The sequence below is a fragment of the Corythoichthys intestinalis genome, chromosome 4, assembly GCF_030265065.1.
Source record: "Corythoichthys intestinalis isolate RoL2023-P3 chromosome 4, ASM3026506v1, whole genome shotgun sequence".
Taxonomy (NCBI): Eukaryota; Metazoa; Chordata; class Actinopteri; order Syngnathiformes; family Syngnathidae; genus Corythoichthys; species Corythoichthys intestinalis.
This window is the reverse complement of record NC_080398.1, coordinates 22,757,276-22,893,819: the sequence shown is the minus strand read 5'-3', so window position 1 is coordinate 22,893,819 and position 136,544 is coordinate 22,757,276. Positions and strand designations below refer to the sequence as shown.

The 136,544-nt window shown below is 40.0% G+C and overlaps 3 protein-coding genes across 5 annotated transcripts; 2 read left to right on the top strand and 1 right to left on the bottom strand.

Moving 5' to 3' along the window:
- Window positions 1-52,199: 52,199 nt before the first annotated feature.
- Window positions 52,200-98,710, bottom strand: LOC130914617 (hemicentin-1-like). Of its 2 annotated transcripts, XM_057833983.1 has the most exons (23): window positions 98,576-98,710; window positions 95,700-95,791; window positions 75,284-75,607; window positions 72,392-72,673; window positions 71,381-71,644; window positions 69,310-69,588; window positions 68,957-69,226; window positions 68,610-68,888; window positions 66,811-67,074; window positions 66,337-66,615; window positions 65,984-66,253; window positions 65,638-65,916; window positions 63,136-63,399; window positions 62,662-62,940; window positions 62,316-62,585; window positions 61,970-62,248; window positions 61,631-61,897; window positions 57,076-57,351; window positions 56,634-56,888; window positions 53,271-53,379; window positions 53,109-53,122; window positions 52,947-53,009; window positions 52,200-52,872 (listed from the first exon to the last, which is right to left on the bottom strand). In XM_057833983.1, the coding sequence occupies exons 2-23, from the start codon at window positions 95,713-95,715 to the stop codon at window positions 52,847-52,849; spliced, it is 4,908 nt and encodes a 1,635-aa protein (XP_057689966.1). In that variant the 5' UTR covers window positions 95,716-95,791; window positions 98,576-98,710; the 3' UTR covers window positions 52,200-52,846. The 2 variants fall into 2 exon arrangements, with proteins under 2 accessions (XP_057689966.1, XP_057689965.1); XM_057833982.1 differs by lacking the exons at window positions 95,700-95,791; window positions 98,576-98,710 and adding an exon at window positions 76,673-76,773.
- LOC130914622 (hemicentin-1-like) lies at window positions 68,601-120,785 on the top strand. Of its 2 annotated transcripts, XM_057833990.1 has the most exons (7): window positions 68,601-68,815; window positions 69,466-69,547; window positions 111,300-111,414; window positions 114,102-114,353; window positions 116,111-116,389; window positions 116,558-116,836; window positions 116,923-120,785. In XM_057833990.1, exons 3-7 carry the CDS (start codon window positions 111,378-111,380, stop codon window positions 117,003-117,005), a joined length of 930 nt encoding a protein of 309 aa, XP_057689973.1. In that variant the 5' UTR covers window positions 68,601-68,815; window positions 69,466-69,547; window positions 111,300-111,377; the 3' UTR covers window positions 117,006-120,785. The 2 variants fall into 2 exon arrangements, with proteins under 2 accessions (XP_057689973.1, XP_057689974.1); XM_057833991.1 differs by lacking the exons at window positions 68,601-68,815; window positions 69,466-69,547; window positions 111,300-111,414; window positions 114,102-114,353 and adding an exon at window positions 114,754-114,852.
- On the top strand, window positions 92,183-107,242 carry LOC130914620 (carcinoembryonic antigen-related cell adhesion molecule 5-like). Its single transcript, XM_057833987.1, has 10 exons — window positions 92,183-92,312; window positions 92,667-92,999; window positions 93,157-93,435; window positions 95,680-95,946; window positions 98,506-98,778; window positions 100,557-100,811; window positions 100,901-101,009; window positions 101,170-101,216; window positions 101,322-101,374; window positions 103,816-107,242. The coding sequence occupies exons 1-10, from the start codon at window positions 92,267-92,269 to the stop codon at window positions 104,026-104,028; spliced, it is 1,875 nt and encodes a 624-aa protein (XP_057689970.1). The 5' UTR covers window positions 92,183-92,266; the 3' UTR covers window positions 104,029-107,242.
- Window positions 120,786-136,544: the final 15,759 nt, after the last annotated feature.

Here is a 136,544-nt window from a genome sequence, read left to right as displayed (position 1 = left end):
ATAAACAAAACGTGAAACAGGTAATTCAGGGTCAATGAGTATCAATGAGTTAATTGTTCTAAGTCCGAAGGGGACAGAGGTGGGTAGTAACGAGTTACATTTAATCCGTTACATTCACTTGAGTAACTTTTTGTGAAAAATGTACGTGTAAGAGTAGTTTTACAACGCTTTTTACTTGAGTAGATGTGTGAAAAAGAAACACTTTTTGGAAAAAGAAAATTTTGGGATACTCTGGAAGGGGAGCAATGTGATGTCAATTTGAGCTGTCATGCTGATTTATTACAGAGGTATAAGTCTTCTTAGTTGTGTTTATAAATTGTATTTCAGTATTTTTAGGGAGAGATTGGGGGCAGGGGCGTTACCTTGGGCAGGGGTGGGCAGTTTTTTTTTTTTTTTTTGGAGGAAAGATATTTCAAAATTCTGAATTAGTCTCAAAATCCTGAAATTCTAAGTGTATCAAATGTGATACATTTGGCAAGACGGGGTGAAACTGCGTTCGTTACCTCCTCTTTCACCTGAAAAAAATAAATAAAATAAAATGAAATGTTGGTTTTGTTCCTAGGAGGCGCTACACACATTTACGTAAATTTTGATTTTTTTTTTTTTTTTTTTTTGATACATTTTATCGAAGTTTTCACCATTGTTCACCTGGCTGTTTGGTGAGTTTTGAAGCATTCTGAGGGGGTCAAAGTAGGGCTCAAAGCATCAGCAGGACAAAGAACGACTGCTAGGAGGGCGCTACATAGTGTATTTGGAATTTGTCTTTTCAGAGTATCAAAGATTGCACCTGTTTTGACCTGCCTGCCGATTTTGGTGCATTTTGAAGTATTCTAAGGGGGTCAAGTTGAGCTCAAAGGGGCTGCAGAACAAAGAATAACTATAATAACAATAATAAAACTGAAGAACCACAAAAGGTTACTTAAAAAAACATTGTCACCTGCATGTCCATACTGTTCAGTTATGGATGTGTTCTAAGTCAAATAAAATGAGATCAACTTTTATTTGTTTAGACAAAATCACAACAACAGTTATCTCAAGGAGAAAACAAAACAAACATGTTTTAAGGTGCAGTAGCCCTACGCTGGATTTCGACCTACTTGAACATTGTAGTTTTTTTTTTTTTTTTCTTGTAACACCACTGATTGGGAGAGGTTTGGAATTTTACTAATTTGCTGGACTCACTGAACATATTTTTTTTTTCTTTTTAGGATCGATTGAATTACTAAAGCAGGCAGTTGGGGAAAAAAATGTTTAATTATTCTATTATTTCATTTAGGAATAAATTTAAAGTTCCAAGGTCGGTGTAAATTATTAATTTGTTTTTTTTTAATGTATAAGCAAAAATGGTTAGTTGAAATTTTGTCCAAACCGAAATTGAGAACTTCTATTTTGATAAAAGATGATTTTGGCCCTGAGCCCATATGTCGCTCTGAACCTTGTCTAGAGATCAGATCTTTGTACGCAGTTGAGGTCGGGTACACTGCTTCTGGAAACTAGTAGATTCACGCAGTTCCAGGGGAGGAAGGGACATGTTTGTGTCAGCTAAATGATACTGAAAATGAAATGCGCTTTTGTTTTACTGTCCACTTTATCATAATTTGAGGAAGCTTTTTTTTAGTAAACTGTCTAATATAGCTGTAAATTTAGATACAATGTCAGATGAGGGAACGTTAACAAATTTGTTCAAGTATAAGCCAATTTGCTGAGCAGTTTTAATGATGTATGACATTAAACAGTATAAGCAAAAAACAACTAGAAACACAGCCCCTCTACCTTCTCACACACACATTCCCCCGACACACAAGGAATAAACAGGACTTGTATCTAAGTGAAGTACACATACCAAAATTAATTCGGGATATGGTTAATAAAAAGCCTTTATAATCAAATAATAGTATATAATAGTTTTTCAGTGAGGGTAAAACACTTAACACTACTTAAGGTTTGGCATCTATTTATATGAGGGAATGCATAGGAACTCATGGGAATCCTATACTGAAACAAATGTACAGTATAGAGGCAATAACTCCTGATATTGAGATTTCCCTTAAATTGTAGTCGCATCGAGGCATCCCTCTGGTGAATTACGAGCAGGTGTGTAATATCAGCTCAACATAAAGGAATTAGTTTTGAAAAGAATCATTGAAACATATTTCTTTTGTGTGTAATAACCGTATTTATTTCTGTGTGTGTTAAGGAAACCATAGGTTTAAGAAACATAGATATTGCAACTGACATTCGAAATGGTGCATATGAGTCTATCAGTCAAATGTTTATTGATCAAATGCAGTTCCTTTAATTGTGTCACCATAGCAACGCCTCCCATAAAGTCTTTTCAAGGGTCTTCCGTCATAAGCCAACGCATCAGGAAGAGAATAGGGACACTTAAATGCAGCTCTCTGATTCTAGGAGAGATTTAAAGAATAAAAATAAAAAACATTACAATAATATATATTTTTTTTTAATCCTACCCTTGAATGTGATTGTGTGACTGTTTTGTCAAGTTAAATTTAAGAGCACGTCTCCACGTCAAGGTCAAATTATAGGCCTCAGGCTCAAAATTTAAGATATAAATGTGACAGTAGTTTAATAGAAGTTGCAGTTCCTCACCTTAAACATTGACTCCCAGTCAGTTGATTTACTAATGTTATATTTTGTTACTCTATTAAATGTATGTTAGTCAAACATAAAATGTCTTCTGTTCTCTTTGATGGTAAAATGGAAAACACTGACGAATTGGCCAAATTTATAAAATATAATGATTTTGTTTTTATCTCTGGGACATTGTGAAGGGGACATAATCTGAGTATTGACTTTTCATCGCATGTATACAGATTGTGCAATTGTGGGTACTGAGTAAATCTTCTTTTTCTGACAATCTGTCTGTCAGTGAAGCACTTTGCAGTGATACCTTTTTTATTGCATCAAGCAGTTTATTGCCTCTCTCAGTTGAAGTTTACTGCCTAATTAAACCTAAAAGTAAATTACATGTTGTGTACTTAAAACAAGCAAACAACTCAAGTCTAAGAATACCCCAGCTGACCTTACATTAACGTTTAACCCTTTATTGGCAAGGGACTATTATTGGTGATAAACATGTTTGAAAAAAATTACACTTGTACACCAAATGTTAATATGTGAGCTATATGACCCAAAATGCGATGTCCACTTATGTTGACACAAGTTCTCAATTATGATATATACTATACCAGTGATCCACAACCACTGGGCCGTGGACCGAGCTGCAGAGAAATAAATAATTTATTAACAACTGTAATCTGACCTGTGGCTCTTTACACATCAATATCCGTGTCTACTCTATAGACTAATTTGAGTAAAGATTTGTATAGGTCGCCATTTAGTGGTTGGCCGCAATTACCTCATTTGCTCCCAAAAACGTATAAATACAATCTATTTTTAAATGTTTCAGTGTCCCAAAACATATTTATATCTCTCATACGTTTTTTTTTTTTCACAAGAGACATCTCTAGGTTCTGATGCAAGTTTGCTCCAAAGCACAATGCTTAAAATCCATTTTAAAGCAATAAAACTGGCCACTGGAGGGCAGTGGCGCATTTGGTAAGAACTCGTATCGGACTGTGAAAGAAAATGAATGAAGAGAAATAGGAAACGGAAGTTGAAAGAAGTAAGAAGCATGAGAAAAATGTGTAGAATGATGTAAACCAGGGGTGTCCAAACATTTTGCAAAGGGGGCCAGATTTGGTGCGGTAAAAATGTGGGGGGGGCGATCCTGGCTGACGTCCTTTACGTAGAACAATATATTTAAGCAAATTTGATTAAGCTATTCTGTGTGTCACATTTGCTTTATTATTGTTTTTAATTAATAATTTCAACAATCTCGGAACTAGCCTTTGTGGCGTTCTCCTTTGAGTCTCTTGCGAAATACTGCTGCTGTGAAATTTAACTAGCTTCAAGTTGCTTCAATTTCTTCAATTTCTCGGTGCGTATCTTCCCTGTAATCTTGTCTAGGGCTGCAGCTATCGAATATTTTAGTAGTCGATTAATCGATGGTCTACTTAGTTTGAATAAACGAGTAATCGGATAAGGAACATGAAAAATTAAAAGAGCTGAGCCTCAAACGGTATTAATGCGCTTTGAGCGCCTTGAAAGGTGGAAAAGCGCTATATAAGTATAACACCATTTACCATATATATATATATATATATATATATATATACAGGACTGTCTCAGGAAATTAGAATACACAATATTCTAATTTCCTGAGACAGTCAGGAAATTAGAATATTGTGTATTCTAATTTCCTGAGACAGTCCTGTATATATACACAGGACTGTCTCAAAAAATTAGAATATTGTGTATTCTAATTTCCTGAGACAGTCCAGTATATATATATACAGTGCCTTGCAAAAGTATTCGGCCCCCTTGAATCTTGCAAACTTTCGCCACATTTCATGCTTCAAACATAAAGATATGAAATTTAATTTTTTTGTCAAGAATCACCAACAAGTGGGACACAATCGTGAAGTGGAACAACATTCATGGATAATTTAAACTTTTTTAACAAATAAAAAACTGAAAAGTGGGGCGTGCAATATTATTCGGCCCCCTTGCGTTAATATTTGTAGCGCCACCTTTTGCTCCAATTACAGCTGCAAGTCGCTTGGGGTATGTTTCTATCAGTTTTGCAGTTTAAACGAGACTTTTTATGGATATCTTTGAGAAATGGATTTCTTCTTACCACTCTTCCATAAAGGCCAGATTTGTGCAGTGTACGACTGATTGTTGTCCTATGGACAGACTCTCCCACCTCAGCTGTAGATCTCTGCAGTACATCCAGAGTGATCATGGGCCTCTTGGCTGCATCTCTGATCAGTTTTCTCCTTGTTTGAGAAGAAGGTTTGGAAGGACGGCCGGGTCTTGGTAGATTTGCAGTGGTCTGATGCTCCTTCCATTTCGATATAATGGCTTGCACAGTGCTCCTTGAGATGTTTAAAGCTTGGGAAATCTTTTTGTATCCAAATCCGGCTTTAAACTTCTCCACAACAGTATCTCGGACCTGCCTGCTGTGTTCCTTGGTTTTCATAATGCTCTCTGCACTTTATACAGAACCCTGAGACTATCACAGAGCAGGTGCATTTATACGGAGACTTGATTACACACAGGTGGATTCTATTTATCATCATCGGTCATTTAGGACAACATTGGATCATTCAGAGATCCTCACTGAACTTCTGGAGTGAGTTTGCTGCACTGAAAGTAAAGGGGCCGAATAATATTGCACGCCCCACTTTTCAGTTTTTTATTTGTTAAAAAAGTTTAAATTATCCAATAAATGTTGCTCCACTTCACGATTGTGTCCCACTTGTTGCTGATTCTTGACAAAAAAAATTAAATTTCATATCTTTATGTTTGAAGCCTGAAATGTGGCGAAAGGTTGCAAGATTCAAGGGGGCCGAATACTTTTGCAAGGCACTGTGTATATATACAGTGGGGAGAACAAGTATTTGATACACAGTCAATGGGAAAACCCATTGGCAGTGTATCAAATACTTGTTTTCCCCACTGTATATATATTAAAAAATATATATATAAATATATATATATATATACTACAGGACTGTCTCAAAAAATTAGAATATTGTGTATTCTAATTTTCTGAGACAGTCCAGTATATATATATATATATATATATATATATATATATATATATATATATTTTTTTTTTTTTTTTAATGAGGATCAATGTACAACAAAACAACTGGCTAACTTACATAGAAAAAGTCCGCTAGCTTAAATGCTAATGTTTTTTTTTTGTTTTTGTTTTTTATAATGCTCTTAACAAATGGCTCAGACAAAAATTCCCACAAAAAGCGGCTAAATATACCTATAAACTAAATTAAGAATGCATTAAAAAACATTAGCTCAAACAAAAACTTAGCTTACGTTGGTCTTAACAGGGAGCAGTTGGATTCAGCCATGTGAAAAGAAGCAGGCCAGAGGGCAGTGTATCCACCCACATCAATAAAACTAATTGCAAACACTTTCAAAATAAACCATTAAAATGACACTTTAATTAAACGAATACTCGAAGCAACAAAATTTAATTCGAATATTTTTTTGGGTAATCGAATACTCGAGTTAATCGATTAATCGTTGCAGCACTAATCTTGTCGTACATGTCTTGTCTTGTTTGGTAATGTCGCCTGACATTGAAATCTTTAAAAACAGCGACTGTCTCTGCAAATTAGGCAGACACAGTTGTTGCGTATTTCAGTGAAGAAATAGTCAAATTTCCACCTATCCTTGAAGCGTCGGCCGTCGCAGTCAACGTTTTTTTTGTTGTTGTCGCCATTTTAGAAAATTGGAAGGGTCACACAGAGTAATGTTGCTTAGAGTGCTGTTGCCTTTTAGTGGGTAAATGAAGAGCAGCATTCAGTGTGTAAGCTACTTCATGTGCTGGTAGCAGTACTGCTGACCAATTTATTAAGTCTGTGTGCGAGCCAGTCGTTATTGATTTTATGACAGAGGCTGGGGGCTGGATGAAATTTGACCACGGGCTGCATTTGGCCCCCGGGCCGGACTTTGGGCATGTCTGATGTAAACACAAGGCACATGCCCCACACAAGTTTCCTAGGTGAATTCTGTTATGAGGGTGTGGTCACTACAAAAGAAAGATTTTTAAAAATTCTATCTTGATGAGACAGGCGGTGATGAGGGAAAAATTTACCCCATCTGCCGATACAGCCGCGGCCACAACAGTGTCATCTCTCAGTTCAATAGTTTAGTTATGTGGAAATAAATTGTTACTTTGCAACCAAAAGCTCTATTTGTCTTGTTGTTTATGTTATTTTGTGGAAGGAAAACATTATTCAGATGTTTGGGATGTCACAAAAGCAAAAAAATAGCTGTGTTAAAGTCAAAATTATGTTTGAAATGTATGGTTTTACAAAAAGCTCAATTTCTCTGTTTTTTTTTCATCAGAAATTGGAAAATTGCTCAAACTAAGCTATTTTCTAATGCTGATATCTAAAGAATGGAAAAAGATATGAACTTACTTTTTTTCCTGCTGAAAGAACAGTCTAATCTTTTTTTCCGTGTTTATATAGCAATAGAACAGAATTTTCTGTGGGCCTTGCAAAATCAGTCAAAATCCAGTAAAATGTCATTTTGTACTCAATTTCGACATTAAGGGATGTACGTAGTTCCGAAATGTCACACAGCATCAATGATGGTGTTGTTAAGTAATGGACATTTTAATATGAACCATAGACAGAAAATATAACTTACTCACAAGCATGTTTTCTTCATCCTCTACAAAAGGCAGAACAATATTACTGTAGCTTACACTGTCACACTGTTCTTTATGTGTTATGTCAGTTTTATATTGTCCCTTAGTGTCCAAGGCATGCTCACCGGAGAGCTACTCACCTGGTAACCTTCTAATGCACTAAATGATCCACCTCAGACTTGTTGCACTAATGAGCAGTGCTAAAAACGACCAGGAAGGGATGGCACAGGATGCTTCATGAGGACAAAAAAACAACAAATTTGACACATCAGGTCAGAAAATTCTAAATGAAGAGTTGCTGCTCCTAAATCTGTACCTCTCAAGTAAATAATAGTGGAGTTTTCACGCTGCGTCACCACATTTCTGGCCGTGCATGTGTAGTTGCCCACGCTTTCCTCATCCAGATGCTGGACAATGTAAGAGGAGCCGTTAACGTTGGTGCTGTTGCCGTTGAACTCCCACTCGAAATTGGCCGGAGGGAAAGAGTGAGCCCAGCACCGTAGCGTCACTCTTCGGCCGGGCGAGGCAGCCGAGGGTCCCAGAATTGAAACGTTGTGTGGTCCAACTGCGTGAAATCGTAAGAGCAGGCAGGCATTTTCTGTTAGAGAGAAGACGACCCTGGAAGAGGCTTGCAGTACTCACAGTTGACGGTGAGGTTGAAGGCCGCTGTCACAGTGCTGATGGGGTTGCTGACCTTACACTGGTAGACGCCATGGTCGTCGCTACGTACGGGTCGAATGATGACGATTTCATTGTCCGGAGAGAAGCTAATCGTGGGCCCAGCAAGGAGAGGACGGCCGTCCTTGCTCCACACCCGGCTGCTGACGGAGCCGGATGCCTCGCATGTCACACTGGCTGTGTGTTTGTCTTCGATCAGGACTGTGTTGGGCCCTCGGACGGTCACTCCAGAGACGGGCTCTGTTGGAACACAGAAAATAATGCTCTGAACAGTTAAGGTCCAGAAAGCCTTTGCCAAAGAGAATCACCGCAAAATCGTAATGGTAAAAGTATTTACTATGTACACTACCACGTGAACCCTTAAATGCAAGTTGAATGTTAAAAATTGACTATTATTTAAATGTAATTTAAAGTTGAAATGTTATGATCATATTTTACAGGGGAAGAATTGTAATATTGCAAAAATAGAGTTGTATTAAAAAAAAAAAATTCTTTGCAAAAGTACCGTATGTATTCCACTGGGCTGAAAAAAATTATTCTTGGGATATTACACCGTTTGCGCTTGTCAAAAAAATTTAATCACAAGGAGTTTCAGGACAGGTACTAGCACTAGCATAACAAAAAATATCTATTTCAAATACATTGATCCCTCGTTTTTTTGCGGTTAAAGTGAATCCAGAACCTGCCGTGATAAATTGTTTTTTAATTCTAATTTTAATAGCTGGTTTTTAAGCACTTCAAATGTAATAATTATAAGTTTTAAACATGTTACTGTCCCACCGAATTATTTTCAAACAAGAATAAAGTAGTAGAACAATGCTTTGCCTTATTAAATGCTTCATTGAGTGAGTCCACTCAAATCCGCTGAAGCTGCTCACTTGCACAACGAGTTTTCACAGCAAGTGTTTAACAAATTAAATGGTGACTGATGCATGTGGCGGTTTGAAGCTTTGGCTTCCAAGCATCTGTGGCAAGATCAAACTCAAACACCTGTCTACATTGTTAACTTTAATAAGCAAGTCGAGTGTATGGACTAACGAACAAAGAGCAGGGAGAGGGAGGTAAGGAGGGAGCGAGAGTGAGACTAAGCGATCAGCTGGGGACAGCTCATCTGCATTTTTTATTTTCTTTTTTAATTGAAAAAAAAAAAAAAAAAAACAATGGACTAATGGTGCAAAGTTTGAATGCGAAAGGATCACTGTACAAACAATGGTTGGAACAACAGTTTTTTTTATAGTTGACTTTGTGATGAAAGTGAAGAAATTTCAATCTATCAGATATATTTGTGGTATTCTTTGAAATGGTTGAACATATCAAACCCTAATTTGAAAATTATAAATAAATGCATATTTCGGCGATATATCCTTTGAGATAGATTGATGTGAGAGTGAATGGTTTGAATAGGTCAAGAAATACAAAAACATTGGATGTGATTAAGAGCAAATTAACATTCTTTCATCCATTCTGTACTTGTAATCTAGGTTTGGGTTTGGGGGCAACATTTTTAGTAAAAACGACGAAACTTTGCTATCCCCAATCATTTTATTACGTTTTTAAAGTACCATAATCCAACTACTGTGTTCTGGACTAAAGCTGAAACGATTACTCGAATAATTCGAGTGACTTGATTTTAAAAATTGATCGAGGAATTTTCTCCGCCTCGAGGAATCGTTTAATTTTGCCAGCTATAACTATGACGTTTTGCCCGGACTACTTATAATGCGTCACAACATGCTGACATCACGTGCGTACCGGAAGAAGAAAGAGGCAGCGGATAAATTATATTTCAACCATGTGTGAATATAGAGCTAACGACAAAGAAGCCTAATGAAAGTGAAGAAAAAGGCACCAAGAAAAAGCAGAAAATGTCAAAAGTGTGGGAGCATTTCAAGCTGGAAACCAAAGCGAACAGTTTCATGTATTCACTGCAAGACAGCACGTCTTCAATGCTGCAGCTCCACTGAAGGCACCCCGTTTACTCCGAGAGCGGTGGAGCAATACTCGGGACAACCCATAGCAAAAATTTGCTACTCATCTGTTGCTTAATCTCGTCTCGTGAGACGAATTTGATCATCTCAAATTTATCTCATTCTCTGCTTATTTGTTTCTGAGTTTGTGCTCCTAAGGGTACCCTTAGGAGCAAGTGATGAGTCAAATTGAGCAAAGACATCATTGAGACAAAGGAGTTTGATTTGAGAAAGCCAGGTTTGAGCAATATTTGAGAAGAGAAATTCTCTCAATTAAAAATGGAGTTAGACTTGCACAGCACCGTTCGGGCACTCAAAGCACTTTGACACTATAATCCTCATCTACCTGCTGGTGACGCAACAACGTGGGGTTCAGCGTCTTGCTCAAGGTTACTTAGATGAATTCATCAGGACAGAGAGTTGAACTCACAACCTCTGGGTTGGGGAATGACTTCTCTACCACTGAGCCACACACGGGCTCAGATGCACTGTGCTCGATGTGACGTGGCACATAAATGGAAAGCAACTTTAGAAACAGCGTGTAGCAGCGATGAAGAAAATTTATTATATTTTTGTTCATTTAATAATTTATATTTCTTTCATATTCCCAAAAAAACCCTTCCAAATCGCAGACATGTTGCCTGTGAGCCAGTAGTTTTAGCGAGACTTTGTCAGCCAGCGTGTTGCCTGTTTTGATGATGTCATCAAAAAGAGGACTAAGGTTCTTCACACTATTTTGTGGTAAACTTTCAGTCTTCGAAATCAAAAACCGATAATGCATTTGTAGCGGCTGATAGTTTTCGGTGCCGAATTTTTGGTCACAGCTCTAATTTTTACATTGAACAAGATGAACCAAATGAACCAGATGTTATTTAATTATTTGACCAATTATAATATTTTCTCAGATTTTGGCATGAGATGAATTAAGATGTGATTGGACATGTCAGAGCAGGCACTACTCTTTCTTACAATGAAAGAATCTTAAAAACCCAAAATGAGCAATTGCAGACTAAAAGATCAAATTGAGAAATATTTGTGACTGGCACAATATAAGGTTGATCCGCGAGATCAGTAAAAGAGGCAGCTTTGAGCTAAGTTGAAGAAATATAATACTTTGCTCATCCGTATCTTTTAATGAGACATTACTGAGATCGTGACTTCAAGTAAGGGATAAAATTGAGACACATTTGAGATCGACACAAGTACTCATAGTTGTCTCTTGGTGAGATCTTGAAAGGAGACAACTGTGAGACTTCATTGAAAAATCGTGCCAGTAGAACTATTCTCAACACCTTCTCATGTAATGCTCACTATGAGACTTATTTCTCGTGAGACAAAGTTGGAAAACTGAGAAAACCACTCTGTCTCGATTATTGCTGATTCATTTCTCAGAGATGTAAATGAGACATGAACAAGATCTCATCTTCAATTTTGCTTTGCTATGGGATATTATTTTCTCGGAATTTTGCATGAGATGAATTCAGGTGTGATTGCACATGTTAGAGCAGATACTAAGCTTTTACAATGAAAGAATCTCAAGAATTTGACATCAGCAATTACAGACTGGAAGGAGTTCAAATTGAGAAATATTTGTAACTGGCATATGTCTATTAAGGGCTGCTTGGCATGATCAGGAAATGAGGCAGCTTTGAGACAAGTTTAAGAAATAAAATACTTTGCTCATCCATATCTTTCACTGAGAGGTGACTGAGATACTGAGTACAAGTAAGGGAGATCAAATTGAGATGCGTTTGAGATCAACACAAGATCTCATAGTTGTCTCTTGGTGAGATCTTGAAAGGAGACAGCTGTAAGAAATTATTGAGAAATCGTGCCACTGGAATTATTTCTCAAAACCTTCTCACGCAATGCTCACTGTGAGACTTATTTCTCACGAGACAAATTTGAGAAAACTGAGAAAACCACTCTGGTCTCATTCGTTGCTCGATTGATACTGATTCACTTCTCGGAGATGTAAATGAGACATGAACGAGATCTCATCGTCAATTTTGCTTTGCTTTGGGAAGGTAAAATGAAGTTATCTTATAAACGCTAATAAATAAGATTACCATTACTTTACCTTGCTAATGTAACGTTAGCCCTGCTGATAGCTAGGCTTCTATTAATTATGACGACTGTCAATGTGTGGCAAACGTGTCTTTCATACAGGCTTTATTTAATCTGTAAAAAAAACAGCACTGTAAAGTGAAGAGGGTGTAAAATAAAAACAATAATAAAGCTAACTGCCATTTTAGCTCAGTAGTCATTGATGGATAAAACACCAAGTAGCACTGGTGCCTAATGTGCTCCAATACAGCAGGTGTCATACATTTATTCTGAACACTGCAAAAACTCAAAATTCTATCAGGACTTACCATTTAGAATAACTTCAAACTTAACTAGAACTTACAAATAGCTTACCACAAATGGAAATTCAATTGAAAAATGTGGGAAAAACACTTAACTTTTAAGTGATGTATGTTATCAAGTGTAATGACATTTTTAGGTAAGAAATAAGATTTTTTTTTTTCTATAAGATCTGAAGTGTTTTGAGTGAAAGCAGTGAATTTTTTTGTTTCTTTTCAAGTCACATCTGAGATGCAACAATAAACATCTAAAATAAAGACATTGCGTATCTAAAAATGTTCCAATATTAGGTGAAATGTCTTGTTTTCTCATGTATATTTATAATTGCTCTTTACCTAAAAAAAAAAGGTTTTCTCTGATCACTCAGTTAATCGATTGAATTTTTAGTAGAATACTCAATTACTGAAATACTCGACTAGGTACAGCCCTATTCTGGACCTATTCTCCTCCCAGTTAAATGTTACGGTAAATACCTCACAAGGTAGGCATTCAGGAGGCATCCTAAACAGATTCCCGAACCACCTAATTGAGTTCGCTCAATTAGAATAAGCAACAGCTCTACTCTGAAGCCTTTCAGATGACTGCTTGTCAGCATTCACATAATAACAAAATCAAAGTGGATTTTCATATTACATGAAACCCACCATAAACATTGAGTGTGATCTTCCCCTGTTTCTGACTCTCCCCTTGAGGTATTATGGTGACCACATACTCCCCGCTGTCGGCTGTTGTCAGCCCCCTGAGCTCCAGGCTCCCGGTAGAACGATCCAGGGTGATCCTGTCCGCGTACCCATTCCCGGGCAGGTCTTCGTTAGTGGAGGTGATGATGTTGGTGCCTTTGAAGGTCCAGCTGACAGAAAAAAAGGGGAGTTTTGGAGGCCGGAGGGTGGTATTGAAGGTAATTCTGTCCGACACGGCACCGCTCAAGGGGCCTGCCGGGAGCACGTTCTGAGCTGGGCATGAGCCTGACGCAGGCAGAAAAACAAAAGCAGTAGAAGTAGAGGTACAGACTAAAGATATGAGTCATGATTCAGATAACTTTTTTTACTTGGATTTGGGAGCAATATTTTTGAAAAACAAGTGTTTTAAGTATCACTGAGCTTAAAATTCCGAACTTTAACAATTTTAGGGCACTCATTTTACTCATTGACAGCCATTGACAGTGCTAGACGTCAATGGCACTGTCAACCTGAACATTTACAGCAAGTCTTCCCAGTTCAAATTAAATGGACATTATTGTTGTCAATGGCATGCAATGAGTTAAATTTTATGAAATTTAAAAAGTTTAAAATAAATAGATAAATAAATAAATAAAAATCAACTTTACCTATTGGTGGTGATAACCATTGTATTTCTGTGTTTATTCATTTTAATTGTATCAATTCTGTTTTTTAATCATCATTTTATCAATATCTAATTTTAGTTATTCAGTAAAAAAAATATGATTGAGAAATATTTAATAATAATATATAATAATAATTAGAGATGTCCCGATCGATCGGCATCACGACCGAACAGGTCCGATCACGTCATTTTCAAAGTATCGGAATCGGCAAAAAAATATCGGACATGCCTTTTTTAAAAAATTTTTTAAATAAATCGTTTTCTAATTGTATTTAACGTTACAGACATAATATGTTACACTCATCCAGATTCTTTAGTTTAGGCTTAAGGTAGGGTTATCACATTTATCCCGTTAACGGCGGTAATTAATTTTTTTTTTTTTTCACGTTAAAATATTTAAAGCAATTAATGCATGCGCTGCACGGCCCACTCACGCATTGTCGCGTTCATCCGTAATGGCGCCGTTTTACCTATATATAGAGCTAAAAGGCAGGGTAAAATGAGTTAGTGAATATTAGCAACATTTGGAGCCTTTTTTTAATTGGCTGAAGCAATCCCTCTCCCTACAATTAGAAACATCGTGGGAAGCAATTTGGGAAGTAGGTAGTAATTGATCTTTTTCTTAACACCCTATGTTATTTCCCAAAGCAGAGAAGATATATCAATTGGTACCACTACGCACAGTCATGGGTGCACTTCCCATCATGCATTTGGGCAGAACAGATGGCTACAGTATCATTTACTGAAAGCTCAACAAATACACCAGATGGCAATATTTAGTCACAATATACAAAGTCACATTTATCCTTTAAGAATTACAAGTCTTTCTATCCATGGATCCCTCTCACAGAAAGAATGTTAATAATGTAAATGCCATCTTGAGGATTTATTGTCATAATAAACAAATACAGTACTTATGTATTGTATGTTGAATGTATATATTCGTCCGAGTTTTATTCTTTTTTTTTTTAATGCATTGCCAAAATGTATATGATCGGGAAAAATGATCGGGAATGATTGGAATTGAATCGGGAGCAAAAAAAAGCAATCGGATCAGGAAATATCGGGATCGGCAGATACTCAAACTAAAACGATCGGGATCGGATCGGGAGCAAAAAAACATGATCGGAACATCCCTAATAATAATACATAATTGTGACTTGTCCAGACATCAGAAATCACATTTTGTTGTTGACCAAAAGTTAACATTGTGGCTACCTGGCCCAAAATGTGATATGTCAGGACCTAAATGAACAAAAATAGTCACTTTCGCTATAAAGGGTTAACCTCACATTTCAAAGGAGCACTGAAAGTACGAATATGTTTCGTAAAAGTAGTTTAAGAAAAAAAAAAAAAAACATTCGAGATACCTCAAAAAACAAAATGTAGTTAAGTACAACTGTAAATTGATTATACTTCATGCTTCCCTATATGTCAGAAAAGGGAGGAATTTGTAGGCTTAGTAGCTGTTTAAAGAGTTTGACAACTGAAGTGTACCTGATAGAAACAAGATGATTGCTGTCCAGAGCAGCTTGGTGTCCATGGTGACTGGTCCCCAAGTCCTCAAGTCAAAAAACAAAGAAAAGCTAGCATGTTCCTTCTCTTTTATGGTCAACAAGCTCCCCCTTTTCTCAAAAGAGAATTTGGGTGGGAAGCAAGTGTACTTAATATTACACTGTTTGCTTGTAAATCGCTTAATTACACACTCATTCACGAAGCACCCTAAGAGCTTACGTCACCATTGTGTAAACTCACCTGCAGTCCTTCAGTTAAAAGTTTCTGTTTGATGGATGGATTGATTGATTAGATCTTCTTGAAAACCGGAATAAACCTAACATGAAATTCAAAGAACATTTCTAAAATAAGGGCAGTTTTGAGAGTCTGTTTTCGTTTTGGCCTTTTCCTGACACAGTTTTTTTTCTTTTACCATTTTATTTTTTAACTATACGTATTGCACAATGAATGCGTGCTGATGAAGAGTGAGTCACTATAAAGTTGGTTTGTAAGTGTTTGTGCATCCCCTTTTGAGCTTTTAAGTGAGTGCTTTCAGGAGAATAGTGTTTGACCAGCAGCAGTCAGACGTTCCGGGCGGACGATCAAAGTCTTGATGGAGACACTCAAACATTCTTCATGAACTTCAGTAGAATTACTCCTTTCCTTCCCCCTATTTCATAGTTAGCAATTTGACCAAAGCAATAAAACCACAGAAATTTGGCATGCGCCATTTCTAATTTGAGCTCGTATGTGTTTTGGGGAGTCAAAGTAACCTTTTCATTTAGAAAAATCATGAGTTATTTTTCCCCCCATTAAATGTTTTTACTAGATTCTTATAGGACTGGGGTTCTCAAACTTGCGGCCCGCGGGACAATATTTTGCGGCCCCCTTTTGATAACTAATACAGTTTTTCTCAAATGTCAGAACTAGGGCTGTCAAAATTATCGCGTTAACGGGCGGTAATCACGTTAAAATATTTGACGCAATTAACGCACATGCCCCGCTCAGACAGATTTAAATGACAGTACAGTGAAATGCCCACATGTTAATTGTGTTTTATGGAGTTTTGCCGCCCTCTGCTGGCGCTTAGGTGCGACTGATTTTACAGGCTTCAGCACCCATGAGCATTGTGTAAGTAATTATTGACATCAACAATGGCGGGCTACTAGTTTATTTTTTGATTGAAATTTTTACAAATTTTATTCAAACGAAAACATTAAGAGGGGTTTTAATATAAAATTTCTATAACTTGTTCTAACATTTATCTTTTCAGAGCAACAAGTCTTTCTATCCATGGATCGCTTTGAAAGAATGTTAATAATGTTAATGCCATCTTGTTGATTTATTGTTATAATAAACAAATACAGTCCCTATGTACCGTATGTTGAATGTATATATCCATCTTGTGTCTTATCTTTCCATTCCAACAATAATTTACAGAAAAATATGGCATATTTTATAGATGGTTTGAATTGCGATTAATTGCGATTAATTACAATTAATTTGTAAGCTGTAATTAACTCGATTAAAAATTTTAATCGTTTGACAGCCCTAGTCAGAACACATTTCAGGAAACTGCCCTTCGTTTTCTCTAAACTCTAAACACAAAACACTTTTCTGAAGCTAGCTCCATGAAAACTCGCGTTCTCTTTGCAAAAAAAAACTCTCAATCCAAAACCCAAACTTTCACCCACTAATCCCAAACTTTCATCACAAAACTGTTGTTCCTATGTCCAAAACCAAACTTTGACAACAAAATGGTCCTCACAGCTTGCAAAAAATGTAACCACTATTGGATATCTATCACACACTTCAATAAAAATTGAAAACGCAATGTTCGGGTGTGATGTTTTAAGTACCCCATCATCTGTATGGTAATCACTTCTGTATAGTAATCAATAGTAAGTCACAGATTATTTTTAGGTGAATTAAACCCCATTTATCGATGACAACCTGTACAAACATACTTTTCCCAAAAGAAATATTTCAAAAGAGAACAAAGCATGCATGAGAATACATGTCACAAATTCTTGTATGTACACTAAAGAGGTACTATAGGGTCTGTGGGGGGGCCTGTGCAGGGGCCTGTGCGGGGGACTGTGCACAGGCCTGTGCATCACGTCGTCGGGTGGGGTCAGGCCACAGGACCTCATCCTTTTCCCTTGCCAGGCAGCGGGGGAAGAAAGCTCTGGTCCTGGACCCAGCCTGAGTAATCCCCCACATAATCATAGGCCAGGTTCATGGCCCTGAGGAGGCTCTCTCTACTATATGATTCTTGGTCATACATTTGCCGCCACCATAATGAGAAGAACTCCTCTATGGGGTTGAGGAAAGTTGAGTAGGGTGGCAGACATACATCGAGGAATTGTTGGTGTATATTGAACCACTCTCTTATCTGGTTGTTGCGGTGAAAACCGACAGGAGGGTGGAACCATATTCTGCTGCTCACGGTCAATCAGGTTGTCCCGTAGCTCTCCCAAGAATGTGAGGAGACATTGGGTGTTGAAGGACCCAAGGACAGCATGCCTGTGGAGAAGCCCTTCTAAGGTCATGGCTGCACATATGGCTATATATTCCCCCCACGTTGGCCATGAACGTCCACAATTGCTCTTTGGCCAATTATATTACGGCCTCTCATCCTTGTGAGGTTGAAGCCAGCCTCGTCCAGGAAGATGTATTTATGAGGTCTCATCATGGCGTCCAACCCCAAGATTCTATGTGGAAATGAATAGAGTAGGGGTAGTGTCACAGAAGGAGTACTACACACTCAAAAAATGAATCAGACAGGTTGTAAAGTTTACTAAAAGACAGTGTGCATTTTCAGCAAGAAACCATCATGTTTCCAAGGTGAGCATGATTGAATCATGCAGTTTCTACATAAACATGAACAGTGAATGAGAAGCTTGATTAGATATTGCTGATGCAACATATTGTTAATGTGTCTTCCCAACTAATTGCAATAGACTCGTGATTTCTCGCGAGATTTAAAAGTAGGACTGCCATCTCCCTGAAAAAGTAAGGGACACCTCATTGGTACCGTCACCACTGAATTAATTTTTTTGTATGTGAAAAGAGATTTTTTTATTGGATGGGACTTTGAAAGGCACAGGCCCAGCTAGTAAAATTCCTCAAGTTTATTTTTATTTCTTTCTTTCATAATCTTATTATCCACATTTTTTCGGTGCAGTGGAGACTCCAAACCGTTTGACCGACCGGCACCGTTTGAATATCAAAATGACCGGAATTCCATTCATTTTTAATGGCAAACATTTTCCCTTCATTTTCAGAGATTTTTTATTAGATGGGACTTTGAAAGGCACAGGCCCAGCTAGTAAAATTCCTCAAGTTTATTTTTATTTATTTCTTTCATAATCTTATTATCCACATTTTTTCGGCGCAGTGGAGACTCCAAACCGTTTGACCGACCGGCACCGTTTGAATATCAAAATGACCGGAATTCCATTCATTTTTAATGGCAAACATTTCCACTTCATTTTCAATGACAGGAAAACATAGGTGGTTGTGATTTTTGACCACTTACCATTACAGCCCATTGACATTGAAGTGGCGCCTAAGTAAGTCAATACCACTGACAGCTATGTATGTCCATGCCATTTACTATCATGAATGTCGCCACTATTGATGCCAATGTACTGGATTCCATTGAGGCATAATAATTGATGCCATTGATGGCCATTTACGTTAAAATTAGGGCTGTCAAATGATTAAAAATTTTAATCGAGTTAATCACAGCTTAAAAATTAATTCATCGTGATTAGTCGCAATTCAAACCATCTCTAAAATATGCCACATTTTTCTTTAAATTATCGTTGGAATGGAAAGATAAGACAAGACGGATATATACATTCAACATACTGTACATAGGTAGTGTATTTGTTTATTATAACAATAAATCCACAAGATTGCATTAACAATATTAAAATTCTTTCTGTGAAAGGGATCCACGGATAGATTCCTAAAGGATAAATATGAGTTTGTATATTGTGATTAAATATTGCCATCTAGTGTATGTGTTGAGCTTTCAGTAAATGATAATGTAGTGACAAAACTGTTCTGCCCAAATGCATGATGGGAAGTGGGTAACCATGACTGTGTTGTGTACAATGCAGGGTGTTAAGAAAAAGATCAACTCCTGTCATTCTTCCCCACGTTGCTCACCTCAAGTTATAATTGTTGTGGAAGAGATGTCAAAGCTTTACGCAATTAAAAGCACGGTCAAAATGAAAGCCTGTATCCACTCCACTCACCTGTCATTGCCTCTTAGCTGTGTATATACGTAGAACGCCGCCATTGTAGTCTGTTTGCGGCAATGCATGAGTGGGTCGTTCCGTGCATCCGTTAAATATTTTAACGTGATTAATCAAACAAATTAATTACCGCCCGTTAATGCGATAAATTTGACAGCCCTAGTTGTGCCTTATGTTGGCTCAACATGTGTGCTTTATGTTAAAAGAACACAATTGCTAAATACTGAAGGAAAGCAATTTAATCATGTGCAAATTATTTCTTTAATGTCGGTTCAATATGTATTTTGAGGTGAACATGAATGCCTTATGTTGGCTCAACAAGAGTGCTTTATGTTCGCGCAAAATGAGTGCCTAATATTGGCTAGATGTGTGCTTTATGTTAAAAGGACACAATTGCTAAATGCTGAAGGAAAGCAATATTATCAGGTGTAAATTCTTTTCAGAATTTTTTTATGTCAGTTCAACATCCCATTTTTTTGAGTGCTGCGGGCAACTGTGCAGTACAGTGAGCTTGTACACCCACTGTACTGTGAACAATCAACATTGTGTACCCGTATGTATACTTACTTGCACATACTGGAAATATAGCTCTTTGATTCTGTCCGAGGTACGCTCAAAGGAACTCTAGACGCTTGCTTAATGCGTAGATTATGGCGACGGAGGACTCTGTCTATGTTGGCCACGCTGACTCTGTCAATGCCTCCAAAATTGATGTCACGTGTCATCAATTTTGAGTCACCGTGTTTAAGCAATGACGCCCGTGCTTTCATTGTGTTCAACTTTTGATGTCTGAGTCTACTATTTTGCATTGTGTGAGCAAAATGTGTTCAGTGAATGAGAATGTGTTCATATGATTAAGGAAAGTGTGTTTTAGCAAGTGCGAAAGTGTTTATCGTAAGTGTGAATGTGTTTCGAGAAGTGCAAATGTGTTTAGAGTTTTGTGAAATCGGAGATTGAGGTGAAATGTGTTTATAGTTAAGCCAACTAGGGGCCTGATTTATTAAATGTGTTCAGGCAACTGGACGTTGTGCTCAGAGATCTAGAAATGGTGCTTTAGCAATCAAGAAAAATTGTAATAGTACTAGTGTTGCCTGCACCTACTGTATTTTGCGATTGGCAAAAAATAGAAAGATCCATTTGGGAGGTTGGGGGGAACAATTATTTAAATAGTAAATATATATATATTATATATTTATATTACACATTTTAAAAAATCACGAGTAGTAGAAACTACTGGGAATAAAAACTATACAATATAAACACAAAACATAGCCTCTACCAATGTCCAAAAAAAAAACATATTTGAGTTCACATATTCGCTGGCATTTGTGGGTGGGAACGTATCCACTGTTATTCATCGAATTACTTAGTACAGTGGTTCTTATCTGGGGTTCGATTGAACCCCAGGGGTTCGGAGAGTATCCCTCAGGGGTTCGAAACGCTGAGCCCTATTTTGTACTCTGACTAAAGCTACGCAAAGTTGCTTTTTAGACCAGGTTTTAGACAGGCTTTTACAGGCTTTATTCATTTTAGGGTTGCAGCTATCGATTATTTAAGTAATCGATTAATCTATTGATTAGTTCGAATAATCGGATTACAAACATTTATTGCCTTGCAGGATAAATTTTCGGACATTTAAAAGGAAAGAAGAATTTATGCTTGCAATAATATTTATTTTGGCTTCCAAGGATTGCGCTTTCAAATGAGCATTAAACGCAAATACAAAAAAAAAAAAAAAATCTTGAGTATTTCCTCAAAATACGCAGAATTACACTTTCATTAAAAAATTTAAATATCTCAGTTTAGGCTTAAACGTTATATAAAAAAATAAATAAAAGAGGATTTAAGTACAACAAAAGAACAATTGGCTAACTTGCATAGCAAAAGTCCACTAGCTTAAATGCTATCAAATGCTAACGATTTTTTTACAAAGCTCTTAACAAATTGTTCAAACACATTTTCCCACAAAAAAACTTTTAAACTAAATAACAAATGTATAAACAAACATATTAGCGCAAACAAAAACATACCACATGTTAGTCTTAACAGGGAACAGCTGCATTCCGCCATGTTAGACGAGTTATGCCATATTCACTGTTGCCACTAGAGGAGAGTGTATCCACTCAAATCAATAAACTCAATGCAAACCCTATCAAACCAAACCATTACAACGCCACTCTAATTAAACCAATCCTTGAAGCAACAAATTTGATTCGAAGCTTTTTTTAATCGAGTTAAACAATGAATCTTTGCAGCACTAATTCAATTTCTTTCAACTGTTAGCACTTTATCTAATTGGAGGAGAAATTGGTTTGCCTGGTGGAAGGTTGACTCGCACTCAGTATGAGAAAGTATAATAGACGCACAGGCAGCGTGAACTGCGTAGATAATAAGAAGGAGAAAAAAAACATTTGCGTCATTATACACCATGAAAATAGTATTGGATGCAAGGATGCAACAATAAAATGAGAATATAGACATGAAAACAAAAGGAACAGTGTGAAATTAAATGACTTTCATTTCATTTACCAATATGAAAATCAGCACCAAAAGGCAAAATTATTAGTAGTAAATTAGAAATCTGGAAGAAATTTGAACAGGAATTCACTTAGATGCTTGCTTTCTAGGTTTTGAATTTGTAAAAAAAAAAAAAAAAAAAAAAAATGGCTTTATTATGAAATTCCGAAGGGTTCAATGAATGCACCTGTGACACTCATGGGATTCGGTACCTTTAGCAAGGTTAAGAAGCATTGACTTAGTACCTGTAACAGTTTTTATACTCAGGTCGAAAGTAGGAAAAATTTTGCCAATTACTAGTATGTTAAAGTGAGGTGAGGAGCTTCATTTTGACAAAAAGTAGTGCTTTGTCTGCATTTTATTGCCTCTGTCGATGATTATGACCCTCTTTGGGGTGCCATCGACCCTTCCCTGTCATTTCGGCAAACTCCCTAATGCAAGTTTTTTTACTCGATGTACAATATCAAAACAATTAGATAATATTTTTGGTCACCGCAGGGAAAAAAAATGATGCATCAAATGTCATACATGGAGCCACATGACTGAAATACACGGTAATGGGTGAAACTTTCGGCTGAAATGACACGGTGGCTTTTTACAACATGTGGACTTCGGCGAACAATGTGCCCTTTGTCAGAAGACTCTTAAGCGTAAATACAAAGTTACTCAACCTTTTATTTAGGTTACGGACAAACCCAAGGATTGGCAGTAGGAGAAAAGCAATGGATGGAAAACATGGTTTCAGCATCCTGATTGTAGCAATGATACAAGTTAACTTTGTCCTTGGTGACATCTGATTGAATGGAGAGGTTTAATGGTTTATTCATGCCAGAATATCAGTTTAATATTCATAATTATTAAAAAAAAAACACAAAAAAAACAGATAAGCCTGACAGCGGGGCAGAGTATTCTTTTATGAATATCGTTGACTGATGCTCTTGCAGAGGCACGACACGAAGAGCTGCAGGGCGACTGTCTGTAATAAATCACAGACAAAATCCATTTATTTCTACAGAACTGGCCTCATAAAGATATTTAAAATTATGACCTCAGTGACACTGCTGTGAAAATTCTTCATCAGAGAAAAAAAACCATTCATTAATACCTGAGTTTACACTGTCACACTAGGTAACTTTTCAACCTTTACAAAATATTTTCATAACACTTGTGATGATTTGTCGACTCACAACAAGTTGAATGACACTTCTTTAGTATCTTGCGGCTGTCTATATCGCTTTTCTTGACACCAAATAATTTTGAGGATTGTGGCAGGAACCCTCACGAAAAAACTACAAATGTGCTGACCGCTTTACGGTATACTTCATTTCCCTTTTTCATTATAAAGAAGAAAGTCGATGCGAACAGTTTTGCGCAAATTCTGCATCGATGGCAGAGCAACAAAAGAGACAAAAAGTTTGGCCCGAGGAGGGAAAAAAAGGGAGGCTACTACCTACCAGGGATAAAAGGATACTCAAGAATAAACATTGGCCTGGCTGTCAATCGCTGGCATGATGCCCACCCAACCGAACACGTCAGTTTGGGTAGGAGGGGGGTATAGACCCCACTCACATAACGTCACAACTACGCCTCCGCGCCATATTGTCCGTCAGCTCGTCGTGTTTACGCATTACCGCTCGTAAATTCCTCCTATTATGGCGTGTTTTTCTGCTCGTTAACATTAATAATCAAAATGGTGAAGGCGTGTGTGGCGGTTGGTTGCGGTAACAGAGAAGATAGACGGAGAGACTTGAAGTTCTACCGTATTCCGAGAGACCCGGAGAGGAGATCGAGATGGACTGCTGCAATTCGACAAGAAAACTGGGCACCAAACGATCACCACAGATTATGTAGTAGTCATTTTATATCTCGTAAGATACATTTAATATATATTTAGAAGGTTTTGGGCTGACAACCACAATTAAGATCATTGCGAGGCTAATCGCCAACAACATACAGTTTCAAATCCAAGATGTTTATTTCTTCCGCCATCATTATTTTTTTGAATAATATTTAGCTGGTACCAACTGAAAGAAGCTGGCCTCGTCTCCGGATCATCAGTTAAACAGGGGTGTCCAAACTTTTTGCAAAGGGGGCCAGATTTGGTGTGGTAAAAATGTGGGGGGCTACCTTGGCTGATTTACGTAGAACAATATATTTAAACAAATTTTAGCAAGCCCTTCTATGTGTCACATTTGCTTTATCATTATTTTTTTAATTCATAATTTCAACAATCTCGCCTTTGTGGCGTTCTCTTTCGACACTCGGGCTCTTGCGAAATACTACTGCTGTGAAATTAAACTAACTTCAAGTTGCTATAATTTCTCGCTGCGTATCTTTCCTGTAATGTTGTACATGTCAGCGTGTCTTGTTTGGTAATATCGCGTCACATCGAACTCTTTGAAAACAGCAACTGTCTCTTTGCAAATCAGACAGACACATTTGTTGCGTATTTTATTGAAGAAATAGTCCAATAGCCACCTATCCTTGAAGAGTCGGCCATCGCAGTCAACTTTTTTTTTTTTTGATTGTCGCCATTTTAGAAAAGGGTCACACGGAGTAATGTGCTGCTCTTAAAGTTTTTCGAAGTTTCGTGAGAATAGGTTGTTTCTGTGGACAAGATAGTTGTAGATATCAGGGTAGCAGATGTCAGGCAGAGACGGCGAGGACAGCGGGTCGAAAAATATCGATTTAGGCATCAAATATGGATCTGGCGAATGGATAGACTGAAGCTTTTCCACATAACGACTTTTATGCAACGCATCCAATGAGTTTACAGCGTCTGAAAGCACCGATGCGTCCATGAATTGCACTATAAATTGCATGACAAATTGAAACCCTTGAGAATACGGATAAACAATGATGGACAATATGGCGGCCGGATACAGCAACACGTCACTGTGTGAAGTTGGTGACTGGGGTCTATAGCCACATTAAGCCACACGGTTGTAAAACATCATTTTGTAAATGAAGAGTACATAGAGAGTATATAGCGCATATATCTACATTGTTACAATGCCCAAAGTGCTTTACATTAGCACACATTTCCCTTTCACGCACATATTCACACACCAATGGTGCTGCTGCCATGCAAGGCGCTGCCAACCCATTGGGGGCAAATTAGGGTTTAGTGCGTTGCCCAAGGACACTTCGACAGTGGGCAGTCGTAGCGCTGACCCTTCGGTCCCAGGATACCCAGCGATACAGACTGCGCCACGCCCCCCCCGTATATGCTATTGTTTAGTCACAACTGAATTCATTACCTTATTAGTATTCATCCTTCACACAGCCGCTGGAAATAGAAATGTCGTTAATCCATCTGCAGGCGACCGGGAGATCATGATTTTACGACACTGTGTGGTGTGCACAAACGCAGTCTTCCTTAAGGCAAAAAACTACTGCTTTTGTCCACCGGTGTCGCTAAAATTGACCGAAACTGAAATGTTACCTAGTGTTGCTTTAAGTTTAGATGAATAAAAAATTAATCAATCAATAAATAAATCATGCTTACCTGCCAAATAAATTAAAAGTTATGTTAAGTAGCAATAGAGTTAAAATATATAGTAGTCTCACCCGCCTTGAGCAATTTAACCCTTTCATGCACGGATTATATACTATACAGTATGTATATGGCGGAACCATAACATAGAATGCAAATAGTTTCTTGACGTGTAAATTTTGGCCTATTATACTGCCATTTCTCCCGTTTTGTGATTGAAGCCGTGATAAATAAACTTTACTTCATTTAAATCTCAGAGCTTGTAAACATATTCACTAGTAGTCCACAGAGGTGCCACAAGTACAACACAAGTAAAATCACAACATAAAGACATTTAGTGGTTTCGTATGAATAAATAATAATAGGACGTAATTAGGGTTGTTCCGATCATGTTTTTTTGCTCCCGATCCGATTCCGATCGTTTTAGTTTGAGTATCTGCCGATCCCGATATTTCCCGATCCGATTGTTTATTTTTTTTGCTCCCGATTCAATTCCAATCTTTCCCGATATAATTTTTCCCGATCATATACATTTTGGCAATGCAATAAGAAAAAAATGAATAAAACTTGGACGAATATATACGTTCAACATACAGTACATAAGTACTGTATTTGTTTATTATGACAATAAATCCTCAAGATGGCATTTATATTCTTTCTGTGAGAGGGATCCACGGATAGAAAGACTTGTAATTCTTAAAGGATAAATGTGACTTTGTATATTGTGACTAAATATTGCCATCTAGTGTATTTGTTGAGCTTTCAGTAAATGATACTGTAGCCATTTAACTGTTCTGCCCAAATGCATGATGGGAAGTGCAACCATTACTGTGCGTAGTGGCACCAGTTGATATATCTTCTCTGCGTTGGGAAATAACATAGAGTGTTAAGAAAAAGATCAACGACTACCTTTCTTCCCCACATTGCTTCCCACGATATTTCTAATTGTTGAGAGAGGGATAGTAAGGTTTTAGCCAATTAACAAAAAAGCTCCAAAGGCTGCCAAAATTCACTCTACTCATTTTACGCTGCCTTTTAGCTCTATATATATGTAAAACGGCGCCATTATAGATTGAACGCGACAATGCGTGAGTAGGTCGTGCACCGCATGCGTTAATTGCGTTAAATATTTTAACGTGATCAATTTAAGAAAAGTTAATTACCGCCGTTAACGCGATAAATTTGATAGCCCTACTTTGAGCCAAAACTAAAGACTCTGGATGAGTGTAAGACATTTTGTCTGTAACGTTGAATACAATTAGAAAACGATTTAATTAAAAAATATACACTGTATATATATTAAATAAAAGGCGTGTCCGATATTTTTTTGCCAGTTCTGATACTTTGAAAATGACGTGATCGGACCCGATCGATCGATCGGGACATCTTTAGACGTAATGTTTGGGTTTTGATGTGGAAGCCTTCTTAAGTGGGCTTCATCATTCATTTCCTGATGAGATAAAAGAAACACAAATCAATATTTGCATTCAGATACTGACAAACTTGTCAAACTCACCGTAAAAGGAAGTGGTTTAATGGCCGCCCTGAATTTTACTTGAGAATGTATACATGTCTGAGTGATGCTCTTTCTCCCTAGGAAAGCAAGCAGTGTTGTCATGAAGCAATTTATAAGTTCTCGGGGGGGTTTACCCTCCAATGTAAGACATGAATGACATGATCCTCTTTTGAATGTTGGATATTTGCTGCTGTGTCTGTAAACTAAAATTAGGTAAAATACTGTTAAACAAACTAATAAATATGGTCGCTGCCCAAATGTTTGCATGCATTTAGTCTTGAGTCTTGATATAGGCTATAATCTCAAATGAATCCATTAACTCTCTATTGTGAGTAATAACAGGAAAATGCTAACAATTTTCTTTCTTTTGAGACAATATGCAATCAAAATAATCGCTGTGGTAACGTGAACAAAGCATCCCACTGTTATGGCGGAGCCACCTCGGCGGGAACCGAGTTGTTGGGGTCAGAGAAGTCTGGAAAATGATTAACATTTGTTTTTGACAATGAATTGCATTTTTCAAAATGAGCCTTTTTAGTTCCGCTCCACCCAAAACACACTTACATAATCATAAGAACAGGAGGTTCCAAACTTCATTGCCCAGAACAACAACCAAAAAAAATAAAAAATACTTGACCCTAAGTAGCTCCAGTAAATGTGAATGTTATTGTACTTGAAAGTTAAATAGAACTAAAATTTCATTGCCAAATATACTATACTGATTTTTAGGGGAAAACTTTCTCCGTAACATTATGCAAAGTATAACATTTAATTCAGTGATTCTGTCACGTACAACTATACAAAGCCTGTTGCACTTTTTGTGTATCATGAGGCCAACCTCGTCCACAACAGATCAATGGGGTTAAGATCTGGTGACGGTGCTGGCCACTACATTGCTCGATTAAAGTACCATCTGCCTGCTCCCTGAATAGTTCTTGTATAATTTGGAGGTGAGCTTTGGGCCATTGTTCAGCTGTAGAAGGAAATTGGCTCAAATCAAGCACTGTCCACAGGGTATGGCATGACATTACAGAATGGAGTATAAGCAGGGGTGCACATAATTTTTTTGCCCAGGTTCTCAGAGGAGGACCTGGAGATGTGACTTGGTCCTCATTGAGCTTGAGAGCCAACCCGCCTGATGCGATAAATTTATGACAAGCTTTACTTAGAGCCAATTAACTTTAATTAATTATATTAACAATTAATGCTTGATTAACATCAACTGGCACAACAAAATTGCCATTACTTTGAAGTGAAATGTAAAGAAATAAGAAGCACCAATTCAAAATAAAGGGCATTATGCGGCTCCCACATTAACTCCAAACCTTTTTTAAAAGTGGGATATCCTCCTCATAAGACCTCATTGAACGTGCATGTTTAGCTTTGTAAAATGCGAGCAAAAACACGTTTGTCAGTGCATGTCGCTGTTCATTACCTTTATTCCGCCACTTGTCCATAGGGCGAGTGGGGTCCTGTTTGACATCGATAGTTTGCTTAATTGCCACATGCTCTCTGTTTTTTTCGTGCTTTTCAAAGTTTGGATGGCTGAAATTCTTTGACCCTACATAAAATGCGCTGCTCTTATCGGCGATATTGGGATTCTCACAGCACATTTTGTACCGCATTTCCGTGCGAGCATCATTTGCTTCTAGCCATGGTACCTCCTGTAGCCACTTTTCAGCAAAAGTCCTTTTTTTCGGTAGCTCCGGTGACGTCTCTGTCGTCTGTCTGTCTTTTGACGGGGGTGGGGGAACACGGAAGTAATTTAGTGATGGCCAAATGAAGCCTCATGAAGCAATGAAGCTTTGCAGCCAATTGGTTTGCACATGTAGCAAAGCTTCATGGTGCTTCATTTACCCTATGGCGCCATCAAGTGGTCTAGAAGCCCAAGAGGTCAACATTGTTAAGAATTCAATGGCTATTTGCTTAAGACAAAGATATAAATGTGCTTGTGTTAGTAATTTAGTATGTGAACAAAATACAACAAGTGCTAAGGGTAATTTGTTATTCATTTTTATTTAGAAATAATAGCTTTCCCACAGTGGTTGGCTTTAAACAGTTTCTTTTTTTTGGGAAAATATTTCACCAGCTTTAGAAAATATTCTTTCACAAGGCACAGATGAAGCTGGGGTGCAGAGAAATGTGAGTGCCAGTTTATATAAATTTGGGTAGGTATTCTTTTGTGCCTCCCAGTACACGAATGGATTGTTCATTCTGTTGATGTTTGGTTCAGATAGGTACACACACACACTCACATTTATATTAAAGTAGTTTTTCTCCCTTACCTTATTGAAAGCAATCAAATCAAAATGTTCCCATACAGGGGAGGATCGCTCTTTTCGCGCAGGTTCCATCGCAAGCAAAGGACAAGGCTCGAAAAAAGATTGCACTGGTTGCACTGTTGCGCACAGATGTAACAAGTACAGGAGCCCGAAATCCACAAAATGTGAGATAACAGGCGATCGCCATTGCGTTTTGCAACCAATTTATACCGTAGTCTGTCCTGTTTTTGCAATGTGCGCCAAACGTTGGATCACTTCCGAAGCACTCACGAGATTCAGCCGGCCGCCGGCGAGGCTTCCCACGTCATCATTTCCGGGTTTTGCCGAAATGAAGCGCGCCTCGCTACAAGCTTCCCATTACTCGACACAAGCTTCAGAACCTCGGCTCATTTCGTCCCATCACTAAAGTAATTACTCAGTGTGGCCTGCCTCTTCAAAATTTTGAGAAGTTATTTTCTCGTGTCCGCCGCAAATCCAGTGGTCAGCCATCGGTACGCAAAAGCGTATGGAAGCCGTTGAGGGCCAGCGCATTTGTCTACGTCCAGCACGCATGCGCGCATGCGGACCACTTATGTGCACCCCTGAGTATAGACCCTACCCACCGACGTCACAAAATCACGTGCTCGCTGTATGGTTCCGCCCACTTGTCCGTCATTTTGTGTCTGTATTATCAATGGTCTCAATTGATCGAGCAATTTATAATGCATTTCATGGAAGACCCAATGCTTTCGGATGCTGTAAACTCACTTGATGCGTTGCATAAAAGGCGTTATGTGGAAAAGCTTCAGTTTATCCATTCGCCAGATCCATATTTGATGCCTAAATCGATGTTTTTCGACCCGCTGTCTCCGCCGTATTTGCCTGACATCTGCTAGCTACCCTGATATGTACAACTATCTTGTCCACACAAAATCAGCCTATTCTCACGAAAGTTTGAAAAACTTTAAGAGCTTGGAGGCTTATAAATACTTCGTTGCTGGTTGGGTGAAACAGGTCCTTGTCCACGAAAATTCGGCAGGAATCTATCTTGTGCTTGGAAAGGTGAGTTACGAAATTTTCAATTCCAAATCTTTTGTTATTGCTAACGTCCACTGTCAAGTCTAATGTATTTCATGTCGTTTGTCAATGGAGTTAGGGCTTTTAATGTTTATATGGTTTAGCGATAGCACTCTCACTACATACATACGTGTATGTTGTCGGCGATTAGCCTAGCAATGATCTTAATTGTGGTTGTCAGCCCAAAACCCTCTAAATATATATTAAATGCATCTTACCAGATATAAAATGACTACTACATAATCTGTGGTAATCGTTTGGAGCCCAGTTTTCTCGTCGAATTGCAGCAGCCCATCTCGCTCTCTTCTCTCCGGGTCTCTCGGAATCCGGTAGAACTTCAAGTCTCTCCGTCTTCTCCGTCTATCTTCTCTGTTATTGCAACCGACCGCCACACACGCCTTCACCATTTTGATTATTAATGTTAACGAGCAGAAAAACACGTCGTAAATAGGAGGAATGTACGTAGCCGTAACAGGTAAACATGATGTGTTGACGGACAATTGGGCGGCACCAGTCAGGAGGAAGGAGTTGTGACGTCACGTGAGTAGGGTCTATAAGCCTTCTTTGTTCCAAATTGCTCCTACCTTGAAGAGTCCCTGACACCATCTGTCAATCGTGGTGGAGGTAATGTGATGATTTTGCGTTGCTTTGGTGCTGGTAAAGTGGAAATTTCTCGGTGTTTTTAATATATTTTCTGTTCATCATGCAACCCATTTTGAATAAAAAAACAAAACTCAAAACGTGACTTTTCATGGAAAACACAAAATTGTCTGGGTGTGACCCCAAACCTTTGAAAGGTAGTGTATTTCTGACTTACAGATACTCAACAAAATAACACTGACTTTCATTGAATGTACAAATGGCAATTGTATGACTGAAGCATACCATGTACAGTGGGGCAAATAAGTATTTAGTCAACCACTAATCGTGCAAGTTCTCCCACTTGAAAATATTAGAGAGGCCTGTAATTGTCAACATGGGTAAACCTCAACCATGAGAGACAGAATGTGGAAAAAAAACAGAAAATCACATTGTTTGATTTTTTTTGCAAATCATGGTGGAAAATAAGTATTTGGTCAATACCAAAAGTTCATCTCAATACTTTGTTATGTACCGTTTCTTGGCAATAACAGAGGTCAAACATTTTCTGTAACTCTTCACAAGCTTTTAACACACTGTTGCTGGTATTTTGGCCCATTCCTCCATGCAGATGTCATCTAGAGCAGTGATGTTTTGGGCCTGTTATTGGGCAACACGGACTTTTAACTCCCTCCTCACCCCGTGGCGTCAAAATGATAATGAGAACAGTGAGCAAAAGTCCCAGAACCACACGGGGGGACCTAGTGAATGACCTAAAGAGAGCTGGGACCACAGAAAGCTGGGACCAAGGCTACTATCAGTAACACAATGCACCGCCAGGGACTCAAATCCTGCACTGCCACAACTTTTTGGTAGAAACACAGGTTCTCGTATTTGGAGGAGCAAGAATACTGAATTGCATCCGAAGAACACCATACCCACTGTGAAGCATGGGGGTGGAAACATCATGCTTTGGGGCTGTTATTCTGCAAAGGGACCAGGACGACTGATCTGTGTAAAGGAAAGAATGAATGGGGCCATGTATCGAGAGATTTTGAGTGAAAATCTCCTTCCATCAGCAAGGGCATTGAAGATGAGACGTGGCTGGGTCTTTCAGAATGACAATGATCCCAAACACACAGCCAGGGCAACAAAGGAGTGGCTTCGTAAGAAGCATTTCAAGGTCCTGGAGTGGCCTAACTAGTCTCCAGATCTCAACCCCATAGAAAATCTGTGGAGGGAGTTGAAAGTCCGTGTTGCCCAACGACAGCCCCAAAACATCACTGCTCTAGAGGAGATCTGCATGGAGGAATGGGTCAAAATACCAGCAACAGTGTGTGAAAAGTTACAGAGACGTTACAGAGAGTTACAGAGAAGAGTTGCAGAGTAATGTTTGGCCTCCGTTATTGCCAAAAAAGGCTACATAACAAAGTATTGAGATGAACTTTGGTATTGACCAAATACTTATTTTTCACCATGATTTGCAAATAAATTCCATAAAAATCAAACAATGTGATTTTCTTGGTTTCTTTTCCACATTTTGTCTCTCATGGTTGAGGTTAACCCATGTTGACAGCTACAGGCCTCTCTAATATTTTCAATTGGGAGAACTTGCACAATTAGTGGTTGACTAAATACTTATTTGCCCCACTGTATCTCCAGTTTACAGCTCCCTCTTTGATATGCTCCAATATCAGGTATGATGGTGACTTTGTAATCACCAGTGTCTCTCGACGTCACGTTCTTGAGCTCCAGAGATCCCCAGTGAATGAATAGTGTGATCCTGTCTTGGTACTCGGGGTTTGTCATATTTTATGGTTTGGCAGGTTATTATATTAGCAACACTGCCATTGATATCTGTAACGCTCCAGGAGTCATTTTTGTGGCAAGTGTCACTGTTTCTCTAGCAATTGCAGCCAGGCTGTCAGGGAGCACACCTACACCATGGCTTGAGCCAGAAATTATGACAAATGCAATTGATTCATCCTATATTCATATGTTTAATAATATAGAGAGAAAACACATCGCAAAAAATACAAAAAAAATAGTTACTTGCCCTTAAAAAGGGTTAGCAAATCTTAAAAATAGCACACAATACATTATTATTTACCCAAAAAAATCTTGAAAATGTTTCTCTAGCTACAGTATATGAGTACAGCTTGATAATGGTCAACATATAATCTGTATTCTGCTAATTAGACATTAAAATACAAAAACATACACAATGCCAGTGTTGTTAATCTTACTGAAAAAAAGTATTAATTATAGTTACAAATTACTTCTCCCAAAAAGTAATTGCGTTAGTAACTCAATTACCTGAATGTAACAGTAATTAGTTACTTGGCAAAGTAATTGGTGATAATTACTTTTTTTTTTTTTTCCTCAAAAAAAAAAAAAAAAAAAAAACATTGGCCACACGATGGGAAGTTTTTTTGTGAAGGTTTTTGGTACAATTGGCCCGAGCCCAATTCTTTACCTTAATTTACGCTTTACCCTGAATCAACTGTTAAAAGTTGTTAAAATTGCTCCCATTATTGCATTAGTTCCCTTCTCTCTACTTTCGACATATGAAAGTTTTAAAACTGTTTCATCATTTAAAGATAGATTCAAGTCAAGATTCTGCCGATTTAGAAGTATTTTAGATTAAAAGTTACTTAGGTTCGCTGGGAAGGTTCTCTACAACAGAGCCGTCCTAAAAACTCTACTGCTTTAAGATGGCGGCTGTCTGCTAACTCATTTAGTACCATGTCTGTCATTTTGCATCTAGTTATATCTATGTATAGTACATGTGATATCTACCATGTCTACCATATCTACCATAACATGCGGGCGTAGTTGGTAGGCTATCGGCTACAACATGTATTATTGGAGCTACCTAGCATCGCGTTTGCTCGCCGTCACAACTTTCTTGCCTCCTCCCTACTCCTGCTCTGCTCTGTCGTCTCGGTGAGTCCGTCTCCCTCAGACTTTTCAACCAATAAAGTAACGCATAGTAACGCATGCCTTTCCGTCTTCAGTAACGGTAACGGCGTTGCCAAGATGAGAAAAGTAATTAATTAGATTACCCACTACTGAAAAAAATAACGCCGTTAGTAACGCCGTTATATTGTAATGCCGTTATTAACAACACTGCACAATGCAGATTGTTAAAAGAAGCACTATGTATTAACATTACAGCATACCTAAAAGGAATCCCAGGACAATCAGCCGAAATGTTGACGTCATATTGCAGAATCCATTAATTAATAAGCAATTCTAGACAGGAGGCGCTGGTAATACACCAGTTAGAGGGGAGGAGCGTGTAAATATATTTACTTTTGCCAATTTAAATAGTAATGTACCTGTGTGCATATTGCTCATTCTGAGATAACTGTTTGATTCTGATCTATTCTGGTGCCTGTCAATAAATCTGAAAATATTCAGAAATTTATTTCACAAGTGCATAAAAGTAAATAGGTTATGGTTATTAATGACCATTTGATTGTTTGAAATTCATTTGTTGAGATGGTTAATTTGAGGATTTTGTAAGATGCAAGCTATGAGCATCCATATTTAATTAATGGATACATAAATAAATAAAAAGAATTTTCTGTGTATTGAATCTATTAAATATTCCAGAAATTAGGTTTTACTCAATATTCTAATTTATTGAGGCACACGTTATTATTCATGATATTTTTGTGTTTAATTAAAAAAAAAAAAAAAAAAAAATCTTAAAACTTGGCAATAAAATATTTATTTTTGGTTGCAGATATTCTGTAATAAATTGTTCCTATTCAAATTTGTTAGAAGTTAGTTTTTCATACAAGAAATGTGGTGAGGGGAAAAACATGCACAATACTACTGCTCAGTGATAAACACATGAAACAATAACAAACATTGATGCAACATATCAGTTATGGTAAGAGTTTATTGACCAAACTGATAAGGCATAATAATAAAGTGATCAAAACGGTGATTGTTGTATCATCACACTTTGGATTGATAATAAAAGAACAAAGAGAAGTATAAAAGACAATGGAAAAATCAAGTTGAAGTTCAGAGTGATGTGTTTAAAGTGAATGAATATGAAAGAGATATATACATAAATTAGCATTAACTGCTGCAAGCCATTAAATTTTATGCAGAATGTCACTACGCTTGATGTCATTTTTATTAAGATGTCGAACAGCAATACATCTTATGTGTGCATAATATAATGGATAAACAAGAGCGTGGAGACAAGCTTTATATGAAGATAAAAAGACAATAAAGCTGCGCAGTCGTTTCGATAAAAATGAGTCCCAGTGAAGTCAAGAGAGTGCAAACCACCATGGACATACTGAGGGGATCACAGGAGTCTGGATCGAAAGGAAAACCTGATTACTTTGTTTCCATTTAACATCAAATAAAACTCGTACTCATTCACCTTTCACTAAGACAGCAGCCCCCCCTTGGTGGACACCGTAGATGGAGGAGCTAAAGAGCATGATGGAACTGTTGCCACGGTGGGTTGGACAGAGGTTGGAGACCCCTGTCATGTTCCAGTGCTGATTAGGGACATTTCCTGCAGTGCCCTAGTGGACTCGGGGTCTTCTGCCACAATTGTGAGCCCGGATGTTGTCCCAATAGGAACTGTGCTGGAAACCACCATCAAGAAGCTGAGAACTGTGACCAGCGAAACGGCTCAGATGAAAGGGAAAGGGACATTTGTTTTTGTTCTCAGGAATTTATCTGTGACTTTCCAAGCTTGGGTGGATGATGTGAGTGACACCTGCATATTAGGGCGGGACTTCTTAAAGGCTACAAAATGTGTGGTAGACCTTGAGGCTGGAGCACTCATCCTGCCTAGCGGTCAGCGTGTAAAGCTGATTGTTTCTTCACAAGGGGTTACTGCTGTAGTATCCATCAACACAGCAACAGCACGGTCGTCGTTGACTGGTGCAGAGTCCGCTCGACCACAAGAGCTTAACCCTGCGGGGACAGTGGAATGTTCAGCACCACAGCAGCAGGAGGACTGGACGAAAGCGATCCGTTCCATCTGGGAGGCCAACTGCACCGGCCTGGAGGGTGAGCAACCATAGCAGTCATGGCAAGTACTGTGGGACTTTAAGGACATTTTTGCCCTCGGTGAGAATGAGGTGGGTCTCACGCACCTAGTGGAGCATCACATCAACACCGGAGATGCGACACTGGTCAAGGTGCATCCACGGCGTCTACCAATGGCCCTGCAGGAAGCTGCAGACAAGGAGGTCCGTGCCATGCTGGGGGCAGGGATCATAGAGCCCTCTGAAAGCTCCTGGCCATCTGGCGTAGTCCTGGTCCCTAGAAAAACGGGGTCCAGGCCGCAGTTCTGTGTGGACTACAGGCCGCTGAATAAAGTGACGTGGAGGGACTGTTACCTGCTTCCATGGGTTGATGAGACGCTAGACCTGCACAGTGAATACTGGCAAGTTCACCTCACGCCTGAGCCAAGACCAAAGACTGCGTCCTTTACCATCAGAGGACAGCGGCAGTTCAAAGTCATACGTTTTGACCTGTGTAACACGCCAGGGCTGTTTTAGCACTTGATGGACTCAGTGCTGGTGGACATCCCCAGGTAGGAGTGCTTGGTCTACCTGGATGATGTACTCTGTCAGGGACGCGGGCAGGCAGGCAGGTTGTGGACCCAATTGCAGGGAAACAAAAAGCGGCAAGGCAGGTGGCGGTGAACTCAAAAAATGTTTTAATGATATCTAACAAAAACACAAAGTACAACCAAAAGCACTGGGGATCAAAAGGGCAAGATTCAAACAAAACTTACTTAAATCGGAGGGACTGATACACAAGGGCTTGGACAGGGCTTGACTCAGACACTGACACAGACATTGAAGAGCACATGGGCATTGACAATGACGCAACAAAGAATGAAAAGAAACTGGGAGCTTATATACACACACGCAGACAAGGGGTAACGAGACAACGAGGAACAGGTGAGCACAGGAGGATGCAAGTTCAGAGATGAACTAGGAGAAGGCACAACAGGTGAAATTAATAGGCAATCACGGGGACACACTAGGAGGAAACCAACACAAAACCCTAATAGTACTCGTCCATGGCAAGTCTTTCCAGGCCCCACTGGGTTCCCTGAGGCTGGTGTTGGGGAGAATTGCAGCAGCTAGACTGAAACTCCACCCCGAGAAATGCCACTTCCTGCGGCGAGAGGTAGAATTCCTGGGCCATAACGTGGTTTACAGGGGCATCAGCACATTGGAGGAGAAAATTTGTGCAGTAAGAGACTGGCTGGTTCTAAAAGACCAGACACAGCTCAAAAGTTTTTTATACTGTCTTCTTATTACCAGAGGTTCGTGAAGGGGATCTCATGAATTGGGGCACCCTTGTTCCGTCTCCTTCAGAACAATTTAGCAGTTCATGTAGACCTAAGAATGTCAGGACGCGTTTTTCAAACTCAAGAGGGGCTCACCAAAGCCCCTGTCCTCACGTTACCAGATCCAGCCCTGCCATTCTTGCTGGACAAAGACGCGAGCAATAAGGGCTTGGGAGCCGTCCTGTCGCAGTCAGTGCCTAAAAGTAAACGAGTGGTGGCCTATTTCCGCCACATCTTCAATAAGAGTGAGAGGCGCTATTGTGTGATGAGGCGCGAGCTATTGGCGGTCGTCTTGGTTGTCAGACACTTTCGATACTACCTGTGTGGCATCCCTTTTCCCATCAGGACAGACCACACCGCACTACAGTGGCTGATGCCCCTCCATGAACCTGAAGGACAGGTCGCGCGTTGGCTGGAGGAGCTCCAGTCGTTTAACTTCAGCGTGGTTCATCGGGCCGAGGCAAAACATGGCAACGCTGATGCGCTCTCTGGTAGGCCATGTGCGGTGGACGGCTGCAGTTACTGCCACCCGCGGGATGTGCGAGAGATGGACTTTCGAGATGGCGACGGTGGTAACGGCCCATCATGCTGCACATTAGAGTCGGTGGATGTTGCCGAGTGGGCGGCCAAGCAGGAAGAGGATAGTGAACTTGTGAATAAATGCTTAAATCCCTGAATTCTTTATAGATATGGACGTAAAACAGTCTCGATTCTTGGTTAAAAGAAAAAAGAAAAAAACGGGCAGTTAGCATTTATTTTACGTAATTATGTCAAATGTACGATGCAAGTCTGTCAGTCAGTGTGGCGGCCGCCATATGTAAACAGAGCTTTTCCTGTCAGGGAATGCGGGCAGGCAGGCAGGTTGGGTGGACCCAATTGCAGGGAAACAAAAAAGGCAGCGAGGCAGGTGGAGGAGAACTCAAAACACGTTTTAATAACAACTAACCAAAAGTACAAAGTACAAACAAAAGGACTAGGGATCAAAAAGGCAATGTTCAAACCAAAACTTACTTAAGCAGAAGAGCTGGTACACGAGGGCGTGGAACGGACTCGACTTTGGCAAAGACGGACATAGACATAGACAATGACGCAACAAGGAGTGACAAGAAACTGGGTCATTATATACGCAGACAAGGGGTAACGAGACGAGGAACAGCTGGGTAACACAGGTGGATGCAGATTGCAGGATACACTGGGAAAACACACACAGGTGAGAGCAATGGGTAATCACAGGGACAAGTCACACAAGGAGAAACCAAACACAAAACCTAACAGTACCCCCCCCCCCCCCCCCTCAAGGGATGGATCCCAGACGTCCCGAGGAAACAAAAAGTCAGAAGGTTGCTCAGAGGAGGGAGCAACACCAGCCCGTCACGGCCAGTCAGGCGGGCGTCCAGGACGCCAGACGTGGGCCGACCGCACGGGTTGATCGGGAGGGCACCCGGGGCGCCAGACATTGGGTGACCGCACAGGCAGATCAGGCGGGCGTCCCAGACGAGGTAGTGCTCGGTCGTCCATACCGCCACGTTGTGGCAGGAAACGGGGAGCAGCATCATCGGGGCGAGGGTCAGGAACAGAGTCGGAGTCGTCGTGCGGACCAGGGACGGAGTCGGAGTCGTCGTGCGGACCAGGAACAGAGTCGGAGTCGTCGTGCGGACCAGGAACGGAGTCGGAGTCGTCGTGCGGACCAGGAACAGAGTCGGAGTCGTCGTGCGGACCAGGAACAGAGTCGGAGTCGTCGTGCGGACCAGGAACAGAGTCGGAGTCGTCGTGCGGACCAGGAACAGAGTCGGAGTCGTCGTCGTCTGCTGGCGTGACAGCAGCGGAGTCGTCGTCGTCTGCTGGCGTGACAGCAGCGGAGTCGTCGTCGTCTGCTGGCGTGACAGCAGCGGAGTCGTCGTCGTCTGCTGGCGTGACAGCAGCGGAGTCGTCGTCGTCTGCTGGCGGGACAGCAGCGGAGTCGCCGTCGTCTGCTGGCGGGACAGCAGCGGAGTCGCCGTCGTCTGCTGGCGGGACAGCAGCGGAGTCGCCGTCGTCTGTTGGCGGGACAGCAGCGGAGTCGCCGTCGTCTGCTGGCGGGACAGCAGCGGAGTCGCCGTCGTCTGCTGGCGGGACAGCAGCGGAGTCGCCGTCGTCTGCTGGCGGGACAGCAGCGGAGTCGCCGGAGTCTGCTGGCGGGACAGCAGCGGAGTCGCCGTCGTCTGCTGGCGGGACACCAGCGGAGTCGCCGGAGTCTGCTGGCGGGACAGCAGCGGAGTCGCCGGAGTCTGCTGGCGGGACAGCAGCGGAGTCGCAGGAGTCTGCTGGCGGGACAGCAGCGGAGTCGCAGGAGTCTGCTGGCGGGACAGCAGCGGAGTCGCAGGAGTCTGCTGGCGGGACAGCAGCGGAGTCGCAGGAGTCTGCTGGCGGGACAGCAGCGGAGTCGCAGGAGTCTGCTGGCGGGACAGCAGCGGAGTCGCAGGAGACTGCTGGCGGAACAGCAGCGGGGTCGCAGGAGACTGCTGGCGGAACAGCAGCGGGGTCGCAGGAGACTGCTGGCGGAACAGCAGCGGGGTCGCCGTCGTCTGCTGGCGGGACAGCAGCGGAGTCGCAGGAGTCTGCTGGCAGGACAGCAGCGGAGTCGCAGGAGTCTGCTGGCGGGACACCAGCGGAGTCGCCGTCGTCTGCTGGCGGGACACCAGCGGAGTCGCCGTCGTCTGCTGGCGGGACACCAGCGGAGTCGCCGTCGTCTGCTGGCGGGACAGCAGCGGAGTCGCCGGAGTCTGCTGGCGGGACAGCAGCGGAGTCGCAGGAGTCTGCTGGCGGGACAGCAGCGGAGTCGCAGGAGACTGCTGGCGGAACAGCAGCGGGGTCGCAGGAGACTGCTGGCGGAACAGCAGCGGGGTCGCAGGAGACTGCTGGCGGAACAGCAGCGGGGTCGCAGGAGACTGCTGGCGGAACAGCAGCGGGGTCGCAGGAGACTGCTGGCGGAACAGCAGCGGGGTCGCAGGAGACTGCTGGCGGAACAGCAGCGGGGTCGCAGGAGACTGCGGGCGGGAGAACAAGACTGCGGGGAGTCGGCGCGTCGTCCTGCGGACCAGGAACAGAGTCGGAGTCGTCGTGCGGACCAGGAACAGAGTCGGAGTCGTCGTCGTCTGCTGGCGTGACAGAAGCGGAGTCGTCGTCGTCTGCTGGCGTGACAGCAGCAGAGTCGTCGTCGTCTGCTGGCGTGACAGCAGCAGAGTCGTCGTCGTCTGCTGGCGTGACAGCAACGGCGTCGTCGTCGTCTGCCGGCGTGACAGCAGCGGAGTCGTCGTCGTCTGCTGGCGTGACAGCAGCCGAGTCGTCGTCGTCTGCCGGCGTGACAGCAGCGGAGTCGTCGTCGTCTGCCGGCGTGACAGCAGCGGAGTCGTCGTCGTCTGCCGGCGGGACAGCAGCGGAGTCGCCGTCGTCTGCTGGCGGGACACCAGCGGAGTCGCCGTCGTCTGCTGGCGGGACACCAGCGGAGTCGCCGTCGTCTGCTGGCGGGACACCAGCGGAGTCGCCGTCGTCTGCTGGCGGGACAGCAGCGGAGTCGCAGGAGTCTGCTGGCGGGACAGCAGCGGAGTCGCAGGAGTCTGCTGGCGGGACAGCAGCGGAGTCGCAGGAGTCTGCTGGCGGGACACCAGCGGAGTCGCCGTCGTCTGCTGGCGGGACACCAGCGGAGTCGCCGTCGTCTGCTGGCGGGACACCAGCGGAGTCGCCGTCGTCTGCTGGCTGGACACCAGCGGAGTCGCCGTCGTCTGCTGGCTGGACACCAGCGGAGTCGCCGTCGTCTGCTGGCGGGACAGCAGCGGAGTCGTCGTCGTCTGCTGGCGTGACAGCAGCGGAGTCGTCGTCGTCTGCTGGCGGGACAGCAGCGGAGTCGCCGTCGTCTGCTGGCGGGACACCAGCGGAGTCGCCGTCGTCTGCTGGCGGGACACCAGCGGAGTCGCCGTCGTCTGCTGGCGGGACACCAGCGGAGTCGCCGTCGTCTGCTGGCGGGACAGCAGCGGAGTCGCAGGAGTCTGCTGGCGGGACAGCAGCGGAGTCGCAGGAGTCTGCTGGCGAGACAGCAGCGGAGTCGCAGGAGTCTGCTGGCGGGACACCAGCGGAGTCGCCGTCGTCTGCTGGCGGGACAGCAGCGGAGTCGCCGTCGTCTGCTGGCGGGACACCAGCGGAGTCGCCGTCGTCTGCTGGCGGGACACCAGCGGAGTCGCCGTCGTCTGCTGGCGGGACAGCAGCGGAGTCGCCGTCGTCTGCTGGCGGGACAGCAGCGGAGTCGCAGGAGTCTGCTGGCGGGACAGCAGCGGAGTCGCAGGAGACTGCTGGCGGGACAGCAGCGGGGTCGTCGTCGTCTGCTGGCGGGACAGCAGCGGAGTCGCCGTCGTCTGCTGGCGGGACAGCAGCGGAGTCGCAGGAGTCTGCTGGCGGGACAGCAGCGGAGTCGCAGGAGACTGCTGGCGGGACAGCAGCGGGGTCGCAGGAGACTGCTGGCGGGACAGCAGCGGAGTCGCAGGAGACTGCTGGCGGAGCAGCAGCGGGGTCGCAGGAGACTGCTGGCGGAACAGCAGCGGGGTCGCAGGAGACTGCTGGCGGAACAGCAGCGGGGTCGCAGGAGACTGCTGGCGGAACAGCAGCGGGGTCACAGGAGACTGCTGGCGGAACAGCAGCGGGGTCGCAGGAGACTGCTGGCGGAACAGCAGCGGGGTCGCAGGAGACTGCTGGCGGAACAGCAGCGGGGTCGCAGGAGACTGCTGGCGGAACAGCAGCGGGGTCGCAGGAGACTGCTGGCGGAACAGCAGCGGAGTCGCAGGAGACTGCTGGCGGAACAGCAGCGGAGTCGCAGGAGACTGCTGGCGGAACAGCAGCGGAGTCGCAGGAGACTGCTGGCGGGAGAACAAGACTGCGGGGAGTCGGCGCGGGTGGCACTTGACTGCGGGGAGTCGGCGCGGGTGGCACTTGACTGCGGGGAGTCGGCGCGGGTGGCACTTGACTGCGGGGAGTCGGCGCGGGTGGCACTTGACTGCGGGGAGTCGGCGCGGGAGCCACTTGACTGCGGGGAGTCGGCGCGGGAGGCACTTGACTGCGGGGAGCCGGCGCGGGAGGCACTTGACTGCGGGGAGCCGGCGCGGGAGGCACTTGACTGCGGGGAGCCGGCGCGGGAGGCACTTGACTGCGGGGAGCCGGCGCGGGAGGCACTTGACTGCGGGGAGCCGGAGCGGCAGGCACTTGACTGCGGGGAGTCGGCGCGGGAGGAACTTGACTGCGGGGAGTCGGCGCGGGAGGAACTTGACTGCGGGGAGCCGGCGCGGGAGGAACTTGACTGCGGGGAGCCGGCGCGGGAGGAACTTGACTGCGGGGAGCCGGCGCGGGAGGAACTTGACTGCGGGGAGCTGGCGCGAGAGGAACTTGACTGCGGGGAGCCTCGGGAAGCCGAGCCGTCAAGACGTGCCCACGACGTCGGCGTGGACGAGATCGCCGAGGCTTTTGGACAGGGTTCTTGGACAGACTGGGTGGTATGGAATGAGGGAGGCCTGAAAAAAACCGAGAGGGTGAAGAAAAGGGCATGGAAAAAAAATCTGGGTCGGAGTCAGAATCAGAATAGAGGAGGTCATATAAATTGTGATCCTCCTCAAAGTCTGAAAAATCAGAATCCAAAAAATGTGTTGTGGTCTGTGGGTGGATTGAGGGTGTCGGCGCGGTGGCCGAAAATGAATCTTTCCCGCTGGGTCCAGGATTGGTTGCGTCATTCTGTCAGGGAGTGCGGGCAGGCAGGCAGGTTGTGTGGACCCAATTGCAGGGAAACAAAAAAGGCAGCGAGGCAGGTGGAGGAGAACTCAAAACACGTTTTAATAACAACTAACCAAAAGTACAAAGTACAAACAAAAGGACTAGGGATCAAAAAGGCAATGTTCAAACCAAAACTTACTTAAGCAGAGGAGCTGGTACACGAGGGCGTGGAACGGACTCGACTTTGGCAAAGACGGACATAGACATAGACAATGACGCAACAAGGAGTGACAAGAAACTGGGTCATTATATACGCAGACAAGGGGTAACGAGACGAGGAACAGCTGGGTAACACAGGTGGATGCAGATTGCAGGATACACTGGGAAAACACACACAGGTGAGAGCAATGGGTAATCACAGGGACAAGTCACACAAGGAGAAACCAAACACAAAACCTAACATTTTCCGGTGAAAATTATTTTGAATAAATGCTTAAATCCCCAAATTCTTTATAGATATTAACGTAAAACAGTCTCAATTCTTTGTTAAAAGAGCAACAACAACAAAAAAACAAACAAAAAAACGAGCAGTTAGAATTTATTTTACTTAAGTATGTCGAAGTACAATGCTAGTCTGTTAGTCAATGTGGTGGCAGCCTTACAACAAAGAACTTTTTACTTTGAAAATTCTTGTGAATAAATGCTTAAATCCCCGAATTCTTTATAGATATGAACGTAAAACAGTCTCAATTTGTTATTAAAAGAGAAATCAATTGGGCAGTTAGCATTTTTTTTACGTAAATATGTCGAAGAATGATGCTACTCTGTTAGACAATGTGGCGGCACCCTCAAAACAAAGAGCTTTTTACGTTGAAAATTCTTGTGATGAAACATTAAAATATAATAATTACCTTGAATCCTCGAACAAAACACTCCTGAGACCATCCTTCCTGTTTGTATGCGGTACAGCTTTTGTACTTTTTCAACCAAAATCCGGCATTGGATTGCTGCATGAGTCTCTGCGACCAACTGTGAATAACTGAAGCCTATTGTGGGATGGCCCCCTACTTGAAGGTGTGGCCCAGTGAAGGTCGAATCTGACCCGTCATTATCATATGTTTTCTTACTCTCCACCAGCAGGTGAAATTCTCATATGGCCAATAACACATATTTAATGGAATTTCTTTTTATGTGTGTTTTTTATTTATTCATTTAAAAAAAAACAACAACAACAACAAATGGACTAAATTCACAGAATTAAAAAAAAATGGGGATCTTTCATTGTTTTAATATTAAAATGTAATAAACATCTAATAATGAACAAAGACAAAAGAATATATATATATATATTTTTTTAACTTCGTTCACGGTTTATGTTTTTTTTTTTTTTTTTTTTTTATAGTGTTTTGGTTTAGTTGTATTCTTTGGATGTGCCTGTCTTGTTTTGTGTTGGGTTTCATTTTGGTTTGTGCTTCAGTGTGTCTTGTCCTTTCAATTACCAATTCATGTCACATGTTGTGCCTGCACTTATTGTGTGCATGACCAATCATAGGGATCACCTATGCGTGCCTCGTCTCATTACCCTTTATATGTGTATTTACGTTCCCTGCTTCTGTTCAGCCCTTGTTGAGTCATTGACCATGTCATGCACGTTTCCTGTGCCCCCGTCCATCTCAGTTTCTCTCGTAAGTAGTTATGCAAGAAGAAGAAGAAGCAAGCAGTTTTTTTTTTTTTTTTTTTTTTTTTTTTTTTAATGATTCGAAGGTTTGGGGGCTCACAGCAAGAAGAAACAGCGACATCTGATGGTAGAATGAATTTACAACAGCTGTTTCATGATTTGACTAAAGCAGAAAAAAAGCACTCAAATTTTTTGTATTGTAGTAGTTGCCGTTTTTTGGTTTACACATTGTTTTTGACATTTTGGATATTAAACCATTTTGAGTTCACCATAGCACAGCCTGGTCTCCCTGCTTCTATGCACTTGATTCCGCTCCTCGTGTCCTCGCCTGCTTGTCCCACCCCGCACTTGACAATTTTAATTTACTGTAGGTGTTCTAATTCATGATATGAACCAAATAAAAAAAAAAAAAATTATATATAACTTATATACAACTTTATATATATATATAGCTTATTAGTCCCATAGAGGTAATTAATAAATTTGACTTTTTTGATGACTCCTAACTAGAACCCGCAGGCGCGAACATATCAACCCGATTTTAGCCTCTCTTCACTGGCTCCCAGTACATTACCGGATACATTTTAAGATGATATTATTTGTTTTTAAATGTTTGATTAATCTTGCGACGCCATTTCCGTCAGAACTGCTTCAGCCTCACAGTCCGACCAGAACCCTCAGATCAGCTGACCAACTGTTTCTAGAAGTCCCAAGATCAAGGCTGAAGCTGAGGGGTGACCGTGCATTTGCGCTGATGGCGCCCAAGCTGTGGAACCAATTACCACTTACTATTAGACAGCCCCTTCACTTACAGATTTGAAATCACGCCTTAAAACATTTTATTTTTCTTCAGTTTTTAATGTGCAATGACTGCTTATGACCTTGTCTTTTATTTATTTTACTTTTTATGTGTTTCTTTTATCTTTGAATGTTAACCTAATTTGCTGTTTTATGGTATGTAAAGCACTTTGGACTCCTTTGCAGATTTTTAAAAATGTGCTATACAAATAAAGTTGATTGATTGATTGATTAAATTTTCTAAAATAACATATTAGGCCAAATTATCAGTAAATGTGCATTACGGGTGTAATAATCCATCAATCCGGATTAATATATCGATTGGTTATGCACAATCGAAATGAAATCCATCGAAACACTGATCAACATGATCTCTTAGATAAGCTATTAAAAGTAAAATTTTAATTCATGTCTGAAATATTTCAGCAGCATAATTGTCAAAAATATTAAAATTTTTTGTATGTTTAATATGAATAGATGAAATGTAACCTACTGTGTTGAATGTTTATAAATTTTTTAAAATTGAATCAAGGTAATCTTATTTATTAGCACTATGTTAACTTAATTTTACCTTGTCCTGAGTATCGCTCCTCTGCTCTCGGGGTAAACGTGGTGCGGGTCGCGCGGTGGCGCCCAGGTTAGGTTTCGGGGGCAGTAAATCACCACGGGGTGCAGCCGGGGCCGGGCGGGGGCAAGTGTTATCAAAGCACTGTCTTCCAGTCAATACATGAAACAGTGTTCGTCTTGGTCTCCAGCTTGAAATGCTCCCACACTTTTGACAGTTTCTGCTTTTCCTTGGTCCCTTTCTCTTCGCTTTCGTCTTTACCTCTATATCCATGCGTGGTTCAAATCAAATATATCAGCCGCCTCTCCCTTCTTCCTTTACGCGCATTTTGCCGCATTAAAAGTAGTCCGGGGAAAAGGTCATGCTTAGAGCTGGCCAAATGAAACAATTCCTCAAGGCAGAGAAAATCCCTCGATCAATTTTTAAAATCGAGTTACAGGAGTTATTCGAGTAATTGTTTGAGCACTAATATGCATTTACTTTTCACTTGCACAATTAAGCCGGGATTTTTATTATTAGGGGGAGGCCTTAAAGCCCAACACAACGTAAAAAGACAGACCTCCCCGTGGCCGGGAAAAAAAAGTCCCCTAAGTACGAATGCATTTATTTTTCACGATTTATTTGCTTCACGACAAAGCCATGACTTTTATTATTGAATAATAAAATAATTTTGAAAATGTATATTGAAACGACCATACTAGATACTAGTTAGGGTGAGAACGAGAGCCGAATGGCGAGACAGAGCCACTTTTCGAGTCTCCCAAAGCTCAGGAAACAGCTGCTTCCACGTACAAAAAGAATGGGTTTCCGTGCTGCAAGCTGGGCACCATAAGCGGAGTTCAAGGGGGGGCCCCGGTGGCCGAAAAGTATCATTGCATGTAATTGACTTTCCTCTATATTTAAAAACTAAAATGAATGAAATGAACAAAAAAAGATATTTTATAATGGGTCTAAATTACTTTTCAAACAGATCATGTGAAAAGCTCCTTAGACGGTCATTTGCTTTGCATATCATTTTCAAAAAAAATAAAATAAAATAGGGAGGGCAATTTTATTATTCATAAATGATATTTTTCTTTTATTGAATTTTTTTTTTTTTTTTTTAATGGTAAAAGCAACTTTTTGGGGGATGGAATAATTTAAACACAAATGCCCAACCCATATATGGCCCAAACACAAAAAGGATTGCATGAAAAATTGATTGTTCAAATACAAATTTTTGAGTCCCAAATATTTTTTCGCATTCAAAAACTTTTTTCTATGATTAAAATTTTTCTTTTTTTGATTGAAGTGATTTTTCTTTCGAATATATTTTTTGCATGAAGAAACTTATTTTTTGATTGATTAATAATGTCCTAGCCAAAATGTGACCCAAACATAAACCAACATTACTTCAATCAAAAAAGTTGCTTCAATCAAAAAAAATTGAAAAAAAAAATTCTAATAAAAATAGCTTTCAATTGCATTTTTGGAATTTCAAATTTATTCTTGCATTCAAACATTTTTTTTTTTCTTAATTGAAGTGACTTTTTTTTTTAATTGAAAAATATATTTTGATTGACGCAACTTTTTTTTTTATTGAAGCAACTTTTTTTTTTTGATCGAATTATAAAGACAAAAATCTACCTCCATATGGCTCCGCCCAGGGGATACAATTTTTAACTGAGGTAACTACATTGGCACGACACCGGCGGGCGTACCGTATTCAATGGATGATGATCTTGGTGAAAAGTATACCTGTCCTGCCAGCAGCCGGATTTAGAATTCCCCTCCAGAATGAATGATGGGAAACAAAAAAAACCCCGCTCATTTTCAACTTATTAATATATATATTCTTGTAAGTTAATTTTATTGCTGACACTGCATTTCGGGGTCATCAACATGTTGTGCCCCCCCCTGCCCCAAAAGTCAAACTCCACCTATGCTGGGCACTGCTGTTACTCATCTGAATAGGCCTTTTTGCCCGGTGCACACAAGACACAATTTGCGTTCTGCACAGTGTTCCGATGGCTCTTGAGAATCTATTTATCGTACACCAAGCGCCGTTGTCACTGCTTCGATAAGAAGTTTCTGAAACGCACTCACAGTTTGCCGCCATATTTGTTATATGAAGAGCGCATGTGCAGTGAGTGCATACAGTCATGTAAAAAAATTAGTACACCCATGAAATATTCAGTTATTTATTAAGAAATGCTCACATATCAATGTTTGATCTTGTTTTTCTTTATCTCTTGAAAACAAATTATTTCATTGCAGGTAAACAACAAAAACTAACATTGTTTTGCTCATGAAACCAAATATATCAACAAAATGCATATTCTAATGGGGGAAAAAATTAGGACACCCTACCACCTAATAGCTAGTGTTACCCCCTTTGGCTGCACTAACTTCAGTGAGATGCTTTTTGTAGCCATCTACTAGTATTTTACATCGGTCTAAAGAAAGTTTGCCCCACTCCTCAATGCAGAATACTTTCAGTTGTGAGATGTTTGAGGGGTTTCTTGCATGTACGGCACATTTCAAGTCACTCCATAGCATCCCAATGGGGTTAAGATCTGGGCTTTGACACGGCCATTCCAGGACCTTCCAATACTTCCTTTTCATGTTGCATGGTCCAGTTCACTTCAGCATAGAATTCATGGTGGATTCGACGATGGTGAGCTGGCCAGGTCCTGCTACACCAAAGCATCCCCAAACCATGACACTTCCACCTCCATCCTTCACAGTCGTTATGAGGTTCTTTTGCTGGAATGCTATATCATTCTGGTGTCTGTTCTGGTGTCCAAAAAACTCAATTTTAGATTCATCTTCCATAAAACATTATCCTAGAAGTCCTGGTCTTTGTCTACATTCTCTCTGGCAAACTTTAGTCTGGCCTTCATGTTCTTCTTTAGAGAGCAAATGTTTCCTCCTTGCACACCTCCCATGAAGGTTAAACTTGTGAAGTCTCTTTCTGATTGTAGAGGCATGCACTTTCACATCAACAGTAGCAAGAGCCTGCTGTAGGTCCCGTAATGACATTTTGAGGGTTTTGGAGACTTCTTTTAGCATCTTGCGGTGAACTTGCTTGGACGGCCAGACCTGGGCATGTTGGGAGTTGTTTTGGATTTCCTCCACTTGTAGACTATTATCCAGACAGTGGAATGGCTGATCTTATATTATTTTGAGATGAGACCTTTAGAAATCTCTTTCCAGACGTCTAAAATCTTCTTTCTGGAGGCCTCAGACAGCTCCTTTGATCTCACCATGGTGTTTTCTCTCACTTCAACAGTCAGGGGTACACCAAACTAAATTAGAGGTTTAAATAAGGAAAGCCTCTTTCAAAACACTGGGTAATAATGTTCTAATCATGTGCACCTGGTGTGTTACACCTGTTTATCATTTTAGCCATTTTAATTGGGATTGGATGTGGGGGTGTCCTAATTTATTCCACAACAGAAATTCCATTGTTTTTAAATTATATTTTGCAGAAAGTTATAAAAAAATATATATATATATATATATATATATTTTTTTTTTGTTTTGTTTAGTTCTATTACTTGAATCTCTCAAGATTGTTAAAATTTATATTAAATATCCATATTACCAATTATGTTAGAAAACACACAGGCTTCCATAGGGTGTCCTAATTTTTTTCATATGACTGTAGGGGCAGCAGTGTTGAGAGATTGGGCAGCTTTCCTCCAAAATGGGCTGGTTATATTTATGGTAGGGTGACAAACGTCCTCTTTTGCCCAGACAAGTCCTCTTATTATGCGCCCTCCGGAGCGTCCGTCCGGGTTTCATTAATTCATGAAAATGTCCGGTTTTTATGATTTTTCACGGGACCAATTTTGAAGAGAATCTTTCCAGCCTCTAGGGGGCAGCGCCTGCCTACGTTCACGTGGCTCCTACTAGTAGCGGCGGGAGAAGGAATAGATCTTCTTCTTTTTTGTTGGCAGTTTACCCTTTGTTTCATGGGGAATTACCACCAGCTACTGATGATTTGGCGAGAGATTAGACTACAGTAAAGAGTTCAATAAGGAGACGTGGCTCCATGCACCTTTCTGTTTTTATCTCCTGTTTATGTCAATCACGTGTCTTATGTTGTAAATAGGGTTATATATGTGTACACAGAGATCCAGTATACTGTATGATTCTTGTAATTGTTCTGCGTTAGTTTATTTGGTTGAATGCTAGTATTATATTCTAGATAGCTGTTTCTTAGTTCTTAGTTTTCACGATAAATATGTATATAATGGCGACTGTCGACTTCTGTCGGAGATTTGTACTGGTGTAATCTGTAAAATACCGTTTGGTGTTGCATCGTTGCACTGCTGATGATTGTAAACTTTTATAGTTAAGCCTGATTTTGCCTCGGCTCCCGTACTCGCTAATAGGGTAGCAATCAGTGAGCTCAGCCGCGCTAGGCATTATGGGCAATGTAGTTTTGAACTGCTGTGTTTGGAAATATGCTGGTTGAATAGCTTGTCAGTTTATTTCGGTTATTGTTTGCGTACAATCTAGAACATTGAATGAGAATAAAAATTGAGTGGGAATAACAATTTGTCAACGACAATTGTCACGATAGTATTTTTAAAAAATGTTGAGCTGGCACATAGCACACTGTGTGTGTGTATTGACTGGACTACATTTCCATGGGTCTGCATTATATTTACCCAATATTATTATTATTTATTTATTTAGTTATTTATTTATTGGATTCTTTTGTTTAGGAAGAATGAAGCCTGTTGAGTAAAAAAAAAATTGGGTGATAAAGGCATTTTTGAGTGATTTTCGAGTAAAATTCAAGTGTCTGGAGGCCGGGCTGAGTGTCCTCTTTTTGGAAATCAAAATATGGTCACCCTAATTTAGGGTGTGATTGTTTTGGAAACCGTTCTGATCTGGCAACCCCGAGGTGCACCGTGCTGTTGGATAATGATCTCTATACTTGAGTGTTGATGGTGCACACATGATTTGAAAATGGAAATATATTTCTCTTGCGAACCGGTGCCAAGTGGCTCACGGACTGGTACAGGCCCACGGACCGGTGGTTGGGGTCCACTGACCTAAAGCCTGCGTATTAATTTATTGGTTCAATATTCATGGAGTGCGGCATAATGTACAGGCAGGTAGGGTTGTTTTTGTATTTATTCACTAGTAAAACGATTCAGTTGAAATGTATTATCATTTCATAAGGCAAAGCAAATTTATTTGTATAGCAAAGTTCAACATAAGGTGATTCAAAGTGCTTAACATTAACAATAACATCAGCAAGACACAATTGAAAACAATAAAAAGTGCATTAGGAAATAGAGAAATACAAACATAAAAGTGACATTAAAAATTAGCAAGACAGAAAAAGAAAAAAATTCTAATAGGAAATAGAAACAAACACACAAAAAAGCACAAGTCATACATTGCGAAACTTAACAGTAAGGGCAGTTAGGAATACGTTGATTTAAAGAAGCTACCTGTTTGAACACACGTCTTCGGGTAATTTGTTCCACACGTGAGGAGCATTATGCTGAATGCTGCCTCATCTTGGTTTGTTGTTGTTTTTGGACCTCAGGGGTCCCGATGCTTTGCAGGGATGAAGCAAATCAGGCAAGTACTGGGTTCAAGGCCATTAAGTGTTTTGTAAAGCAGCAGTAAAATGTCCAAGATCAATGTTTTTCAACCATTTATGGGCCAAGGCGCATTTTTCCCCCATAAACTGTATATTTAAAAATGTATATATATATACAACAACACAAACACCAGCAAAAAATCTTTCACATGAAGGTCACTCATTTATTGTTGCTTTTAGGATCTCGGATAAAATATGACTGCCTTGCAATATGTTTTTAAATAAAATTACATAGACCTGTCTCGACATGTCTTATACTGTATATCTGAACCATAGATTTATGCGTGCGACACTTCCTAACCACCTCTGCTCTCTTCTGTAATGATTGACAGGGGTGGTTAAAAATGCAGTACTGATAAGAAACAGCAACATAATTCACTTTAACCTCAGATGTTAAGACCTTGAGATATGATACGATCCACTATGTGTTCTCTAATATATGTTGGAACTATGTGATAAGTCAACATGATACCAAAAGATTGATAAACTACACTGTATAAAAAAAATTTTTAAAAAAAGGGAATTTACAGTAAAAAAAAAAAAAAAAAAACTTCAATTTCGCAATACATTTTCTGTTTTTACTGAAAATCATTAAGTTATCATTAAGTTAAAATTGTTATTATTCATATTGTAACTGACATATAAACCATCTTGACGGTATCTTGGTAGTCAAACGTGCTAACTACTGAGCTACTGCAGGCCATTTTGCGTACATGTAGAAGATTATGAAAACATGACCCCTGGGAGAGGTGAAAATGGACTATGCTGTTGGCTTTGTAGTTAGTACACCCTGCCACAGTGACAGCTTGGCTTCAAATTCTAGTTGGATAAGGGGAAAGAACAAGAGCACTGTGATGTCACCAACATAAGACATGTTAAAAATATGTACTTTTTATAGTAATTTTGAGGTAAAAGAACAGTTGCGAATTATTATTATAATAAAATACAACTATTGTCACAGTAGTTTTTTGTGAATTCAACAATGAATGTTACACGGTTTCCCTGTATATTTATCGGTATAATTCTGACAACCACAGCTGCCAGTTATTTTACCATAAATTCAAGTTGTTGTGTTTTATTGTGAACTTGCCTTTATTTTATGATTAACGTGCGGCGCATGTACTGTGATTACCTTGAGGCAGGTATAACATTAACAGTAAAAATAGAAGAGTGAAAGTAATAACCTGTCAAAACCTAATACACAATTTATATACACATTCAAGTCAATACAACTACATATGCCACCAGCAGCTGAATTCCACTCTCGGGACACCTTGCACTACTTCTTTAAGTGGGCTTCCCTTTTTCTTCCGCTGTAGAAATAAAAGTTATAAACGGAATACAAAACAATGTTGGCATTCGGATGCAGACAACTTGTCAAACTCACCATTTGCAGAACTAGAAGGTCTATCTGACACATTGTACGTGTCTGAGTGCTTCACACATGTCCCTAGAGAAGCAAACAGATTTGTCATACAGCAATTCTGTTTTTTTATTTTTCATTTCTTTAATTTTTAAAAGCATTTTTACAAAATGAAACAATAATTACCTAGGCATTTCCCACTGTGTGTAGAGAAAAAAAAGATGTTAAAATATTATTAAAATTTAATCAATAATGTCACTGCCTAAATGCACACATCTTGAGTCTTGATATATGACTCAAAATTATTCCATAAGTATCAATTGTGCATAGTAATATGAAAATATTCACCTCACACAAAATACGATCAACAAGATCACTGCGACAAGTAAAATCAAGCATAAGATTGTTATCGCAGCACCCACACCCGCAGCCATTGAGGTGTAGCACACCGGGAGGTCTGAAAAAGATTAACATTTGTTGTTCAATCACAATGATTTTTGAACAGTAGGCTCCTAAATATTTACACCAGTACAACAACAAAAAACACGTAAGTCTCCAACACTATTACAAGCAAATGTATTGTGCTGGAAGGTAAAACATAGATGTATTGTAAATAAGAAATTCACTATCATTGTAGAAAAACAACAATACCATGGTAAGATTATGCATTGTTTGAACATTTAATTCAGTTGTTCTGTCACTGACCACAAGAGAAAGCTGGTTGTACCACTAAAGCAAGAGTCGGGAACCTATGGCTCGCGAACCAGATCTGGCTCTTTTGACGGCTGCATCAGGCTCGCAGACAAATCTTTATTAAGTTTCTGTATTAAGTTTCGATACACTCCTTTGCGCATTGCGGGAAACAGCAACGGTCACCGGTCATATGCTGGTGTTGTGCAGTAATGAGCAGACGTGAGTTTTGCGGCGTATGTTAACTATTTTAATGCTCCGACAACACTCGCGCCTAGATTTTTATGGACAGAATTTCTAGGTGCAGCCGAAGGGTTGAAGGGGTCTGGTTTGGTAGCCTCAGCATTGCATATCTGCTTTTTGCATTTGATGTGGTGCTGTTGGCTTCATCAGGGCATGACCTCTTACTGGAGCAGTTCGCAGCCAAATGTGAAGCGGTTGGGATGAAGATCAGCACCTCCAAATCCTAGACCATGGTCTTCAGTCGGAAAAGGGAGGAGTATCCTCTCCGGGTCGGGGATAAGATCCTGCCCTAAGTGGAGGAGTTCAAGGATCTTGGGGTCTTGTTCACGAGCGAGGGTAGGAGGGAGCAGGAGATCGACAGGCGGATCGGTGCAGCGTCTGCAGTAATGCGGCCGAAATGAGTTTTCTCCGCAGGGTGTCCGGGCTCTATCTTAGAGATAGGGTGAGAAGCTTGGTCATCTGGGAGGGACTCGGCGTCAAGTCGCTACTCCTCCGCGATGAGAGGAGTCAGTTGAGGTGGCTCAGGCATTTGGTTCGGATGCCTCCTGGACACCTCCCCGGAGAGGTGTTCCAGGCATGTCCCACCAGCGGGAGGCCCCGGGGATGACCCAGACACACTGGAGAGAATATGTCTCTCGGCTGGCCTGGGAACGCCTTGGGATCCCGCCGGAGGAGCTGGTTGAAGTGGCTGGGGAGAGGGAAGTCTGGGCTTCCCTGCTAAAGCTGCTGCTCCCGCGACCTGACCTCAGAGCAAGCGGAAGATGTTGGTATGGTATGGTATGGTACGGTACGGTACGGTACGGTACGGTACGGTACGGTACGGTACGGTACGGTACGGTACGGTACAACACTCGCGCAATTCACACTAGATATCATCAAATAGCAACCTAGATGTGCTACGGTAGATCCCCCGAAGTTCCATGCCATTGGCTGCGTGAGCTCAGGTTGATGGGACACGTAGTCTGTATACTACAACCGGTGACTAGAAAGCCGGTTTGCAGTAATTTTAGTGGGAAAGTGGCAAACATATATGTCGTTGTGTCTATCTATATTTTCACATATCTATCAATCGCATTGGCAACGCAAATGAAGCAGAGACACTGCTCAAGTGGGGTCGCTGTATTTTGCTGTCGAAAATAGCAGCCGATGTGCGCATGTGCGTGAAGTAAACTTCCCTCGTTTTTAGTTTCGTTTTGCGCGTTTGTCAGCTAATTTTAGAAACCCTTTGAGGAGATGGGAAAAAGACAAAAAGAAGAGGAGTATCGTACTTTTCAGCAGGAACTGACAGAGGAATTTGCCTTTGTTGAGGATTTTTGACGACTTTTCGGATAAAGACCGTCATGATGTAAAATCAAATTGAGGCAACGCAAGTGAAGGACATAAATGCGGCGCCATTTTTTTATCTCGCTTTTGATGAATCAAAAGACGTAAGCAGTTTATCCCAATTCAGTGTGATTGCAAGGTTTTGACTATGAAAGGGACAACGAGAGGGGAGGATTTATTCAAGTCCTTCACTGAGTTCGCTAAAGAAAAAAATCTACCGATGGATAAACTTGTTTCCTTGAACACTGATGGTGCTCCGTGCGTGATGGGGAAAAACAGTATTTGTGGCGCTTCGTGAACATGAAAAGAGACGCATCGTTAGTTTGTCAACACCTGCATGAAGTATCAACCAGACTGAAAAGCCATCAGCAAAACCATGTAGCACCATAAGTCGCATTAATGGTAAGAAATACTCAACATTGATTAGCAACAGCATAACAATGTTATTAAAAAGAATTCAGAGTTTAACCCTTGCACTTTAAATGTGTTGAAATTACATAAAATGCACACATTACTTGTATTTTTAGTTTTAAACATATTGTATGGCTCGCACGGAATTACATTTTAAAAAATGTGGTGTTCATTGCACTCTCAGCCAAAAAGATTCCCGGCCCATGCACTAAAGGTAGAGGGGTTAGGGTTAAGATTCTATCTATCTATCTATCTATCTATCTATCTATCTATCTATCTATCTATCTATCTATCTATCTATCTATCTATCTATCTATCTATCTATCTATCTATCTATCTATCTATCTATCTATCTATCTATCTATCTATCTATCTATCTATCTATCTATCTATCTATCTATCTATCATACTTTGTGAATCAATACATTTGAAAACGGTATGAAAGCTAAGTTACTTCAGTAGCTCAATACCAAGACATTAATTAATTAAGACGAATGCATATACAGTGTCCACAAAGACTGGATACATAGGAATTATACTCTTTTATATATTCTACGGCAATGTAGACCTATTCAATTTCGAGTTTTGCAAGGCGCATCAAATCATGCATTGATAACAATGGAAATCATAATTGCGCAAAAGGCGGACCTACACCATATTTAAAACAAAACAATTTCATTCAATTATCAAGTTAAGAAAAACATTTTCAATATGATTTCCATTATTATCAATGCATGATTTGATGCGCCTTGCAAAACTCGAAATTGAATAGGTCTACATTGCCGTCGAATAAATAAAAAAGTAAAATTCCCATGTACCCAGACTTTGTGGACAACCTGCACATTGATTCCTTAATTGCAGGTCAATTATTACAAAATGTCTGTATTTAAATCCAGTTAATCTTATGATTTCTTGCAATTCAGATATTTTTTTGTTTGCTCTAATTATAAACTATAATTAACATTCAAACTAAACGAGAAATAAGGAAATAATTCCCCCACAGTAGCAAAATAAGTTTGTATTGTGCTTTGGAATTTGACGTACCTGAAACAGTCAAATTGTGGCTTCCTGTTGCACACCTCCCTGTGATCGCATTTGTGGCTGTGCAGACGTACATCCCGGCGTCCGAACTCCGGCTTAAATCAATTACGTATTTGGCTGTGTGCACTCCAGTGGGCTTTCCATTAAAAAGCCATGTAAAGCTCGCTGTCGGCACAGACGAGGTTGTGCAGAGAAGCACTGCGTAGTGTCCAACGTAAACCGAGTCTGGGCCCTCAATGGTCACGTAGTCTGGACCGTCTGACGATTAACAGATTAAGATTAAAAGAGTAGTAGAGGAAGTACAGTATTGTTGTTCTTTTCAGAATTGGCACCACCAGGGGATGGCCAGTAATTTTATAGGGGGTTTGTGGCCCACTCATGGCTGTACCCTGGTGGTGTGATTACCAAACAGGTCTGAATACATCACTCTCTGGCTTTAACTCACACTGAATATAAAGATGCAACGCCTGGCTGAGTCTATCACTGACGGCGTTGGAAACATTGCACCTGAATGCTGTCTCTTCGTAGCGGGTCACGCTGACGATGGTAAGCTTGGAGCCTCCGTTGGTGATCTGAACTCTGTGATCGGCTGTGACCTCCAAGCTGCCATTCAACCATCGATAAGAGACTGCGGTTCCGGCAGAGGAGCAGTACAAAGTGGTAGAGCTAAACTCAAACATCACTTGGGGGCTTGCGGTAAGAGTCACGTTAGAAACTGGTGCTGTGAACGATAAAAATTTTTTTTTTAATTTTAAAAAAGAATACTTCATATTGCTGGACTATAAATCATGTGTGTGTGTCCACATATATATATACACAGTATGTACTGTATATACAGTGGGGCAAATAAGTATTTAGTCAACCACTAATTGTGCAAGTTCTCTCACTTGAAAATATTAGAGAGACCTGTAATTGTCAATATGGGTAAACCTCAACCATGAGAGACAGAATGTGGAAAAAAAAGAAGAAAATCACATTGTTTGATTTTTAAAGAATTTATTTGCAAATCATGGTGGAAAAACAGTATTTGGTCAATACCAAAAGTTCATCTCAATACTTTGTTATGTACCCTTTGTTGGCAATAACGGAGGCCAAACATTTTCTGTAACTCTTCACAAGCTTTTCACACACTGTTGCTGGTATTTTGGCCCATTCCTCCATGCAGATCTCCTCTAGAGCAGTGATGTTTTGGGGCTGTCGTTGGGCAACACGGACTTTCAACTCCCTCCACAGATTTTCTATGGGGTTGAGATCTGGAGACTGGCTAGGCCACTTCAGGACCTTGAAATGCATCTTACGAAGCTACTCCTTTATTGTCCTGGCTGTGTGTTTGGGATCATTGTCATGCTGAAAGACCCAGCCACGTCTCATCTACAATGCCCTTGCTGATGGAAGGAGATTTTCACTCAAAATCCCTCGATACATGGCCCCATTCATTCTTTCCTTTACACAGATCAGTCGTCCTGGTCCCTTTGGAGAAAAACAGCCCCAAAGCATGATGTTTCCACCCCCCATGCTTCACAGTGGGTATGGTGTTCTTCAGATGCAATTCAGTATTCTTTCCCCTCCAAACACGAGAACCTGTGTTTCTACCAAAAAGTTCTATTTTGGTTCCATCTGACCTTAACACATTCTCCCAGTCCTCTTCTGGATCATCCAAATGCTCTCTAACGAACCGCAGACGGGCCTGGATGTGTACTTTCTTCAGCAGGGGGACACATCTGGCAGTGCAGGATTTGAGTCCCTGGCGGCGCATTGTGTTACTGATAGTAGCCTTTGTTACTGTGGTCCCAGCTGTCTGTAGGTCATTCACTAGGTCCCCCCGTGTGTTTCTGGGATTTTTGCGCATCGTTCTTGTTATCATTTTGACGCCGCGGGGTGAGATCTTGCATGGAGCCCCAGATCAAAGGAGGTTATCAGTGGTCTTGTATGTCTTCCATTTTCTAATAATTGCTCCCACAGTTGATTTCTTTACACCAAGCGTTTTACCTATTGCAGATTCAGTCTTCCCAGCCTGGTGCAGGTCTACAATTTTGTTACTGGTGTCCTTCGAGAGCTCTTTGGTCTTGGCCATAGTGGAGTTTGGAGCGTGACTGACTGAGTTTGTTGACAGGTGTCTTTTATACCGATAATGAGTTAAAACAGGTGCCATTAATACAGGTAACGAGTGGAGCCTCGTTAGACCTCGTTAGAAGAAGTTAGACCTCTTTGACAGCCAGAAATCTTGCTTGTTTGTAGGTAACCAAATCCTTATTTTCCACTCTAAATTGGAAATAAATTCTTTAAAAATCAAACAATGTGATTTTCTGTTTTTTTTTTTCACATTCTGTCTCTCATGGTTGAGGTTTACCCATGTTGACAATTACAGGCCTCTCTAATCTTTTCAAGTAGGAGAACTTGCACAATTGGTGGTTGACTAAATACTTATTTGCCCCACTGTATATATTTATTTTAAGTTTGACGCGGTGTGCTACTTACACGTGAAATTATTTAAAGGGCCGACCAAAATAAATGATGTTGGTTCTACAGGGATTGGACAAAATGATGGAAACATCTAACATTTTGGCATCATAATCATTTAACATGATGGTGAAGGAATGGCATTGGGAACATTCTAATGAAGTTGAGCATCTCGTATGGCCGGCACAATCCCCAGACCTCAACATTATTGAGCATTTATGGTCAGTTTTAGAGATTCAGTTAAGACGTTGCTTTCCACCCCCATCGCCTCTAAAAGAAGAATGGCTTAAAATTCCTTTGAAAACAATTCACAAGTTGTATGAATCATAACTCAGAGAATTGAGGCTGTAATTGCTGCAAAAGGCGGACCTACACTGTATTAAAATAGTTTTGTTGATTTTTTTAAGGCGTTTCCATTATTTTGTCCAACTCCTGTATGCTGTATAGCTAACAAGGGGCAATATGCACTTTAATATTGGAAAGAACATGCTTACAATCACTTCTACAAATAATGGCGTCCAGGGGTTTATAAGACAGAGAGCAGCCAGTGAAAGTAAAGGCCAAGGTCACCATACTTTGTCTCCCATATCACTCGCCACATTATTTTAAGATCCCCTTATAACGAAATGTCTGTTCTGGGGTTGGATTTTTCATGAAATAAATTCCCCCATAGAAATGCGATTTATAATCCGAATAATGCAGCATATATTGAGTTGAGTTCATATTTTAGGATAAGTGACAAACATAATATGAATGTACAGTTGTATGAAAAAATATCTGAACCTTTTGGAATTCCTCACATTTCTGCATAAAATCACCATAAAATTTGATCTGATCTTTGTCAAAGTCACACAGATGAATAAACAGTGTCTGCTTTAACTAAAACCACCCAAACATACATAGGTTTTCATACTTTAATTAGGATAGAAGGGGGGAAAATAAGTAAGTGAACCATCACATTTAATATTTTTTGGCAGCAATAACTTCAACCAAACGCTTCCTGTAGCTGCAGATCAGTCTGGCACATCTATCAGGACTAATCTTGGTCCATTCTTCTCTACAAAACTGCTGTAGTTCAGTCAGATTCCTAGGATGTCTGGCATGAATCGCTGTCTTTCGGTCATGGCACAGCATCTCAATGGGGTTCAAGTCTGGACTATGACTTGGCCACTACAGAACGTGTATTTTGTTCCTCTGAAACCATTCTGAAGTTGATTTACTTCTGTATTTTGGATCATTATCTTGTTGCAGTATCCATCCTCTTTTTAGCTTCTACTGTCTGACAGATGGCCTCAGGTTTTCCTGCGAAACATCCTGATAAACTTTTGAATTCATTCTTCCATTCATTATTGCAAGTTGTCCAGGCCATGAGGCAGCAAAACAGCCCCAAATCATGATGCTCCCTCCGCCATGCTTCACGGTAGGGATGAAGTGTTGATGTTGGTGAGCTGTTCCATTTTTCCTCCACACATGACGTTGCGTGTTACGGCCAAACAATTCAACTTTGGTTTCATCAGTCCAGAAAATAGTTTGCCAAAACTTCTGTGGCGTGTCTAAGTGCCTTTTTGCAAACATTAAACGAGCAACAATGTTTTTTTAGACAGCCTCCCTTGAATACTATTCTTGGCCATAGTTTTAAATATAGTTGAGTGTGCACAGAGATATTGGTTTGTGCCAGTGATTTCTGTAAGTCTGTAGCAGACACTTTAGGGTTCTCTTTTACCTCTCTGTGTATTCTGCGCTGAACTCTTGTCTTGGCGTCATCTCTGGTGGACAGCCACTCCTTGGGAGAGAAGCAACTGTGCCAAACTGTCCCCATCTGTAGACAACCTCTCTGACTGTTGATTGATGAACATCCAGACTTTTAGAGATGGTTTTGTATCCTTTCCCAGCTTTATATAAATCAACAATCCTTGATCGCAGGTCTTTAGACAGCTCTATTGACCGAGCCATGAAGCATATCAGACAATGCTTCTCATCGAGACAGTTCTTTCTAGATGTGTGTTTCATAGTGGGCATGGCAGGTTTAAACTATACTCATCAGTGATTGGGAACACACCTGACTTAAATTGTTTGGTAAAAAATTGTTTCAATTGCTCTTTAAGTCACCTTAGGCAGAGGGTTGGTTCACTTACTTATTTTATCTACTCCCTTCTGTCATTGTTTGAATGCTATCCTCATTAAAATATGAAACCCTATAAATTTTTGGGTAGTTTTAGTTAAAGTATACAGTGTTTTCATCTGTGTGATTTTGACAAAGATCACATATCATTTGATGGTGATTTTGTGCAGAAATGTGAAAAATTTCAAAAGGTTCAGATACTTTTACATACCACTGAACTGTATGCTGCTTATGTGCTGATGATGGAAAAATAAATAATATTGTGCAATTTTGAATTTTTTTCACACCACTAGTTGCAAATTTGCCCTAAAAATCACATCTCTAAAAATCACATACCTGGACATTGGACAGCCAAACATTCTTATGAATGAATACTCTATCATAACAGAGTATAATACACTGATCTACTATGACTTACTCAGTATAATGATGGCTGATGGCCTTGTTGTTTGATATTTCAAAGTTTTGTTGTTAAAGGCCCGACAGCTATAGTTTCCGCTGTGATGCTCTTGAACGTTCACCAGGTTGAGCTTCGATCCTGTATAGGGCAACAGGTATCCATTTTGATACCACTGAAAGAGGGCAGGAGGTCTGGATGCAGCTGAGCAGGACATGCTGATCTTGGATCCAGTCTCAAAGTATTCCCGTGGAGGAAATATTTCAAAATAAACGTTTTCTGGTCCATCTGTGGCATAAGAAAAAAAACAAAAAACATTAAAACTACCAATTATAATGTCAAGAACCTTGGTCAACTCACAGTAGATGGAGAGTTTCAGTGGAGGGCTGGTGGCACTGCTAAAGTTGTTGAAGACCTGGCAGGTGTAAGGCCCCTCATCGTAGCGGCTCACATTAAGGATGGTGACGAGAGCGCCATTGTTGTTAATCTGGACTCCATCTCCGGCCGTCAACTGGGAGCTGCCGTTACGCCAGGCAAAGGTGGGAAACAATCCCTTAAAGGAGCAGTTGAGACTCACTGAGCCACTAAACTCTTCCATCTCTGTTTTGCTGGGAATTATCACCACGTTGGAGATTTCTACTGTAGACCAAAAAAAATATATGAGGATGAAAACTAGCTTCACCAAATGCATTTATATGAATCTTACAGCTTATCACTGAAATAGCAAGGGGCTCCGATGTAATAGTCCTCTGTGTTTTGTTATTAAAGGCCTGACAGGAGTAGTTTCCTCTCTGATGAAAATGAATGTTCTTAAGCTGAAGCGCAGGTCCACTGTGGGACAAGAGCTCTCCATTTTTGAACCACCGAAATTGCGGTGGAGGGCTCGAAGAGGCAGAGCACACGAGGTCAACGTTTGAACCTTCGTAGTAGTGTTCTTGGACTGGTGATTTAGTGATCTTAATATTCTCTGGTCCATCTATCATAAGGGGAAAAATGTCATTTATGAGTTAATGTTATTGTCATGTCAATTTGACCATAAGTTTGAGACTCACAGTAAACAGATAAAACTACAGGATTGCTGGTGTCGCTGTTGATAAGGTTGAACGCATGGCACCGAAATGGTCCTGTATCATGGCGGCTAATATTAAGGATGGTGAGTTTGGTGCCTCCATTGGTAATCTGAACTCTGTTGTTATTCGTAATTTCAGAGCTGCCATTTGCCCAACGGAAAGAGGGCGAAGACCCAGTGGCAGAACAGACCAGACTAACTGGACCACTGAATTCAATAAGGTCTGTGGTGTCAGTCCTTAATTCCACTCTGGAAATGGGTGCTGTGGAAAATTAAGAAAATGCATTATTATTCCAAAAGTTCTTTTATACATAAAACTACAATTTTCAATGTTGTATTTGCTAGCCCTAGTCATTAGTATTGACCACAGCCAACAGGGGAATTTCATAGATGTAGCTATACCGTGGTACTTTTCAGACTGAATTTCTTTGGAAATACATTCATAACATATACGTACTGAGTATAGTTATAGTTGAGCTCTGTGTTTGAGACTTCATTGTTTTGTTGTTATATGCTCGACAGCGGTAGTTGCCACTCTGACTCTCTAGAACGTTCCTCAGGCTGAGCTCAGATCCAGAGCCAGGCAACATCCCTCCGTTAAAGAACCAGTGGTAGACTGCTGGAGGTCTAGATCCAGACGAGCAGGACAAATGGATGTTGGATCCAACCGAGTGGTATTGCAGTGATGGGGAGGTGGATACACTGATGTTTTCAGGGCCATCTGCACAATGTGGATGGTATCAAGACAAAAGGATAATAAAACGTCAGGAGTAATTCTAGGCAAAGAGCATAAAACGTCTTAATGTAATGGAGTTGGTTTTTTCGGGTACAGTGGGGCAAATAAGTATTTAGTCAACCAACAATTGTGCAAGTTCTCCTACTTGAAAACATTAGAGAGGCCTGTAATTGTCAACGTGGGTAAACCTCAACCATGAGAGACAGAATGTGGAAAAAAAAAAAACAGAAAATGACATTGTTTGATTTTTAAAGACTTTATTTTCAAATTAGAGTGGAAAATAAGTATTTGGTCACCTACAAACAAGCAAGATTTCTGGCTGTCAAAGAGGTCTAACTTATTCTAACGAGGTCTAACGAGGCTCAACTCGTTACGTGTATTAATGGCACCTCTTTTAACTCATTATCGGTATAAAATACACCTGTCCACAAACTCAGTCAGCCACACTCCAAACTCCACTATGGCCAAGACCAAAGAGCTGTTGAAGGACACCAGAGACAAAATTGTAGACCTACACCAGGCTGGGAAGACTGAATCTGCAATAGATAAAACGCTTGGTGTAAAGAAATCAACTGTGGGAGCAATTATTAGAAAATGGAAGACATTCAAGACCACTGATAATCTCCCTCGATCTGGGGCTCCATGCAAGATCTCACCCCGTGGCGTCAAAATGATAACAAGAACGGTGAACAAAAATCCCAGAACCACAAGGGGGGACCTAGTGAATGACCTAAAGAGAGCTGGGACCACAGTAACAATGCGCCGCCAGGGACTCAAATCCTGCACTGCCAGACATGTCTTCCTGCTGAAGAAACTATACGTCCAGGCCCGTCTGCGATTCGCATTTGGATGATCCAGAAGAGGACTGGGAGAATGTGTTATGGTCAGATGAAACCAAAATAGAACTTTATGGGAGAAACACAGGTTCTCGTGTTTGGAGGAGAAAGAATACTGAATTGCATCCGAAGAAAACCATACCCACTGTGAAGCATGGGGTTGGAAACATCATGCTTTGGGGCTGTTTTTCTGCAAAGGGACCAGGACGACTGATCTGTGTCAAGGAAAGAATGAATGGGGCCATGTATCGAGAGATTTTGAGTGAAAATCTCCTTCCATCAGCAAGGGCATTGAAGATGAGACGTGGCTGGGTCTTTCAGCATGACAATGATCCCAAACACACAGCCAGGGCAACAAAGGAGTGGCTTCGTAAGAAGCATTTCAAGGTCCTGGAGTGGCCTAGCCTGTCTCCAGATCTCAACCCCATAAAAAATCTGTGGAGGGAGTTGAAAGTACGTGTTGCCCAATGACAGCCTCAAAACATTACTGCTCTAGAGGAGATCTGCATGGAGGAATGGGCCAAAATGCCAGCAACAGTGTGTGAAAAGCTTGTGAAGAGTTACAGAAAACGTTTGGCCTCCGTTATTGCCAACAACAAAGTATTGAGATGAACTTTTGGTATTGACCAAATACTTATTTTCCACCATGATTTGCAAATTCTTTAAAAATCAAACAATGTGATTTTATGTTTTTTCCCACACTCTGTTGCTCATGGTTGAAGTTTACCCATGTTAACAATTACAGGCCTCTCTAATATTTTCAAGTGGGTGAACTTGCACAATTAGTGGTTGACTAAATACTTATTTGCCCCACTGTATCTGTATTTCTTTTTGATTACTTTTTACTTTTTTCACTACATCCCAAAACTGTAGTAGTGACTTTCAAGGGATGTACAACACACATGTATCATGTGCATCACAGAGGAAATAATATTGTCTACCTAATGGAATTTTTAAAATGTGTAAAACTGGAGGAAAACCTCAAATAAAAGCCATTATTTCTAGGAAGTGGCCACCCGATAAAGGGGCAGACATATCATGCCAATACTATTTCAGCCAGTCAAATGCGAGTATCATCAACTGCCTGCCCTTCCTCCTCATGACATCATTTATACCTATTAGAGCAGGGTTCACTAAATCCGGACCTCGGTGCCGCCTGATAATGATCCTGATTATTTTGATTCAGTTGTGTTAGGGGAGAGAGACGTGGAAAAGACGACAGGAAAAGTGGCACCGAGGTCCGGATTTAGTGAACCCTGTATTAGGGAATGCACCTGTGCTCGAGTCTATCAGTGTGTATGTGTGCGAACATTTCTGCTTCATCTCTGGCATATTACAAAAAACATAACATCGCCACTAACAGGGTGAAGAACTTTTATTAACTCACAGTAGATGGAGAGTTTCAGAGGCGGGCTGGTGGCACTGCTAAAGTCGTTGAAGACCTGGCAGGTGTACGGCCCCTCGTCGTGGCGGCTCACGTTAAGGATGGTGACGACAGCGCCTTTGCTCTCAATCTGGACTCCATCTCCAGCCGTCAACTCGAAACTGCCTTTACGCCAAATAATGTTGGTGGAAACTCCATCAAAGGTGCAGGTGAGACTGACTGAGCCACTGAACTCTTCCATCTCTGTTTTACTGGGAATTATCACCACATTGGAGATTTCAACTGTAGACCAAAAAAATTATATGAGGATGGAAACTTTCTTCAACATGCGTAATTCTATGACGCTTACATTTTATTACTGAAATAGCCACGGGTTCTGATGTTTGAGTCCTCAGTGTTTTGTCATTAAAGGCTTGACACGAATAGTTTCCTCTCTGATGAAAACGAATGTTCTTTAGCTGGAGTGCTGGTCCAGTGTGAGACAAGAGCTCTCCGTTTTTGAACCAACGAATTTGCGGTGGAGGGACCGAAGAAGCAGAGCACAACAAATCAACGTCCGAACCTTCGTTATAGTGTTCTTGGAATGGTGTTTTCGTCAGATTAATATTCTCTGGTCCATCTATTGCGAGGGCAAAAAATTACTTCTGATGATTATAGCACGGTGGAAGTCATATCAATTTGAAAATAGTGTTTGTGACTCACAGTAAACAGACAGAACAACAGGATTGCTGGTGTCGTTGCTGATAAGGTTGAATGCATGGCACCGAAATGGTCCTGTATCATGGCGGCTAATATTGAGGATGGTGAGTTTGGAGCCTCCATTGGTAATCTGAACTCTGTCGTTATTCGTAATTTCAGAGCTGCCGTTGGCCCAGCGGAAAGAGGGCGAAGACCCAGTGGCAGAGCAGAACAGACTAACTGCACCACTGAATTCGATAAGGTCCGTGGTGTCAGTCCTTAATTCCACTCTGGAAATGGGTGCTGTGGAAAATTAAGAAAATGCATTATTATTCCAAGAGTTCTTTTATACATAAAACAACAATTTTCAATGTTTTATTTGCGAGCTCTGGTCATTAGAATTGACCACAGCCAACAGGGAAATTTCATAGATGTAGCTATACCGTGGTACTTTTCAGACTGAATTTCTTTGGAAATACATTGATATCATATACATACTGAGTATAGTTATAGTTGAGCTCTTTGTTTGAGACTTCAGTGTTTTGGTGTTATATGCCTGACAGCGGTAGTTGCCACTCTGAGTCTCTAGAACGTTCCTCAGGCTGAGCTCAGATCCAGAAACAGGCAACAGCTCTCCGTTAAAGAACCACTGGTACACTGCAGGAGGTCTAGATCCAGACGAGCAGGATAGATGGATGTTGGACCCAACCGGGTGGTATTGCAGTAATGGGGAGGTGGATACACTGATGTTTTCAGGGCCATCTGCACAATGTGGAAGGTATCAAGACAAAAGGATAATAAATCGTTAGAAGCAGTTCTAGGCAAAGAGCATAAACCGTGTTAATGTAATGGAGTTTTTCCAGGTAACTGTATTTCTTTTTGACGACTTTTAACTTTTTTCACTACATCCCAAAACTGCAGTAGTTACTTTCAAGGGACAGACAACACATGTTTATCATGTGCATCCCAGCGGAATTATTATTGTCTAATGGAAATTTTAATTTAAAATTTTTTCAAATGTGTAAAAGTCTGTGTTGTTAATAACGGCATTAGAATATAACGGCGTTACTAACGGTGTTATTTTCTTTAGTAGTGAGTAATCCAATTACTTTTCTCATCTTGGCAACGCCGTTACCGTTACTGAGGCGGGAAAGGCGTGCGTTACAATGCTGGTTGACTGACGCGAGAAAAGTCTGAAGAAAAACGGACTCACGGAGACAAGACAGCAGAGCAGGAGTGGGGAGGAGGCAAGGGAGGGTGACGCCGTTGCAGACGCGATGCTACTATGCTAGGTGGCTCCAATAATACCTGACTGTAGCCGATAGCCAACAAACTACGCCCACATGATGCTTCGGTAGATATCACATATATACAGAACTCGATGCAATTGACAGACACGGCTGCATTAGTAATATGTAGAATAAAGAACTAGATGCGTTAGTAAACAGCCGCCATCTTATAGCAGTAGACCTCTCAGGAAGGCTATGTTGTAGAAAACCTTCCAAGCGAACCTAAGTAAGTTTTTATCTAAAATGCTCCTAAATAGGCAAAATCTTGACTTAAATCTATCTTTAAATGGTTAAATATATTTAAAACTTACACATGTCAAAAGTAGACAGAAGGGAACTAATGCAATAACGGGAGCAATTTTAACAACTTTAACAGTTGATTCACAACATTAAATGACTTCCACGCATAGCAAAGGTTACTATCTAGTTATCACAATATCCGCAATACCCCTGTGTCTAGTTAAATTTAGGGTAAAGAATTGGGCTAGGGCCAATTGTCTCAAAAAACCCTTTAAACTTCACATTGTGTGACCTGTTTTTTCTGTGGAAAAAAAAAAACATGAAAATTATCTCCAGTTGCTTTGCCAAGTAACCAATTACTCTTACATTCAGGGAACTGAGTTACTAACACAATTACTTTTTGGGAGAGGTAATTTGTAAATGTAATTAATTACTTTTTTTAAAAGTAAGATTAACAACACTGGTAAAAGTGGAGAAAAAGCCCAAAGAAAAGCCAAAATTTCTAGGAAGTGGCCACCCAATTAAGTGGCAGACATATCATGCCAATACTACTTCAGCTAATCAAATGCAAGTATCATCAATTGCTCGCCCTTCCTCATGACATCATTTATACCTATTATTGCATGCACCTGTGCAAGAGTCTATCATTGTGTATGTGTGCGAATATTAACGACATTACAAAAGGGCTGTGCCCACTTTCTGCTTCATCTCTGGCACATTACAAAAGTGTAACACCACCAGTAACAGTGTAAACTTTCATTAACTCACAGTAGATGGAGAGTTTCAGCGGCGGACTGGTGGCACTGCTAAAGTTGTTAAAAACGTGGCAGGTGTAAGGCCCCTCATCGTAGCGGCTCACGTTAAGGATGATGACAACAGCGCCTTTGCTCTCAATCTGGACTCCATCTCCAGCAATCAACTCGGAGCTACTGTTACGCCAAACAAAGTTGGGAAACAATCCCTCATAGGTGCAGGTGAGACTGACCGAGCCACTGAACTCTTCCATTTCTGTTTTGCTGGGAATTATCACCACGTTGGAGATTTCTGCTGTAGACCAAAAAAGAATATGTGAGGATTAAAACTTCCTTCAACATGCGTAATTCTATGGCTCTTACATCTTATCACTGAAATAGAGACAGGATCTGATGTTACAGTCCTCTGTGTTCTGTCATTAAAGGCTTGACAGGAATAGTTTCCTCTCTGATTAAAGTGAATGTTCTTTAGTTGGAGCGCTGGTCCGGTATGGGACAAGAGCTCTCCGTTTTTTAACCAACGAAACTGCGGTGGAGGGACCGAAGTAGCAGAGCACAAGAGGTCAACGTCCGAACCTTCGTTATAGTGTTCTTGGAATGGTGTTTTCGTCAGATTAATATTCTCTGGTCCATCTATTGTGAAGGGAAAATATTACTACTGATGATCATAGCACGGTGGAACTCATATCAATTTGAAAATAGTGTTTCTGACTCACAGTTAACAGACAGAACTACAGGATTGCTGGTGCCGTCGTTGATCGGGTTGAATGCGTGGCAACGAAATGGTCCTTTATCATAGCGGTTGATATTTAGGATGGTGAGTTTGGAGCCTCCATCGGTGATCTGAACTCTATCGTTTTTCGTAATTTCAGAGCTGCCGTTGGCCCAACGGAAGGAGGGTGAAGACCCAGTGGCAGAACATAACAGACTAACTGGACCACTGAATTCAATAAGGTCTGTGGTGTCAGTCCTTAATTCTACTCTGGAAATAGGTGCTGTGGAGAAAAAAAAGAAAGAAAATGGATTATGATTTCAAGTGTTCTTTTATGCAAAAAACTACCACTCTCGGTGTTTTATTTGAGGCTTAGACGACTAAAACCTCTGGTCATCAGAACTGACCACAGCCACAAGAGGAAATATAATAGATGTAGATATACAGTGGGGCAAATGAGTATTTAGTCAACCACCAATTGTGCAAGTTCTCCTACATGAAAAGAACAGAGAGACCTGTAATTGTCAACATGGGTAAACCTCAACCATGAGACACAGAATGTGAAAAAAAAAAATCAGAAAATCACATTGTTTGATTTTTAAAGAACTTATTTCCAAATTAGAGTGGAATAAGTATTTGGTCACCAACAAACAAGCAAGCTTTCTGGCTTTCAAAGAGATCTCTTCTTCTAATGAGGTCTAACGAGCCTCCAGTCGTTACCTGTATTAATGGCACCGGTTTTAACTCATTATCAGTATAAAAGACACCTGTCCACTGTCAGTCACACGCTAAAGTCTACTATGGCAAAGAACAAAGAGCTGTCGAAGAACACCAGAGACAAAATATTAGACCTACACCAGGCTGGGAAGACTGAACCTGCAATAGGTAAAACGCTTGGTGTAAAGAAATCAACTTTGGGAGCAATTATTACAAAATGGAAGCCTTACAAGACCACTGATAATCTCCCCTCGATCTGGGGCTCCATGCAAGATCTCACCCCGTGGTGTCAAAATGATAACAAGAACGGTGACCAAAAATCCCAGAACCACACGGGGGGACCTAGTGAATGACCTACAGAGAGCTGGGACCACAGTAACAAAGGCTACTATCAGTAACGCACTTCTCCGCCAGGGACTCAAATCCTGCACTGCCAGACGTGTCCCCCTGCTGAAGAAAGTACATGTCCAGGGCCGTCTGCGGTTCGCTAGAGAGCATTTGGATGATCCAGAAGAGGAGTGGGAGAATGTGTTATGGTCAGATGAAACCAAAATAGAACTTTTTGGTAGAAACACAGGTTCTCGTATTTGGAGGAGAAAGAATACTGAATTGCATCCAAAGAACACCATACCCACTGTGAAGCACTGGGGTGGAAACATCATGCTTTGGGGCTGTTTTTCTGCAAAGGGACCAGGACGACTGATCTGTGTCAAGGAAAGAATGAATGGGGCCATGTATCGAGAGATTTTTAGTGAAAATCTCCTTCCATCAGCAAGGGCATTGAAAATGACACGTGGCTGGGGCTTTCAGCATGACAATGATCCCAAACACACAGCCAGGGCAAGAAAGGAGTGGCTTCGTAAGAAGCATTTCAAGGTCCTGGAGTGGCCTAGCCAGTCTCCAGATCTCAACCCCATAGAAAATTTGTGGAGGGAGTTGAAAGTCCGTGTTGCCCAACGACAGCCCCAAAACATCACTGCTCTAGAGGAGATCTGCATGGAGGAATGGGCCAAAATACCAGCAACAGTGTGTGAAAAGCTTGTGAAGAGTTACAGAAAATGTTCGGCCTCCGTTATTGCCAACAACAAAGTATTGAGATTTTGAACTTTTGGTATTGACCAAATACATATTTTCCACTTAAAAATCAAACAATGTGATTTTCTGGAGGGGGGGGGGGGTTCCACATTCTGTCTCTCATGGTTTAGGTTTACCCATGTTGGCAATTACAGGCCTCTAATATTTTCAAGTGGGAGAACATGCACAATTAGTGGTTGACTAAATAGTTATTTGCCCCACTGTACTGTAGTGTACTTTTCAGACTCAATTTCTCTAGAAATACGTTCACATCGTATACATACTGAGTATAGATAAAGGCGTGCTCTGTGTTAGAGAATTCAGTGTTTTGTTGTTGTATGCTTGACAGCGATAGTTGCCACTCTGACTCTCTAGAACGTTCTTCAGTCTGAGCTCAGGTCCAAGGACAGGCAACAGGGCTCCATTAAAAAACCATTGGTACACTGCAGGAGGATTGGATTCCGATGAGCAGGTCAGGTTGATGTTGGATCCAACTTTGTGGTGTTCCAGTGAAGGAGATGTGGATAAACTGATGTTTTCAGGGCCATCTGCACAATGTGGATGGAATCAAGACAAAAGAAATATAATAATGAAAATGTCAGTATTAGTTCCAGGCAAAGTAGTTACTTAAAAGGGGAGGACTACAAATTTATCGTGTTCATCTCAGCAGAAAGAATCTTGTTTAATAAACATTTAATTAAACCGACATGGGGCAAGACATTTTATCATGCTCGTAATATTTTAGCCAATCAAATGCAAATATCTCAGATTACTCATCTTTCCTCATGATGTCATTAATACCCATTATACATGTACCTGTGCTTAAGTCTATCACTGTGGACTGTATGTGCGCGAGTATAACTGATAACAAAATGGCTGCGCCTGACTGAGGTGTCATTTTTTATGTGTTTAAAAACAATTTTCTCTATTATCAGAGTTTTAAGAAATTTACGTTTTGCATACCCATTAAAATTTTTGGGCAACCGTATTGTCTTGTCTGTCTCGGTAAAGTTTGGACTCTTAGAATCATAGGTACAATCAATTAATCAACTCTTACGAATCTGACTTTTTGTTTAAATCAAGTATCTGTACTTTCTCTTAACTCATTCAGACCAAAGAGATGTGTCTACATCTTTTGTGTAGGAATCTCTGAGGTAACTGTGAATTCAAAATATGTAAAGTTATTGGCTGCTATTGACAGAAATAGGCCCCCAATCCATTCGAACAGGCAGAGTTAAATTAAGTACAGGGTTTAGGTAATCTGGAGAGAAGAAAAATAATCTAGAGGAGCTCACAGCTGATGTCGAGTTCGACTGGGCCGCTGGTGCTACTGCTGACAAGGTTGGACACACGACACCTGTAAGGTCCCGTGTCGTAACGGTTCACGTTGGTTATGGTGAGTTTGGAGCCTCCCTCCGTGATCTGAACTCTATCGCCAGCTTTGACCTCATTGGTAGAGTTCAGCCAGCCGTAAGTAATGTCAGTACCGGCAGTCGTGAAGCAGGTCATAGTGACTGAGCCGCTTGACTCCAACAGGTCTGTGCTGGTGTGCTTGATGCCCACACCTCCGATTAGTTCTGTGAATGAAAAAATATATATATATTTATCCTCAACCGTGAATACCACTAGACTAACTATACCACTGTTGGAACACAATTTGGTGCAATATTAAAGTTTTTTTTTTAAATGTAGTGCACACCAGTGGCAAAGTCTGCAAGGGAAGCTCTGCCTCCCTGAAAATGTCAAAAAAATAAGTGAACAAATATATATTGTTCAGTCTACATTTCATTGACTAAATACTGTACGCACTACAACTTGCTCAACTTTTGTTCAGAATCAGCTTCTTATCACTAGTTACCAGAGGTGGGTAGCAATGCGTTACATTTACTCTGTTACATTCACTTAACTTTTTCAGAATAATGTACTTTGAAGAGTAGTTTTACCACGTTCTACTTTTTACTATTACTTGAGTACATTTGTGAAGAAGAAATGGTACTCTTACTCAGCTACTTTGGGCTAATTAGAGTCATTGCAATTTTCCTCCTTACTCTACATATTACTTTATTTTTGCCAGATGTCGACAGTGGCCGACATTGCAAAAATAATCGCTTGACTCCGCTATACCAGTATGATGTAATAATAGTCACTTGACCACAAGATGCAGTCAGACATCCTATTATCACGCCAGCCTGTTCAACCACTTGGAATTCAATCACTTTAAAGCACTGTAAAAAAATTTTTTTTACATAGCCGTTTCACTAACGGAAACAGCGGATCTTAACCTCTCTCCCAGTTTTTATTTGGCACCGATAGACCACTGAAAACCTGAGATGTGATCGTTTTCATTTCGTGGTAGGAAGTGAGGGCACTCATGCTCTTTAGACGGTAATGTTTCATTTTTTTATTCTGAATTTGATTGTTTATGTGTATATTTTTGGCCCAATATTGTCATATAGTAGGTTATAGTTCATTGTGCTGAGGAAAAAACATATAGCATTAGTTAAAAAATATCAGACATAAGCAGTTACTGATTACTCTAGAATTATTTTCACTGAATTCTTTTTTACTTGTACTCCAGTAAATTTATTAAGAGGACTAGTCTGACTTTTACTTGAGTAATATTATTTTGAAGTATCACTACTCTTACTCGAGTAAAGTTTTTGGCTACACGACACACCTCGGCTTGTTAGGACATGGCTTTCTTTTCGTTCATTTGCGTAGCTTCACAGTGCTTTAAACAGTGTGAACATTGAATGTCTACAGATTTGAGAGTGCATTGTTCCACGATAGCAAAACGAGACGAGTTATTGGACAAATGCTGGGCTTGATCCGCCCATCGGATGACCAGCGTCTCCGCATGATGATTGGATGATTTGTCTGAGGCTGAATCCCTTTTTCATTGACAGCAAAATGTGCGAGTCGGCGATTTTGTGGTGTAAATATCCGGGGTAGTACTTTTTTCAATTTTCATTCCGTTGTTATGATTTAAAACGGAGACTTTCCTAATCATCATAGCGACAATTTCTGTGTTAAAAATGACTAGCGAAAAATCAACCTTCCATTTCTGGTGGGTTTTTTTTTTCTATTTTGTAGCCCCTTGTGTTTGGACACTTGACTTCTGTCACTACAGTTTTTCCCTACCGAGCAGCGGATGCCCATTAGCCCTTACACCGTCACAAAGAAAGTAGGGTAGAATTTACATATAATTAAAGAGACATATTCTATTATGCAGGTTGAATTGAGTTTTCCCTTCTGTAAAGACCAGCATCCGGCACGCGTACACACCCATGTCAGGTTCTTGTGAAATAAAAAAATTAAGATAAACTTAGCTATTTCAAATCTTTTTGCATCATCAGTCTTCAGAAGTAACCAACAACATTCAAGAGCATGTTAAACTCAGCACCATATAAACTGCCTCTGACCAATGTCAACAAAGTAAACGGGTTCATTTTCTTCTTTGTACCAAATACAGTGATCCCTCGTTTTTCGCGGTTAACAGGGACCACCTACCCCCGCCCCATCGTGGTAATCGAAAATCTGTGAAGTAGAGGCGGAGCTTATTCACATAAAAATCTTTTCTTTTTTTTTAATTAGTGTGTTCAATGTATTTATTCAGATTTAGCATTGGAAAGAGATACACATTTTTCCCCAAAGTATAATTAAATGGAAAAACTTCCATGTACAGTATATGTATATTTTAATAAATGTTTTTTAAGCACTCTAAATGTAATGATTAAGATAAGTTTTAAACATGTTACTGTCCCACCGAATTATTTTTAAACAAGAATAACGTAGCAAAATGCTCATCTTGATGAAACGCTTCATTGAGTGAGTCCACGCAAATCTGCTCACGCTGCTGAGAGCACTTACACACAATAACACACTACCGCTAGTATTTAACAAGCTAAATGACTCTGCCCTTTCAAAGGCAGTATTCCCAAACTTCTCTGACAAGATCAAAGCTTCAATGCCTGTCATTCATAAATAACTTTAACAAGCAAACTGCAGCTGCAGGTTTATATTTATTTATACCCATTTGGAATACCTGTATGGCCAAATGTTTTTCCATTTCCCTAGGATTTTGAGGGATTTCAAGTATGATTTTGGAAAGTAATCAACATGGATGTAATTGACAAAATGAAACAGAAACTTGAATTGTATTTACAAATAGTATTTTTGGAGCATACCGTGTAAGTAAAGAAAACAGCTTCCTGTTTGTTGCACTTCACCAACTCTTATGATGACTTTGTAATCACCAATATCACTCAGGATTAAGTTCCTGAGCTCCAGAGATCCCGTTTCAGGGAACACGTGGATCCTGTCTTGGTAGTCAGGGTTTGGTCCGGTATTGGTGGATATTATAATCGTAGAGACATCATTTCTATCGGTAAAGCTCCATTCAATAAAATCTATTGGTGTCGTTGGTGGAGTCAGTTCTACGGTGAATGTCTTCTTTTCTCCAGTAATTGCTGCCGAGCATTCTGGCAGCACACCCGCTCCATGACTTGAGCCTAAAAGCATAAGGTATGATATTGATTCATAACACATTTATATAGAAATATATTCATAATTTATCATGATCTGATATGGATGTGGAAAAAAAATAATACAATTATTCGTCATATATATATATATATATATATATATATTTTTTTTTTAATTTATATTTATATTGTAAATGTATATTACTAATTACTATGATAACTAAATATTGTTTAGTCATTTTACAATATTAGATATTGCATTACAATATTACATGTACATTTTATACTGGTTTTATTACGAATATTAAAAGCACAGCACAGAAACAAATGTATTAAAATCATTCAATAATTACAAAAAGATGTAAATATCAATATATAATTTCATAATGCACATTTAAAATCAATTGTGAAAAAAAATTGATTTAAAATTCATTTATGCATTTTTTTTTCAGTAATAAAGTAAGGCAATAAAGCATATTTTCTCATTGGAGGCCTTACTATTCCCCTAAAAATCTGATATTTTTCTCTACGGATATACAGGGGTTTGACAAAATAATGGAAACACCTTGAAAAATCAACAAAAGTTAATTTAATATGGGGTAGGTCCGCCTTTTGCGGCAATTACAGCCTCAATTGTCCAAGTTATTGATTCATACAACTTGTGAATGGTTTTCAAAGGAATTTTAAGCAATTCTTCAGTTACAATACCCTCTAACTACTATTTTAGAGACACTGGCGGTGGAAATCGACGTCTTAATCGAATCTCTAAAACTGATCATAAATGCTCAATAATGTTGAGGTCTGGGGATTGTACCGGCCATACGAGATGCTCGCTTTCATCAGAATATTCTTCATGCCATTCTTTAACAATTATGTTCAATGTTTATGATGCCAAAATGTTAGGGGTTTCCATTATTTTGTCCAACCTCTGTACTTCGTTTTACAATGTGACACAATACAGCCGGATTATTGATCAATGAATAAAATGTATTCAGCAAATTAAAAAGATACAAAATAGATTCTTACAGGAGATAATTCATATTAATGTGTATAAAACTGAACTTCTTACATATCAAAATCATAAAGGCATACCTATAAGGGCTCCCAATAAAATCAGCAGAAACACTGATGTTGTCATATCAGTAGAATCCAAGCATCAATAAGTGGTTCTAGACGGCAGGCCTTGTTAACACTACTGATAATGTAGAGGGGAGGAGCATGTTACTGCATTAACTGCCCATTTTAAATAGTTGTGCAGTTCATCACATGATATATGAAAATGAATGATTTCTGTATTTAATTTATATAAATGTTTTTCACTTTTTGAACGGAAATTAGGGTTTGCATGATATTCTAATTTATTGAGGTGCACCAATTCATTACTATTTATAAGAACAAAAAATGTTAAAGTCGAGGAGAAAACATGTATTTTTTTGGTACAATTTTTTGGGAAACAAGTTGCTCAATTTCAATTTTCCTAGCCATTTACGTATGTCATACGGTTTCGGTTTTTGTTAAAAGTGGTTAACTATTCAGACAAGAAAGTAATAATTCTTGATGCATCTTATCAGTTTTGATAAAGGTTTATGGACAACCTGTTGTTGGTGAATGATGGGTGCAGTAACGTACATTTGATGGACAATTGAGAGCAAAGGTAAGAACATTGTACTAAAGGACACTGGAAAGCTCAAGTTAAGGTTGAAATTGACGTGTTTAAAGTGAGTGAATCGTTGTGAAAGAAACACACGCAAACTAGAGTTAAAGGAGCCATATGTAAGAATTGCACTTGTTGCCCCTAATACAGGTAGTCCCCTGGTTACTACGTAACCGACTTACATGATTTCGACTTTATGACGACAGAGTCTTGTCCGCCATTCTGTCGCCATTTCTTTTTTTTTTTGTTTTTTTGTTGCGTAAACAGTACCTAGTTCTTGCCATGTCAGGATGCCCTCCTCCCCCAGCAACGTCGTCGCGGTCCTGCAGTTCCTGAGGGCGTCAGGTCCCACTGCTGCTTCTCCCCCGGCAGCGACTCCTATTGCAAGTCCTGATCCGTTTTTGGGGTTCGGACGGCGGACTCGCGTTAAGAGAGGCAACGCTGGACCTGAACGGCCATGAAATCCGCCCTCTCTCGCCTCCCTACTTTTTCCTGAGCACCCTTTGCTTTCAGCAAGGAGACTCACTCACGAGTTAAGCCCGAACAATCATTGAAAATAACTGCATTTAACACGACATACCTCACAGTAACTTAGTTTTTACTTAACCTTATTAATATTACCTAGAATACATGTTTTTGGACATTTTTTTTTTTAGGTTTCGGGGGTATTCAGGTTAAATGGTTAATTCCGATTTACACGGAAATTCGGGTTGCATCGCCAGCTTAGGAACGGAACTCGTTCGTAACACGGGGACTACCTGTACTGTATTTCGACATTAGAGAAAAGTCTTCTAGTGAAATATTTCTAATAAAGTTCTCAATGGTTAAGCCACAGTTTTCCCATTTTAAAAGTCGATACTCAACAAATTTTTGTTGTTTGATTTTGTGTTTACAATGGCTGTCCCGCCCTCCACCAATCAGCCAATTACAAGATCAGTTATTTGTCTTTGTCCAGGTTGCCATAGCACTGTAAACTACCATTTTTTTTGGGACTATACTGTAAGTCGCACCAGAGTATAAATCGCACCAGCCAAAAAAATGCGCAATGTAAAGGAAAAAAAAAACATACATAAGTCGCACCGGATTACAAGTCGATTTTTGGGGGGACATTTAGGCCTGAGTTATGCTCCCGCGTTGGGGTGACGACGCAGCGACGACGGCGTCATTCGACATTCGATGGTTCTCCGGCCAGGTGACGCGTTGTTCTGTAATTCACTGCCAAGCCACTAGAAGGGTGTGGCGTTATGTTTGTACGGTTTTGGGGAATGCTTGTTGACGTCCTCTTGTCTAGTGTAACGGATAAAAAAATAAACAATGCAAGATGGAAGGAACACTTGAATGTGGATCTTCAGCTCATCAACATTGAATAAATGTTGATCATACAAATGTTGAGGCGCAGGCGATGCAGAAGACGGTTTCGAGGCGATCTGTCCAACTTTTGATGCCGCATCGCATAGAGAGTTTTAGCCTTGAGTGAAAACCAACTAGCAGTGGCGGCTAGCTTCAAACTGGCGTCGAGCATTGCGTCCAGCGTTTTGTCCGAGGTCTGCAAAGCCCCGATTTGTTTTCCGCGTTCTACAACCAGCCAGTTGGAAGCCATAGCAGATTTCTGGCGTCTATGGATCTTCCCAAACTGCGTTGGAAGCCTTGATGTTAACGTTATCATAAAAGCACCGAGGCACTCTCAATCGGTGATGATGTGTCGTGTGTGAACCAGGGCCGGCCCAGGCCATTTGGGGGCCCTAAGCAAAATAATGCAAAGGGGCCCTATTTTTGGCCCACCATTTCATCAAAGTGTACTGTGAAACCCATACATGCAATCCACCCCAATGGTCCATATTTTGTATATTAATCAGATTTTGTTGCACTGCATACTTCAAACTTCTCACCCCAAATGATTGTCAGTACTTACAGTAGATAGCGCCAAACCTTTTTTTAAAAGAGGAAAGAAAGAAGTTAAGGAAGAACTTTTATTTTTTTAAGCTTGTAATCAAGTATCAAAACTCACAAAAGTCAAATAAAGCAAACTGTAGTAAACAAAATAGTATATAAATTAAACTATTGCCAGATTGGGGGCCCCCTTGTGGTCAGGGGCCCTAAGCAGCTGCATAGTCTGCGTATAGGCCTGGTGTGAACTGTGTTGTTGAAAATGAAACATCAAAACAACTCTTTTGACACCAAACCTGTGCTTTATTCTTCATATACTTGAAGTGTGACACATAAATAAGTCACAGACTCACAGCAAACAGATGTACACAATAAATGATGAAGTGCACCAACCAAAAATATGATTTTAAGCTGGCAGTTTTTGGCCTACTGGGTCACCGCTTCGTGTGGCCACTCGATTCCGAACACACACGTCTCGGTGGTCCTTCCATTTTTTTATTCAATCGCTGACCTTTCCATTTGACAATCTTAATGATGTCTTGACGAGACTCTTCGATGATACTCCCGTCGGCTTGGTCCATTTTTGCGTGTACAATGGCGGTGATTTCGAGCTGAACCGGAAACAACAGTCTGAGCGGACCAATCACAGTCCATGTCCGTCACAGGGTTTGAAAAATCAATTGGACCGCATCAGGCTACGGTGCAGGGTCGTAAATCGGGTCTTCCTTGACGGCGCAGGTCTGACGCGGAAGCATAACTCGGCCTTTATATGATAGAATCCAGCACCAAGAACAGACATGTCATCTTAAAAGGCAATTTAAAATAAAAATACAAGAGAACAACAGGCTGAATACAGTCGGTGTACGGTATGCTAACATTACATAACGCATACACAATGAACTAAGAACGTGCACGGTTTGTTAATTGTAACATAGCTATTGAGTTATTCAGATAACTATAGCATAACGAAAATGCTAACAAGCAACAATGATATAATAATGTGTTAAGAATTTCACACATAAGTCGCTCCAGAATATAAGACGCACCCTTTGCCAAACTATGAAAAAAAACGACTTAACCCTTTAAGGTCTGGGCCTATTTTGTCTGATTTTGCATGCCTTTGAAGTTGCCTTTATATTTCAAAGAAAGAATTTTTTACGATGGCCTGGTTTGGTCCCTTTTTTTGTGACACCTTGAACTTCATGTCCAAACTGTTGTTTCCGTCACTGACCAATTATAAATCATCATTTTGGGCCCAAAAAGACCAAAAATTCCACAATCGTTTTGTCAAAATTTTTAATTTTGATGTCCAATTGACAACCAAACATGCGTAACGAACCGTTTTGAAACTTTGTAATATTTATTCAACATGTTAGGATGAACATTCAACCAAAAAAATTTAGAATAAATAGTCTTATATTTGACAATTCAACATAAACAACAGGTATAGCATAGGCGTTTTTTGCCTTTATACATGCTCTAGCCAAAACAGGTTATATACAGCAGACCGAACAGTGAAAAAATATATACCATCTAACACAAAAAGTGTTTAGAGGCCATCTCTTTATGAGTTTAGGTATTGCGGCCCATCACCTGATGAAAACTATGTACACACAATCAAGCTTCTTGAACACACATTTATATACACAAATTGAGAAGACTGATTGTGGGAAAAAATGTATATATATATATATATAACATTGGGGGGGGGGAAAGTATTTTCAAAAATATTTACAATAAACAAGTTAAATTTTTTTCAGGCATGCCACTCCGAAAAGCAGTTTCGTCCTGGAATTCGAAACAGGGCGACATCACACAGCCCACACTTCCATGGGGTGTTGGTCCTCTTTCCACCCTTCCATTTTCATTTCACTTTACTTTCATTGTCACTATAAATGTACATGAAAAAAAGTCAGTATTTATGAAAATAATAAAGTATAAAATAAAAATATATACAGCAATAAATAATAATGGAAACCTATATGTATGACAATAGAAAGAATACCATAGCTGAATATGTGCTACATCCCTAATCTTCATATAGAAAGAAGATCACCACAATTATAAATTCCTGCCTTGGATACACACAGTTCACGTACGACTTTGATCTGATATGCACATTTTATTATTATATACACAAACACACACTTATATTGCATCAAAATTAACTTTGTCTTGCAATATCAAAAGAAACTTTCAAAAGAAACTTTTTCCAGCCTAAAAAAAAAAAGTGAGTTTGCTTACCTCTGCTCGTCGATGGCGTCACCCACGTGTTCAAATACGTCACTATCTTCACTCGAGGACTCTTCCGAAGAAGACGATGATGACGAATTTGGACCATCCTCTTCCTCAAGTTGATCAAATAGCACAATTGCTTGCGCTAAATTTAGTTTTCCGTTCATTCTCAAAGTCACACAAAGTCGCTGCTCGATCCAAACGGCCGTCGGCTCGCCACCTCGCTGCTTCAGAACACTCCTCCCTCTCGTTCGGTGGAACCTCGCATGGCAGTTATATTTATTTAAAAAATGCATTTTGTGCTTCCACTGTGACTTCGAAAGGGTTCGTTTGATTTGTGTTTTTTTCATGGAGCTTCCGTTTTGAAAAAGGACAAGAAATGATGGAAATATAGACACAAACAAATGATCCATGCAGCGTTTTAATGTTTTTTTGAGAGGACAATAAAACTATAAAACTTAAATGACAATATCTCACGTTTTAATTGGTCGATTGACTTCAAATAATAACGAGAGTAAACCGCAACTTCCGCACTTTAAAACGAGACCAACCAACGGCATGTGGGTGACGTATTTAAAACGTGAGGGCGCTTCAAAGACGACGTGCGCTGAGGACGCGCCGGCGCGTCCTTCGACTCTCAAGGGTTAAAGTACGAAAAATAGGATAAGTAAATTAAGGTTGCAACAACAACTTTCACAAACAGTCAGAATGAACAATGTCTATCAATGCCGAAAACAAATCTCAAATGAGTCACAACGAAATCCGAAACAAGACTAACAAGGAAGAAAGGAAGATTTAGATGGAAATGAGGGAAAATAAAAATTAGGAGGTAGAGACTGGGGTTACTGGCATAGGCGGAGTTTGACTTTTGGGGCGGGGGGGCGCATGATGTTGATGACCCCGAAACGCAGTGTCAGCAATAAAATTAACTTACATGAATATTTAAAATAATAAATTGAAAATGTTTAAAAAATTAATGAAAAAATGGAACTTGGAATGAAAATTAGTTTACAATGTATGCCTTGTTACAGTAAGTGTAGCAGTAGCCTAATGCATGTGTAAAACCAGTTTGTGGTGTGCGTGTGTTACAGGTATAAGTACGCCAAAAGCAGTTTTCTTTGCATTTAAGTGGTTTTAGTAGTTTTGACACCCCCCCAAAAAAAAAAAAAAAAAAAAATAGAAATAAAGATTGTGGCGATCTTTATGTCAGGGAGAAATTCTAGCCACTTTCGTCCCTGATCGTACTTCCTGTTTTACAGCCTCTAAGTGTTTCATAAAAATGCAGACTGTAATTCAGACATGTGGACCGTTAAAACATTTTATTGTGTACCTTACAAGTGTACTTTCACAGGTGATGTACAAATGGGCAGAGTGCTTGAAAGATTATCTACAAAAACGAAAGCATGATATAAAAAAGTTCTTTACTCAGCATGCTTAATAATTACCAACATCATTGCTGTTTAAATCTTATCTCTCCGATAGGACGCGCCGTGTAATTCATTTTAACGTGACCTTCGAATATTGTGATGTGCCACAGGGATCAATTTTTGACGGTCTATTATCTAGTATGCTGCCGCGTGACAGTATCACATGCCCTTAAAACCTGTCTTGTTGAGATTCAACAATGTATGTCTGATAATTGCTTTCTTCTGAATCCTGAAAAAAATGACATATTAAGTATCATTGGGTTGTGTTTAAGGATACTACTTATAATACTATTACCGGTATTCAAAGTGAAACAGCAAAAAAATATTGTCGTTACATAGATGTATGTGACCATGCTCTATATTTTATATTATACGTTGAGAACATCATTGAAACTGCATTTTTCCATTTCAGCAACATTGAAAAGATAAAACCTAATCTTATCCACTAGTAACTCAGAGACAATAATTCATGCATGTGTCATGTCTTACTCTGATTGTTGCAATGTATTGCGCTCTGGTCTTCTTATAACTTTAACAAGTTCAACTACTAAGACCTCCCAGCTGGCTCCCTAAATGTCTCGAAACCCAAAGGCAACAATAAATCTGCAGTAATCAGCCATGAGACAAAAAATAAAAAGCTCCTGAAAACTCAACAGTTTTTCAGGCGTTTCGCCCAGCCTCACGAGACCAAACTTATTGTTGGGTGTGTGCATGATTGTGTGTCACTGATGACTGGGGCCAAGGCTCAACGGGTGGCACAGCAACATGTGTTGGCTATTATCATCAAGCCATGGGCCAACTGTGCCTCATCACGAAGTTGACTTCGGTTCAGCCGTTTGTGTTCAAATGTTCAATTTAATAAGCAAATAGACAAGTGATTTTTCGGTTAAACAGACTTTGAGATAGTAATGAAAAACAATAGCAGGGTTCATGCACCATTTTAAAAGGCAAATGTAATGCTTTTCAAATACATTTTAAATACCTTAAAAATACCATTTTAGACAAAAACATATCCCAACAGTTTCTGATTAAGAAATATTAATAATTTTATTTCACTGTAAACACAGAACTGCTTCCACAGACCGTTAAGGATTTTCTCCTTTCATGTGCGACTTGACGACTTTGACCCCTATTGTCTCGAAAGAGAAAATCCTTTTGAAAGACTTTGCACTAGGCGCTGTTGTTATTTTCACCAGAGGCCAATCACCTCTTAAATAAACCATCTTCCATCCATTTTTGAATAAATTTACACTTCACTATCCCTGCATATTCCCGCTTGCCTATACAACCGCGAATAAGAAGGAAAGGGCATCAACTCAAGACTCTGACACACGCTGAGGTTGCGGACAATGTACAGTATAATATATTTTAATCGCAAACTCTACTATGTAATGCACGGCCTTTAATAAAACAAATACACACCATTAGAAGTTTTAGGTCAGACTACTTTGATTTTCCTGGCATTTACAGTTTTTCATGATTGTTAACAAACAAAAATCTAAACTTTACAGATATTAGAGGTAAAAAAAAAAATCCCTTGAACTGGATTTTTTTTTTTTTTTTCAAAACATATTAGCAAATTGAAACATAAGTATATTAAGTTAAATAGAAAATTCTAAACTAAAATAAATGCAGTCATTTAAGTGAGCCTAAAACCACAGCCACAGCTCAACATTATTAACATCAGAACAAAAATAATTATTTTCCATAAATGCACGTGTGTATGACTCGTATTATGTTTATATTATACACACACTCTAGCAACACACAGTTGCCAGAGAGAAAAAAAAACACGTTTTACCACTGCTAGACACACTAAACACACTGGAGTTAACTCTCGTAGCTGGTTGGAAACGTTCATGACAGTGTTTACCAGAGGTGGGAATCTTTGGGCACCTAACGATTTGATTACGATAACGATTCAGAGACTCCGATTCGATTATAAATCGATTAATGATGCCCCCCTCCCCCCATTAAAAAAAAAAAAAGTTTTGTGTATTTGTTCCAAAATTGTTCAAAAATCCTCTCAGGCTAAATAAACCAAACTACTATTTTAGTATCAAGTTACCGGTTAAAAACAGTAAATAAAGTACTCTTGTCCCCATTCTGTATCATCAGCTTTAAACTACATTCAATTGATTTAATGTTGTGAATCAACCGTTAAAGTTGTTAAAATGGCGCCCGATATTCCATAATTTTCCTCATGTCTACTTTCGACATGTGAAAGTTTTAAAACTGTTTCATCATTTAAAAATAGATTCAAGTCAAGATTTTGCCGATTTAGGGGTATTTTAGATAAAAAGTAATTAGGTTCTCTACAACAGAGCCTTCTAGAGAAGTCTACTGCTTTAAGATGGCGCCTGTTTACTCGCGCGGGAAAGTCTGTCATTTCACATCTAGTCTAGATATATGTGATATCTACCATAGCCGTATGTTGCCGTATGTTTGTAGCAACTAGCAACTGGGCGCTGTTTGTAGCAGCTGATGGCCGCAGTCAGGTATTTTTTTTAACCTAGCGGCATTAGCTGCACATGATATTTACTCTCGGTCTGTTCCTCATTGTGTCCCGAAGACCGCGCTGACTGCGTTTTATTTCCGCTTTACCTGGTATAATTCAATAATCGGAATTTGGATGTTTGTGAATCGTTCTCGAATCTTCCACGGCTGAATCGCGAATAATCTAAAAATCGGAAATTTTGCACGCCTCTAGTGTTTACTAACCTTAAATTTTTTATAAATGCAAAATCATATTGGAGGTATTGCATCCGTAGCAGCCACCCTCCGCAAACATGGTTTACATGTCAGTTTGCCCTCCTCCTCTAAGCCACGGCCGTCTGTAACTTTCCTGTAACCGAAGTATTCCCATACCAGCGATCTCGTTTTTGGTGATGGGGGGAAAATGTTCAGGCGTTTCACCTCCTCCACCCGTCGTGTAGCACAGCTGACTCACTGACACTGAGCAACAACCGGTGGGGGAGGGTTGAGCCTTGCAGCTGCAAGCGAGGGATTTCTCCGCGCATTTTTAGGACGTAAAAGATAACATACCTGAGGGACGGTATGACAGAAAATGTTTGGGGTTTTGAAACTTGACGTTTTCATACCACAGTATACCTTGAAACCGGCAATCAGCACGTCTAGATGCTTCATCATGACGAATCCTCAGTCATGTACAAAAAGAAAAAAGGCTGCATATTTGTGTGCTGTTTAATTTTTTGTTTTTTGTTTGTTTGAACAGTTTTGAACAATTTCAATCAAAATCTAAACTTGGCCACAATTTGCACAACCCTAATTTCATGTACGATTCGTTCAACCCAAATTGTCATTACTTCACACTCCCTTATCCTCCCTAGACTCTGACTTTCCTTTTTTACACTCTGATGCCAATTGCACACAACACACAATGTTCAGTTGTTGCACACACCTCTCATGTAAAAGCTCAAGGCTTCAACCTACAAAACACTGCAGTCAATTGCACAATAACACGTTGTCAAAACACTACACGCAATGTTCTGTTGTTACACACTCTTCTCATGTAACATGTCAGTGGTCTGAACCTACAACGCACAAGTGTTCAAAACTCAACACATTCAAGTCTAGTGAGCAATTTATTAGCAATAAGGACTGCACTATATAGTAGATGATTTGTTAAAACAATATTTTGTAAATACCTTCCTTCCCAACAGACACACACACACACACTGTTACGAGTACCCCTGCTGGTCAGGGGCCGCGAGCGTAACATAAGACGGCAGTGACAAATCAAAATTGCAAATCAAAAGAATTTATTTAACAAAAGAAACAATGGACACAGAGCACACAAAAATTCTCCCAACCCCCTGCACTATGCAGCAAACACCAAATAAAAAGTTCCAAAAACCCCAACTAAACCTGGAACCCAAAACAACCCCCAAACTAAATCACTACCGTGGCAGGCACCTATTGTGCCCCAAAATACATGGGTGGTGTTGCCGCTCTATCTAATGGACTAATACAGAGGGTTACCTACGTGAGGTGGGAGACACGATGTATACTAGTGATGTTACGCTCGAAGCAGACGCTCGAGACAAGTGTCGAGTGCTTGCGGCAGATGTATCACGAATCAATCGTCCCAATGTCTCGCTGGATCCGGTGGAACAGCTCGTGACGTCACGCTCGAAGCAGACGTCCGACAAGTGTCGAGCGCTTGCGGCAACAAGTATTCCGATACGTTGTACTGATGTCTCGCTTCATTCAGTGGAAAAACACCTGGCCGCGGAAGCAAAGCGTTGTGATGTCACACGCGCACAGGCGGTTTTTGCTATGGGCAATGTGGGCGACCGCCCAGGGCGCAATCTATTTGGGGGCGCACAAGCGCCCTCGGAAGAAAAAAAAAATATCCGCTAGTTTTCTAGACTTATACCGCTCATTTCCACGTCAAGTTAGTAGAGTGGGCGCTAGGGCGCCCCTTACTAACATGTTACTGATGCTGAGAGTCGTGTGTGTCAGAGGAAAAGGCAGGGGGAAACGGGAGGGGGATCAGTTGCTCGCAACTGCAGAGTGAGTGAGCAGGACGAGTCTCAATCTCTCTCAGAGGGAAAGCAAGGAGGGGGGCGGGCCTCCTTACTCTATACAGTTTTTCACAGGCCACCTCATTATTCATGTGACTACTTAAAGAAATGGTGATTTTTTTCCAAGAAAGTCCATTAATGGGTCTATCATATTCCTCGTTCAATACTCTATAAGAAAAATATAACATATATGCATGTAAAATAATCCTAAATGATTTTATTAGCAATTTTAATACTCCTTTTAGCGAGGTTACTTGGGTATGCGGTATGCCGCTGCGTACGTTCCCATAGCAACTAGTCCTGTTATTGTCCTACGTCAAAAGCGCTGCATATTCTGAGAACGAGAATAGGCGTAAGTGTAAGGTGCGCATTTTGAGCAGAGGACGGCCACCCCACCTGTTAGGATTAATCTGTGCGTCCATGAACGAATGTAAGTATTTCCTCTTCATGCCATAAAGTTCTTATGATAAGTTAGAGCCGTCATCAGCGCGACCGTTTCGTGTTTTTCCTGTTACGTCAGCTGGTTGATCCCACTCGTTCTCGCTGCGTCGAGGAGAGCGTTCTTTACTTTATATTCGCATTGCACATTTGCTTTAAGAGGGAAGGTGTTAGTTTAGCGTCTTAAAATGATGTTGTACATCCATATGAGTGTAAAGTGCTTAGTTTTCGCCACTTTTATGGCCAAGATGACCGCACGCAGCGTGCACTCGAACCCCCCACCCCCACCTTCGTGTTCATTTTACTGCACAAATATGTATGTGTGTCACGTGACTCAGAGTGAGTGGGCGGTGATCGGGCCCTTTTTTAATTGGCAAAATGAAAAGTTATCCGTCTGGAAATAAAAAAAGAAAAAAAAAGCAGAAGAGGAGAAAAGGAAGCAAGACAGCGGTGAGTGTACTATGTTACTGTAGTTTTATGTCCTAATGTAGTCGAAGCACTGCAGACTAGTAGTAGTAAACCAATTCACTGCCTTAACTTGTTGTAACTAGCTTGTTAGCGTTTGCTAACAGCATTGCAGCATGCTAGCGTTTCTTCATACATAAAGATGTTACCTAGAACATTAAATCAGTGTTTAGAATCACCATACACAATGATCAGCCAGAATGAAAAGATGTTACATGATTCACTTCTGTGCCAGAATGTTATAACTTACCAGCTAGTCAGTAGAATACGGTATGTGTAAAGGTATGTGTACTAAGCACAATAATAATAATAATAATAATCTGAAGTACATTTTGTTTATTAAGCCAAATGTGTGTAAATAATTAAGGATATTGTGAAGTGAATGAATAATGCAATTTGGGGGGGGGGCGGGCACTTTGAGTGTCCAAAAAAGCGCTCTATGAGAGCGAGGTTTTATTAGACTTTTATTAAATATGCTATTGTTACAAGACCAACTGTCCCCCTTACTTGCACATGCTCAAAGGGCCCCATGTTGCCTGTTGCCTAGGGCCCCCGGGTACCCTTGCTACGCCTCTGAGCGGGGGATAGACTATTTTAATAAAATAACGTAAAAAACGTAACACATTCTTGTGTTTGATGTCGGCGGGGGGGGGGGTAGTTTGGATGTCGGTTTTGGGGCGCTGATGGGGTGGTTCGCCCAGGGTGCGAAAGTAGCCAGGACCGCCACTGCACACGCGTGTCGGCCATGAGCGTGGACGTGTCACTCAGGTAGCGAGGGGTCGAGTCAGTCAATTTGGTTCAAACTCACAATGCTTATAAAAAAGGGGATATATCCCTCAAAATGTTGTGGGTTGTGAGGAGAGCTTTTGCGCGCATTACGTCATATTGAGAACGAGGGAGAGTAAAGCAAAATTAGATCAGATTACACATTAGATTAATTTGCAAATGCACATAGTATAGGCATTCATTGACATACTATACACTGATTTATATAATACGCCCCCCCCACACACACACACACACACCCAAGTTACTCTTTGTGTCTGTCAGTTAGTCAATTTTTGTGTCTGGTTTTGTGTCTGTCTGTCAGTTTTTGTGTTTGCCTATCTGCCAGTTTGTATATTTGTTCGTGCCATGTGAGAGAATATTCTCAAAAGCTGGAGAGGTCATTAGCAAAAAGAGGAACCGGCTGAAACCAAATGCTGCTGAGATGATTTTGTTTTTAAATAAAAATGTGTGAAACACCCAAATCCCCATCCCAGTGTCACTAGCATGCTATACACCTACCATCAAGAGTTCCCTATTCCACAAGCATTTCCGTTTTTCATTTAAAAGTAACAAAACCGCTTTTTGTTTTTGTTATTATTTTTAATTAATCTGGGGAAGAATAAAGAATAAATTTCATGCTAGGGGTCGAACCCACTACTGCTTGCACACTAGGCAAAGTATGTAACCACCATACGACCCACATATTTAGTTGCTCAGATGACACTTGGTTATATGAAAGTTCAATATATTTCTGTCCAACATATGTCATCAAACTGAATTGTTTCAAATGCCTCATAGCACTGAACCATTTCAACACATTTGCTTCAGTGATACAGAAAGCAGTGGTGAAGCAGTGTCATGACTCACCACACCGATTCATGGCAAATGCTTCATAACACTGAACCATTTCGACACATTGCTTGATATTGATTCACTGCCTCAGAAAGCTTCGGTTTCTCCATCACTAATGTATACTTGCAGGACAGTGTATAGCTAAAGTCCCTACCTCTGTGCTCCGCGCCAACCTAAAGAAAAAGAGCTCATTAATAAGCAAGTGGCAGAAAGCAAACGTCACAAACAGAATCAGTCAAAACATAACAGGCTTCAACAAACCAACACAACCAAATTGAGAGCTGCCACCGCCTCTCCTGAACAGAGCAAACAATTCAACTTATATAGTGGCAGGACGAAATAGATGATTGGATGATTGGCTAATGAGGAAGTGGTTCCAGCTGTGGAGGCCTTCTGAGATCACACAGGTGGAAACTACTGCAAAGGAAAAATAGAGGTGAAAACCAACATAAACCAGTATAAAGTGAAAGGGAAAACATAGATACCTGAACAAAAAGATAAATTACTCTCCATCCGTAACACTCACACACACACACACAAAATCTACGAATCACTCATGTGGTTAAAAGACCTCTGACTGTGATCATACATTTAACCAGTAGGGGTTACTAAATGAACCCTTTCTCGAACCAATTGGCTCAAGTGGTTCAATGCCGCACGAGGCTTCATCTCACCGTCTCGAGAGGCGGCAGGGTGGCGATGAACTCAAAAAATTATTTAATGATAATGAAGGAATCTGACCCTTTAGCCAGATTGCCGGAATCACGCCAGCTGGACCCGCGCTCGCGCAGATCCGAAGACCCGGGCCAGCGAAAATCCGGCAACCCAGCCAAAAGGCCAAACCCCACGCTTTCACCTTAGTCTTAACCCCGTGTACTGACTCCATTTTGAAAGCTGGAAAAAGGCTTCGAAACACAAGTTGACAATTTATTCTGAGTCGACAGCAATCATACAGCACAGAGGGACCCAGGCGAGGATTCAGCGCCACCATATCACAAGTCAACAAAAGGTTCCTGAGGAAAAAAATGACAACGATTAGTTAAACATGGTCTATATGAAGGCTTTCGCGGGGCAGTCTGTGGTCAGAAGAAGGGTGTGTTTGGGTGTTGTTTAGGATTATTGTCTGTTTGTGGATTGGACAGGAGGATTCGGGAGTTACTGTTGTCAGGGCAACGAGGGTTGTGGATTTTGCCACCTCAGCGTCAAAGGGGCTCTTGGAGTCTTATCAGTTATGTTATCAGTTGGATATCGGGCATTCTCCGGTGTTCCTTGTGTTGGGACTGGGCGTCCCGCCATTTGTTCTGGACTGTCCGGAAGAACTGATTGCAAGAGTTCGTGGTGCAGACGTGGGCTTGTCAGCGTCAATCTTGCTTGGTCAATTGCATGACGGACACATTGGGCTTCCATGATAAGAAGGCATCATGTATCTCTTATGCCCTATAGTTTGCTTGTTTTCCTTAAACTACGGTATACAGTAAGTGCTATTTATTTTATATTGGGCTTGTTAGAGTAATACAAAGTCAAACAGTAAATACGAAAAACGATACTATTCCCTAATTGATTTTAATAAGTGTGTTAAAGTAATACAAACAGTCGATCGGTAAATACGAGAAAATATACTATTCCCTGATTGATTATATTAAGTGTGTTAGAATATTGCAAACAGTTAGACGGAGCCTACGAGAAAAGGTACTATCTCCTTCATTAACTACAAAAACCCAAAGTGCAAGCCTTGGGATGAACATAAAAGCGACAATGACACAGCAACGACTTAACAGAAACTGGGAGCTTAAATACACAGACAAGGGGTAACGAAACAATGAGGCACAGGTGGGTGACACAAGAGGCAGCGCATTGGTCAGCACACAAGGAGCAGGCCACAAAAGGTGAAATCAATGAATAATCACAATGACCAGACACACTAGGGTAAAATCTTAACAAAACTCAACTAAGGCCTGACAAGGATGAAACAGTGAGTGCATCTTTAGGATAGTTATTCAGATGTTCTGACAAACTTCAATGTTGTTTTTTTTTTTTTTTTTTAAACTGAGCGCTGAAAGTGCATGAAACTACAGTACAGTAACGCGACCCCGACAAGGATAAATGGTGTTGAAAATTCATGCATGCATAGATGGATGGATGGATAAAGTACCTCACTTTACATACCTCTGTGCCTTTGTATTAACTAAAGCACAAACACAAGAGGGCAATGCAGTGCCACTTTTGAAAATGTGACCTACAGTTTCTGTATTAGTTTATTGCCTAAATGTTCCTGGGCTGTGACACAATGCACAGCCAGGAAGGCTTCTTCCTCTTCTTGTGCAATTAGCACTGCCGGAAGAGCGCATTTATTGAGCTACTTTGGCCTAGTAAATGCGACATTCTCAGCTGGATAATTTTCTGAAAGATTAAAATGGACACACTAACAGTACTTTGTATCGTCTCTGTGGCTTTAACAGGTAAGTCTCATATTTGAGAATGAAAAATGGCTAGTGTAAGTAGTAGTGTAAATTTATGCGATAGTAATATGTACTGACAGCATTTCAAATGAGATCAGAATGTAACTTGTATTTTTTTAAATTCTTTAGGATTGTTTGAGCAAGCCAGTCAAAGTGCAAATAACTGAGCTCAATCATAAAGTTAATGATAGGGTACTTCAGAAACTGGACATTCGCTCATGTAGCAATGATTTGCCTTGTAAACTTTACTGAAGAGTGGATATTTGTATGATTATTCATTCATTCATTCATTTTCCATGCCGCTTATTCCTCACGAGGGTAGCTCTTTAAAAAAAATACAAATCTGTCGTTCAGGTTTAACTGCAGGATCCGGTGTGTTGCCAAACGGGCCTCTGATGGCTGCCGTTGGAGGATCTGTGAGGTTCAACACCACAGTGACCCCCACAGCACAACCATTCCCAGTGGTGACTTGGACATTAATCAAAGAAAGCGAGGAAATACCCATCATAACAGCCAGAACTAAAAACATAACCGATTCCCGCTTTGAGGGCAGGATCACTCTCTTCATTCAGACTGGGTCTCTTGAGCTCACTCAACTTGCTCTGAATGACAGCGGAGAATACAGAGTTCTCATCATCACAGATGACGACAAACAAATCAGCGGAACTACTTCACTGCAAACACTTGGTAAGCAGATATTTCATGCGTGTAGTATCTGAGCTGATGATCAGTATGTATTGTTATATTTGTATTTACATGTAACCTTAACCTAAGCCCAACACCAACCATCCTCTATAAAGACCAGCATGATTTCTCTACATTTTTTGTTATTTTGCACCCACAGTTCCAGTCTCCAATGCAACATTAAAAGTCAATAGCACAGAGCTTGTGGAGTTTAACAGCACCGTCCGCCTATCCTGCTCGTCCTTTGGATCATTCATCAATTTCCAATGGTTGAATGGCAGCGCTGTGATTTCAGCCGGTGACACAGTTCAGCTCACAGACGATGGCGCTACACTAACTCTCACCCCGGTGACCCGCTATGACCACGGGTTGTTCAAATGTCGGGTGTCCAATGCTATCAGCGAAGTCACCAGCGAACCAGTGCATCTTTCTGTCAGCTGTAAGGACCTTTCTTTATATCTTTCACCACAAAAACATTGGATCTATCTGCACAACCTAAACAAATCTACTACAAAAGCTTTTATGTTTGCTCGTTTAAACAGGATCACCAACTACATTTTGTATCTGTTGTGTTCCCAATTCTTAGCCAGATAACTTAACTAGCTACCTAATTTATATACTGTATATCTATATTTTTTTAAATAAAGAATCCAGACATTTTGAGGGGCTTTCCCTCCAATCACAAAATACATACAATATATATGATATGGTAAACAAAGATATTTTAATGCTGGGCAGCAGCTCGAACTATCCAGCGTTTGCCATCTTAAAATCCGAAAATTGATTTATTGTGTTTGTATGTGTGTGAAAGCAGGCTTACAGCGCTGGCCAAAAATATTTGCACCCCTATAATTCTGTCAGATAATGCTCAATTTCTCCTAGAAAATGATTGAAATTACAAAAGCTTTGGTAGTAATAGCTCCATTTATTTTGCTTGAAATGAAAAAACACAAAAGAGAACGGGAAAAGTAAATAAATCATTATCATTTTACACAAAACTCCCCAAAAAAATGGGCTGGACAAAAGCATTGGCACCCTTTGAAAAATCATGTGATGCTTCTCTAATTTGTGTAATTAACAGCACTTGTTACTTACCTGTGAAACATAACAGGTGGTGGCAAAAACTAAATCACACTTGCAGCCAGTTAAAATGGATTTAAGTTGACCCTACCTCTGTCCTGTGTGCTTGTGTGTACCACATTGAGCATGGAGAAAAGAAGACCAAAGAACTGTCTCAGGACTTGAGACGCAAAATTGTGAGGAAGCATTGGCAATCTCAAGGCTACAAGTCCATCTCCAAAGACCTGAATGTTCCTGTGTCTACCATGCGCAGTGTCATCTATAAGTGTAACACCCATGGCACTGTGGCTAACCTCCCTAAATGTGGACGGAAAAGAAAATTTGACGAGAGATTTCAAGGAAAGATTGTGCGGATGGTGGATAAAGAACCTCGACTAACACCCAAACAAGTTCAAGCTGTCCTGCATTCTGAGGGTACAAGTGTCAACCCGTACTATCCATCAGCGTCTGAATGAAAAGGGACTCTATGCTACGATACCCATTAAGACCCCATTTCTGAACCAGAGACATAAAAAAGACCGGCTGGAGTTTGCCAAAACTTACCTGAGAAAGCCAAAAACATTTTGGAAGAATGTTCCCTGGTCAGATGAGACAAAAGTAGAGCTTTTTGGGAAAAGGCATAAACATAAAGTGTACAGGGAAAAAAACGAGTCCTTCAAAGTAAAGAACACGGTCCCCACTGTTAAACATGGCTTAATAGTTTCCCTGATGTTTTGGGGTTGCTTTGCTTCATCTGGCACTGGACTGCTTGACCGTGTGTATGGTATTATGAAGTCTGAAGACTACCAACATTTTTTGCAGAATAATGTAGAGCCCAGAGAGAGAAGGCACTGGAGACTTCTAAAATGGCCAGCAATGAGTCCAACTTGAATCCCACAGAACACCTGAGGAGAGATCTGAAAATGACAGTTTGGAGAAGGCACCCCTCAAATCTCAGAGACCTGGAGCAGTTGGCCAAAGAAGAATGGTCTAAAATTCCAGCAGAGCATTGTAAGAAACTCATTGATGGATACCGGAAGCGGTTGTTCGCAGTTATTTTGTCTAAAGATTGTGCTACGAAGTATTAGGCTGAGGATGCCAATACTTTTGTCCGGCCCGTTTTTGTTTTGTGTAAAATGATAATGATTTTTTTTTTTTTTTTCATTAGCATTTGTAATTGCAATCATTTCTGGGAAAAATTGAGCAATTACTGACAGAATTGCAGGGGTGTCAATACTTTTGCCCAACAGTCTAAGGGAGAATGCACAGAAAGGTTTCAACACAATAAAACAGTTGCATGTGTGGTCACTTCCTCTTCTTATTTTCAATTCTCAGAGCACTATTTGCTGTAGCGTCAGAGAACAGACTTTTCATTCATAACAATAAGAGTTTAATCGTGTGGGATGGTCAAGGAGCATCACGACCTGCCCAAATTGAGCATTATACTTTGTTTCTGACAGAGCCAGCACAACCTGGCTGTTAGTGCCCTTACAAGGCTAACACTCAAGAATGTAGACTACTTTTCTTGACATGGCAGGTGTTCAAAATTATTTGGTCAGTGAATGTTTGACTTCGCTGCTTGTGGCAGTTCCCAGATATCTCATCTGCACACCATGTTTTTCAGTTGGCCCAGATGATACATACCTCCAGGTGTCTCCATTAGAAGAATACATCGCAGAAGGGTCAAACATCAACCTTTCCTGTTTCAGTGCCTCCAGACCGTCGGCTATTTATACCTGGTTTTTGGATGGGAAGGATCTGTCAAAGTTTGGATCAAATCTCTTGCTAATGAACATTCAGCAGAGTCAGAGTGGAAACTACAGCTGCCTGGCTTTTAATGGAAATACCATGAGACACAAAATATCTCAGCCCTCTTCGGTCAATGTGCTAAGTAAGATCAACGACTGTCGTAGTAATCATTGTTATCAATCATGCCGACAACATGAATCCTTAGTTTATTTTACCCGTGCTATGAAGAATGAAGGAAATTGCTCAGATTTTTTCCTGTCACATGTTGCTAGGCAGAATTTAGAGGACTTAATTACCGCATTGGCCCGAATATAAGACGGCCCTGATTATAAGACGACCCCCTATTTTTCAAGACTCAAGTTTGAAAAAAGACTTTTTAAACACCAAATTAATTTTTATACAGAAAATAATTACAGTACATCTGAAACAAAGGATTATAACAATATATTTCAGAGAAAAAGCATGTTATTTTGCCTCATTCAAATCTAAATATCTGAACATTTAAATATGTAAACTAAAGTGCAATCACATTCGTAAATGAATGGCTTCTGGTTTTAGAAATGTAAATAAATCAATCTATTGTGATAAAACAACCAAATTGCAATAACTGCATTAGCCATCAAAGTGAGGTCTAACTGTAACTGTAGTCTTGAAACAAATCTGAATAAGGAAAAACACTGCTATAAAATAATGCAAACTGGTTAAACTTGAGAGTAGCTGAGATCTATCATGACAGAACATTACTCCTCAAACTCAGAATTCGCTTCAATGATATCGGCGCCATCTAGCGTCGTGAATGGGTATAATGTCTAGACCCCGAATATACAGTATACAGTAAATAAGTATTTAGTCAACCACTAATTGTGCAAGTTCTCCCACTTGAAAATGTTAGAGAGGCCTGTAATTGTCATCATGGGTAAACCTCAACCATGAACGACAGAATGTGGGGAAAAAAAAAAAAACAGAAAATGACATTGTTTGATTTTTAAAGAATTTATTTGCAAATCATGGTGAAAAATAAGTATTTGGTCAATACCAAAAGTTCATCTCAATACTTTGTTATGTACCCTTTGTTGGCAATAACGGAGGCCAAACGTTTTCTGTAACTCTTCACAAGCTTTTCACACACTGTTGCTGGTATTTTGGCCCATTCCTCTATGCAGATCTCCTCTAGAGCAGTGATGTTTTGGGGCTGTCGGGCAACACGGACTTTTAACTCCCTCCACAGATTTTCTATGGGGTTGAGATCTGGAGACTGGCTCAGCCACTCCAGGACCTCCTTTGTTGCCCTGGCTGTGTGTTTGGGATCATTGTCATGCTGAAAGACCCAGCCACGTCTCATCTTCAATGCCCTTGCTGATGGAAGGAGATTTTCACTCAAAATCTCGATATATGGCCCCATTCATTCTTTCCTTTACACAGATCAGTCGTCCTGGTCCCTTTGCAGAAAAACAGCCCCAAAGCATGATGTTTCCACCCCCATGTTTCAGAGTGGGTATGGTGTTCTTCGGATGCAATTCAGTATTCTTTCTCCTCCAAACACAAGAACCTGTGTTTCTACCAAAAAGTTCTATTTTGGTTTCATCTGACCATAACACATTCAACACATTCAAATGCTCTCTAGCGAACCGCAGATGGGACTGGACGTGTACTTTCTTCAGCAGGGGGACACGTCTGGCAGTGCAGGATTTGAGTCCCTGGCGGTGTTTCTGATAGTAGCCTTTGTTACTGTGGTCCCAGCTCTCTTTAGGTCATTCACTAGGTCCCCCCGTGTGGTTCTGGGATTATTGCTCATCGTTCTTGTTATCATTTTGATGCCACGGGGTGAGATCTTGCATGGAGCCCCAGATCGAGGGAGATTATCAGTGGTCTTGTATGTCTTCCATTTTCTAATAATTGCTCCCACAGTTGATTTCTTTACACCAAGCGTTTTACCTATTGCATATTCAGTCTTCCCAGCCTGGTGCAGGGCAGGTCTACAATTTTGTCTCTGGTGTCCTTCGACAGCTCTTTGGTCTTGGCCATAGTGGAGTTTGGAGTGTGACTGACTGAGGTTGTGGACAGGTGTCTTTTATACCGATAGAGTTAAAACAGGTGCTATTAATACAGGTAACGAGTGGAGCCTCGTTAGACCTCGTTAGAAGAAGTTAGACCTCTTTGGCAGCCAGAAATCTAGCTTGTTTGTAGGTGACCAATTACTTATTTTCCACTCTAATTTGGAAATAAATTATTCAAAAATCAAACAATGTGATTTTCTGTTTTGTTTTTGTTTTTTTTTCCTATTCTGTCTCTCAAGGTCTAGGTTTACCCATGTTGACAATTACAGGCCTCTCTTATCTTTTCAAGTAGGAGAACTTGCACAATTGGTGGTTGACTAAATACTTATTTGCCCCACTGTATGACGACTCCCACTTTTTCAGTCTTATTTCAATGCAAAAAACACCGTCTTATATTCGGGCCAATACGGTACAACTGCTCCATAGGCCAACAGAAAATGGTCATGCTTCCAGTCATGTCCACTTGGGAGTTTGAATGACAAACTACGTAAGGTTGGTGATGATAAGAGGACAAGTTTATGTAGCTCAAATCACAACTCTGTCATAACTAGCAAATTCAACATCGAAACACAGACACGTTGTTTGACCCTCCAGATAATTCTAATAATTGCTTAGAATATTAATCCAAATTCTATCTTCAACAGAAAGAATTTCAAACACTTCCATCACACCATCAACCACTCACCCAACAGAAGGAAGAATGCTGAATCTTACCTGTGACGCCGCTGGGTCGGTTTTCTTCAGAGAGTGGACTAAGAACGGCTTGGTGCTGGTCCCAGATGACCACATAACCCTCCATGACAAGGATGCAGTCCTCTCGTTCCACACCGTTAATAGATCCGACAGCGCTCCGTATTCCTGTCGGGTTAGCAACCCCATTAACACCGAAGAAATAACATACAACATACTTGTTAACTGTAAGTAATTGGCAACAACCACCACTAGTATCACTCAACTTACATACACACGCAATGTGTACAAAAACATTGGCTAGGCAAGTACTTTTGCAATTTTTTTCCCCCAGACCATATTGCGTTGGGTCTTTACAGGTTTTATTTTGCATCCATTACAATTAGGGGAGGGAACCTCTGGTAACTCACGATACGATTTGCAATACAACGCTCAAGATAACGATGAGTTCACGATATAGCGATACAACGGTTATCTAGACATTGGTCAGGAATTCATTCTACAAAACAACTAATAAACTGGGGGAAAAAAAGCTATCTTCACCTTCTGCTATAAGTTTATCTTTAGTAGACGTCCAATCCATTTGAACTGTAAGGGTGGCAGCAAATGAACCACTCCCACTTCTATAGCCGTCAGTGGAAGCCAACGACAGGCAACCAGGTCATTTTGGGGTCATTTCAGGTCATTACCTGTTGATTTTCAGTCAACTTCCTGCTAATTTCGGGGCATTTTATAGGTCACTTCCTGTTCTGTAACTATAAATTAACACCAAAATAAAAGCAAGTTACTAAAAATCAACAGGAAGTGACCTGAAAGTGCCCCCAAATTTAAAGGAAGGAACTGGAACTCAACAGGAAGTGACCTGAAAATGCCCTAAAATTAAAGGATGTTACTGACGTGACCTGTTCTGTAACCCAAAATCAACAGGAAGTGAGCTGAAAATTCACCAAAATTAAAGGATGTGAGTGATGCGACTAGGGCTGCAGCTATCGAATATTTTAGTAATCGAGTATTCGACTGAAAACTCTATCGATTAATAGAGTAATCGGATTTAAAAAAAATGTTTAGGTTAAGAGCAATTATAAATATACATGAGAAAACAAGACATTTCATCTAATATTGAACCATTTTTAGTCAATCAATGTCTTTATTTTTTATGTACATTGTTAAAAACAGCCAACACTTGCATCTCAAATGTGACTAGAAAGGGGGAAAAAAAGACAAATTCACTGCTTTCACTCAAAAAACTTCTAGATTTTACAAAAAACAAAACATCTTATTTCTTACTTAAAAATGTCATTACGCTTGATAACTCACATCACTTAAAAGTTAGGAGTTTTTCCGGCGTGTTTCAATTGAATATTCATTTGTATCAAGCTGTTTTTAAGTTCTAGTTACGTTTTAAGTTAGTCTAAACTAAGTGCTGATAGGATTTTAAGTTTTTGCAGTGTTCAAAATAAATGTTAACGTTACATGAGCAAGGGACAGTAATGTTAATCTTATTTATTAGCGCTGAAAAGTTGACTACATTAAGATAGCGGCTGTTTACCAACGCCGCCGAGTCTGTCATTTCATTTAGTTCTATATATATGTGATATCTATGAGATGCATCAAATGTTACCTGCTACCACCGTAGCATCATGCGGGTGTAGTTTTTAGCAAAGTTGGCATAGTTTGTAGCGGCTGCCGGCTGCAGTAAGGTATTTTTGCTTCTTCCTCTGCTTAGAGCTGGCAAAATTAAACGATTCCTCGAGGCGAATAAAATTACTCGGATCAGTTTTTAAACTCTAGTTGCTCGAGTATTAGGTTCAGCTCTAGATGTGACCTGTTCTGTAACCCAAATTCACAGGAAGTGACCTGGGAACGAATGCAAAGTATCACGATATATCAACATTTGTATGTATTAAGTATTCGAAATAAACGTGTTCAATCAATTTCCATATTTTGTCACACCCCTAATTACAATGTATTGATGTTTCTAATTTAACATAACTTTGTTCTGCAGATGGGCCTGATTCTGTCCAAATCATGGGACCGAGCCAAATAAATGTAAAGCAAACATTAACATTAACCTGCTCTGCTGAGTCTGTTCCATTCGCCACTTTTACATGGACATCACTGAACCACACAAAATTATACAATTCTTCAACGTTCGTCAAAAGCAACATTAACTCTTCAGACAGCGGAAGCTACGTCTGTAGTGCATCGAATAACATAACTGGGAAAACCATATCTGCAGTCCACATTTTGACTGTATTAGGTAAGTTGGAGCATATATACTTAAAACTGCATTTGGAACGTATAATAATACTAACGAAGAACTGAGATTTTTAATTGTATACCACACAGATGAACCAGTAAGTCCATGTTCAGGTGGTTGCATCGCTGGCATCGTTGTGGCGTGTTTTGTTGTGTTTGGAGCAGCTTGTGGTGGAGGTTACTACATTTATCATAACCGGTAAGTATAATCATTACCACTAAATGCATTGCTAGAATTATCCAACATTTTAGTTATGCCGCTTTAGATGTACAAGGAAAATACGTTGCAAACGATTAAAATGGATTAACACGAACATTGTGAGTGCGTTCATACATAACATTACAATGTTGCAACACAGAAAACAGTTAAAGAATCACCCAGGCGAAAATACCTCTACCAGGTCAGGTAAGTGCAAAACTCAAATTCAGCTTTTATCTAATACCTGTGTATTTGTTTTGGATTAGAATCAACTGAATCTAATGTTGTTGAAACAATTATGTGTTGGATTAGATTTTGCTGCAGGAGGCAAAGGCCAGGACAACACAGCAGAAATAAAAAATCAGGTATAGAAAAAAAAATGTCATATTTTAGTGACAAATGGCGAGATTGACTGACACACCAACAGACTGAAAAATAGATTTGACAAATATAACAGACACAAAAATATACAGTTTGCTCATTGTAGAATTTGCTAAAACAAAACTCATACTCAATGCTAGCCCAAAAGTCTTGTTCAGTCCTGACGACTTTTAAATCCACAAAATTGAGTACAAAAATGTAATGGGTAATAATAATAATGATAATAATAATAATAATAGAGTAGGAGAGTAGGTACAGTGTATCACAAAAGTGAGTACACCCCTCGCATTTCTGCCGATATTTAAGTACCGTATTTTTCGGACTATAAGTCGCAGTTTTTTTTTTTTCATAGTTTGGCTGGGGCGCTACTTATACTCAGGAGCGACTTATGTGTGAAATTATTAACACATTATGATATCATTTCACACGTTATTTTGGTGTTTTGGAGTGACACTGATGGTTTGGTAAACTACATGTTCTTTATGCTATAGTTATCTGAATAACTCTTAATAGCTATGGCCACGTTCGCGTTCTGCCTTTGGCAATGTGTGTTCAATTGTATAATGTACTTTTTTATATTGAAATGCATGCTTTTAGTTTGTGGCGCTTTCACGCCCACGTGAGGGCGCACTCGCAGTTGTTTACATGAAGAAGACCGACAGCTACGTAGCTCTGAGTGAGTGGGCGAGTTAGCGAGAGAGAAATACGGCTGCGAACCTACGTTCATTGTTTATGCTTTTAAAATATCTCTATAGAGGCAACGCCTGTGTGTAAAAGCACCTAATTATCATTTATTTACGTTGATGCGAACCTGTTTGGTATCGAGGACGAAATGGATTCAGCAAATTATACGGACGTCCAGCATCGTCATTTTGGAGTTTAGCCAGCTGAATAGCCAGGACCGGGCCGTAGCGTCCTGGTGAGGACAGTATATTAGCATTTCGTTGTTCATGCACTGTACACTTTACACCTATTCAGCATTTTTTTCTCTTTTGTATTTTTATATCAAATTGCCTTTGAAGATGACATGTCTGTTCTATGTGTTGGATTTTATCCAGTAAATTTCCCCCAAAAATGCGACTTATAATCCGGTGCGACTTATATATGTTTTTTTTTTTCTCTTCGTTGGGCATTTTATGGCTGGTGCAACTTATACTCAGGTGCGACTTGTAGTCCGAAAAATACGGTATACCTTTTAATGGGACAACACTGACAAAATGACACATTGACACAATGAAAAGTAGTCTGTGTGCAGCTTATATGATGGAGTTAAATTATTTCCCCCTCAAAATAACTCAAAATATAGCCATTGATATAAACCCCTGGCAACAAAAGTGAGTACACCCATATGAAAAAACGTACATCCCTATATGTCCAAATTGAGGACTGCTTGTCATTTTCCCTCCAAAATATCATGTGACTCGTTACAGGAGTGCTGTCGGCATTGCTGCAGAGATTGAAGAGTTGGGGGGGTCAGCCTGTTAGTGTTTAGACTATACGCCACACTCTACATCAAATTGTTGTGCATTGCTGTCACCCCAGAAGGAAGCCTCTTCTGAAGATGGTACACATGAAATAGTTTGTTGAAGACATGTCGACAAAGCACATGGATTACTGGAACCATGTCCTATGGTCTGATGAAACGAGCGGGCTTTCTTGTGTACCGTCTTTAGAAGAGGCTTCCTCCTGGGGTGACAGCCATGCACACCGATTCGATGTAGAGTGCGGCGTATGGTCTAAACACTAACAGGCTGACCACCCAACTCTTCAATCTCTGCAGCAATGCTGACAGCACTCCTGGAACGAGTCACATGACATTTTGAAATGAAAATGACAAGCAGTACTCAATTTGGACATTTAAGGATGTACGTTTTCTCAAAGGGGTGTACTCACTTTTGTTTGCTAGGGTTTTAGGTATTAATGAGGGGGAAATAAATTAACTCTATTATATAAGCTGCACACAGACTACTTTTCATTGTGTCAAAGTTGTCATTTTGTCAGTGTTGTCCCATGAAAAGATATACTTAAAAATCTGCAAAAATGCGAGGGGTGTACTCACTTTTGTGATACACTGTATGTGAGCAGACTGAGAGACCGACTGACAATTAGATAGACAGATTGGCCAGCCGGCCGACTAACCAAGTCCCTGACAGACAGAACAATTGGCAGACTACTAACAGTACAATTGAGCTCGATACAACTTTGATTAAAGACTGATGAGTCTGTGATCGGTTTTGTTACGGCTTGTTGGACAAATTGCCTCCATGTAAATCTTTGGACTTTGACCAGGAAGAAGGTACACAGCTAAGTTATATTGAAGGGAGAAGCAAATGTTCTGAACAAATATTATCCCGTAATATGGTTGTGTCTAGTGAGGGAAGTGATACTTTTAGTTATTCATTTATCTGTTTCATCGTTCAACTAGGAGATGAACTACGCACAGCTGGGTCCGTTTTACTCCAAGGATAGTGGAAAGGTCCAGCTGAAAGTCCAGGATAACCATACAGAATACGCCGAGGTCAGAGTGAGAAACGGGCCTCCTTCTTACGAAGATCATGTACAACGAATGACGAGGCAAGCCCCTCAGCCGCTCGAAGCAAATGGAGCCCAAGTCAGCGGTCAGGTTCATAGCAACTAGTAAAGGTGTTGTGAAAGTGGAGCTCAGTCGACAAAAAGGCATATGGTCGCTGTTTCTTTTTGGCATGCTAATGAGAACTGGTGTTTGCATTGACAATGTACAAGTTAATCATTAATTTTTTTACCGAGAGTCAAAGCAGCACAATGTTGCTTTTATTATTTTCATCCACCGGATTTGACATGTCTCCATACAACAGGTGTGGGCTCAATATGACCTGCAGTGTCTTTGATTATTTTTCATACGATATATATTTCTGGCAACTTTCGGTTTTATCCTTCTACATTTCTTGGATAAATATAGAGGGATTATTTGTTTACTAACACAAAGGATGTGCACACATCATGGATGCAGAAAGCACCAGCTCCTTCTAAAGCCTAATTTACGCTTCTTCGTTGCGGTAATGACATGGCGACGGCATGGAAGCGTCGTCGTCAATGAGCATTCGAAGTTCTGCATCCTGGGAACGCCTTGCTCTGTAATTCACCACCAAGCCACTAGAGGGGTGTGGCGTTGTGTTTGTATAGTTTTGGGGGACTCTTGTCGAATTCCTTTTAGTTTTCTTTCGGTTAGACAACAATGACAACGAAATGGACTGCTTGAATATGGATCTTCAGCTCATCAACATTGAACAACAACATGTTGATCATACAAATGTTGAGCCGTAGGCGAAGCAGAAGACTGTACCAGATGTGGTCTGTCCGGCTGTTGATGCCGCCCAGAGACTGGCAGTCACAGTACGAATTCTAGCCTCGGGTAGAAGCCAGCAAGCTGTGGCGGCTAGCTTCACTGGCGTCGAGCACTGTGTCCAGTGTTTTGTCCGAGGTCTGCAAAGCATTGTGGACAGCCCTCCAGCCCGATATTTTGCCGTGTCCTATAACCAGGCAGTGAGAAGCCATAGCAGATTTCTGGCGGCTATGAAACGTCCCAAACTGCGTTGGAAGCCTTAATGGTAAGCACATTATCGTAAAAGCACCATGGCACTCGCAATCAGTGATGATGTACGTATCAGTTGTGTAAACTGTCTGTTGTTAAAAATTATACATAAAAACAACTCTTTTGATACCAAAGTTGTGCTTTATTCTACATCTCCTTGAAGTGTAAATGTAAAGTAACAGACTCATAGCAAAAATATGTCCAAAATACATGGTAAAGTGCACCAACCAAAAATAAGACGAACTGATAAAAAGCTGGCTGGGTCACCGCTTAGTGTGGCCATTCGCTTCCAAACATGCACATACTTGTCTCTGAGGTTCTTCCATTTTGTTATTGTAGCCCCTATCTATATCCTTCTGTATGTATACCGATAGGAGCTGCAATCTAGGTTCGGTTTATTTGGTTTGGATACGATAACCACATCAAACATCAGGTTTAGGCAATTGGAATGCTTTTTTTTGTATATTTTTAATGAACAATATAAAAAAAAAACAATTTTTAACAATTTAACACACAATTAACTATTAATAACACACTATAAAATTACCAACAAGAAAAATAGAAAAAAAATAGTCTTGAGTCTCAGTCAATTGTTTTGTCAAAGTCAAAATTTGTCCAATATTAGTTGCAGTGGCAACTAATTAAATGTCTCAGTTTTTTCTATTTCGATAGATTTTTCCCAAATGTTCGTTGGAGTGCACTCTTTTCGAAGAAAAAAATGTATGTATCAGTCCGATGATTGATACAATCCTACCGGACTGTTATTCCAGAATTATCGATGTTCTTGGTTCTTCAATCACTCTGGGTTAGCTCGCCATCGTTGAATCCAATCTGATGATCTTTCTTTTTTTTCCCAATCAGAAGAAAAAACCTGTATTTAACACAGGTCTTGGGTTACAATCTTTTCAGTTTCAATGTTTCAGTTTCATTTTTGTTGTACAACTTTTTCAAACATTACTGAGTGTAAACATTCAAGAATATACTTCTAGTCACTTACAAAGCATTTTGTATGCAATAAATGACATTTCCATAACACAAAAATGTTAATTAGGCTCTCAAAAGCATTTTTTCATGCAATACTGTAAGTGGTACATTTTCCATAACCAAAAACAGAAATTACATTTCTTTTCCTTTCAAATAGAAAATATATTTTATACCATTACAAACAGCAGTATATTTTGATAAAAATATCTCACTGAATAGTCTTAACTGACGACGCCTGGTCCTCTTCCTCTCACACAAGGCTTTTGGCCTGCATGATTAAGGCGCTAGCAGTTAGCCATGAATGCAAATTTAGCATTAGCGAATTGTTTCCACATCTTACCGAGTGGTTTCTGCTCAATATTTTCACCACGCGACCGTCTGAATTCTCTTTAAGCAACAGACGCCACACAGCAACAGTTGATGCATTCGTCAATTTGCTTTACTTTCTGGGGCGAACAAAACTTTTCCCCCTCAGTTAGAAAAAGCCAACGTTCCTAAAGGAAGTGCTGCATGCGCTGACATCATAGTTGTGAGTCTCTGACTTCATTCAAATGTCGCTCATGCCCTTTAGTGTTGTTATTGAGTATAACATTTCAATATTTTTCTCTGGGCTACATTATTAAGTATAACGCTTCAATATTTTTCTCTGGGCTACATCATCCATTCACTGACCTCCATCCCCATCTTTTCAGCAATCTCTTTCCGCAAATTGCTTGCCATTTGGCAATCTTTAGAAAACTTTGACGAAACTTAGTACAGGCGGTCGTACTTGCGGGCCTCTTCGACGATCCTCTTGTCAGCTTGGTCCATTTTTGAGTGTCGCGCAAGAAAGTTAGTAAATGGCGGTGATTTCGCGCTGAACCGGAAACAACAGTCTGAGCGGACCAATCACAGTCCATTTGCGTCAGGTCACCATGCGTTGACGGGACGTGTAGCTAGGATTTTGTGGGGGTGCACGTCAGGCTACGGCGTAGAGTCGTAAATCGGGTCTGCGTTGACGGCGTAGGTCTGCCATCACCGCAACGCAGAAGCATAAATCAGCCTAATGCGTTAATACTGCATCTCTGCTAGCCTTAATAGTATAGAAGAAGTGCTTTTTTTCACAAGATGTCTTTAAACCCTGGAAATACAGTGGTCTGTAATAAACGATATAGCTTTAGGATTCTATGTAATGTATGCTATAGATGAATGCATAGATCTGGCCAAAGACTGTTACACATGTTAAAATGTTTTGAAGATTTTTAGATTGTGAATATATGGATTAAAAGTGCCACATGATTTTTTTTTTTTTATTCCCCAGGGGACAAATAAAACTGATCCTTCCTCTTGTGTGGCGTTTCTGTTTCTGTTTTTATTTTTTTTGTTAAACACTTTGTTTAAAGAAAGGTTGTAACAGTTGGGAACCTGCTCTTTTATGGCTTGTACTTCTGGATCTGCTGGTGCGCTTCAAGCCAAACCTGTTAAAACTCATGCAATGAGTAGCTGAAATATACAAATGAAAATATGAACTAAGACTTGATAAGGATGGGGAAAAAAATGATAAACTGCATTTTATATTCATTTTATACACCGCTTACCCTGTTCAAGCTCGCAGGGAAATGGTGCAAACCCCATGTAACTTCATTGCACTCCATTCAGTCACAAGTCACATATGGCAAGAAACAGCCTTTCAGATTCACACTTTTATTGAGTGGAAAATGGATTAAGGCTAGAAAAAAAAAAGTTTCCTGGGATTGGTAGTATTAGCAATGCATGGCATCCAGTTCCAATATACTGTACATATCATTGAATATGATCTATTGATATGTGGTTTAATCAAACCACATTTAAAGCAACACTTTGTAACTTTTAAGTTATGGTCATTTAAGCAACACCGGTGTACAAAAGCGGTAATGTTTTGCCTTAAAGTGCCTATGACAGGATAAGAAAAAAGTCTTAAATAGCATTATTATGTGAATGGCGTACCGCACGCATGCTATTTTTAGACCGTGACGTCGAATCGTAAAGCGGAAGTAAAGCCGAAGTGGGACATTATAGACCTGCCCTCGCATAGAAACAATGTCATTTGTAATCTTTTAAAAACGAACACGGCGATCACATTGCTTTTTTGGAACTTGTAGAAACGACTCTAGACATTACGACATATGAAGGATGTTTTCTTCATACGTTTCCCGAAACCAAAAACTCGGGAGGAGAAAATGTGAAGACTGAATCAACTTGCGCGGACTTTAACACCAGCTCTGTGAATCCATTCACATTTCATATGCAGTAAACATTTTGTTGGGTTGGCGTGGTCTTTCAGAGGACAAAGAGGTAAGCCATTTTTATATTTTTAACTTATTTTTAGCATGATGTTGTACCGTAATGCTTCTGTCTGAAAATGAATGACCTGAAAAGAATTACAATGGTATCTGACTGCCACTGTTACCGTTTCTGTTGTTAAGAAAAAACAACTTTAGTAAGGGGGAAGTGTGAATAAATTATAGAATTAAGATTTGTTAATAACGGAAAAATTAAAAGTGTTCGTTGGCTGTCACTGAGTAGCATTTGCGATCGCTACACAAAATATAAATTCCCCCCAAGAATGGTCAGAGACGTAGGACAACCATGGGATATAATATATTGGAAAGACGGGGCTGGTGGTAAAGGATAGCTTGTTGAAACAGGAGAATGTCATTGTCAGTCGAGTAAGAAAAAGGTGTCGATAAAAAAAGCTAAGGCTATGCTAAGGTAGGCTCTTTTTTTTTCGTCTTTTTCAGCACTCAACACTCAAGCCATCTCTTTAACTGAACATTTTTATGTACTTCCATATCTTTGCAAGTGAATTTGGCACCAGAGACATCATTTTCGGAGATAATTGGTAGTTTTAGCTTTGTAAACATCTTCTTCGTACACGAGTTCCATTCATTTCCTATTGGGGACAAACGGTGGCGTGTCCTCCCTTACCAACAGTAGCTAACGTCATGAATATTAATGAGCGGAAGTGACGTGTTGCTTGCGGTACGCCATTAGAATAATATTTTTAAACAATTCGACTATATACAACAATTTGGAAAAACGCAGATGACGAGAAATTAGTCTTTTAATCTGCAGTTTAGCCACGCCTACCATTATAGGGCTCTAGCGTCCCCAATAGGAGGATGATGTCGGCAGGGTCATGGTTTCATCAGATTTAAAATTGAGCCCATTGAGGGGGAATTATTCAGAATGAGGAAAATGCGACGAAGGGAGCCACAAAATGTCATTGGTCAGTCTCTCCTCCAAAAGCGTTCGCATCGACTTCTGTCTTTACAATGAATGGGGAAAGGGGGAAGTGACCTATGCCCAGGGCCGGCCCAGCCTATACGCAGACTATGCAGCCGCATAGGGCCCCTGACCACTAGGGGGCCCCCAATCTGGCGAATATTTAATTTATATTCTATTTTGTTTACTACAGTTCGCTTTATTTGACTTTTGTGAGTTAAAAATAAAATAAAAGTTCTTCCTTAACTTCTTTCCTCTTTTAGAAAAAGGTTTGGCGCTATCTACTATAAGTACTGACAATCATTTGGGGTGAGAAGTTTGAAGTATGCAGTGCAACAAAATCTGATTAATATACAAAATATGGACGTATGGGTTGGATTGCATGTATGGGTTTCACAGTACACTGTGACGAAATGGTGGGCCAAAAATATGGGCCCCTTTGCATTATTTTGCTTAGGTCCCCCAAATGGCCTGGACCGGCCCTGCCTATGCCTTAAGGCAGTCAGGAAATTTTTAGTTCTTTTTGTGTGGCAGGGTTCCTGCCATCCTCCTCAAAGTTCATTAGTGCCAGTGAAAGCGATACAGACCCCCTCACGATATAAAAGAAGTGTCATTCAACTAGTTGTCAGTTGACATATTATCACAAAAGTTATTAAAATATTTTATAAAGGTTAAAAAGATACCCAGTGTTGTTAAAAAGGATTTATACCGCATTGGCCCGAATATAAGACAAGACTTGAGTTTGAAAAAAGACTTTTTGAACACCAAATTAATTTTTATACAGAAAATAATTACAGTACATCTGAAACAAATGATTATAACAATATATTTGAGAGAAAAACGTGTTATTTTGCCTCATTCAAATTTTAATATCATAACATTTAAATATGTAAACTAAAGTGCAATCACATTCGTAAATGAATGGCTTCTGGTTTTTGAAATGTAAATAAACCTATCTATTGTGATAAAACAACAAAATTGTAATAACTGCATTAACCATAAAAGTGAAGTCTAACTGTAACTGTAGTCTTGAAACAAATCTGAATAAGGAAAAACATTGCAACAAAATAATGCAAACTGGTTAAACTAGTAGCTGAGATCTGTCATGACAGAACATCGCTTCAATGATATCTGGCGCCATCTAGCGTCGTGAATGGGGAGAGTAGCTGAGATCTGTCATAACAGAACATCGCTTCAATGATATCTGGCGTCATCTAGCGTCGTGAATGGGTGTAATGTCTAGACCGCGAATATAAGACGACCCCCTCTTTTTCAATCTCATTTCAATGCAAAAAAAACACCGTCTTATATAAGGGCCAATACGGTAATTCACAACAAAACCATATTTCTGAGAAAAACTTTCAAGTGACAGCAAACACCTATCACTGTCAATCAACTGAATTACAGACCAAATTTCTTTGTCTATCCAGTCCTTGTTATACAACAATGTTCCAACTGTGATATATCTGTTGTTCCATGTTGGTGTGTTGTATGGAATTAAATGGCTCGGACAAGGACACGTGACTGTGTCAGTGGATGCCATTGTTTCATCACCTTGAATTTTTTCTGATGCGTTCATAAACATTTCCGAAAGATTTGGTGGATTTCTTTGCTGTGCAAACGGATAACAATTGCGCTCAGTTCAGGTACTTTAGTGAATCTGTAACTTTTATCAACACTTAAGTGTGTCGAAACAAACACGAACCCAAAGAACAGGGAAGCATATGTTGCGAAATTTAAAATCCTAGGTGTTTTAGTGCAGTAAAAAGGTAGCAATATAGCAATAAATCAGGAAAGAATCTCATTTAGAATAAAGCTGGCGTAAAATGCCCCTTATGTAATTTTTTGTCGACATAAAATCTCAAATGTTATGTTGAATATATACCATGAAATTGTTACTCAGAAAAAGTCTTGTATTGAGTTCTTCTGGGAGTGGGAGACCTTCTTGTGTTTGACATCCGGAACCCTCCCATTATCTATTGCAACAAACTGGATTATTTTGGTTTACCGTCACACCTCAGGGAAAATCCTTTTAGTACATCATATTAACCAATGCCCTATAGTTGTTGTGAAAACGGAGGTGTGACCAAGTCTCATATTTGTCTATATAGGGTTTCTTGACATAAAAATGACTCGTTTCTGTCGAAACGCCACATCCACGACACAAAGATAGTTGGACACATTGGAAGATGGTGGTCTACATTGCTTTTCTGCTGCTGCTGAATGGTAAGAGAGCTCTCTATCATTTTCATTCTATCATTAGGAATAACTTCAATTAAAATGGATTATCATTACATTTTCCTCCTCCTTTTTCTGTTCCTTTTATTTAATTTTTTTTCTTGCTATTCTCTTTCCTCTAAGAAAATCAAGTCGCTCTAAAGGAACATGTTTTTTTCTTCCTGTCGAGGCATAATGTTAGCCGAAAAATAATGACATGGAAGCAAAATAATTGATGTCTAAGCAAAAAAAAATGTTTTTTTCTACATTGAATCAAAAAAATGTTTTTTACTTCGGAGCAAAAAAATGACATTGAAGCAAAAAACAAATTCTACATTAAAGCGAAGAAAAAAAATTGAGGTGACAGCAAAATAATATAAATTTCACAAAAACACCTAATTCCGCTAATCTTACACATGAGTTGTGTATTTGCGACTTAATTTCCTGGCAAACAACGGCAACTATGGAGCTAAGTCACTCGGGTTGTCATTAATTAGGGCTGTCACGATTTAAAATGGTCAACGATTAAAATTTTTAATCGAGTTAATCACAGCTTAAAAGTGAATTAATCGCAATTCAAATCATCTCTAAAATAGCCCATATTTTTTCTGTAAATTATTGTTGGGATGGAAAGATAACACACAAGACGGACATAAACATTCAACATACTGTACATACAGTCATTACTGTATTTGTTTATTATAACAATAAATCCACAAGATGGCAGTAACATTCTTTCCGTTAAAGGGATTCATAGATAGAAAGACTTGCAGTTCTTAAAAGATAAATTTGAGTACAAGTTATAGTAATTTTATATTAAAACCCCTCTTAATATTTTCGTTTTCAGCCACGTCGCTTTTCTTTTTGTGAACATTTTTTTTTTTTTTTTGAGAGATAGGAATATTATTTTTGTTGTGCTTTCTCTAAATGATACTGTAGTGACTTAACTGTTCCGCCCAAATGCATGATGGGAAGTTGGGCAACCATGACTGTCAGTGGCGGCTGCAAATGGTATAGACCCTACTCACCTACGTCACAAAATGGGCGTGTCGCTGTTTCCGGCCGCCATACTGTACCTCTTTTTCAGACCTATTCTCATTGTTTTCAATTAGTCGAGCAAGTTATAGAGCAATTCATGGAAGCCCCGGTGTTATCTGACGCTGTAAACTCATTGGATCCGTTGCATAAAAGGCGTTACGTGGAAAAGCTTCAGTTTATCCATTCGCCAGATCCGTATTTGATGCCTAAATCGATGTTTTTCGACCCGCTGGCTTCGCCTGACATCTGATACCCACACAAAATCAGCCTATTCTCACGAAAGTTTGAAAAACTTTAAGAGCTTGGAGGCTTATAAATGCTACGTTGCTGGTTGGGTGAAACACGTCCTCGTACACGAAAATTCGGCAGGAATCTTGTGCTCGGAAGGTGAGTTACGAAATTTTCAATTCAAAATCTTTTGTTCTTGCTAACATCCACTGACAAGTCTAATGTATTTCATGTCATTTGTCAATGGAGCTAGGGCTTTTAATGTTTATATGGTTTAGCGATAGCACTAACTACATACATACGTGTATGTTGTCGGCGATTAGCCTAGCAATGATCTTAATTGTGGTTGTCAGCCCAAAACCCTCTAAATATATATTAAATGCATCTTACCAGATATAAAATAACTACTACATAATCTGTGGTAGTCGTTTGGAGCCCAGTTTTCTCGTCGAATTGCAGCAGTCAATCGCGGCCTCTTCTTCGGGTCTCTCGGAATACGGTAAAAATTCGAGTCTCTCCGTCTATCTTCTCTGTTTTTGCAACCGACCGCCACACACGACTTCACCATTTTGAGTATTAATGTTGACGAGCAGTAAAACGTGCAATAATAGGAAGAATTTAAAAAGCGCTAATGCATTTCTATGACGAGTATGCGGACATCATGGCGCGGGGGCGTGGCTGTGACGTCACGTGAGTAGGGTCTATACAGTATGTTCTGTGTTGTGTTCAGTTAGGCATGTTAAGAAAAAGAACGTCTCCTGCTCTGCCCAAATGCATGATGGGAAGTTGGGCAACCACGACTGTCATTGGTGGCTGCAAATGGTATACAGTATGTTCTGCGTTGTGTTCAATTAGGCGTGTTAAGAAAAAGATCATCTCTTGCTCCGCCCAAATGCATGATGGGAAGTTGGGCAACCATGACTGCTAGTAGTGGCTGCCAAAGCTTAAGCCAATAAAAGGCGCGGTCCAATGAACACCTGTGCCCACTGGCATTTCTCTGCTTATTGCTCTCAATGTCCTAAAACGGCATCATCGTAAACTTTTTGAGGCAAGGCTGCCAAAGCTTAAGCCAATAAAAGGCGCGGTCTAATGAACGCCTGTGCCCACTTGCATTTCTCTGCCTTTTCGCTCTCAATGTCCTAAAACGGCGTCATCGTAAACTTTTTGAGGCAACGCATGAACGGGTCATTCCGTGCATGCGTTAACTGCGTCAATTATTTTAACGTGATTAATTTTAAAAAATAATTACCGCCCGTTCATGCGATAAATTTGACAGCCCTAAAATTTATCATACCTAATTGTTGAATCCAACTCAACTGAAAAGCTGAATAAATTAATGTAATTGATTTGTTCTTAACAAATGTAGAGCACTGGATTAAAAAAAAAAAATCTAACACAGGCCTCTCCATCTTTCATCGCCTCACATGCAGGTATACAGACGTCGGCATCCAACTTAAAAATCAGCTGGAGTGGCACAGTCAAAGCCGGATCGAGCACCACATTCACGTGCTCATCCAACTGCTTCGCAAACTGCTCATACATCTGGTCCTTCATGGGTCGTGAGTTCAATGGGAGCACACTCTCCTGGACACCAGATGGAATGTATCAGTCAGTGGTGTTGCAGTGTACTGAAAGAAATACTGGCATAATCAGCACCACACAGACTATTGTGGAAATTGAAAGTAAGTACTGCAAAGCTTGTCAACGGCAGTACAGACGGTAATACTGAGAGTATGATGCACTGTATATACAGCGGGGCAAATAAGTATTTAGTCAACCACCAATTGTGCAAGTTCTCCTACTTGAAAAGATTAGAGAGGCATGTAATTGTCAACATTGGTAAACCTCAATCATCAGAGACAGAATGTGATAAAAAAAAAACAGAAAATCACATTGTTTGAGTGTTAGAGTGGCAAATAGGTATTTGGTCACCTACAAACAAGCAAGATTTCTGGCTGTCAAAGAGTTCTAACTTCTTCTGACGAGGTCTAATGAGGCTCCACTCGTTACCTGTATTAATGGCACCTGTTTTAACTCATTATCGGTATAAAAGACACCTGTCCACAATCTCAGTCAGTCACACTCCAAACTCCACTATGGCCAAGACCAAAGAGCTGTCGAAGGACACCAGAGACAAAATTGTAGACCTGCACCAGGCTGGCAAGACTGAATCTGCAATAGGTAAAACGCTTGGTGTAAAGAAATCAACTGTGGGAGCAATTATTAGAAAATGGAAGACATACAAGACCACTGATAATCTCCCTCGATCTGAGAGTCCATGCAAGATCTCACTCCGTGGCGTCAAAACGATAACAAGAACGGTGAGCAAAAATCCCAGAACCACACGGGGGGACCTAGTGAATGACCTACAGAGAGCTGGGACCACAGTAACAAAGGCTTCTATCAGTAACACAATGCGCCGCCAGGGACTCAAATCCTGCACTGCCAGACGTGTCCCCCTGCTGAAGAAAGTAAACGTCCAGGCCAGTCTGCGGTTCGCTAGAGAGCATTTGGATGATCCAGAAGAACACTGGGAGAATGTGCTATGGTCAGATGAAACCAAAATAGAACTTTTTGATAGAAACACAGGTTCTTGTGTTTGTAGGAGAAAGAATCCTGAATTGCATCCGAAGAACACCATACCCACTGTGAAGCAGGGGGTGGAAACCTTATGCTTTGGGGCTGTTTTCTGCTAAGGGACCAGGACGACTGATCTGTGCAAAGGAAAGAATGAAGGCGGCCATGTATCGCGAGATTTTGAGTGAAAATCTGCTTCCATCACTAAGGCCATTGAAGATGAGACGCTGGGTCTTTCAGCATGACAGTGATCCCAAACACACAGCCAGGGCAACAAAGGAGTGGCTTCGTAAGAAGCATTTCAAGGTCCTGGAGTGGCCTAGCCAGTGTCCAGATCTCAACCCCATAGAAAACCTGTGTAGGAAGTTGAAAGTCCGTGTTGCCCGACGACAGCCCCAAAACATCATTGCTCTAGAGGAGATCTGAATGGAGGAATGGGCCAAAATACCAGCAACAGTGTGTGAAAAGCTTGTGAGGAGTTACAGAAACCGTTTGGCCTCCGTTATTGCCAACAAAGGGTTCATAACAAAGTATTGAGATTGAACTTTTGATATTGACCAAATACTTATTTCCCACCATGATTTTACAAATGAGTTCTTTAAAAATCAAACAATGTGATTTTCTGGGTTTTTTACTCCACATTCAGTCTCTCATGGTTGAGGTTTACCCATGTTGACAATTACAGGCCTCTCTAATATTTTCAAGTGGGACAACTTGCACAATTAGTGGTTGACTAAATACTTATTTGCTCCACTGTAGACTCTTGAGCCTTCCTGTGTGGTGTATGCATGTTCTCCCCATGCCTGTATAGGTTTCTCCAGGTACTCCAGGTCCTTTGCTGATAATAATTTCTCTTTTCCAGATCCGGTTTCAGTGAAAATCAGTCCTCCCGATGCCATACCGTTTCTGAACAAGTCTGTGAATCTTGTCTGCCACGTTGATGGACTCCCACCTCCCTTCCACTCTGCAAGGCCTGTGGTTTGGTACAAGGATGGGCAGAAGGTGATCCAAGACCATATGCACCTGCGCCACAATAGCACACTCCATTTTCAATCACTGGTACCATATGATAGTGGATTCTACCAGTGTGAGACTAACCTGAGCTCCAATCAGGTTTTAAGTCTGGGCTACCTGTTAAAAGGTAAGTAGATCAGGTTCTTGAGTCCTTAAAGGTAATTATTTGCAATTTTCAATGCATTTTATACTTGCGATTTTTTTAACGTGTTAAATGTTTGAAATGTGTTTAAAACAACTTTGATTAAAATTTTCTCTGACGTCTTACATTAACATAACCTTTTTTGTTGTTCAGTTGATACTCCATGGAACGTAAGCATCAGTGGGCCCGACGTTGCATTCCCAGGACGACTAAACACGTACATCTGCCTGATGTCGTGTATCTTGGACGTGGAGTGCACCGTGAGTTGGCCATTGAAGGACAATTTACCCCTGGGCAGCTTCCTCTCCGTGCATCGGAACAAGCTCTCGTGGATCCCCATCACGCCTGGAACTTTCCAAAATTTCACCTGCCTTGTAGAAAATGTAGCAGCTGGACGATCAGCCACGGCCACCAAAATGGTGGAAGTCAGAGGTAACAAATGCTATCTGTTGGTTGTTGTTCCTTCAGATCAGATATTGTTAAATGAAATAATAAATGTAGTTTCTAATCTTCCACAGGTATCCCAGTCTCTGGCTCCTCACAGTTGACTAAAATATCTTCCTTGACTTTCGGCCTCTCGCTGTTATTGGCAACTTACTAATCACCGTTACTTATACGTATATCCATTGTCGAATCATTATATTTTTTGATACAGTGACTTGCTCTAAAATTTGATATAGAATACAATTGAAGTGGACATCATATGGAACAGTAATATTAACATGAGCTGCCGACCCTCCCATTTTAAATAAATTTGATGCCTATTTCCATTAATGTCAGTGAAATTAAGTGCTTGTTGAATTGTGTGGGATCTCGGACTGCCTGCTTAACCATCAACTGACACATTAAATAGGCATGTCATTTTTTTAGTTACGTCTTGTTTCTGAAAATGTAGAGTACACATCAGGGGTCGGGAACCTATGTCTTGCGAGCCATATCTGGCTCTTTTGATGAGTTTAATGTCGAACTGGCCGGTGGTTTGTTGATTTGCGCTCCCCGTCGAATTGCTATCTAAAGCGCTACTGAGCATTCGGATGGCAACCACACGCCCCAAAGGTTATCACAGGTCAAATGTCCGTCGAGTTGATCGATCATTTTGACTACGACATCATTGCTGTTGTTGTTGTTGCTGCTGCAAGTGGGTAATATTTTTAAAGTATATTCATTTTACAGTGCCTTTTGACCACTAACTTCCTTAAGCAATTACGTATGCATGAAATAATAGAATACAATATTGATGATATTGTGAGATAATAACAACGTAAGGAAGTTAACATTGTATGATATAATTATTAAACATTTGGATCAAATGGGTTTTATGGAGTTTCATGCTCGAAATCATACAGAAATTGACTACAGTGGTACCTCGACATACTATCACTTCGACACTTCTTCGACATCCAACGTAAAATGTGGCATTTGTTTCTACATCCGACGACATGCTCGAAATACGACAATTTATGACAGCGCTGCAGTTTCTTTGTTTTCCCGACACACGGACTCAGATTTTCTTGTGAGAGAAATCAACAAGGGTTCCAAGAATGTTAGTGCAGGTGCTGAAAAAAGGACAAGGGTGACGCTTACCACTGACATGAAGATGGAAATGACAGAAAAATATGAGCGTGGAATGCGCGTTCGTGAACTGGCTCGACAACAAGGCTGTAGAATGTCTACGATCTCGACAGTCCTCCTCTGACCTCCGTTCGCCAGTCTTTATAAGTTGACAGTTATTATAATTGTAACATCGCCAAAGAAATGGCCAACATCGTCAGGTTTTTGTTCATTTATTTCAGAACTTGTGCAACACAACACGCCTACTGTCCGCCACAGCTAAACAGAACATGAAAAGTGAAAGTAAAAACTCTAACACAACTCTCTCACTCTGTCACATCAGCCACGCAGCGTGTTCAGGTACACCATGCAAAACACATCCGCCACATTAGAAGCCCATTTGTTACATTATTACAGGTATTTTTATTACTATGATTATATTATTATTCCGATTTTCATAATTTATTTGTTTTGCTCTGTGTAATTGCTATTTTGCAATAGTACCAGCAGTATTAATTATGGATTTAGTGTAGGTTTTCAGGCTGTGGAACGAATTAATGGAATTATAATGTATTCTTATGGGAAAATCCTGCTCGATATACGACCATTTCGACTTACAAACAAGGTCCTGGAACGAATTAACTTTGTATGTAGGTATCACTGTATGTACGTATCACTCTATAATGAAATAAGTATATTTTTTCACTATCATAACACTACAAAAGGTTTAGAGAAAGTGAGAAAGAATCATAATATTCATTGAGAAACTGGGGAGTTATCAGATTATGAGAAATTACTAAACTTGGATTTTTTTTTTGCAAGATAATTAGTTTATTCATTGCACACGTTCATTTGCTTTCAATCATTTGGTTCAAAATCTGAACTCAACTAGTGCTAAAAAAGATACTGGTATGCCTGTTTAAAGATTATAGCGATAAATTGCAGTAAAAGATGCTGTGCAGCTCTATCTTTTGCCATCATCAGTGTTGTTAATAACGGCGTTACAATATAACGGCGTTACTAACGGCGTTGTTTTTTTCAGTAGTGGGTAATCTAATTAATTACTTTTCTCATCTTGGCAACGCCATTACCGTTACTGAGGACGGAAAGGCATGCGTTACTATGCGTTACTATATTGGTCGAAAAGTCTGAGGGAGACGGACTCACCGAGACGACAGAGCAGAGCAGGAGTAGGGAGGAGGCAAGAAAGTTGTGACGCCGAGCAAACGCGATGCTAGGTAGCTCCAATAATACATGTTGTAGCAGATAGCCGACAAACTACGCCGGCCCCGCATGTTATGGTAGATATGGTAGACATGGTAGATATCACATGTACTGTACATAGATATAACTAGATGCAAAATGACAGACATGGCACTAAATGAGTTAGTAGACAGCCGCCATCTTAAAGCAGTAGACTTTTTAGAACGGCTCTGTTGTAGAGAACCTTCCTAGCGGACCTAAGTAACTTTTAATCTAAAATACTTCTAAATCGGCAAAATCTTGACTTGAATCTATCTTTAAATCATGAAACAGTTTTAAAACTTTCATATGTCGAAAGTAGAGAGAAGGGAACCAATGCAGTTGATTCAGGGTAAAGGGTAAATTAGGGTAAAGAATTGGGCTTGGGCCAATTGTACCAAAAACCTTCACAAAAAACTTCCCATCGTGTGGCCAATGTTTTTTTTTTTTGTTTTTTTTTTTGAGGAAAAGAAAAAAAAGTAATTATCACCAATTACTTTGCCAAGTAACTAATTACTCTTACATTCAGGTAATTGAGTTACTAACGCAATTACTTTTTGGGAGAAGTAATTTGTAACTATAATTAATTACTTTTTTTCAGTAAGATTAACAACACTGGCCATCATCCCCCCTATAGTTATTCTATAAAATATTATTGTTTATTGTCTCCCCCAACTTTGAAAGCCGATATCCGCCCCTGCACTAAATATATATATTTTTAGACAGGGTCCTTAGAGCATGCAAGTATTTTAGAGAAGTTGGCGCAAGAAAAAAAAAAAAAGAGCATTTTTCAAACCTTGAAAACACGACAGTAAAATCGAAGCATTTTCAAGGATTTGAAGGACCCGTACAAACCCTGCTAATTATTACTCATGTGTAATAGGTGTGAAGTTACATAATCCATTTCAAAGGGTTAAGTAGACGGCCCAATGTCATGAGCCTGGCCCTTCTCCATTCATTGTAGGCATATCACACTCAGCCTGTTGCCACTCCACCTATCAGGAAGCTAATCAGCCAATCGCTCGTAATTACCTACACCTGCAACCTGTTACCAGCTGCGCATGACACGGCTTTCAAGCAGTCAGTGTCAGTTCATCAAGGATTAAGTATGCTCCTGATCCTTGACCGCCCTTGACCGATCACCAATTCTGACCCAGTCAGCTCAACCTTCTCTGCTTGACCCAACTACGCCAGATCTCCAGCCTGCTTAGACTGGACTGCCGACCCGACTACGCCATTTCTTCAGTTCCTGACCGTTTTTCAGTGCCTGCCAACAATAAAACCTTGTGTTCGCGATACGCTACTGGTTCTCTTGTCATAAATCATTCAGTTGTCCTTGAATTAAACCGATATAGTCTATTTAAAATCTGCAAAAATTGTATCAACCAGAGGCTCAACATAATATCTGTCATTAGGTCATGAAATTGATTATTTACACCCCTAGTGTGTACTCTGCTGTACTTAGTTTACTTTTGTATACGTTTGTACAGTATGTGGGCCATGTTGGATACTGATGAAAAAATGAGTGCATTTTTTGTTGTTTGTTTTTTTGTTTATTCAATGTTCTAACAAACTTCATTTATTTTTAACTGAGTACTGAAATTGTATGAAACTACAGTAGAGTACCATGACCCTGACATGGATAAGTGGTGTTGAAAATGGACGTGTTGAAGCTAAAGCAATGAGAAGCTGAAATATACAAATGAAAATATTAAATAGGACTTGATAAGGATGGGAAAACAATGATTAACTGCGTTTACATTGCATTAACGTTAAGTCACGTATGGCAACAAACAACCATTCAGATTCAAACGTTTACTGAGTGAAAAATTGGACTAAGGTTAGAAAAAAAATTGGGATTTGTAGTATTCGTCCAATTCCAATATACTGTAAACATAATTTGATATGATCTCATTGGCTTATACACTGTAGGCAAGATTGACATGCGTAAATAATGACAACAGCAGTTTTTTTTTTTTCCAGGCAGTTCATTCATTTTTACAAATACAGTTATTCTGCTTTCAACAAATGACAAAGCTTGACAGCAAATAGCAGCATGATTGCCATAAGGTTAATAAAGTGTACTATTTGGGTTAATGCCAGAGAAAGCAGGGTGGTAAAACTGCTGATGCAAAGAAAGAAATTAGAAGGGTTGATCAAGAGGCTTTGATAGTTGGTGATTAATATATAGACATTATATTTGAAAGATGTATGTTTCACACATTTTATCATTGAAGTACAAAATAAACATGTTAAAAATGTATGTTTCACCAATTTGCTTATGGTGGAAGTCCAAATGTGGTGGCGCTGTGTTTATTTAGTATTGAGGTCATGTCGCTCTCGTAGCTAGGGGTGAAAGTGGGGTGAATGGTCCAGAACTGAGTTCCAGCAAGATTCGCCACCGGAACAAGGCGGAACAGTGCTTTGATCCCGAAAATGTGCAGGCAACTGGCAAAACCACATGCTAAAAACAACCTGCCTGGCTCCCACACTGGCACCTCTAAGAGGAAAACAATCTACTTACGTCAGATTTACATACACAAGTGTTAACAACAAGCATAATAAAGTGCTTGTGTGCCGTTATTCATTTCCACCCCAAATTTATTTGTAAAATGCAGAGGAAATTATTGTACCCGTTTATAACGCGCACCCTAGTTTTAGCACCAATAAATAGAAGAATACAAGAAAACAGAGCTTGTGTACAGATACAGAAATGTCATTTACTGACTGGTGAAACACAGCACAAGCATAGCATATTGGTAGTTCAAAACATTAACATAAACTGACAATATTTACAGTAATAATATGATTTGACAACCTCTCCAACTTACCAGAATCTAGGAGAAAACAAAACAGATGTGACTTTTCTTTTAAAGGCTGCTGGATAAGTTGCTCGCTTCATCATGATGAATAAATGTTTCTTCCATGGATTGATACGGTAAAATGGAAGTGAGAACGTAAGTTGGAAAATCCGAGAGAGCTCATCGCTGTCGACACGACAGTAACAATAGGAACTATTGTTATTTGGGTTCGAGTTTCCCGAGGGACAGATATACTGTAGTTGACGGACACACACAGGAAGTCTGTGTTGTTACGTATGTTATGGTCCAAGTTGCGGAGATGCAATAAACGTTGACTCGAATGAGTTCAAGAAACTAAATTCTGTGCTTTATGAAGAGTGAAAAAAGAAGAATTTAACACGGACGAAATCATTCGGCCGATTAGAGTGAAGTATTACCGAAACAAAATGGTGACGTCACGTACCGTAATGGTCGGCAACAGATCACCACATACGTTTCGTTAACACAATGTGGCCGTGTCAATAAGAAAAAAATCGGTTTATATCTGTATATGTATAATATATATTTCTGTCTCCATCCATGTACCCGTTTATAATACGCACCATGATTTTACAAGTTGATTTTGGGGGGAAAAAAGTGCGCATTATATTCAGGAAATTACGGTATTTATTTTTTTCTAGGGAACCCAGAGAGTGAACATTGACACTGTGCTTACATATCTGTAAAATAAAAAGTTAAATCATTTAGAATGAGTTAAATAGTTCCTAAATATTTTGAAAGAAACAGTTTTAAAAAGCAAAACGTTAAAGTATAAGTCAAGGGCGTAGGTTTGCATAGGAACGGTGGGGGGGGGGGGGGGGGTGTAGAACGAGTGAAGGGGCCCCTTCAGGGAACTCAGACACAAGGCTTTCACTGGCACTGTGGCACTTGTCGCTGCGACAGTGCAGTAAAGCTGCGTGTGCTAAATCTGTTGGCCCTCTGGGGGCCCCTGCTGGCTGGGGGCCCTAGGCAATTGCCTGGTTTGCCTAATTGGACGCGACGCCTCTGCCTGCACACATCACAGCTGCAACGCCCATGATATCATATCAAAGCCAAGGCTAAATTGCCTTGTGTTTTCAACCTTAATTTTGAAAAAGGTCTTTGTTTGTTTAGTTAATCAGTCTTTAATTTTTTTATTGTATTTAGGGACCGATAAACATCATGGTAGCATGCTTGACAATAAACCGCCCATTAGGCGGCAAATACAAATTTGGCATTGTGACACTTTGTTTGACCCAATTCCAACCTTTGACCAGCTCGTGTTATTGATTCACCAGCTGCTTAATGGAGGCCATTGTGACGTAGACCTGGAAATTTACACATCCCTTGCGTCACTGGCTCATTTCCCCCCAACACTTATGATATTCAAGATGTGTGAATCAGACAAAGCAAACAGGTGAGGGAGACAAAGGCCTCCGGTGTGGATTGGCTCCTTAGCAAGCACTTCATACTGAGCTGTATTTACCTATGGATTATCTCGCTGTGCCCTGTATGGATTCCAGCTATAAAAGTTAGACAATGATTAAATTATTTTTACATTATCATCATAAAAAGACTTATTCTATTATTTCAGCTTAGGTGTGTCCATTTTTTTTAAATATATTTCAATTATGTAATTAAATGTTTTAACTATTTAAAAACATTGATTCAAATGATGTGGTTAACAAAAATACAGCCACACCTACACGTAGTCAAAGTTGTTGGTATCCCTGTGATAATGAAATAAAATTTCACATGAATCACGCTAATAAAACATCAATGTCTTGAATGTACTATATATTGTATTTTCTGTATTATATTGTGTGTGTACTATATCCAGCCTCAGTTTGAACAATGCAATCTAATGTTTGCTTTGTAATATTGGGAAATCCCGGACAAACTGCCTACTTTTTAACAATGGAAGGTTCAACCGGAATTGATAACTCACGAAGAAGCATACAGTATTATTTGCCAATGATCGCCTGACAGTGTGCCTTTTGTGAGTTGTTCATTACAGATTTGACTAGAACAGTACACATAACAGAGAAGACACAGTAGACGTCCTCATTAGATATCCAGCAGACATACTACGGATTTCTGTTTTCATTAGTTAAATATCAAAATATTGAATGTTAGCAAAGTTTTCTATATTTGCAGTTTGCCTAACTGAAATTGGCTAATGTGAGATAGTTCAGTATACAACAGAGTTTTCAGTATTTAGTCCTCGTTTGAGGCAGTGTTGCTGAAGGGCAAAAAGGTGACAAGACATTTTTTTTAAGCGTACATACGTTCAGATTTTTTTGGGTCATCTAAATTCCCCGTGGCCTTCTTCAACTCAACTGACCAGTGCAGAGTCCACATCACTGCAGATGCTGCACCTATCCACTTGTCGATCCACCGCTCTCTCCCTCCCTCGCTTGTGAACAAGACCCCAAGATACTTGAACTCCTCCACTTAGGGCAGGATCTCATCCCTGACCCGGAGAGGGCACGCCACCGTTTTCCGACTGAGGACCATTGTCTCTGATTTTGGAGGTGCCGATCTTCATTCCAACCACTTAACACTCTGCTGCGAAGCGCTCCAGTTAGAGTTGGCGGTCACGACTTGATGAAGCCAACAGCACCACATCATCTGCAAAAAGCAGAGATGCGATGCTGAGGCCACCAAACCAGACCCCCTCAATGCTTTGGCTGCGCCTAGAAATTCTGTCCATAAAAATTATGAACAGAATCGATGACAAAGGGCAGCCTTGGCGGAGTCCAATCCTAACTGGGAACGCGTTCGACTCAAGGGCGTAGGCTTGCATAGGGATGATAGGGACAAAACACTACCAACTTTTTAGGATGCCCAAATTGTCCCCTCCAACTTTTAAGCAACCCTATTTGCATTATATAATTTGTTCAGTTATATAAGTCATTTATATTGTCTTCCCATATGCTGTATTGACCCTAAATTGAATTGACCCTACCATTATTAAGTGAATTATTTTCATTATTTTCAGAATTATTTACCCCCTTTTTCACTTGCTGAATGAGCCAGTCCATGTTTTATTCCTCAAACGCTTTGAAGAGGAGGGGTATTAGAAGTTTTTTTCGGCCAGCAGCCACTGTAAGTAATGTGAAAGCTTTAGTAGGAAACTGCTTCAATAAAAGTGTCTTCCTGTATGTGTATTCTACGATGTTAACGTTAATTAAACTGAGAAATATAGTGAACTCTGTTCAGCTGTAAGAAATGTAGTGAACCAAGGTTTACCCCCTTTTTCCCAGTTTTCATTTTTATTTTGCTTACGTGGTCTTAAAGCAGCCCAGAGGAGATTTCATTTTTTGTTGAATTTGGCTGTGCTTGTGGACAAAAGCAGTGGTGTTTTTCCTGAAGGAAGGCTTCATTTTATCTATTTTTGGTAGAAAATTTTGAGTGGTATTAAGGCAAATGTTTATTTTATTTTTTGCATTCCAGGTTATGACATGATTAACAATTTTTTATTTCTTTGTATGTTTATACACAAATTTGTGTTCAAATATTGTAATTTAAATTTGTTAATAAAAGTTAAAGTAATCTTAAAAAATGTTGTTGTATCACCTTAACCTATACATATGCACTGCAAAACCCATCTCCTTAAAACTGAAAAAAAAAAGAAAAATTTAAATTCACTTGTTTTCAGTATAAATCTACTAGAAATAAGTTAAATTATCTTCCAGTGTTTCAAGCAAATTTTACTCAGATTTCTTGAAACTACAAAAATACCTAGCTGAAAATAAGTTTAAGACTTATTTTAAGCAAAAAGCTCCAATATTTAATATAAAAAAAAAAAAAAAAAACGTGTGTCAAGAATAGATATTGTTCTAAACATTATTTGAAAGCATTTTTTTAATTATTTAGGTGAAAAATGACCGATTTTTAGATTTTTGGCCTTAATAAGAACAAATGGTATTATTTACTAAAAGTAAGTGGAAACATCTGACACATTAATCTGTTAACTAGCCTTTAAAACTCAAATCAAGATGAAGAAAATATTTCAACTAGATTTAAGGAAAATTATGTTATACTGTAAATTTGCAGTGTGAAAGTTAATATACGTCAAAACAGATTTATTTTGCAATAATCATTTAGCCTATCAATCATTTAGGTTCTTATTGGTGAGAAATGTAGCCCTGACCACCGTTCACCCAGTCTGTTTGGTCATATTAATGTCCCGTCCCCAGCAGAAAGTGTACATGCAGATTGTGCTGTTATATCGTCCCTACTAACATTGAGACCAAACCTACGCCCATGGTTCGACTTATGCCGGCAATGCGGACCAAACTCTGACACAGGTCATACAGGGACTGAACAGCCCTTACCGAGGGCCTCGGTACCTCGTACTCCCAGAGCACCCCCCACATGACTCCCTGACGCCTTCTCCAAATCCACAAAACACATGTAGACTGGTTGGGCGAACTCCCATGCACCCTCCAGGACCCTGCCAAGGGTGTAGAGTTGGTCCACTGTTCCGCGGACGGGACGAAAACCACACTGCTCGTCCTGAATCCGAGATTCGACTTCCCAACGAACCCTCCTCTCCAGCACCCATGAATAGACCTTAGCGAGGAGGCTGAGGAGTGCGATCCCTCTGTAATAGCGTACCACACGTAACATGTCCCCTATGCTTATTAATATTCATGACGTTAGCAACTGTTTCTAGGGGGGTCAAACTCACGTTTATTTCTTGGGGGTAATTTATATGTAGCGATCGCAAATGCTTCTCAGTGACAGCCAACGAACACTTTAAATGTTTTCATTAATAACAAATCTTAATTATATCAAGTTATTTACACTTCCCCCTTACTAAGGTTGTTTCTTTACAACAGAAAAGGTAAAGCTGATGAATCTAGAGCCTACCTGTAGGCATGAACAGGCTTACTACAAAAAGACCAACAACAACAACATCACAACAACAAATTCGTAATTCCCAGTTCTCAACAACTAAATAAAAAAGATTGTTCATAAATATCACGATTGATATGTGAGTCGCTACGCTAAAAAATAAGTAAGTAAGTAATATCAAAATGGCTTACCTCTTCGGGGCAGGCTGCGGCCCAACAAAATGTTTACTGCATATGAAGGTGAATGGCTTCACCTTGTCGACGTTAAACTGGTCTTTTGGACGTCCGCACAGGTTGATCGTTCGTTCACATTTTTTCCTCTGAGTTTTTGTGAATGGGAAACGTATGAAGAAAACATCCTTCATATGTGGACGGTTGTAATGTCTAGAGTCGTTTCTACAAGTTCCATAGCAAAAGTGTTTAATCAGTATGTTCTTTTTTGAAAGGTTACCGGCAGAAAACATGCAGTACTAGCATGGGTTGTGTGCTAGCGCGCTTCTATTGACCCTCTTCCGGTTTACAATGGTGACATCACGCAGCCTTGCGGTCTAAGAATAGCATTCCTGCGGTACACTATTGGAACACACTCTCCCACACACAACCTATTTATTTCAATTTTTATTTACATATTTCACTTTTTATTTAATTATTTTTTTAGGAACCTCAGCAATCGCTGCCACGCTGGGAAGGAAGGAGTAATAGCTTGACTCGCTCAACTCAAACCCCGCCTAGTTCATACCCGCCAACCGAGTTTGATTAGCTAATGACAGATAAAATTATTTCATGCGGTACAAGGATAACAAGAGTGCAAGAACGAAATAAATAAAAAGTTTAATAAATGTTGAAATAAATAAATCATGAAATAAATAAAAATTGAAATAAATTAATAAATGTTGAACTAAATAAATATATATTGAAAGTAATACATAAATGTTGAAATAAATAAATAAAAATAAATGTTGAAATAATTAGAAATTGAAATAAATTAGGGCTGTCAAAATTATCACGTTAACGGGCGGTAATTAATTTTTGTAATTAATCACGTTAAAATATTTGACGCAATTAACGCACATGCCCTGCTCAAACAGATTAAAATGACAGAACAGTGTCATGTCCACTTGTTACTTGTGTTTTTTGTCTTTCTCTGCTGGCGCTTTGGTGCGACTGATTTTTTTAAGCACCATGAGCATTGTGTAATTATTGACATCAACAGTGGCGAGCTACTAGTTTATTTTTTGATTGAAAATTTTACAAATTTTGTTAAAACAAAAACATTAAGAGGGGTTTTAATATAAAAGTTCTATAACTTGTACTACCATTTATCTTTTAAGAACTACAAGTCTTTCTATCCATGGATCGCTTTAACAGAATGTTAATAAATCAACAAGATGGCATTAACATTGTTATAATAAACAAATACAGTATTTATGTACAGTATGTTGGATGTATATATCTGTCTTGTGTCTTATCTTTCCATTCTAACAATAATTTACAGAAAAATATGGCATATTTTATAGATGGTTTGAACTGCGATTAATTACGGTTAATTAATTTTCAAGCTGTGATTAACTCGACTAAAAATTTTAATCGTTTGACAGCCCTAAAATAAATACAATTAAAATAAATAAATAAAAATGGAAATAAATACAAAGTGAAATATATAAACAAAAATTGAAATATATAAATAAAAATTGAAATAAATAAATAATTTTAAAACTTGAAATTGGAGCTGTTTAATGACACATTTAATAATTTATTTAAGTGTGTATTTATTTCTTTAATTTTTGCACTCCTGGTCCTCGATAGTCAAATTTCCGCTCAGGTTGTTGTTGTTTGGGGTGTCTATAATATCATTTTCATCAATTCCTCCATTATTTTGGACAGGTCACAATTAAATTTATTAGGTATATTCTAGGAATATATAGAAGAATTGAATAGGACTGAAACTTTTCATATATAATCTTTATATTCACATATTACAAAGAGAAATCATGATCATTTAAAACAACTAAATACACAATTTTCTGCTTGCTGAATGCTTACACACAATGCAAAACACAACAAACTAAAAGCATGGACTAGATTTACTATAGCTTACAGAGGAGCTGTGACTGCCTCCATGTATCTTGTATGTCTGTATTATACAGCCCCAGGTGGCAAAAGTACACACACTGGGAGGAGCAGTAGAATTTCCATTGAAGCAAAAAAAAAAAAAAGTGGCAAAACGTGTTTCATTATTTTCACCATTGTTAATATTACATGATTTTTTTTTTATTTTTTTTTTTTTATGTAAAACATTGCGGCGTGCTTGTTTTTTCCTCATTCCTCTACTCCCTCCAACTTTTTTAGTAATCTCAATGTCGACAGAGTTTAAAATGGAAATATTTTGAGTTAGGAGCACGTTTACATACATTGATCTGCATTCACTGTAAGCAGTAATGGATTGTGTCTAAACTTTTGAATGTCTACATGTTGTTTGTTACTTTTTTAACAACTTGTTTTTTTCTGATAAGCTGAACAGTAAAATTCTCAACAAGTACTTCATCTGTGATGTTTTCTATAAAGGTTGCACTTCTAGAGTATCTCACACAATTTAAAGTGTGCTATAACCACACATTATGCCATTATGCCTTTAAGTCAACCTTCTACGCAGGGACAATTTGTGTCGGAATGATCCCATAACAAAATTGACATAGAATAAGAATTTCAAATGGTACAGTGTTTGTACTAACAACCAGGATTTTCTTGATGTGTTTTGGCGCACCTTGCCCTTTTCGCACACGTGAAACTTTCTGTCACCACGCATAACTGCCATCAGCTCCCAACTGACTTGTCTTGTACCGTTACGCTCTATTTGGAAAAATTCCCCTATCATAGCAATGCAGGTAAGCTGAGTGCTAATAGTGACATAAGAGCCGACTAGATAATATCAAGAACTTCACTTGTTCTGGTAGCACACAGATGAAAAAGGGTTTTAGATTAGGGACATCATAGTTAACCACTTTGATTTTTAATATTTATAATTAGATTTTTTTTTTACACTTTTATAATTACAGCTCTTGTATTGCTATTTAAAGCAACAATAGGTAACTTTTCAACCTTTATATAATATGTCCCCACTTCCCATCCCTGAGGGCCAGTTGATGGGAGCGCGGGTGGCCCGGGGGACCACCCTGGACCCCAGGGTGGTGACGATGGCTCCTTTGCAACAACAAATTAATGTGGTGACTGTTTTACGGCATACGTCACTTCCCCCCTTCCCCATTCATTATAAGGACGTAAGTCAATGCGAAAGCTTTTGCGAGAATTCTGTAAAGATGACAGAGCAACAAAAGAGACAAAACGTTTTGCCTGAGGAGGACAAAAAAGGAAGGCTATCAGGATATACAGAATAAACATTGGCCCGGCTTCACTTGCGGGCATGAAGCCCCGCAACCGAACTTGTTAGCGCTTAGCCACAACTGGATTCATTACCTTATTACTTTTCATCCTTCACACAGCTGCTGGACACATAAATTTTGTTTAATCTACCTGCAGGCGACCGTTCCGCAGATCAAATTTCCAGGACAGAGCAAGCCACAGCAAACAGACAGCGGAGTGGACCAATCAGCGACGGGCAGACGTGATGTTGGTAAAGTGATAAGAAACTCTAGCGCGTCGAAATGAACATACGAGGAGAACGGAGAAGTTTATTCAACATGGCGAGTGCGAGATAGACTGTTGGTTGTAGCGACTCGATGTGTTTTTGGTCATTTAAAACTGAATTTACCGCTGATTGGAACATATTCTCAGCTCTCCCGTTCGCCATCTGTGTTGTTGTGGAGAAGACTTTCGATGCGCAAGAGTGACGTTGCCCGTTAAGAACATGTCACACAAATAAACAAATCTGATTGCAAAGGACGATTTCGTTTAGGCTCGAGAGGCCATTAGGAGCTGCGTCCGAGACTTTTCTCACGGTGTTCGAAAAATACATGGAGAACAGTCTGGCCGTGCCAGGCAATTTGCAGGCAGGCGACCGGTATATTGATTTTTGATTGATTGATGATTTTAAGACACTTTGCGGGTGTGCGCTTGTCCTCATGGGAAACGCAGTCTTCCTTAAGCTTAACAGTACCGCTTTTTTCCACCGGCGACTCTAAAATCGACCAAAACTGAAAAACTACTGTTTCTTTATTTATATAAAATAATAATATATCAATTAATATGGTAATTCTGTACTGTTAAATATTTTTATGTCTTTGCATGTTTTTGAAACCCTGTACGATCTTTGATTTAGTGGAATATAAATTAACTTGGTTAACCCTCATTAGAAACACAAACATGTCCGTCTAGTATGCCAAAGTTGTCCAACTAGTGTTCACATGATACCAAGTAATTACAATCATTTTAAAATAATCTCTTAATGGACGTTTGTCTCCTGGCCAGAGCCCGTTTCAAATGGGACTCAGATGACAGCAGATGAAGTTGCACTCTCTAATGGTAAGTAAACCCTGGTTATACTTAAAGTGAGTCTTTGAATTCAGCTCTATCACCAACTCCACTAGCGACCCATTAACTTTCCCTGTTATCTGTCAATTTTAACATAAATGACAATTTAGCCAACCAATAGAGCATTACCATTTTCCTTGCACACTCAGATGGCCTGGACAACTTGGCTGACTGGGTCAACTTCTCAGCCAAATACTTCCTTTCAGAGTGGAAGCAGCCTGACCGTGCTACACTCGGCATAGGCCTGTCCATAAACGGAGTTTAAGGGGAGGCCAGGGGGTTCAGGCCCCCCCTAGTGTCCGAAAAGTGCCATTGCATGTAATTGACTTTCCTACATATATAAAAGTGGTAAAGCAATAAAACAAACAACAAAAATGAATGAAATGAACAAAAAAATATATTTTTATAATAGGTCAAAATGATTTTTCGAACAAATCATGTGACGAGCACCTTAGATGGTCATTTGCTTTGCATATTACCCCCCCCAAAAAAAAAAAAAAAAAAATAGGGGAGGGCAATTTTATTTTTCAAATGATTTTTTTTTTCTTTGTTTGAATTTTCTTTTTTTTTTATTGAAGCAACTTTTTGGGGGATTGAATGATTTAGACACAAATGCCACACAAAAATGATTGCTAAAATCAAAGAAAACTTTTTTAATGAAAAATTAGAGTTCAAATGCAAATATTTGAGTCTCAAATATTTTTTCGCATTCAAAAACCTTTTTTTAAATTTTTTTGATTGAAGTGATTTTTCTTTTGAAAATATATTTTTTGTGTGAAGCAATTTATTTTGTGATTGAATAATGAAGACACAAATGTCCTAGCCAAAATGTGGCCCAAACGCAAAACAACATTACTTCAATCAAAAAAGTTGCTAAAACCAAAAAAATTGACTTCGATCAAAAAAAATAAATAAATAAAAATTAAAAAAAATAAATTTTTTTAAAAAGGTTTGAAATGCATTTTTTTTTAGTTTCACATTTATTTTTGCATTGAAACACATTTTTTTTATTGAAGTGACTTTTTTTTATCCCAGAGGATACAATTTTTGACTGGGGTAACTACATTGGTACAACACTGGCGGGCATACCATGTTCAATGGATGACGATCTTGGTGAAAAGTATGGCTGTCTTAAGCAGCCTGATTTAGAATTCCCCTCAAGAATGATGGGAAACAAAAAAAACGCTAATTTTCAACTTATTATTATAAATATTCTTGTAAGTTAATTTTATTGCCGACACTGTGTTTTGGGGTCATCAACATGTTGTGCCCCCCTGCCCCAAAAGTCAAACTCCGCCTATGGGCCTGTCCCTGGCTGTGCTTTGTTGGGCTTTCAATGACCAATTTCTACATAATACTGTTCTGTCGTTGGGTCTGGTCAACCACAACCAGGACAATAGCGGATCATATTCTTGCATGACCCTCAACAACGAGAACAGGCAAAATCACCAGACCATCCTCATAAGTATCATAATAAGAATCTTAACAGTGGCTCACTGGTATTTTCTTCACTACTGCATGATGTTTCTACAGCATTAGTAGTAGTAGAATCATATGCAGACCACTGTATATGAGTGTTTATTGTCTAACGTATACGTATTTTGTCTGCCATCTCTAAAGTCACACATGTCAGTTTTAAAACAGCATGCATTTCCTGTATGGCTGCCATGGATTGGGATTCGTTTTGTCCATACTCTGTAAAATGTACAATGTATTCTAAAAATAGAGGAGCAAATTTGTTTTTGCGTTAACCGAATATTTTCCGTCGTTGACCGTTTTTTTAAAACGGTGACGGAAAAAACTGAAGTCCATCTGTCATTTTGACAGGTTGCAATTAACACCCCAGACCACAGGGTGGCGAGTGAGCATATTAATTAGCTATTGTCTCTCTTGATGCATGACGTCGTTGGCCTTACTCGGAAAAATGTCAAGGCAACTGAGTGTCCGAAGTTTCTTTAAAAAGCCCCAAAATGACGATGGTGTTGATAAAAGAGGTGAAAAAAGAGGGACTGATGCAGTGAAGGATGACAACGAATCAAGTGAATCGCCGGTTCACTCCTCACTGCGGCGAGCAGTTGAAAACGCCGCCAATTACCAAGAAGGGCAGAATTGGTAACACGGTGAAAGCGGCATAAAGCCAAAAAAGCGGACCAGACTAGCCAGAGCCTGAAATTATTTCAAGGAAAATATGGAGGGTGCCACCACTGTGTGTACTCTTTTTGCTAAGCTGAGCTCGCATACCACGGTAGCATGTCGGCTATGAACGAACACTTGACGCGCCGTCACCCAGGTGTATTTCGGAAGACAACAGGAACAACAAGCTAGCGGATTGTAAGTCCATACAACTTTCTAACGATTTTTTAAAAAATTGGAAGTTGCCTTTATGTGCGTCGTATCAGCGTGCATTTTTATTTAATAATAATAATAATAATAAAAAAATTTTTAATTATATACATATATATATATGTATATATATATATATAATGTAATTATATAATATTTTATTATTACTAAATGTATTAGGATCATGGAAGGTCCCACTTGGGGGGGGGGGGGGGAATATATATACATATATATATCCTGTATATACATACTATAATAAAAATATATATGGAAACACAGTACTGGCCTGCTTACTGTAATCCATGACTGCACTAATGTTAGTTACTTTATATTATAAAGTATTATTGTATTATTGTGTATATACATATAGTGACTGCATCAAGATATAGTCATTTTAAAAATTTAAGTGACGGGTAAAAATAGATTATGACCGGATTTTTATGACCCTGTCAATCAAAATGACAGACAACGAAAAAGTCTAGCGCAGGGGTGGGCAAAACGGTCCTCGCGGGCCGCAGTGGGTCCTGGTTTTTGTTCCGACTGATCCAGCACAGAGCGTTTAACCAATGAAGTTTCAATAGAAACAAGAAGCACCTGACTCCAATCAACTGATTGCACTTATAACACACCAGATTGGTGAAAAGGTGTCCTCTTGATGGGTAGCAGCAAAAACCCGCACCCACAGCGGCCCTGTGTGGAATAGTTTGCCCACCCCTGGTCTAGCGCAACCTCTGCACTCAACAGACATTAGGGACACCTAAATCAATAGAGTACAGTGATTTCTCAATTAAGGTGCAATTTTCTAGTACCGTAAAATACCATCATACGTATTTTGATCATATCATAAATCCTACCATTCATTGTCCACCTCAATTTTGATGCCAAATTTGGTTGAGACACTTTAAAGAGAGTTTGTCCCAGGGGTGTCAAATGGCTGGAAAAGACACTACAGCACTGTAAAAAAAAAAAAAAAACAATGACTACTTGTCTTTTCTCAGATTCTGGCTGCCTCCTATCAAGAACACGTGGCTTACTGTACACATGTACAATATTTGTGAAATTAGATCACCAGTAAAAACAAGGGGGTCTGAACTATTTAAAAGCTTTATTTGACACACACTACCTCGTTTTTTTTTTTTTTTTCCTTAATGAGGACACTCACATCTGCCAAAGATTTTACTTGTTTTAGATCTCCTTACTCTTTTCACCTTTAACTGAAGGATGGATGATACAGCAGTTTTTCCAAAATAAATATATTTATGTATTTATAAACAGTATATGGTCTCTTTTTTAAAATATATAGTCTTGCTAGGCCTATGTCTTATACTCAGGTGTGACCTACATACTGTCCCCCACCCCACACACTAACAGCTGTGAGAAGGGTACCCTAGGGCGTGCCGTCTACTTCGAGAGTTGGCGGAGTTGTTCAGAAGTTGACTGAGGATGAAGACTATTATAGATTTAGTAGCTTGTTAGTAGCTATAATCATTTGAATTACTGTCACGTTACCAAACACCTATTCAGCCTGTTATTCTCCATTTTATTGTTACTACTATAATGGATATTGTTCTTGGTCTCAGATCAAATAAAATTCTGCCGAAAAGTGTTACTTATGAGGGTGACTTAAACATAACTATATACGCTCTTAATTGTAATACTGTAATAACCTTAGTCTGAAAAACATGGTTATTGCTTGACCTCTTTACCTACACTGTTGTATCGGTTTGAGTGAGATCATTCTTGAATCTTCCATTTTTTTCTCTGTAAGCAACCCTCAGAAGAAAAAAACCTTTGTAAAGTATATCTTTTCAATTTTTATCATAATGTTTGATGAATTTTATTATGTTTGCCTTCTTATCAGGTGATGTAAAGTGGTCACATGGATGCAACATTTATCCGGTTGACACGGGCTATTGAAAGTGTACAGAAAGTGCCTGTCACAAGCACAAACATGGCAAACAGGTGAGGGTGGACCAAGGGTAAACACCAAGTGGTTTCGTTTCAGTATAAAATGCCACAGAGCAAAAGAAGCACCCATATCCATTGTGTATATAATACACCAACTCTGTTTAATCCTATTACTTTGAATCTAGGTAACTGAATGCAATATTATTCATATATCATTCATGAAAAATGTCCTATGACTTTGTGACTCTTGTCGAAGGTTATAACTTTCACCAAGTGGTTTCGTTTCAGTATAAAATGCCACACAGCAGAAGAAGCACCCATATCCATTGTGTATATAATAAACCAACTCTATTTAATCCTATTACTTTGAATCTAGGTAATGAATGCAATATTATTAATATTTTTATCAAATTGTTCCCAAAGATCATCAAGAACATCAATCCGTTCAAATTTTAAAAACCATGTATACACCAACCGGTTCTACAGATTTCTTTTCTCATTAGTTAAACACAAAAATATTGAATGTTAGTAAATTGTTTTACAGTTGCAGTTTGCCTCACTGAAATTGGCTATTGTGAGATAGTTCACAACAGAGTTTTCAGTATTTAGTCATCATTTGAGAGCAGTGTTGAAGGTCAAAAAGGTGACACGACATTTGTTTTAAGCGTACGTACGTTCAGATTTTTTTTCACTTTAACTTGCAGGCGAACATTCAAGATAAAAGAACTGCTTTGGCAGTGAACTCAATTCCTTTTACTACAACTAGTAATTTGGTAAATAATGAACAATTCTTCTTAATTGAGGCCTCAAGCTGTTCAGTGGTTGGTTTATTATTTCAATGAACCACATAATTTTACCATCCACTATCTTAATGCTAATGCACAATTCACCACACCATTGACAGCTTGGTTGTGGTATTGTAATGCT

Excerpts from the sequence above, each read along its gene's own strand:
- LOC130914617 (XM_057833982.1), bottom strand. The coding sequence starts at position 76,718 with ATGACAACATCAGTGTTTCTGCTGATTTTATTGGGAGCCCTTATAG. Across the intron at positions 69,589-71,380 it reads CACGCCTTTATCTATACTCA|CACCTATTTCCAGAGTAGAA; the intron begins GTATGTATACGA and ends TTTTCTCCACAG. Across the intron at positions 62,941-63,135 it reads CTCAACTATAACTATACTCA|CACCCATTTCCAGAGTGGAA; the intron begins GTACGTATATGT and ends AATTTTCCACAG.
- LOC130914620 (XM_057833987.1), top strand. The coding sequence starts at position 92,267 with ATGGACACACTAACAGTACTTTGTATCGTCTCTGTGGCTTTAACAG. Across the intron at positions 100,812-100,900 it reads CCACATTTTGACTGTATTAG|ATGAACCAGTAAGTCCATGT; the intron begins GTAAGTTGGAGC and ends TATACCACACAG. Across the intron at positions 101,375-103,815 it reads CAGCAGAAATAAAAAATCAG|GAGATGAACTACGCACAGCT; the intron begins GTATAGAAAAAA and ends TCGTTCAACTAG.
- LOC130914622 (XM_057833990.1), top strand. The coding sequence starts at position 111,378 with ATGGTGGTCTACATTGCTTTTCTGCTGCTGCTGAATG. Across the intron at positions 114,354-116,110 it reads GACTATTGTGGAAATTGAAA|ATCCGGTTTCAGTGAAAATC; the intron begins GTAAGTACTGCA and ends TCTCTTTTCCAG. Across the intron at positions 116,390-116,557 it reads TCTGGGCTACCTGTTAAAAG|TTGATACTCCATGGAACGTA; the intron begins GTAAGTAGATCA and ends TTTGTTGTTCAG.